The 126,504-nt window shown below is 39.4% G+C and overlaps 2 protein-coding genes across 5 annotated transcripts; one reads left to right on the top strand and one right to left on the bottom strand.

Moving 5' to 3' along the window:
* Positions 1-33,357: 33,357 nt before the first annotated feature.
* On the top strand, positions 33,358-71,309 carry Usp14 (ubiquitin specific peptidase 14). Of its 4 annotated transcripts, XM_052741505.1 has the most exons (17): positions 33,358-33,627; positions 39,627-39,772; positions 41,613-41,645; positions 45,979-46,083; positions 47,224-47,327; positions 53,623-53,681; positions 55,362-55,492; positions 57,674-57,754; positions 58,092-58,174; positions 59,014-59,128; positions 62,361-62,426; positions 62,927-63,019; positions 64,343-64,471; positions 66,885-66,945; positions 67,574-67,681; positions 68,624-68,801; positions 69,153-71,309. In XM_052741505.1, the coding sequence occupies exons 1-16, from the start codon at positions 33,612-33,614 to the stop codon at positions 68,773-68,775; spliced, it is 1,482 nt and encodes a 493-aa protein (XP_052597465.1). In that variant the 5' UTR covers positions 33,358-33,611; the 3' UTR covers positions 68,776-68,801; positions 69,153-71,309. The 4 variants fall into 4 exon arrangements, with proteins under 4 accessions (XP_052597465.1, XP_052597464.1, XP_052597467.1 ...); XM_052741504.1 differs by having other exon boundaries at positions 68,624-71,309; XM_052741506.1 differs by lacking the exon at positions 33,358-33,627 and adding an exon at positions 33,736-34,016 and having other exon boundaries at positions 68,624-71,309.
* On the bottom strand, positions 71,204-118,256 carry Thoc1 (THO complex subunit 1). The gene is made up of 21 exons (XM_052741503.1): positions 117,966-118,256; positions 115,609-115,682; positions 115,442-115,502; positions 114,064-114,130; positions 108,132-108,250; positions 107,308-107,356; positions 106,655-106,750; positions 102,415-102,497; positions 101,011-101,084; positions 94,195-94,303; positions 91,437-91,568; positions 80,885-80,985; positions 78,947-79,013; positions 78,699-78,749; positions 78,540-78,610; positions 78,126-78,221; positions 77,516-77,581; positions 75,034-75,117; positions 72,766-72,913; positions 71,936-72,011; positions 71,204-71,606 (listed from the first exon to the last, which is right to left on the bottom strand). The coding sequence occupies exons 1-21, from the start codon at positions 118,017-118,019 to the stop codon at positions 71,311-71,313; spliced, it is 1,974 nt and encodes a 657-aa protein (XP_052597463.1). The 5' UTR covers positions 118,020-118,256; the 3' UTR covers positions 71,204-71,310.
* Between the last annotated feature and the right edge of the window lie 8,248 nt (positions 118,257-126,504).

Genomic DNA, 126,504 nt, shown 5'->3' with positions numbered 1-126,504 from the left:
ACACATGCTCAGCTATGTTCATAGCAGCATTGTTTGTAATAGCCAGAACCTGGAAACAACCTAGATGCCCTTCAACTGAAGAATGGATAAATAAAATGTGGTACATATACACAATGGAGAGTACTACTCAGCAGAGAAAAACAATGACATCATGAGGTTTGCAGGCAACTGGATGGATCTAGAAAAAAATCATCCTGAGTGAGGTAACCCAGACTCAGAAAGACAAACATGGTATGTACTCACTCATAGCTGGATACTAGATGTAAAACAAAGGATGACTAGACTGCTACTCAAACTCCAGGGAGGCTACCTAGTAAATAGGACCCTAAGAAAGACACAGGGATTGCCCAACGACAGAGAAATGGATGAGATCTACATGAGCAAACTGGACGTGAGGGGGGGTAATGAAGGGCAAGGGTCAGGGAGGTCCCAGCTGGATCAAGAACAGAGAAGGAGAACAAGGAAAGAGAGACCATGATAAATGAAGACCCCATGGGAATAGGAAGAAGCAAAGTGCTAAAGAGGTCCCCAGAAATCCACAAAGATACCTCCGCAATAGACTACTGGCAATGATCGAGAGACAGCCCAAACTGACCTACTCTGGTGATAGGATGGCCAAACACCCTAACTGTCGTGGTAGAACTCTCATTCAATGACTGATGGAAGTGGATGCAGAGATCCACAGCCAGGCCCCAGGTGGAGCTCCGGGAGTCCAATCTGTGAGAGAGAGGAGGGATTGTATGGGCGAGAGATGTTGAGATCATGATTGGAAAAAGCACAGGGACAAATAGCCAAACTAGTGGAAACACATGAACCAATAGCTGAAGAGCCCCCAACTGGATCAGGCCCTTTTGAAAAGTGAGACAGTCGATTAGCTTGAACTGTTTGGGAGGCCCCCAGGCAGTGGGACTAGGACCTGTCCTTAGTGCATGAGCTGGCTTTTTGGAGCGTGGGGCCTATGCTGGGACACTTTGCTCAGCCTGGGTAAAGGGAGGAGGGGACTGGACCTGCCTTGACTGAATCTACCAGGCTGAGCTGAATCCCCAGGGGAGTCCTTGTCCTGGGGGAGATGGGAATGGGGGGTGGGTTGGGGGGAGGGCAGGGAGGGAGGTGGGAGGAGGGAGGACAGGAGAATCCGTGGCTGATACGTAAAATTAAATTAAATTATAAAATTAAAAAATAATAAAATAAAAAATAAAAATAAAAAAGATAATGAGATTATACAGAAAAAAAAGATACCTTGGTCTAAGCAACTCAGAACGTTTTGTGGACCATAGATGAGTAGCCTGGTGAAGGTCAGTTAGTCAGTTACCAGAGTCCTGCCAATTGTTTCTTGGAGAATGATCTTTCCCTCTGGTGTCCTCCATCAACCTGTAGGTTTGAATTGCCCATTTCTTCTTTATCACGGACTCTCAGGCCTCACTGGGTCATGGTATGTTATCAGAATATCAATAGTCCCCATTGATCTTAGAGCTGTTTGACCGGCAGTCAGGTTTCCAGCCCAGCAGTGGAGGACAGCAATTTGTAGGGGAAGTTAAACAGCCTCTAGGAGAGCCAAAATTTTTTTAATATCCTTTTTCCCAGTGGTGAGAAACCCTCTTTCTTTATAGATCATACTGTGGACATACCCATGAGTAAAACATGCTGACTGATGGTGTGGTGATATTTTATTTGTGCACCTCAATAAAGCTTATCTGAAGATCAGAGGAAAAAGCCGGCCAAACATAGAAGTCAGGCAATGGTAGCACATACCTTTAATCCTAGCATTTGGGAGGCAGAGATCCATCCGGATCTCTGTGAGTTCAAGGCCACCCTGGGAACAGAGTCAGGTATGGTGGCACATGCCTTGAATCCCAGCACTAACCATGGAGGTCTGGAGATCTATACAGGCAGACAGGAAGTGATAGAGCTGGATGGAGAGAGGAGGTAAGAGGGCAGGGACAGAAAGGCATATAGGTGTGGGTATACAGAAAGTAGGTCTCTCTTTGGCTGAGGATTTCTAGTGGAAAGAACATGGATGGCTTCTTTCTCCTTTCCTGATCTCTCAGTTTTACCCCAATATCTGGCTCCGGGTGTTTTATTAATAAGACCATTTAGCAAGCCGGGCGGTGGTGGCTCACGCCTTTAATCCCAGCACTCGGGAGGCAGAGGCAGGCGGATCTCTGTGAGTTCGAGGCCAGCCCGGTCTCCAAAGCGAGTTCCAGGAAAGGCGCAAAACTACACAGAGAAACCCTGTCTCGAAAAACCAAAAAAAAAAAGACCATTTAGCAATTCATCTTACATCTGGCACCCTAACACTTCTGGCATGAATTCATGAAAAAGCCACTTGCCTCTGGCCTTACAGGCCCCCCAGCTCAGGCCCGAGCTGCAAATTGGCCAGAGTCTCTTTGGCTTCTTCTCTCCTGGTGGGTTGTGGGCTCTCTCTGGATTCCCATCTCAGACTGGTACCACACTAGGTAGCTGCTTTGAAACTCCCCTGGGCTTCTACTGTTCTACACAGTCAGCAGACTTGGTGAGTCAATTAAGATATCTTAAAGAGAGAAATTAGTTAAAGAGAAATTTTTCCCACAGTAAAAATTGGGAAACATTTTTACAGTGGGAGAAATTTGGTCTCTGTTTGATAACACATTAGGCAGTCTGAAAAATGGAACAATTAAATGAGAGGATAATTAATGTTGATGGGATTTACATAACATCAATTATGAATATTATTTGTTTGATCATTTTTGTTTTAGCATGAAAAGGTTAGTTAATTTGAGTGCCAAGATAAAAGTTTTAGGAAAACTTGTTAAAACAAATCATAGAGAAATTCAGACCCAGACAGAAGAATTTAAAAGTGAACATATCTCAGCATTGAATTATATGGTTACAGAGAAACAGCCTAAGGTTTTGAAACAGTCAACCTTAATCTATCTGGTAACTTTACACAAACTACCAAATGCTCAAGGGTGTGTATGGACTCCAGTGAAAATGTTAGATTTGAGGAGATTTAAAGAAGCTATAGTCTTATATGGTATGCATTCCCCATTTGTAAAGTAGATGTTAAATTCATGGTAAAGAAGCTATAGTCTTATATGGTATGCATTCCCCATTTGTAAAGTAGATGTTAAGTTCATGGTCAACTTGTAATAGAATGATCCCTCAGGACTGGAAAGATTTGGTTACAGCTGTCCTAGAGGCCAGTCCTAAGTTACAGTGGAGAACCTTGTGGAAAGAGGAGGCTAAAACTATAGAACAATGATGAAGGGCTAGAAGTATGGAAATTTCCCAAGATCAATTTCTTGGAGAAGGCAATTATGCTGATGTACAAAGACAATCTTTATATGATGAACACACCCTAATTCTATGCCACATGGCAGCCATAAATGCATGGGACAGAATTAAAGAAGTAGGAAAGAAAATTGAGTCATTTATGAAAGTTGTACAGGGCCCAAAAGAAACCTTTTTCTTAAAAAGAAATCTTTAAGAATCTTTAAAAGATTTCTTAAAAAGGCTGTTTTCAGCAGTAAATAGGATACCAAATTCGGAAACTAGATAGATAATAATTTAATCTCTGGCCTTTGAAAATGCCAATGGATCATGAAAAAGGGTAATTAGGCCATTAAAGGCAAGATCATCATCCTTGGAGGAATGGATCAGAGATACAGTTAATATTGAATCTCATGACCATGATAATCCTTGGATAGGAGAGGTGATTTCCAGGGAGTTGAAGAAAAATAATAATGTCAGATGCTTTAATTGCAGTAAACAATGTCACCTAAAAAGGGACTGTAAACAGGGCATTCCTGGAAACAATGTTGCTTCAAGGAACAATAGCAACAGAATGCCCCTCCCTTCTGGATTATGCAGAAGGTGTGGTAAAGGCAGACATTGGACTAAAGAATGTAGATCAACTAGGGACAGATAAGGTAATCCTTTGCCTTTGCTGTCAGGAAACTCCCTGAGTGGCCTCTTGCAGGCCCCCATGGCAAATTCAGTTCAGTCCTTTCCTGCCATAATAGAAGAAACCCCTTCCCAGAGCAAATAAAGAACCAAATGCCTATTGTAAAAAATCATAATGCTCAGGGTAATAGAACAGCTATAGCAGAGAGAACAAAAAATTCAGGAGAAACCATAAAGTAATTTTTGGACAAATTTCTATAAATGAACAAAGACCAAAATTAAATGAATAGATGACATACTCATCGAGGGTCTTATAGACACAGGTGCAGATATAATTGTGCCAGAATCTTGGCATTCAAGTTGGCCTCTTCAGGAAGTAAATGTTCAGCTGTTGGAGATTGGAACATTATCTCAAGTGAAAGAGAGCACAAGATGGCTTGAATGTATGGGACCAGAAGGGTCAGAGAGGAAAATTAAAGCCATATGTGGCTAATATAGCTATGAATTTATGGGGCCATGATTTATTACAACAATGGAATACCCAGATTAACGTTTCTTCAACCTCAGAAACAAACCATAAACTAACATCTGTTTCTGAGAAAAATATTGGAAGGTATTATAAAGAACAGTCACCAGCCATCCAGATTGTACAAGAACAGGGCACAACAGCTGCTGATCTTTCAAAGACACAAACAACTCTACCTTTAAAATGGTTAACAGACAAGCCTGTATGGGTTCGGCAATGGCTTTTTTTTCTTAAGAAAATTTTTTCATTCATTTTATACACCAAAGATCCCCCTCTTCCCTTCTCCCACCCCCCCAACTTCTCCTTCCCAAACCATCCCCTATTCCCCTCCCCACAAGAAGGAAAGGCCTCCAATGGGGAGGTACATCCAGTAGAGGCAAGTCCAGGCCCTTCCCCTTGCCTCAAGACTGCAAGAGGTGTCCCATAATAGGTTCAGCAATTGCCTTTAGCAACAGAGAAACTACAGGCCTTAGAACAGCTGGTACAAGAGCAATTAAATGCTCAGCATATTGAAGAATCAACCAGCTCTTGGAATTCTCCTGTACTTGTTATTAAAAAGAAATCTGGTAGGTGGAGAATGGCAACAGACTTAAGAGCAATTATCAAGGTAATTCAGTCAGTAGGCTCTCTACAATCTGGAATTCTTTTGCCTACTCTGTTACCTAAAGGATGGCCTCTTATAATTATCAATTTAAAAGACTCTTTCTTCTCAATACCCTTATAAGAAAAAGACAGAGAAAGATTTGCCTTCATGGTGCCTACTTATAATAATTCTCAGCTGGTTAAGAGATATCAATGGAGTGTTCTCCCACAGGAAATGTTAGATAGCCCAACCCTGTGCCAATATTTTGTACAACAGTCATTGGAAGTAATACATAAACAATTTCCTAAATCTATAATTTATCACTACATGGACAATATTTTACTAGCTGATTTATATGCAGATACTTTAGAAAGAATGTTTGAAAAAGTAAAGAAAATTTTGCCTTGTTGGGGATTACAAATTGCTCCTGAAAAGATACAAAGAGGAGATTATATTAATTATTTAGGATCTAAAATAGGTCTACAAAAAATTAGACCCAAAAGGTGCAAATTAGGAGAGATCGATTACAGACTCTTAATGACTTTCAAAGATTATTCGGAGACCTGTCCAGTCTATGGACTGCTGTTGGTGTAAAAAATGATGAACTGAGTAATTTGTTCAAAACCTTAGAAGGTGACAAGGACTTAAATAGTCCAAGAGAATTATCACCTGAAGCTGAGAGAGAATTGGCTTTGGTGAAAAAGAAAATACAGGAAGGACATGTGGATCATTTGGAGCCAAAGCTTGATTGAATTTTACCCTCTAAACATTCTCCTACAGGAATCTTAATGCAGAGGGAAGATATTATATTGGAATGGATATTTCTACCAAATAAATACAGTAAAAAATTAAAAGCTTATGTGGAAAAGGTCTCTGAGTAGATTTTAAAAGGAAAATTGAGACTTCATCAATTAGCAGAAATTGTAGTACCTTTAACCAATGATGAAATTGGCAAATTATGGGCAGAAAGTGAACCTTGGCAAAGAGCTTTCTATAATTTTTTGGGAGAGATTAAAACAGCAAATACCCCAAAGTGATAGAATTGAACCTATAAAGAGAACTGATTGGATCCTGCCTCACATTGTATGGGAAACACCAATATCTGGAGCCCATACATTTTATACAGATGCACACAAACAAGGAAAGCCAGGTTACAAATCAGAAAATTTAACTAAAGTGGTCCAAAGTCCTTATAATTCAGTTAAAAATTCAGAATTATATGCTCTTCTGATGGTATTGATGGATTTTTTTGGAACCTCTCAACATAGTTATTGACTCAGTATGCTGAAAGAGTGGTCTTAAGAGAGAGACTGCAGAATTTATCCCTGATGAGTCAGAATTAACTTAGTTATTTATTCAGTTACAAGATATAATCAGGAATAGGAATCATCCCTTATATATAACTCACATCAGATCCCATATGGGTCTGCCAGGCCCTTTAGCACAAGGTAATGATAAGACTGATAAACTATTGATAGGAAATGTACTGGAGACCTCAGAATTTCATAAAAAACATCATGTCAATAGTAAGGGTTTAAAAAGGGATTTTTCCATAACCTGGCAACAAGCCAAGGAAGTTATAAGGAAATGTCCTACTTGTTCTTTTAATAATCAGAGTACACTACTAGTAGGATGTAACCCAAAGGGTACTCAGAGGAATGAAATCTGGCAGATGGATGTGTTTCACTTTGCAGAATTTGGAAAACTGAAATATGTACACCACACCATTGATACTTATGCAGGATTTCAATGACCAACTGCTCTGAATTCTGAAAAAGCTGATTCTGTAATCACACGTTTGCTAGAAGTTATGGCCATCATGGGTATACCTGTACAAATTAAAACTGACAATGCTCCAGCATATGTCTCTGGTAAAATGAAACAGTTTTTTGCTTATTACAGTATAAAGCATATTACAGGCATACCACATAATCCTACAGGCCAAGCAAAAAGATCTAATCTAACTCTAAAGGAAATACTAAATAAACAGAAAGGGAAACAAAAGTCTCCAGAATAGATTACATAATGCTCTATTAACTTTGAATTTTCTCAATGCTAATGAGAAAAGGACAACAGCTGCAGAGAGACATTGGATAATAGAAAAACTGCAGAATGAAATTAGCCTGTATACTTTAAAGGTGTGCTGACCTCAGAATGGAAACCAAGATATGTGTTATGTTCATGGTGAGGTTTTGCTTTTGTTTCTATAGAAGAAAAGCTATGGATACCAACAAAATTGATAAAGGTTTGATTTGAATAAGAAAGACCTCTTGATTAGAAGACATGATAGTTCATCAACCACTGTGATCATTCTATTTAAACTAACTTATACCACTAACAAATGCTTTTCATTTAATCAGATATAACTTGCTAAAAGGGAACCTCCCCAAAGTTAGGCTTGGGGAAGGGTTTTTGTTTTTGTCTTTTAGGAGAATGAAGGCTAAGGAATCTGAAAAACACTGGACAAATGAGACATCTGAAGAAAAAGGACAAATCATCATGAAAAAAATTGTCCCCCAAAACAAGAGTAAATTGGCCTATTGGTATATTACATATCTAACAGTATAAAATTTCATAAGCCTTCCTAAATATTTGTTTCTGCTCTTCTCTACAGACACTTAACACAAATGATTTTTTTGTAGTCCCAGTTCAATTAAAAATTAAAACTTGCTTTGGAATTGGAGAATGACTCTCTCCTTCTCTAAACCCAAGAATGTTTGTTAAGAGGAAAAATGCAAAATCTCTGTATCATGTCAGAAGAGCCATCTGATATTGGACAGAAGGAAACCAAAATTAAGGGACTATTCTACTGCTACTAATCATGTAATTCTTTGGTTCTATTTTGATTCTTTAAAACTTTTCTTAAGGTATGAATTTTATATCAAAATTTATAAGATTAATATATATTTTAACTTTTGTCATGATGTTAATGGTCATATAGAGTACTAATTCTAGATAAAAGGTTTCATTTAGCTGCCTATATATGTTTTCATGTTTGAGTCTCTATCAGTTTCCTGCATGGAATCATAACCAGCCCTAACAGCAAATTTGAAGTCTCCAAAAAGATGACAGGGCCCCACAGGACGATGATAATACCACTAAGATGACAAACACCACCCAAAGATCAGCTGTGTACTACAAACTGCTCAGGACAATGTTGAGATGGCTAGCTGAGATGATCCAGCCTCACAGACTACTCAAGTAAGGATTTGAACAAGCCCTGCACTTTCCCATTATGCAGAGACTGGACAACAAATGATACAGATACCTCTCCCAGAACTTGACAATTAACTCAAATTTTTTCTTTTTAGGATCCCCTAAAGATGCATTTGCTCCCAGACTGCAGGAAGTAATTTTAAGAAGATAACACCCACATTCCCAAGAGGTGGGGTGGGTGGGTTTTAGTCATTCTATGGGTTTTAGATAGTTGTCGTTGTTTAAGATGGTTGGTTACAAGTTGTTATTGTTAATAGTCAGGAAAAAGGCTAATCAAAATTAGATTCAAAGTTCTTACTTTGAAAAAAAAAGAAAAAGAAAAAAGAGGATATAGTTAAGAGGTATTAAATCTACTCTGAAAAGAAAAAGGGGGAGGATATAATATGATAAGATAAAAAGGTAGACTATTGAATCTACTTTTAAAAGGCAACTACTAGTTTTAAATATTTTACACTGGATTAGATTTTTGTATATTGTATACAAATTATGTATATTAATGCAAATTTGAGATTGATTCTGTTAGAAAATACTATACATATATTTCTAATCTTGTTCAAGTTATTGTGCCTATACAGTTCATTTAACAATGTAATGCAAATTGCTAGTCCTTGAAAGTTATTATTACCAACTAATTAGCATATAAGAAATGCAAGTTATTATTAGTCATTACAATCAAACTTGTAATCATATTAGGTATGTTTTCAGGTCAAACAGATATATTTTAGATAGACAGGTCATCTTCAAACACTTCAGAGATCTACAGAATATGGCATTTAAGATGTTTTAATAACATAGATTCTTTTTTTTAATGACAATGAGACTTGTCTACTTCTGGGAGCACCAATCTATTTCAGAGAAGATGATGGGCATTAAAGAAACTCCATATGGAGTTAACTTTCTTTGTGGTGAAAGTTAGCCACTGAGCACGAAAATGCTCCTACCTCGACTGCTGACAATATGCTGTCCAAAATGGACAAGCAGACACCAAATAAAGGACGGTTGAACCTTGCCAAGACAAGGTAGGAAGGCCCTTTAGCAAATCCTGCTTCACAGATGAGTCTGTCAGATATGCTAAGCCTGTAGGCTGAAGATGGATGCCCCAACATTGCAGAGAAACCTCGGGTGACTGTCCAGGTAGCTGGCTGATTCTGTCATTTCTCATATTTTTTAGATGTCACTTATGTGCACTTCCTGCTTACTCAGTTAATATTATTTCCTTCTTGGGTCTCTGAGGGAGTTGAAGATTAGATAGTTATGGTTATAGTTTTCCTTGTTAACAAATTCAGAAAAGAAACTCACTAAGAGGTGTAAAGTGTATAAGTTTGAAAGGCATCAAAAATTGTTTTGGGTTTGTAATGCAAATTAGGATAGAAGGGTGAATTGGTGAATTAGATACAATTCTTTGGATTCACAAAGATAGGATAGATAATGGAGTATTTTCACTGAATTTATCAAATGCAAATGGACTAGATGCTGATGTATTTATTGCCTGTATATATTGTATATAGTTATTGTACTTGTATATAGTTTTTCTTATATCATTATAACCTTTTTTATTATTTTAGACAAAAAAAGGGGGAATGTGGTGATATATTGTGTACCCCAGTAAAGCTCATCTGGGGATCATAGGACAGAGCCAGCTACTAGATTAAACATAGAGCTGAGACAGTGGTGGCACACACCTTTAAATTCAACACTTGAGATCTCATGTCTTTGTTTGGGAAGCACACACACCTTTAATCCCAGGAAGTAAGATGGAAGGGCAGAAAAAGTTATATAAGACATGAGGAAACTGTAGCTCACTCTCTTTAGACTGGAGATTTCCTGGAGGTAAGCTAGTGGCAGCAGCAGTTCAACTGAGCCCCTCAGGGGTGAGGACTCAGAGGCTTTCAGTCTGAGGATTTGTGGAAACAGGATTGGCTGAGGAGTTGGCAAGGTAAGGTTGACTGTGGCTTGTTCTGCTTCTCTGATCTTTCAGCTTTCATCCAATATCTGGCTCTGAGTATTTTTTTTTATTAATAAGACCATTTAGCAATTCGTGTTACAAACTGGGATTAAAAGGTTGTGCCACCACTGCCTGGCTCCGTTTCTCTTTTAGACTGAATCAATGTCATGTAGTCCAGTGTGGCTTCGGACTTACAGAGATCCAAATGGATCTCTGCCTCCTGAGTGCTAGGATTAAAGGAATGTGCCACCACTGCCTGGCCTCTATGTGTTTGAAGTGTTTGAAGATGACCTGTATATCTAAAATATATCTGTTTGAACTTGAAAACATACCTAATATGACTTACAAGTTTGATTGTAATGACTAACTACTAGCTTGCATTTCTTTATATCCTAATTAGTTGTTAATAATAACTTTTAAGGACTAGCAATTTGCATTACATTGTTAAATGAGTTGTATAGGTACAATACCTTGAACAAGATTAGAAATGTATTTAAGTATGTTCTAACAAATTTAATTTCAACTTTGTATCAATATACAAAATTTGCATATAATATACAAAAATCCAATCCAATGTAAAATATTTAAAACTAGTAGTTTCTTTTTAAAAGTAGATTCAATAATCTACCTTTTTATCTTATCATATCCATATTTTCCCTTTTTCTTTTCAGAGTAGATTCAATAATCTACCCTTTTATCCTTCTATTTCTAGCTCTCTTTTTTTTCAGAGTAGATTCAATAATCTGTCCTTTCATCCTATCATTTCTACATAATACATTTCTTTTTTCTTTCTTTCTTTTCTTTCCTTTTTTTTTTTGTTTTTTTTTTTTAAGACAGGATTTCTCTGTGAAACAGTCCTGGCTGTCCTGGAACTCACTCTGTAGACCAGGCTGGCCTCAAACTCACAGAAATCCATCTGCCTCTGAGTCCCATACATTTCTATATCATATCCTGTTTTCTTCTTTTAGAAAGAGATTGACTATGACCAATAACATTTTTCAGCCAACTCCTAAACAAAGACTAACATCCATAATCAATTTTTTGGTAATGTAGGTGTAGCTTTCTAGGCTATTTCCTGCTGATGGGTGTGCCGGTAGTCTTATGGGGACACAAAGAAAATTTTGGATTATGGTCAAGTCCTGATTGGAGTAGTCTGTGAGGCTGTGCCATCTCAGCTAGCCATCTCAATATTGTCCTGAGCAGTTTGTAGTCCAAAGCCAATCTTTGGGTGTTGTTTGTCAGCTTAATGGTGTTATCATTGTCCTGATTGGAATCATCATTGTGGGGTCCCATCATCTTTTTGGAGACTTCAAAGTCATTGTTAGGTGTGGTCATGATTCACTGCAGAAAATCTTTTTCATGGTACATTTTTTTTCTGGATGATTTGTCCTTTTTCTTCAGATGTCTCATTTGTCCAGTGTTTTTCAGATACCTTAGCCATCATTCTCCTGAAAGACAAAAACAAAATTCTTCACCAACCCTAACTTTGGGGAGTTTCCAAACCTAATCTTTATCGGTTTTGATTTATGGTTTCTCCTGATTTTTTTTGTTCTCTGTTCTATTGCTGTTCTATCACCCAGAGCAGTATGGTTTTTTGTTTGTTTGTTTACAATAGGCATTAGTTTCTTTACTTGCTCTGGGAAGGAGTTTCCTCCACAATGACAGGAAAGGACTGAATGGAATTTGACATGGGGGCCTGCAAGAGGTCCCTCAGGGCATTTCCCCATGGCAAAGGCAAAGAGTTACCTTACCTGTCCCTTGATGACCTACATTCATTAGTACAATGTCTGCCTCTGCCATATCTTCTGCATAATCCAGAAGGGAGGGACATTCTTTTGGGATTATTCCTTTAAAAAACATTGTTTCTAGGAACACTTTGTTTACAGTCCCTTTTTAGGTGACCTTGTTTACCACAATTGAAACATTTGACATTACTATTTTTCTTCAAACCTGTGGAAATCACCTCTCCTATCCAAGCATCATCATGATTATGAGATTCAATATTCATTGTATCTCTGATCTATTCCTCCAAGGGTGCTGATCTTGCCTTTAATGGCCTAAATTACCCGTTTGCATTGTGCATTAGCATTTTCAAAAGCCAGAGATTCAATTATTATTTGTTTACTGCTAAAGTCAGTCTTTGTAAGAAATATGTGAAGGTTTCTTTTGAGCCCTGTATAACTTTTGTAAATGACTCAATTTTCTTTCATATTTTAATTCTGTCCCATGCATTCAAGGCTGCCATGTGGCATAAAGCTGGGGTGTGGTAATCATATAAAATTGTCTTTGTGTATTAGCACAATTGCCTTCTCCAAGAAGTTGATCTTGGGAAATTTCCATACCTCTAGCCCCACTTCATTGTTCCCTGGTCTTAGCCTCATCCTTCCATCAGGTCCTCCCTTGTAATTGGGGACCAGCTTCTAAAACAGCTGTAACCAAATCTCTCCAGTCTTGAGGAATAATTCTATTACAAGTTGATCATGAGTTTAACATCTGCTTCACGAAAGATGAGTGGATGCCACATGAGACTATTGCTTCTTTGAATCTCCTCAAATCTAACATTTGCACAGGGGTCTAATCAGCTTGTACACAACCTTGGGAATGTTTATTGTTTGGTAGTTCCTATAAGGTTACTGGATAGATTAAAATTGACTGTTTGAAAGCCTTAGGCTCTGTAACCTTTTAATGCAATGCTGAGATTAGTTCTCCTTTAAATTCCTCTGTCTGGGTCTGAATATCTCTATGATCTGTTTTAATAGGTTTCTCTAAAACTTTTTTTTTTTTTTGGTTTTTCGAGACAGGGTTTCTCTGTGTAGCTTTGTGCCTTTCCTGGATCTCACTTTGTAGACCAGGCTGGCCTTGAACTCACAAAGATCTGCCTGCCTCTGCCTCCCGAGTGCTGGGATTAAAGGCGTGCGCCACCACCGCCTGGCGGTTTTTCTAAAACTTTTATCTTGGCACTCATATTAACCAACTTTTTGAATGATAAAACAGAAATGATCAAACAAATAATATTTATAATTGACATTACATATATCCCATCAACATTAATTATGCCCTCATTTATTCTTCCATTTTCAGATGGTCAATCGTATAATCAAACAGAGACCAAACTCCTTCCATTGTAAAAAATGTTTCCCAATTTTTAATGTGGAAAAAAATTTCTTTTAACTAACTCCTTCCTTTAAGATATCTTAATTGACCCACCAAATCTGCTGACAATGACAATTTAGATGACAGTGTGGCAGCAGCCCAAGGAAGGGGCCCAGAGAAAGCCAAAACCCACTGGGAGAGGAAAGAAGTGAAAGAGCCACCATCTGCACAGAGAAAATGTGTGAAAGTGGCTAACTCCTGCAGTTTTTGGAGCCCAAAAAAATATGAAGTTTACTGCAGAGAGGCTGCAACAAAAACTTAGCCAGCAGGGTGGGGACTCTGGCCTCATGTACTTCCAGCCTGAGTCACAGGCAAGTGGCTTTCTTGTGAATTCATGCCCCACATGTTGGGCGCCAGATTTAACATGTTATCTAATTTGGTCTTTTAATAAAATACCTGGAGGCCAGATATTGGGGTAAATACTGAAAGATCAGAGAGACAAAGGAACAAGCCACTGCCACCTCTTACCTCTAGGACTCCTCAGCCTGAAAAGAGCTTCAGTTCCTGTCTCCTTACATCTTATATACCTTTCTCTGCCCAGCCATCATTTCCTTCTTAGTGCTGGGATTAAAGGCCTGTGATTTTCAAGTACTGGGATTAAAGGTGTGTGCCACTGCTGCCTGACTCTGTTTCTCTCCTAGACTGAATCAATCTCATGTAGTCCAGGGTGGCTTTGAACTCACAGAGACCCAGACAGATCTCTGCCTCCTGGGTGTTGGAATTAAAGGTGTGTGCCACCACTGCCTGACCTCTGTGTTTAATCTAGTGGCTTGTTCTGTTCTCTGATCTTCAGGCAAATTTTATTAGGGTACACAATATATCACCACAGGGGGAACTATTTCTCCCTCCCTGTGTGCATTCTCCTTAGATGGTTGGGCCCCTGGATAAAGATCCAGCTCCTCACTACCTCTACACAGGGACCAACCCTGAGCAACAAAACAAGCAAGTGCTCCTGTTCCCATAGTAGAACAGGTGGATCGTTATTGTTTGGTTGGTTTGTTGGCTTTTAGTTTTCTTGGTAACCTGGGAGAGCCAAAATGATTCAGATCCCTGACAGGAGTGGGGACAGGTCTTAAGCTAGGTAAGAGAAGGTCCTCACATCAGAGAAAGCCATTGGTTAATACAGGGAAACAAAGCTGATAGAAACACATAGAAAAACACACAAACACACATATGCACAGAGATACTCAGTGAAAAACAATGAGGTGTGGCCACCACATGTTCATACACCTGGACAAAGGGATCTAATGATGTCTCACATGGATCCCAGACACTGGATCAGCAGCTGCGTCCACCTTTCCTATGTGTCCAAAGAGAAGGCACCTTAACCAGACTTACCTCTGGAGGTGACAGACCCGACAACTTTCTAATTTGTTTCTTTTTAGGTGGAGATGTCAGACCCCTCTGAAACATTAGACAGTTATTGATCAAAGGGAGTCCCAGGTGTGGTGATATTTTGTTTGTATTCTAACAAATAAAATTTGCCTGAAGATTAGAGGACAGAGCCAGCCACTAGATTAAACACAGAGGCCAAGCAGTGGTGGCACTCACCTTTAATCCCTGCCTTTGCTCCCATTATTTGGGAAGCACATACACCATTAATCCCAGGACTAGGGAGGTTGAGACAGGAAATGATATGGCTGGGCAGAGAAAGGCATATAATGCAGGAGGAGATAAGGGTTCAGTCCTTTTGGCTGAGGACTTGGATCTTCCCCTTTTGGCTGAGGTATTATTGAGGTGAGACGTAGCTGTGGCTTGTTTCCTCTGATCTTTCAACATTTACCCCAATATCTGGCTCTGGGTTTTTATTATAAGACAAATTAGGATTTGTGCAACACCTGGGGACCTGGAATATCTCAGGTTGTGCACCCCTAGGAGTCCCTTGACTATTGCACTCTCAGTCCTTGGAATCTCAATGGGACCTCCAGAATTGCTATGTATTATTCACCAGAGAAGTTTACTTGGACATGTTGGCTGGTTGGTTGGTTGGTTTTTCAAGACATTCTGTGTATAATGATCCTGGCTGTCTTAGAATTTTCTCTGTAGGCCAGGCTGGCCTTGAACTCATAGATCCATCTGCCTCTGCCTCCTGAGTGCTGTAATTAAAGGCATGTGCCACTGTCTTAGTTAGGGTTTTTATTGCTATGACCATGGCAATTCTTATAAAGAAAACATTTAATTGAGGTGGCTTGCTTACAGTTTCAAAAATTCAGTCCATTATCATCATGATGGGAGCATGGCATGCAGGCAGATGTGGTGCTAGAGAAATAGCTGATAGTCCTAAATTTCGCAGGCAACAGGAAGTCGACTGTCAGTCACACTGAGGGAAGTTTCAGCAAAAGAGACCTCAAAGTCTATCCTTACATTGGCACACTTCCTCCAACAAGGCCATACCTCCCTTTGAGAGCCATATTCTTTCAAACTACTACAGCCATCACTGCCCAACTCAGACATGGGTTTAAGCCAAAAGAAATTCTTATTAGCCAGCAGGCAACTACACTGGGTGTTGATGATCTCAGTGTAACCTTGAGCCTTTCTCAGGGTGAGCTTTTAAGCACAAAACCCATGTTCTGGGTTGACACACTTCCAGTTAACAACGACAGTCAGAAGCAGAACTACAGAACCCCAAAAGCAAGGTTAGTACATTTTGAGACTTTCACAGAACTATATGAACTTTGATGGATTAGGTCTTTGTTTTCATTTTGGCTGGTGGTGTTATCTACATGTTGAGTTTTACAGCCTGAATGGCACTTCCATCATGAAGTCAGTGGTGCTAAGGTCTGGGTCCCTGTACAATGTCAGGGGTGTCCCTGCATAGATGCCTAGAGAGGCCATTTATATGAAGCTGTGAAGGTAAGGCATATATTGCCTCAGAGACCCTGTCTTAGTTATAGTTTCTATTGCTGTGATGAAACACCATGACCAAAAAGCAAGTTGGGGAGGAAAGGGTTTATTAGGCTTATACTTCAGCACTGCTGTTTATCACTGAAGGAAATCAGGACAGGAACTCAGACAAGGCAGGAACCTGGAGGCAGGAGCTGATGCAGAGTCCATGGAGGGGTGCTGCTTACTAGCTTGCTTCCCATGGCTTTCTCAGCCTGCTTCCTTATAGAATCCAGGACCAGCAGCCCAGGGATGGTACCACCCACCATGGGCTGGGCCCTCCCCCATTGATCACTAAATGAGAAAATGCCCTACAGCTGGATCTCAAGGAGGCATTTCCTCAGCTGAGGCTCCTTCCTTTGATGACTCTATAGCTTGTGTCAAGTTGACACACAAAACTGCCCTGTACAGACCCCAAAATGTTGGAGATGCCAGAGTAATAGGATATCTGCCAAGGAAAGCTGCTAACAGGGAGTGGAACCAGCCCAAGGGAAAGAAGTGTGCTGCAATCAACAAAGCTAAATGGAGTTGGAGAGCATTTTGACATCACAGGTGTTGCAGTTTGGAGTGTGCCTAGCTGGTTTTCAGTCTTTGGTCCAGCATTTCCTTACTATGCTCCCTTTCCTTCCTTTTGGAATGGTAATGTATATTCTGTGTCATTAGATGTTGAAAGTATGTGATCTGATTTTTGATTTTTATAGAGGATAATAGTTAAGAGAGTGCCATGAGTCTCAGAAGAGACTTTGAACTTTTAAACAATGTTGAGAGTAATAGACTATGGGGACTTTTGAAGTTGGACTGAATGTCTTTCTGCATTATAATATGGCTACAAGCCTATGGGGGCCAGGGAGTGGAATGTACTGGTGTGAATGAAAATGGCCCCCATAGACTCATAGGGAGTGGCACTCTTGAGAGATGCGGCCTTGTTGGAGTAGGGGTGAACTTGATGGAGGAAGTGTGTCACTGGGCGTGTATTTTGAGGTTTCAAATGCTCAAATCAGGCCCAGAATCACTCCCTCTTCCTGCTGCCTGAGTATCCAGATGTAAAACTCTTGGCTCCTTCTCTAGCACCATGTCTGCCTATGTGCCTCCATGCTTTCCACCATGATGATAATGAACTAAATCTATGAACTGTAAGCCAGCCCCAATTAAATGTTTTCCTTTATAAGAGTTGCCATGGTCACAGTCTCTTCACAGCCATAGAAACCCTAAGTAAGATAAACAAAACCTGAAAGACTTTGCCTCCCTGGAAGAGAGGTCTAAGAAGGTGGAAAAGTATATTAGTTAGGGTTCTCTAGAGAAACAGAACTGATAGAATGGAATTATATGTATAAAGATGTGATTTCACGGAGTGGCTTACAGGCTGTGGTCTGACTAGTACAATGGCCATCACTTGACAGAAAATCCAAGAATCCAATCCAGTGGATTCTTCAGTCTACAAGGCTGTATGTCTTAAGCTAGTCTTCAGTGTATACCAGAATCCCAAAGAAGTAGGCTGTTGTGGAATATGTTTTTAACTATGTAAAGATGTGTTACTTTTGTTTATGCTGTGGAATATTACTTTAACCATGCAAAGGTATGCTATATTTGTTTGTGATGCATTAGTTTAATTATGTAAAGATGTGTTGCATTTGTTTCATCTTGCCTGCCTAAGGCACTTGACTGGTCTTTTAAAAAGCTGAACAGCCACTGGGTGGTGATGGCACACACCTTTAATCCCAGCACTCAGGAGGCAGAGGCAGGTGGATTTCTGTGAGTTTGAGGCCAGCCTGGTCTACAGAGCAAGTTCCAGGACAAGTACCAAAACTACACAGAGAAACCCTGTCTTGAAACCCCCCCCCCCAAAAAAAAAGCTAAACAGCCAACAGCTAGGCAAGAGAAGGACAGGTGGGTCTGGCGGGCAGAGAGAATAAGTAGGATGAGGAATCTAGGCTCAGGAGAGAAGAAGAGAATGAGAGGGAAAGAGAAGGACACACTGGGGCTGGAAGCCAGGCTGCCGCCAGGCAGCCAGACACTAGAGGAAGCAGGAAAGTGAGATGGAAGGAAGGAAGGAAGGAAGGAAGGAAGGAAGGAAGGAAGGAAGGAAGGAAGGAAGGGAGGGAGGGAGGGAGGGAGGGAGGGAGGGAGGAAAGAAAGAAAGAAAGGTTAAAAAGCCCTAAGGCAAAACGTAGACAAAGAGAAACAGGTTGTTATAAGAGCTAGCAAGAAACGAGCATAAAGCAAGCATTTATAACTAATAAGAAGTCTCTGTGTTGTGATTTGGGAGCTGGTTGGAGGCCTAAATGAATGCCTGCTACAGTAGGCTCTAATGCCAGTGAAAGATTGACCTTGCAGTGAGAGTGAGGGCAAGCAGGCAAAAAGCAAAAGATTCCTGCTTCCATGTTCTAGAGGAATATATAGGCTACCACCAGAAAGTGTGACCCAGATTTAGGGTGGGTCTTCCCACCTCAAAGAAAAACCCCTCACAGGTGTGTCCAAGTACTTGGGCTTTAGTTAATTCCATATGTGGTCAAGTTGACAATCAAGAATGGCCATTATATAGAGTAACAGGAACATGTGACCATTCGCTGAACTGAATGAGCCATTTCTTAGTGACTATATCTGTACTATACAAATATCAACATGGAACAGAATCACCCAACTGGGGAAAAGAGCATAACAGAAGCCAGGATCCAGGTGTGGTGACACAATCCCATAATCTCAGCACTTTGGAGGCAGAGGCATGAAAATTGTATGTTCCAGGCCTGAATTATGAGTTCCAGGATATCCTGGACTACCAAGCAAGACCTTATGACAATAAAAAACAAAACAAAACAGAAAAGAACAAACCCCCACAAACCCAGAAGACAGGAGTGATTAAACAAGAGGAAATTTGTACTCGAAATATTCCTGAACAGAACTGAACCCTATCACTGGTAGAATGAGCTCATTGTGATGTGTGAGAATGAGCAGGAAGACTGGATGCTACTGCTAACAACTGGAGCACCAATATCAGACACTGACATTTTGTAACAAAAAGAAAATCTTTAAATCTCTCTCTCTCTCTCTCTCTCTCTCTCTCTCTCTCTCTCTCTCTCTCTCTCTCCTTTTTGGGTTTCACACTTGTCTCAAAAAAGTTATATCATTCTTATATGGGAGAGTTCATTACCTCCATACTTACACCAAAAGCACTGTCAACGTAGCTAATAATATGGCAAAATAATTTGTGTAACACGAATCTTAAAAGGTCTTATTAATAAAAAACCCAGAGCCAGATATTGGGATGAAAGCTGAAATATCAGAGAAGCAGAACAAGTCAGCCACAAGTTCTTACCTCTATGAAATCCTCAGTCTAAAGAGAGTGAGTTCCTGTTTCCTCATGCCTTATATACCTTTCTCTGCCCATATATCACTTCCTGGGATTAAAGGTGTGTATGCTTCCCAGTACTGGGATTAAGAATGTGTGCCACCACTGCCTGGCTCTGTTACCTGTATGGCCTTGAACTCACAGAGATCCAGACGGATCTCTGCCTCTTGAGTGATAGGATTAAGGGTGTGTGCCACCACTATGTCTGATCTAGTGGCTGGCTCTGTCCTCCAATCCCCAGGCAAGTTTATTAGGGTACACAATGTATCACTACATTTCCCCTTTTTTGTCTAAAATAATAAAAGGAGGTTATAACTAATATAAGAAAAGCTATATACAATAAGTACGATAACTATATACAATATATACAGGCAATAAATTCATCTGAGAAGACTTAAGTATACTTACTAATGGTAAATCATTCTTTTGTCTTTAAATTTTTATTATTTATGTATATTGTGTGTCTGTGTAAATTTATGTACATATGTGTATTTGGGTGCCCTCAGAAGCCAGAAGAGGGTGTTAGATCCCCTGGAACTGGAGTTATAGGCAGTTGTGAGTTGCCTGAAGTGTGTGCTAGGACTGAGTTTAAGTCCTCTGGAAGGGCAGCAAACATTCCTAACTGCTAAGTCTTCTCTCAGCCCTCAGGAGATCATTCTTGTTCTCAAACTCTTTAAACTTCCATAATCTTGGTCCATTTTTTGATTCTGTAATATGTTCAGTTCTATTGTTGGAAATATTTTACCATATAAAAGTAATGGTGTTTTGGGAAAACTTGGTTCCAGCATAATAAGAATTATATGCAAGTTTTTATGATCCCTGAGAAATAGGCAGGTATGTTCAGAACTTCACAGAGTACAGTTTAGGGGGATTACTAATAGACCTGTCTTGGTTGGCAGCAGAACAGATGGATACCCATATTTTGAGTCAGAGGGAAGAGGAAAAATGTCAGGACAAAATTGACTTCATTTGAGCTGGAATATATTTGTGTTATACTCAAGTGGATATCAGAATCTAGCACATTCCAGGCCCTGAAATCTCTCAGGTCTGGTCACAGAGCTTCACATGCCACTCTAAGAGTTTTGTTTATTTATAGTATTCTGGGAAACTAGGTGGGAAAACAGGTTTGCTCAGGGAGAGTCAAGGTGGTTATGATGCAAAATGGCTGCAGTCCCTACAGATAGTGTGGCTGAAAGAAGTTGGAAGGAAGAAGAGGAAGGAAAAGCTAGACATTATATTGTTCTTATCTAAGCAGCAGTGTAGGGCAATAGGGTAAGAAACAGTGTGAGGTAGTAGAAAAAGAAATTGAGGTTTAAGTACATGTGCTGGATAGTTACGTCAACTCAACAAAAGCTAAAGTCATCTGAGAGGAGGGGACCTCAGTTAAGAGAATGTGTACAAGCCAGACAGTGGTGGCTTTAATTCCAGCACTTGGGAGGCAGTGGCAAACGGATCTCTGAGTTTGAGGCCAGACTGGTTTACTATAGCATGAATCCTAATAGGTCTTACAATAAAAACCTGGAGCCAGATATTGGGGTAAATGCTGAACGATCAGAGGAAACAAGCCACAGTCTCTTCTCACCCTGCCAACTCCTCAGCCGAAAGGGGAAGATCCTGTCTCCATGAATCCTCAAACTGAATGCTCCTGAGCCCTCAGCCAAAAGGGGGGTGAACTCCTGTCTCCTCTCACCTTCTATTCCTTTCTCCATTCAGCCATATCACTTCTTGTCTCAACCTTCCCTAGTGTTGGGATTAAAGGTGTGAGCCATCACTGCTTTGCTTTGTTTCTCCTTTAGACTAGATTAATCTCATGTAGTCCAAGGTGGCCTTGAACTCACAGAGAACTCTGCCTCCCAAGTGCTAGGATTTAAGGTGTGTGCCACCACTGCCTGGCCTCCTATGGCTAACTCTGTGGCTGACTCTGCCCTCTGATCTTCAGACAAGCTTTACTTGTTAGAGCATATACAAAATATCACCACAGTTTACAAAGTGAGTTCTAGGATAGCCAAGGCTACACAGAGAAACCCTGGCTTGAGAGAGAGAGAGAGAGAGAGAGAGAGAGAGAGAGAGAGAGAGAGAGAGGGAGAGAGAGAGAGAGGAAGAGGAGGTGGTAGAGGATGAGGAAGAGGAAGAAGAGGAAAAAGAAGAGGAAGAGGAAGAAGAGGAAGAAGAAAAAAGAAAGAAGAAGAAAAGAAGAAGAAGAAGAAGAAGAAGAAGAAGAAGAAGAAGAAGAAGAAGAAGAAGAAGAAGAAGAAGAAGAAGAAAATATATACAGAGTGGGGTTGTCTGTCTGTCTTGGGACCCCTTTCCTCCTACTGGGTTGCCTTGTCCAGCCTTGATATGAAGGTTTGTGCCTAGTCTTATTGCATCTTATTATGCCATGTTTGGTTGATATCCCTGGAAGGCTTGCTCTTTTCTGAAGGGAAACAGAGGAGCAGCAGATCTGAAGGAGAAGGGAGGTGTGAGGGTGAGGGTTCTGGGAGGTGCAGTGGGAGCAGAGGATGCTGTCAGAGTGTATTATATGAGAGAAGAAATAAAAAGAAAAAATGAAAAAAAAGAAGAAAATGTGTACATAAGACAGGGCTGTAGGCAAGCCTTCAGGGCATTGTCTTAATTAGTAATTGATGGGAGACAGCCTAGCCCATTGTGATTGTTGCTGTCCATTTGCTGGTGGTCTTGGATTCTATAAGATAGCAGACTGGGCAAGCCATGAGAAGCAAGCCAGTAAGCAGTACTCCTCCATGGCCTCTGCCTCAGCTCCTGCCTCCAGGTTCCTGCCCTGTTTGAGTTCCTGTTGACTTCCTTTGATGAACAGTGGTATGGAAGCATAAACCAAATAAACCCTCTCCTCCTAAAGTTGCTTTGGTCATGGTGTTTCATCACAGAAATAGAAACTCTAACTAGGACAATTAGTTTACAATTTTGAGAGGTAAAAGAACTAAAAATTTTAATGATATAAAACATAGGAAACTCACGCCTTTAATCCCAGCACTCACGAGGCAGAGGCAGGTGGATCTCTGAGAGTTCTAGGCCTGCCTGGTCTACAGAACTAGGTCCAGGAGAGCCAAGGATACACAAAGAAACCTGATCTCAAAAAACCAAAACCAAAACAAACAAACAAAAAGGAATTCTTTCCAGCCAATACAGAGATGTCTGAAGTCTGGTTGTATTGGTGAGGCCTGAGAAACAGTGGGTAAGTCCTAGAAACACTCTCTACCTGGTGTTAGGTCTTAAACCCATGACTAGGATGCATGACTAACTGAGGTGCCTATTTAACATATCAAAGCAGACCTGGCTACCAGATTCTCCCAGCAATCCTCAGTCCCTACCTGTTATAGGGAATGACTTCATCAAACCCCTTCCCTCAGGGCTTGAGGAACTATAGGTAGAAGAGGAAGAAGGATTTTGAAAGCTAGAGGAGATGGATGACTCCAAGGAGACAGTGTCTTATAAACACAGCAGGACTGATGCACATTTGAACTCGCAGACACTGTGACAGTGTGCACAGGTCCAAGCCAGAAGGGATCCTAGGCCTGAGAGGGGCAAGTGGGCACCATCTCCGATCCCTAACAAAGAAGTTATCTCCAATTGACATCTGCTTACAAAGGAACAATTAGTTTTCTCCAACGGCATTTCACTGGGTATATTAACTACACTTAAGGGCAGGCCTCATGCCCAGCAGTAGATGGTCAATACAAAATGAACTCAATGGTATTTCTGTAGACATTTCTCATACTGCTCTGCTTGGGCATCTTTTGTAATTGGTCTTTTGATTGTATATTTTTGTTTCCAGTTTTGTATTTTTATGGTGTGTGTGTGTGTGTGTGTGTGTGTGTGTGTGTGTGTGTGTGTGTGTGTGTGTGTGTGTTTATTGTGCTTTCTCTATTATTTTTCTTTTTTTTCCCTTTCATTTTGGTTTTTTTTGAGACAGGGTTTCTCTTTTCTCTGTGTAGCCCTGGCTGTACTAGAACTTGCTCTGTAGACCAGACTGGCCTCAAACTCAGAGATTTGCCTGCCTCTGCTTCCCGAGTGCTGGGATCAAAGGTGTGAGCCACCATGCCTTGCTTATTTTTCTTACTTTTAAAATTCTGGTTGTTTGCTTTTTTTTGTCTGCCTGTTTGTTCTCCAAAGAGAGAGAGTGTAAAGTTGGGTGGGTGGGAAATGAGAAGGTCTGGGAGGAGTTTGAGGAGGGGATACTATGATCAGAATATATTGAATTAAAAAAATGTATTTTCAATAAAAAATAAATAGAAGATGGAAGAGAGGTAGATTGTAGGTATAACATAATATACTTTCTCATATTTTGCAGTGTAAATTCAATAAATATTCCATTAAACTTGATAAATTAAATAATGTTATATTATTTAGAATTATAGAATTACCAGTAGATCTGAAATCAGAAAGGGTCAAAATACAGCTGCCCGTGAGATGTGAAACAGGCATGGGATGATAGAAGAGTTTTGTCTTTCTTTAAAGGTTGTCCTTTAAATAATTTGGAGCATTCCAACATGTGGAAATGTCAGTGTTACTTTTTTTGTGTGCGATGAACAGTGACTTTAAGACGGGAGCTCTGTTAAATTGAGACTGAATATCCCCCCCATCCCCACCCCCCCCCACACCCCCATCCCCACCCCCCCACACCCCCATCCCCACCCCCCCTACCCCCCCCCACCCCACCCCCCGGTATCTATACTCTCTGTAGTCATTTTGCCCCATATTGCCCACCCTGCCTTATCTCTTCCCACAGCCCCACACATGCACCCTCTACTGTGTCACGTTGTCCTCCCTCCTGACCTCTATAGACACTGCTAGTACATATTTTTAATAGTTTTACTTTTCCAAGACAAGTTCTCACTATATAGCCCAGGCTAGCCTAGAGCTCACAATCCTCTTGTTTCTGTTTCTTGAATGCTAAGATTACAAGCATAAGTCACCATTCCTGGCCACATATTTTCATATTGTTTATTTTATTGTTTATTTTATTTGGTTTTATTTTGAGACAGAGTCTCATTATGTAGCCCTAGAACTCACTCTATAGACCAGGCTGGCCTCATACAGAGATCCATGTGCCTCAGTCTACTCCGCTGGGACTAAAGACATGTGTGTGGTATTGTTTACTTATTTTCTGATGGACTGTGAGTTCCTGGAGTATAGGGGTCCATGAGTATATAATTAACAAATAATTGTCAAATTAATGGATTTGATTGCTTAGTTTTTTTTCTGTTGTTATCTAGAGCTCCGATGCCCCCACATGTCTTCAACATCCCTCAATTTCTTTCTTCTTTGAATTCCAGTACCAACATTCATGTAGCAATTTATATATAGAATTCCTAGTTTATGGGGTTCTGTGCTAGGCCTAGGGAGCACACAGATGAACAAGTTAGATGCAATTATTGTGCAGACATGAAGTAGACAATATAGATCACAATATAGTATTTATTTGTGTATTCATATATATGAGTGCAGATGTATGGACGCCATGGTACTCACATGGAGGTCACAGGAAAGCTCCCAGGAGTCAGTTCTCTCCTGCCACCTGGTAAGATATGGGAATGAAACTCAGGTTTTTATCAGGCCTGAGTGCAGTCACCTCTACACACTGAGTCATCTACTTGGCCCTATAGATATATTACAGCACCTCAGAACATTATATAATCCTGAAAGCTCTAATTGAACTAGGCACAAAAATTTGTGAAGAGGATAGAATGGTCTAAGACTATTCATGGTCTAAGTGTAAATATAACTGCTATATATACACATAAATAGGATACTACACATCATTAACTGCTAAGAGATAGTAAATATTAAAAGAGTAATTAAGTGCTAATTGGTGCAAACAACAGTTGTTTAAAAATACAGAGAAGGGGCTGAGAGCTAGTTCAGCACTTAAGACTACTATCTGCTTTTCCTGAGAATATGGGTTCAAGTCCTACCACCCAAATGGCAACTTACAACCATGCTAACTCTGGTTCCTGGGAATCCAGTTGCAGCAGGCTTTTTCTTTGGGGCCACCAACTGGCTCCCAAATCATGACATAGAGACTTCTGATTAGTTATGAATGCTTGGCCTAGCTTAGGCTCATTTCTGGCTAGCTCTTTTAACTTAAATTAACCTGTTTCTCCTTATCTACCTTTTGCCTCGGGGTTTTTACTTTTCGTTCCTTCTGTCTGTCTTCCTTTCACTGCTTCTTGTGTCTGGGTGGTTGGTGGTTGCCTGTTTCTTGCCCCGGGCATGTCCCACTCTTTCATCCTCCTTCATCTCTCATTCCTTTTCCGAGCCTAGATTCCCCCTCCTATTTATTCTCTCTGCCTGGCAGCCCCATCTATCCCTCTCCTGCCTAGCTACTGGCCATTCAGGTTTTTATTAGACCAATCAGGTGCCTTAGGCAGGCAAGGTGAAACAAATGCAACACATCGTTACATAATTAAACACACATCCTTACATCATTAAACAAATGGAGCATAAACAAACGTAACACACCTTTTCACACAGTTAAAGTAATATTCTGCAGCATTAACAAATGTAACACATCCTTACATAGTTAAATATTCCACAACATCCAGTGCCTTCTTCTGGCCTCTGTGGACACCAGATACACAGATGGTACATGAAAATAAAACACCCATACACATAATAAATTCTTGAAAAAAAATAAAAAATAAAAAATAAAAAAGGCATCAGAGACCATTACAGAAAATCATAACCAATCAAAATTCAGAGCTGTGGAACCCAATCCCAATGGATACATTTACAAAACACTTCAGTACCTAAGGCTCAGGGAATATTTCGGAAAGGGAGATGAAAAGATTCTATGAGCCAGAGGATCAGGGAGTTTGCTGTGAAACTGTGTCTCTTAGAAATGTCAGAAGCTACACTCATGAAGTCTCCCCAAAATGACTGCCCAAACATGAGCCGAATAAGAACGACACCAATAGACGTGCCAAAGTACATCAGGGAAAGCCCACAATGCCTCAACCCACACAAGAACTACAGGCAATTAAGCAATGTTGAGAGTGGTTATCAAAGACCCAATAGTAATCTTTAAAACAAACATACAAGTAACATTATACAGACTAAGCATGCTATATTTAGAAATATGTATATGCATGTAATAACAATTAATGAAAGAAGAGGCAATGAATTTGAAAGACAGCAGGAGGGGCATATAGACATATGATATAATGTAATTATATTATAATCTCAAAAAAGAAAAACTTTATATACAAAATCAATAAATTAATAAAAAGGCAGAGAAAAAATTCAGTTTGTAAGGTTTAAACATTTATCAGGGAGGTAAGTGGAGAGAAATTTGGGTGTGAGGCATTTCAAGATAGGAGTGGAGAGAAAAAACTGGAAGACGGAATAGCTAGATGGGTCATCTGGTAAAACCACTTGGTGCATAAGCCTGATAACCTGCATTCACTTCCTGTAAACACATAAAGTAGAAGGAGAGAACTGACTCTACAATGTTGTCCTTTGACCCCCACATGCATATTGAGGCATGTACACACACACACACACACACACACACACACACCATCACCTGTTGTTGTTTTTGTTCTTTTGGGGGCCCCGCCACCCAGCTCCCAAATAAATCGCACACGGAGGCTTATTTTTACTTATAAATGTCTGGCCTTAGCTTGGCTTGCTTCTTGCCAGCCTTCCTTAACTTTAAATTATCTTCTCTCTCTTTCACCTCTGGGCTTTTCCTGTTCTCTTACTTCTGTAAATCTTACTCTTACTCCATGGCTTGCTGTGTAGCTGGGTGGCTGGCCCCTTGAGTCCTCCTCCTTCTCTGGCTACTTCTTTTCTTCCTCCCAGATTTCTCCTCCTATATATTCTCTCTGCTTGTCAGCCCCACCTATCCTTTCTCCTACCTTGCTATTGGCTGTTCAGTTCTTTATTAGACTATCAGGTATCTTAGACAGACACAGTAACACAGTTTCACAGTTAAACAAATGCAACATAAACAAAAGTAACACACCTTAATATAATATTCCTCAACAATCACTACAACTGATAATAATAATTATTACTATAATAACAAAGAGTAAAAACTGGAAGGCATGAAAGGGTAGTATAGCTATAGGTTCTGGGAATCCCTGCAGATATCCAAATCTTCAGTGCTCATATGTCTTACACAACATGATATAATATTTCTTATAACTTATTCATATTCTCTTACCCTAACCTGGAATCATCTCTATTACTTATAATACCTAGTGTAATAAAAATTGTTGTTATACTGTTTTGTTTAGGGGATAATGGCCAGAAACAATTCTACATGTTCATCTCAGTCATAAGCAAAAACCTTTTTGTTCATCTGTGGTCAGCTGAGCATTTCAGGCAGATCCTGTAGATCTGAGGGCTGAGTATATATATTCAAACACCACTGATTTTAACTGAGGTAATATAAGTAGGTAAGTATAAGGCATTGTGTTTATGTTCAGTTGTGAAAACCGTTGGCTTTTTTTTTTTGAGACAAGTTTTCATGGAGCCCAAGCTGACCTTAAACTTGCTATGTAGCTAAAGCTGGCCTTGAATGTCTGATTTTCCTGTCTCCATTTCCCAAACACTAGGATTTCAGGTATTTACCACTATTTGTAGATGTAACCGTCTTATTAAATAAGAAACACAGAGCCAATACAGAGATGAAAGCCAAGAGGTCAGAGCAATAGCTAAGAGCTAAAAACCTTACCCTTCACTGTAGCTGTTGTCCTACCTTTCTGAAAGAGACCTACTTCCTGTGTATTTGTGCTTTTTATTGACTTTCTATTCGGCCTTCTCATTGGTTGTAAACCCAACCACATGACCTCCTTGTCACTGTACAGACCTCCAGGTCTTCTATGGTTGATATTGAGATTAAAGGCGTGTATCTCCATGCTGGCTGTATCCTTGAACACACAGAGATCCGCCTAGTTCTGCCTCCCAAGAGCTGGGATTAAAGGCGTGTGCCACCAATGCCCGGCTCTGCTATGGCTTGCTATTAGCTCTGACCCCCAGGCAACTTTATTTATTAACATACAAATAAAATCACATTTCAGTACAAATAAAATATCACCATAACTATTCTTGGCTGTGCTGTGAAATTCTTTTGAGGGTAAAGTTAAAAATTATATACTTCCATTTGGGCTACAATAATAAAACTTTGGGAATAGAATTTACTCTGACAAGTAGATGTTAAACATTCAAGTGCATCTACTATTTGTTCTGTTTTGGACTATCTCTATTTGGTAATTATTTTGACATAATAAGCATTCAATTAGCTGTTTAACCTTTACAACCCCAAGGAGATCCAGTATCAGTATAATCATTATCAGTGCACAACAGAGAAAATTGAACCACCAGGAATTTTGTCACTCATAGGAAAACGTTATAAGCTTGGAGATAATTTACAAAACAGATCAACATGAACACAAAAGATTGTTGGTTTTCCATTAAAATCCGCTGTCCTTCTTACCTAATGCTTTTGTATCCATGCTCTCTTTTGACTCCATTTCCCAGGTTCCATGCTGGCATTAATGAAATGTGACTGAGAGCAATTTGTGTACATTCCTTCTTTTCTCATTTAAAAGGAAATCACTGGGGCTGGAGAGAAGGTTCAGCACTTAGGAATACTTCCTCTTTGGAAGAGGAGGGTTTGAGTTCCAGGACCCACATGGCTGACTATAACTGTCCATAATTCCAGCTCCAGAGGATCCAGTGCCTTCCTCTGGCTTCCTCCTCTGGTAGTGCACACACACACACACACACACACACACACACACACACACACACACAGAGTGTGTTTATATACATGTAGACAAAGAAACATAAAAATAAATAAATCTTTAAAAAATGCTGTCTTGTACTTTCTTTTCCTGCTTCTTCCTTTGGGCTGAAGTCTGCATATACATGCAACCTATTAAACCAAAGGGGGAAAAAGGAAAGAAAAGCTTTTTAACACCTTCCTCCTCAATGAGTGATTTTTAGACTGTGTCTCAATGTTTTCTGAGAGCCTTTTAGTGTTTAAGACTCATCTAAGATCAACAGAATCTAAGTTTACATTTTAAAAAGTGATTCATGTTCATATTCAATTAATTTTTTTTCTTTTTGTGTGTGTGTGTGTGTGTGTGTGTGTGTGTGTGTGTGTGTGTGTGTCTGTGTGTGTGTGTACATATTTTGGTCCTTGTTCTTGCATGGAGGTCAGAGGACAACTTGTGGAGTCAGCTCATCAGTAGGTTCCAGAGCTCAAACTCAAGAGTCTCAGGCTTAGCAGGTGTCTTTGCCCATTGAGCCATTTGATATGCCCCATTCATATTCAGTTAGCTTAATAAGTGGCAAATGAATTTTATCGGTTGATTCCTGGCCCATCAACAACCTTTCCTTTGTTCTTCCCTGACTCTTCCATAACCCTCTATCTTCTTTAAACAACTGAATCTTGAGACCTCTTTGTCACAGAAACATGTATTTGATATAATCTGCATCTCTACTGATCTCAACTATGTTTTGCATCCATTTAGGAAATATTTGCTGAACATCTTTTAAAACAAAGCACTGTCCTAGATCTTATATATTTCCTACAGTATTTAAGGCCAGACCTTTTTCTCCAAGAATTTTATGCAGCAGAGAGAAAAATATTGGAATAAAAATAATAGATGTTATAAGAAAGGATAGTAGATGTTATTTTTACTCTATAAACTTGTTTTTGGAAGTATGTAGCAGATAAAATAATGCTCCTGCAAACATATCCACATCTGAATCCCTGAGCCTGTGATTGACTTACTGGTGTGTTTAAGATGAGAAGATTGGCCTGGGAGCTTATAAAGAAGGAGGCAACAGTCAAAGTCAGAAGAAGCACGATACCCATGGCATAGATGAAGTTAGCAGCCAATGAACCTGGATAGCTTGTAACACCTACACAAGATAAGGACTAGATTTCTGCATTGGTACATCCAGAAGGGAAGCGATCCTGCCACCACCTTAAGATTAAGGCTTCTGACTACTGTAGTGGTAGAGAAATTCATCTACGTGGCTTTAAACCATCGAGTTTGTGGCCGTTGATTACAGTAGCTATGGAAACTACTGAGGGGCTGTTCCATTTGGGGAAGTCCATGCCACATGCCTCAATGCATTTGGAAGGGAGGCTGAGCCAGGCATCCCTGGCCAGCTCTAGCTTCTTTCTGTTGCTTCCAGCAAAGGGCTCCATTTAGACAGCCTTCGAGTTAATGCATGCATATGTTAACTTTGAGTTTTTCTAGGTCTTACTAAGACAGCAACTGTGTTTGATTAATTTTGTATTCTATTTTGAGTGCTTTAGACACATATATTCATGGGGGAAAAGGAGAGAATAGCTATGATTGTAATACTACTTGATAAGAAAGGAGTAATTGTAGGAGTAGGCGTTTTTTATATGAAAGTTAGTAATGCGGGGAGGTGGGAGAGGGGGATTTTAAAGATGGACAAAATTCATATTGGTCAGAAGAGGAAGAAAGTATCCTCAACAGTGGTACATTTTACGAAGTCCCCTTAACAAATGTGATTGTGAGGCTTTTCTCTCTTGTCATGGGTACTTTAACAAAATTTATGAAAACCCTGATATTGGGGCTGGAAAGATGGCTCAATGGTTAAAGGCATTGACTGCTTTTCCAAAGGACATAGGTTCAATTCCCAGCACCCACATGGCAGCTCACGACTGTCTGTAACTCAAGTTCCAGTGGATCCATCTCCCTCACATTGACATACTCGCAGGCCAAATCCCAACACACATAAAAATTAAATAAATACATAAAATCCCCTCATACTTGGCCATATTCCACTGGCCTTGTTTATCCACAAACCTGCAGGTGGTGCACGCCTTTAATCTCAGGCAGAGGCAGACGGATCTCTGGGAGTTTGAGGCCAGCCTGGTTTACAGAGTGAGTTCCAGGACAGGCTCCAAAGTGACAGAGAGAAACCCTGCCTCGAACCTCACTCCTTAAAAAAACAAAACAAACAAACAAAAAAACAAATGTGATGAGTTAGTGAAAGGCAACAGGTAGGTTAATGAAAATACAGTACAGAAATTGGCAGGCCGAGGACCACGTGTCCTGAGGGTGACAGGTGGTAGATCCACAGTGCGCAAGAGCTCAAGTGCTCCCAGACTTCGCTCCACCAGCCCCTCCCCCTCTCCCTTCTTGGCCTCAATCTCCACATTCACTCCTTGTCTCCACTCCTTTCCTATTCTCAGTCCCTCCAGTGCCCACCTTTGCTCCTTCCGCCACTCTTAACACCTCCAGGCTTCTCTCCCACTCGCCCTACGCCCGCCTGTTTTCCTCTACTCACCCCCAAGTTCCGCCCTGTACGTCCTATCTCCTTGGCTTCACTACCCCAGGCTCCTACCGCTGCTCCTCTATCTGTCCTTCCCTTTTCTCATCCCTAGGTTCCTTAGGCCCTCTCTTCCTCCCCTCCCCCCCCCCGCCGACCCCGCCTCCTCTCCTTAGGTCCTCTCTTCCTCCTTTCATCCCCCCAGGCCCCGCCCCTCGTTAGGCCCTCTTCCTCCCTTCATTCCCCCCTCCCCAGGACCCGCCTCCTCTCCCTTAGCCTTCCCAGGCCCCGCCTCCTCTCCTTAGATCCTCTCTTCCTCCCTTCTTCCCCCCCAGGCCCCGCCTCCTCTCCTTAGGCCCTCTCTTCCTCCCTGATCCCCAGGCCCCGCCTCCTCTCCTTAGATCCTCTCTTCCTCCCTGATCCCCAGGCCCCGCCTCCTCTCCTTAGGCCCTCTCTTCCTCCCTGATCCCCAGGCCCCGCCTCCTCTCCTTAGATCCTCTCTTCCTCCCTTCTTCCCCCCAGGCCCCGCCTCCTCTCCTTAGGTCCTCTCTTCCTCCCTTCTTCCCCCCCAGGCCCCGCCTCCTCTCCTTAGATCCTCTCTTCCTCCCTTCTCCCCCCCCAGGCCCCGCCTCCTCTCCTTAGGCCCTCTCTTCCTCCCTTCTTCCCCCCCAGGCCCCGCCTCCTCTCCTTAGATCCTCTCTTCCTCCCTTCTCCCCCCTCAGGCCCCGCCTCCTCTCCTTAGATCCTCTCTTCCTCCCTTCTCCCCCCCCAGGCCCCGCCTCCTCTCCTTAGGCCCTCTCTTCCTCCCTTCTTCCCCCCCAGGCCCCGCCTCCTCTCCTTAGATCCTCTCTTCCTCCCTTCTTCCCCCCCAGGCCCCGCCTCCTCTCCTTAGATCCTCTCTTCCTCCCTTCTCCCCCCCCAGGCCCCGCCTCCTCTCCTTAGGCCCTCTCTTCCTCCCTTCTTCCCCCCAGGCCCCGCCTCCTCTCCTTAGATCCTCTCTTCCTCCCTTCTCCCCCCTCAGGCCCCGCCTCCTCTCCTTAGATCCTCTCTTCCTCCCTTCTTCCCCCCAGGCCCCGCCTCCTCTCCTTAGATCCTCTCTTCCTCCCTGATCCCCAGGCCCCGCCTCCTCTCCTTAGGTCCTCTCTTCCTCCCTTCTTCCCCCCAGGCCCCGCCTCCTCTCCTTAGATCCTCTCTTCCTCCCTTCTTCCCCCCCAGGCCCCGCCTCCTCTCCTTAGATCCTCTCTTCCTCCCTTCTTCCCCCCAGGCCCCGCCTCCTCTCCTTAGATCCTCTCTTCCTCCCTTCTTCCCCCCAGGCCCCGCCTCCTCTCCTTAGGCCCTCTCTTCCTCCCTGATCCTCAGGCCCCGCCTCCTCTCTCTCAGCCGTCCCTCCCCTCCCATCATCCCCCAGGCCACGCTTTTCCTCCCAGGCCCCGCCCCCACAGCTTCAGCCCTCGCCTCTCTCCAGGCCCCGCCTCCCCTCCCTCAGCCCGCCCTGGCCTCCCCCGTCCCCAGTCCCCTCCTCCACTTGGCCCACCCCTCTTCCCTTTATTCCCCCGCCCCAGGCCCCGCCTCTGCTCCGAGCTGCGCCTCCCACCTCCCCCCGCAGTGGATCCCAGGGCGAACAGCGTGCTGCTGCGTCATCGCCAGTGGCCGGTTTGAATGAGGCTTGTCGCACCGGAGCTGCCGCCACCACCTCGCTTCCTTCCCGGCCGGCTACACGAGCTGCTTCATATCCCTCTGCCGCCCTTGTCAGACCCAGCCTCCTGCGCCGTTTCCTCCCTTCCGCCCCGCCATGCCTCTCTACTCTGGTGAGCTCCGTCCTCTTGTCGCCGCGAGGTCGCAGCCGCCGCTAGGCCTTCGCTTAGGCCCAGCCTGCAGAGGCGCGCGCAGGGCACAGCCGCAGAGGGCCACGGTGGGAAGTCCGAGTGGCGGCCGCGCGAGCAGTAGCCCAGCTACGCGTGGGAGCTTGTCCATCGTGTCCCCGAGTGGTTGGGGTGGGAGCAGGAGTGGAGACAGGGAAGATCTCCAAGAGTCGTGACTCTGCAGAATAGTTTCTGTTGCTGCCCCAGTGTGCTGGGAAAGGTGAAGGTGTGTCCTGGGGCGCAGGAGACCAGGCTGGTGGAGTGTGATTGCTTTGAGCTCCTGGATGATAGCAGTGGAATGAGCATGGAAGGAAGTTGGGGATGAAAGGTCTCAGGTATAAGGTTTACTTGTCTTCTGCTTGGAATTTGCTCACCATTTTGATTCTACCGCCCCCTTTGTGCCAATTTCAGTTCTATCTCGAAGCCGACTGCAAATCAGTCTTTTTGATGCTTCATTTTAACTTAAAGCATACATTGTTTTGGACTTCGAAGATGAAACATATCGTTAGCTTCAAAGTGTAGATGGATACAAATACTGGCGAGTGCCGTTTCTTTCTTTTCGGCATTTGGCAGTAGTCTTTTCTTGCTGGCTTTCCAAGGTATTGACCAAGGATCGTGTTTTCTTTAGTTATTGGACTTCGCTGTTTCTACTCTTGGTCAAAATGGCTTCCAAAAATGTGTATGGCAACTCCAATTGGCTCTGGATGTGATTTATTGATTATCTTTGACTCTCACTTTGGCATACATAATCCTTTATAAGAGAATGATTGCTTTTAAAGAATGATATGAACCAAGAATAACAGTTAATCGTAGGATGGATTCTTTTATTCATTTATTTATTTGGAGACCTGCTGTGTAGGCCTAGCTGGCCTGGAACTCAAGAGATCGCCTGTCTCTGCCTCCCAATTGCCGGGATTAAAGATGTGCACCACAATGCCTGGCGTCCTCTCCATTATTTCTAATACTGTTTTCATTTAGTCCTATGTTATCTTTAGCTTGTTATACATTTTATACTATTTACATTTGTATACTATTTTTTACATTTGTATACTATTATACATTACTTTAAAACTTGTAGGCCCCATATAGTGACTAATGTTTTTTTTATCTCAGCAGAGTCAGCCCAATCTCTGATTTTAGGGCCAGCCTCGTCTACAGAGCGAGTTCCAGGACAGCCAGGGAACCAACACAAAGAAAACCTGTCTCGGAAAAACCAAAGAAAGAAAGAAACACAAAAAAACAACTTGTTGCTCTTGTGTTATTTAGGATCAAACTCAGGTCTTTGTGCACGCTAAGTAGAAACGGTACTACTAAGCTGTATTCCCAGTACCTTTGCCTTTTGTTTATGATTACAATTTGTGCAACATTTGAATCTATTTTTCCTACTGCTGCTAGAGTTGTCGATAATAATCAAACAGACCAAGCAGCCTTTATTTAACTCAGGGATTACACATTGCATATACCATAAAAGGCCATATGTATATTTCAGCATGCCATATGCTACCTTTCTTCTTTTGCTTTGTTTTTTGGAGACAGGGTTTCTCTGTGTAGCCTTGGCTGTCCTGGAACTTGCTCTGTAGAACTGGCTGGCCTTGACCTCGGAGATCTGGCTGTCTCTTGAATGCTGGGATTAAAGGCATGGACCACCACTGCCCAGCCATATGCTACTTTTCCCACTTGACCCTTATTAATAGTTTCCAGTTTCCTCTGCTACTTTCTAATTCACTCTGGGAATCATTGCTATCTCAGACCTTATGGTAAATGTTTTTCTTGTCTGTTTTAGGAATACTTCTATTCTCTGGCTAATACCTTTGTTTTGAGATTCAACTCAAAAGTTGGCAGTGATAATTCAGAAGTTAATAATTCCTCCAAGAAATCTTTCCTGGTTGGGTTATGGTGGTTTGTATCTCTGATCTCAACATTTAAAGTACCGAGACAGAAGGATCATCAATTTTGGTACAGTGTAGGCTGTACAGGGAGACCCTGTTCCAAAAAGCAAGACCAAACAGAGCAATAAATAATACTTCCTTACTCAAGATTTTTGTTTAGCTGTGTGTGTGGTGGTGTACAACTTTAATTCCAATACTTGGGAGGCAGAGTCTTCCTGTGAGTTAAAGGCCAAGCTGATCTATGTATCGAGTTGTAGCCAGGGCTACATAGTGAGACCATATCTTAAAAAAAGAAAATAAAATAAAATTGTTGCTCTTTGAGCCTTTAGTCTTTATAATAAACATCGTTATAACCACCACATCCTCTCTTTATTAGATTATGTTAGATTCTTTCTAAAAGTAGGTAATGTGCTTGTTATTAAACCAATGTTTATTTGTTGTGTATGAGGCGGGTGTGCATGCAGAGTGTGTTTGGTGGTCAGAGGAATTGGTTTCTTCTTCCCCCCTGTGGGTTGTGAGATTGAACCTAGGTTTTCAGGCTCAGCAACAAGTGCTATTATCTGCTGAGCCGTCTCTCTGGACCCTTTAACATACTCAGTAAACTGTTGATAGAATTAAGATGTGGAGTCTGGGTCAAGAATTAAAATTTGATTCTAGAAGTTGGAACTTTGTTTTGAAATAACCATTTTTGAAAAGACACAGTTTTCAGTGTATGTGCTTGAGTTTTTTTATTTACATATTTCAAAAGTTAGCTATTTGAAGTTGAGCAAGGCATTTTTTGTTTGTTTTGATTTTTCGAGACAGTTTCTCTGTGGTCCTGGCTGTCCTGAAACTCACATTGTAGATCAGGCTGGCCTCCAACTCACAGGTTGGCCTTCTTCTGCCTCCTGAGTGCTGGGATTAAAGGCGTGGACCATCACTGCCTGGCTTGAGCAAGGCTTTTGAGTTGTGGTAAAATTTATCTTTGTGACCATTTTTTTCTCTTTTCCTTTTGACTTGGCCTGGCTCTAAATCCTGGGCACAAAGGGTTCTTCTGCCTCAGTTTCTTGATTAGCTGAAATTACAGGCACATGTCACATCTCAGATGTTTTTAAGTGTACAGTTCTCTGTCACTTAAATTCTTTCACACTTTTGTACAGTCATTATTTCCAGAGTCTGTTCATTCTCAAGCAGAGACTCTAGCCATTAAAAACATTTCCCCATGTCTGCTTTCCCAGTTAGCCTCTGACAACCAGCATTCTCTTAGTCTTTAAGATTTTGACTTCTTTGAATACCTTGCATAAAATAGAATCATATAGTGTTTACCCTTTTATGATTGGTTTGTCTCACCTTCCATCCTGTCTCCACGTTTCATCTGTGTTTTAATGTATGGAAGAATTTTCTATTTGAAATGAACAATATTTCAGAGCGGGCTTTTCCCAGCATGCCCCCTTCCCTGCCTTCTCTTTTCCCCTCCCCTTTCCATTTCTATTCCCTTACCCTTTTGCCATAGGGATCAAACCTAGAGCCTCATACTTGCTAGGTAAATGCTCGACCAGTGGCCACATCCCCACTCCTTTCTCAGCTTTTGTCTGCATACCTGTAGCTATTTTGAATCCTTGCTTCTATATTTCTAGGAAGAGATTAATATGGTAATTCTGTGCTTAAACTTTTTTCTGTTTTAGTTTTTTGAGACATAGTTTTTCTTTGTAACAGTCCTGGCTCTCCTGGACTCACCACTTTGTGGACCTCAAACTTGAGAAGTCTGCCTGTCTCTGTCTCCCAAGTGGTAGGACTAAATTCCTCTGCCACCACCACCCAGCTTTAAAAAAAAAAAAAAAAATGCTGTTTTCTATAGCAACTGATATTTTATGTTCATGCCAGCTGTGCACAGGATTCTAGTTTTTATTTTCTTTCTTTCTTTTTTTTTTTTTTTTTGGTTTTTTTGAGACAGGGTTTCTCTGTGTAGTTTTGGTACCTGTCCTGGATCTTGCTCTGTAGACCAGTCTGGCCTCACAGAGATCCTCCTGGCTCTGCCTCCTGAGTGCTGGGATTAAAGGCATGCGCCACCGCCGCCCTGTGGATTCTAGTTTTTCTATACTCTAACTCATGCTTGTTATTTTCTGTTGTAAAAAAATTTGTGGGGTGGGGGGGAGTGAAGTAAAAGTGTGCATTGTGAGTTCCATCCCAGGTACCCACCCACCCACATGGTGGAAGGAGAGAACCAACTCATGCAAGTTGTTCTCTGACCTCAACATACTTGCAATAGCATGTGCACCCCCCCATATACTTACATATGCAATCAGTAATAAGTAAAATGAAAAAAAATTAAAAGACTATTTTTAATGCTGTGCTTGCAGGCATGTGCACTCAGAAAGCAGAGGCAGGAGAATTGCCTGTTTTAGCGCAGTTTAAACTATACATTAAAACTCCAAATAATTGGGGAAAAAAAAGACCATAACTATCATATGTAGCCAACATATCTTTAGAATTTTGTATACTTGAGTATCTCCTTGCTTGGGAAACCACCTTTCATTTCTTGCACACCTTTCTTATAATTTAGAATTATAATACTTTTTCAAAAAATGGTGTGTGTGTACGCACATGCCCAGCATGTGCATGAATGCCAGTTTGCACATGTGCAGGCACACGTTTGAAGGTCAGAAGACAGCCTTTGAGAGTTGGTCCTGCTTTTTCTCTCTGAGATCAGGGAATTGAATTCTGGTCATCAGTCTTGTAAGCCAAGCACCAAGCTTTTATCCACTGAACCATCTCAGGACCTAAGAATTGTTATAACTTTTTTCTTTCTCTTTTTTTTTTTTTTTTTCAATTGAGACAGATCTCATGTAGATCTTGTAGAAGAGGCTAGCCATGAACTCAAAGGGATTTACCTCCTCCCCTGCCTCCTGAATGCTAGGGTCAAAAGTGTACAACCATATACCCAGCCCGAATTATAATTTCTTAACCTGTTTTCAATGCTCTTTTATTCCCTCAAGATTTTTTTTATTTTTATTTTTTTGAGACAGGGTTTCTTGTATAGCCCTGGCTGTCCTGGAACTAGCTCTGTAGACCAGGCTGGCCTCAAACTCATAGAGGTCCGCCTGCCTCTGCCTTTGAGTCTGGGATTAAAGGTGAGCGCCACCACCACCTGGCTGAGATTTTTTTCTCAAACTCTCTTGTCTTACTTTCTCTCTATTCCAATAGTATGTATTGCTTTAAATAAGTGGTTTTCAACCTGTGGGTTTTGACCCTTTAACTGGGGTTGCCTAAGACCATTGCAAGACAGATACTTACATTATGATTCATACCAGTAGCAAAATTACAGTTATGAAGTAGCAATGAAAATAATTTTATGGTTGGGGGCTCAGAACAACATGAGGAACTGTATTAAAAAGCATTAGGAAGGCTGAGAAGCACTGCTTTAAATGATTCTTAGGCTAACCACATCATGAAGGCCAGGAACTTTATTCTGGGAAATATTTCAGTGTGATCAGAGATTCACCTTAATTTACAGAGATTGTTGGAGTATGATTTAGAATACTTGGGTGGTATTTATTAACCAATTTTGTGACATTAATGGACCAGTCAGCTTCTCAAGTTAGTCTTTCCCTTTTCCTCTGCTCTCTGTCCCATTCCTTTCTTTCCCCTTTCCCTTTTTTTTCCTTTCCTTCCCTCCCCTCCTTTATCCTGCAGTGCTGGGAATTTAGCTCATGTGACCTGTGTGCTTGGCAGATGCTGTACCACTGAGTTCTATTCTCAGCATGCTTGTATTTATATAATGAGAAACCGAATTAGATCGGTCAAATTTTGTTTTGGATCCATTGCATGTATATTACTCATTTAGGGAATAAAACAACGACGGACATATTTTGACTTTTCTTCTTTTTGGAGGGTGGCTCTCTCTGTAGTCTTGGCTAGCCTGAAACTCATAAAGATAGCTTGTCTCTGCTTCCCTGCTAGGTGGTAGGGCCTAGCATATTTTCACCTTTAAGAGTTATTCCCTGAAGATTTTCTAAATTTGAAGCCTATAAATTAAAAAAGTATGTAAGTGAAAAGTAATTATGTTTTTGTTTACAGTTACAGTAAAATGGGGAAAGGAGAAATTTGAAGGTGTAGAATTGAATACTGATGAACCTCCAATGGTGTTCAAGGCCCAGCTTTTTGCACTGACTGGAGTCCAGCCAGCCAGACAAAAAGTTATGGTGAAAGGAGGGACACTGAAGGTAAAAGTGATCTAAAGTTTCATTAATACTGCTTATATAATTAACGCTAGAAACTGTGATTATTGCTAATGTAGCTTTTTTGAAGACACAGTCTTCTGATGTAGCCCTGACTGGCCTGAACTGATCTCCCTAGGTAGATCAGGCTGGTTTTGAATTCACAGATCTCCCTGCCTCTGCCTCCTGTTTAAACTGTTCTAGTGATGTTGTGTATGTGAGGAACATCATGTCTGTTTCAAAATATAATATTATAAAGTATCATTTAAAATTTTATTCAGTAGATACCTCCAGTGGTCAGGACTATAGCATCTTATAATCTGTAATGTTTGAATTTTTTTCTGTGAAGATGTTAATTTTATTTTTGTTGTGGACTAGTATAATATGGATTTGTATATCTTTAGTAATTTCATGTACAGGGATAGAAAATTTTATCTGTTAAAAATAGACAACCAGGGACTAGAGAGATGGATCAGTAGTTAGGAACGCTTGTTGCCCTTGCAGAAGACTCAGGTTCGATCCCCGGCATCCACCTGGGGGACCACAACTGTAACTAGAGTCCTAGGGGATCTGATGCCCCTTTTGGTCTCACAAGGTAAAGGCATGCAAAACATGTGTACACATAAACTATAGAATAATAAAATGCAACAGTATGGGTAATTTGTTTTTTAAAAACACCATAGTGTATATTTTTGTAATTATTTTAAAGGTTGAAATTGAGTTTAACATCTTCATCAGAGCCCTGGTTTTCAAATAATGGGGCACTTTTATACATTTCCCCCTCTTTTCTCCCAGTCTACATTTTAAAGAAGACTATTTTTCTCTTAAGAGTAATTACTTTAATCCCAGCACTTGGGAGGCAGAGGCCGGCAGAGCTCGCAAGTTCAAAGTCAGCTTGGTCTACAGAGTGATTTCCAGGAGAACCAGAGCTACATAGAAAAACCCTGTCTTGAAAACAAAAAAAAAAAATTTCTTTTTCTTGTCAGGGGCTAGAGAGATGGCTCAGTGGTTAAGAATACTGGCTTTTATTTCCAGAGGACCTGGGTTCAGTTCCCAGCACCCACATGGCAGCATACAATTCCAGGGGATCTGGTACCCCTCATATAGATGTACATGCAGGCAAAAACACTAATGCATATTAAAAAAATTTTTTAAAAAAGTAATTGTCTAACTTCTGTCTAGAGATGGGAGGAAAAAATATTTATTTAAAAGGGGAGAAAAGCTATTTTCCCCTTTAGTTCCTTTGGAATAACCACAGAAACTCTGTAGTAAGAGTTCAAGCTTAGCAGCCTTTGATGAAAGGCCACAAAAATGATGAATTTTTTTTCTCTTATTGTTTATAATACCACATAAGGATAGCAGAAAATATTTTTGTCAGGTTTGATATGACATTCTGAAAGAAACCTGCCCTGTTTGTTGGGTATAGATACAGATGTTGATGAAAACTTGTTTGCTTCCCAAATTTTATGACCCTTTGGCCTTCAGAGACTTGGATAACTAGTTTGTGCTGAGCTGTGTTCTGTTAGTATAATTTGGACTATAGCAGAAAATACTAATTAAAAAAAACCCTGACTAATAATAATTAACATTTATTGCATATGTCTTCTATACCAGGCTTTTATGATTTTTCATTACTTTTCAACTGTTATAATTTATATTTTAAATCTAAGGGAGCAGAGCATCAGAGAAGTTTAAGTAAAAGGCATCAAAGTATGTGATGTATACAAGCCAAGCAAGTCTGGATTGAATTTCTGGTTTTGGTGCAGGCATGTAAATTTTATTTTGAGATAGCTTCAAATTTAATAATGCAGAGGTGGTTAAACATTTTTGTTTGTCTTTAAAATAGGATGATGACTGGGGAAACATCAAAATGAAAAATGTAAGTATTAAGAACACTCATTATAATGAAATGACCCAATTATTTCACCAAAAATAAATCCCAAAGCCCCTTTTAAATGTGTATTTCTAGTTATTCAGCACCATTTATTTATACTTCTTTTTTGTTTTTTTCCCAATTGATTTGTTTTAGTTTTCTTGAAATTCAACTAAAGGTCTATCTGTGAGCTCTGGTCTCATTGATCTAGTTGATTTAGAGTTATACTAGTATCATGTGGTCTTGATAACAAAAGCAAATGAGTGTGAAAAAAGGTACTGTGAGTTCTCTACACTTTTTTCTCTTTTCAAAAATATTTTTGAATTCAGTTAAATTTTAGAAGAAGTCATTTCTTTCAAGTTGACTTTGTTTGAAAATACACAGACCTTTAGGCCAGTTTGGAGAGTATGAACCTACATTTGAGTACTAAATCTTGAGTATTGCATACTTCGTATTTTGTTTAGGTCTTTATTTTGTCATGGCAGAGTTGTAGTGTTTTAGTATAGAGACTTTGCCTGGCTTTTGTTAGATTCTAAAAATTAAAAAAAAATGATTTTATTCATTTTTACTTTATGTGCATTGGTGTTTTATTTTGCATATATGTCTGTGTGAGGGTGTTGGACCCCCTAGAACTGGAGTTAGACAGTTTTGAGCTGCCATGTGGGTGCTGGGAATTGAACCCATGTCTTCTGGAAGAACAGTTAAGTGTTTTTAAACTGCTGAGCCATCTTTCCAGCCCCAGATTCTAAGAATTTAATATTCTGTTGCTGTTGAAAATAATATTTTTAAAAATTGTTTTGTAATGTTCATGGTTAGCATTTAAAAATAAAATTGATTTTTTTCTATGTTTATTTTTATTCTGTGACCTTAATTCACTTGATTGTTCCAGTAATGTTTTTGGAGATTGCTTTGAGGTCTTTACGTACACAGGGATAGTAGCTGCAAACAATGAGTGTACTCTTCTTCCCCTTTTAGTTATCACGACTTTTATTGAGTTGCAATTGATAAACAAATGACTTCTGGTTTTGAGTTTTGTTCTTTTCTCCTAAATTCTTGTTAGAATTTTTAGTATACTATTAAATAGAAAATAGTGAAAGTGAACATTTTATTTTAATTCGCTAAGATTTAAATTTATGAATGACTGTTAAATGGTGTGAAGTCCTTTTTCTGTTTGTTAAAATGATCATTTGATTTTTCTTTTCTTTTATACTTTGTTCAGTTTCACTGTCACCTATCACCCATCCTCTGTTCCTGGTACAGGGGATGGAACCTTGGGTCTCGTGCATGCTAGGCAAACTCTTTACCATTGAAGTATATGCCAACGGTATTCTCATTGATTCTCAACCCACCCTCATCATCTGATATTTCTAAACATTGCCGGGGCAGACTGAACTCCTGGGCTTAGGCAGTCTTGCTTCAGCCTCAAAAATGGAATGAACAGTGTGTATCTGCTGGGTATGGTATACATGCCTTTAATCCTAGCACTCTGGAGGCAGATATAGGTAGATCTCTGGAAGGTCCAGATCAGCCGGGGCTACATAATAAAGACTGTCAAAGACAAAAAAGTATGCAATTAACCCCAAAGCGTTGTGGGCTGTATTCATTGATATTTACCATATTGAGATATTAAAACTGAGATATTTAAAATATTTGTTCTTATAAAAATAATTAAAAAGGGAGTTGGCAGTTGGCTTTGTGGGTAATGGTGCTTGCAGCCAAACCTAGGGACCCGAGTTTGATCCCTGGAACCCACATGGTGGAAGGAGAGACGTGACTTCTGCAAATTGTCCTCTGACATTCACATGTGGTACATACAGACATACACACTCAGACACACACTCTCACTTACACACATAAATACAATTAAACATTATAAATAAGTAAAAAATTGAGAAAAGTACCTAACCCAAGTTCTGACTCAGCATTTGTAGGAGTAATTATCTTCAGTACTAGCGTCACTCGGGATTATAACAGTTTTATGGCTCTTCTTATTATAATACAGAGTATCAGCAGTATTTAGAGGTAGAGATTTAATAAAGTATTTTACTTCTTTTTTTCGAGACAGGCCTTACTATCTAGTCCTGGATGGCCTGGAATTCTCTTTGTAGACCTTGAACTCACAGATTCATTTGCTGGGCTTGAAGGCATGTGCCACCAGGCTGGGCTGTGAAAATGTTTGTGAGTTGATAATTCTGAAAGCATCCCTGGGACCAGTGGAGTTTCATGGACAGCACCTAGAGTACTGTAACCGTTTGAGAGGAAGACATATTTACCTCCTTAATGTATTGTTGGGTTCCATTTCTTAATTAGGATGTTTGAAGTAAGATCATGAGGCATGTTAGCCTTCATTTTTATATTGATTTATTTACTTGAGACAGTGTCTCAAGTAGTTCAGGTTAGCCTTGAACCCTGTATGTAGTGGAGGATGGCCTTGAACTGATCTTCTTGCCTCTGCCTCCTGGTACTGGGATTGGAGGCATGTGCCACCACACCTGGCTAGTCTGTCTGTCTATCTATCTATCTATCTATCTATCTATCTATCTATCTATCTATCTATCTTTTTATTATGTATTCCATTTTGTCAGAATTATGCTAAGTTCATTAAGAGAGTTGGAGAAGTATTTCTCTTTTTTTGAATGAGTTAAAGATTAGATGTTCTTTACATACATGAAATAATTTACCAGTGAGTTCTTTTGGACTAGGAAAACCTTGTGGGAATTTGTGTGATTAGTTTTAGTTTCTTTAACAAACTTACATTTTTTTTTTTTTTTTTTTGCTTTTTTCTTATGTTAGTTTCAGTGAGGATATTATCAGGGAGTGAGGAGAACATTGAGCATCAATCCTTGCCTTCCAGTGTGTTGGAGACAGGGTCTCTTTGTTTGCTACTGTGTAAGCCAGGCCAGGTGGCCCCTTAAGCTTCTAGGAATTTTCTTGTGTCTCCCTCCCTTCTTGCCTAGGAACACTGGAATTAGAGATGTGTGCTACTGTGTCTGGTTTTAACATGGGTTCTGGTGATTCAAACTTAGGTCCTCATGCTTGCATGGCAAGTTCTTTACCTATTGAGTTATTTATCTTCCCAGTCCTAGAGGGTAACTTTTAAAGACCTACTATGCCATAGATTTGCAGATCATCCTGTTTCCGTCTCCCAAGCTTTAGGATTAGAACCTATAGGTGTGTGCCATCATGCCTAGCTTAATACTCTTTCTTGTTTTCTTACTGATTATTAATGGTATATTTAAATATTTGTTTCATTAGACAGGTTTGGAAAAAGTTTGATTAGTGATGGTTTAGTATTGCTTTGCTATTGTATTATAAAAAGTCCATGGAGATTCCCTAGATCCACTCATCCTCTATTTCTCTTCAGAAAAGAACAGGCCTCCCAGGCATATCAACTGAACACGACATAATAAGTTACAATAAGACTAGGCACATACCTTCATATCAAGTTTGGATGAGGCAACCGAATAGGAGGAAAAGGGCCCTAAGAGCAGGCAAAAGAGTCAGAGACAACCCGTACTCCCACTCTTAGGAGTTCCACAAGAATACCAAGCTACACAACCATAACATGTATATAGAGGACCTAGCTTAGACCCATACAGGCTCCCTGATTGTTACTTCAGTCTCTGTGAGCCTCTATGATCCCTGCTTTGATTCTGTGGACTATGTTCTTATGGTGTCCTCGACCTGTCTGGCTCTTACAATCCTTCCTTGGGGTTCCCTGAGCCCCACCTAATGTTTGGTTCTAGGTCTTTGCATCTGCTCCCCTCAGTTGCTGGATGAAACCTCTGATGACAGTTGGGCTAGGCATTGATCTATGAATATAGTAGAATATCATTAGGAATCATTCACTTTTTTCATGTTTGGTTCTATCCTGGGTCTGTGGACTCTCCAGCCTCTGGTTCCTGGCCATCCAGGAAGTGTCAGACCTGGGTTCCCTCTCATGATGTTGTCATTGGTTTATTGTTGTTTTGAGACAGGATCTCACTGTGTTACTACAGCTGTCCTGGAACTTGCTCTGGAGACCAGAATGGACTAGAAGTCAGAGGATCCATGCCTTGGCCTTCCAAGTGCCGAGGTTAAGGCTTGTGCCATGGTGCCCAGCTCATGGATAACCTTAAGGTTATAGGTTTGCTCATCCTACTAAAGAAACACAGGTCTATTTAAAGTCACTCCTCCAGCTACCACCAGGGCTAGGTTGTCATGACTCTGTTTTGTGTAGATTGACCTTTTTTTGGCTAGGAGAACCATGCTGTAGTTTGAATTCTTTTGAGTTTCCCTTTATTGAACATAACATTGTCAGCTTTTAAGTATTTTCATGAACTTATTTCTTTTGTAACAGGGAATGACTGTACTAATGATGGGGTCAGCAGATGCTCTTCCAGAAGAACCCTCAGCTAAAACTGTCTTCGTAGAAGACATGACAGAAGAACAGTTAGCAACTGCTGTAAGACACCAGATTTTATGTTGGGTCACTACTTTTTGAAGGACAGTTATTAAGATGTCTTCCAGAAAGTAGTATCTAAAGGTTTTGATTTAATTATTAATATTGATGTATGTTAGCAATGAGCAGAATTTTAATATTTTTGAAACAAGCTTAAATTTGTCCTATAGACAGGTCATTATAAAACTCAAGAGTTCCTTGATATTGTATACTTTGATTATTATAGCTTTTCTTCATTACAGGTGGTTTTAACTTAAGCTTAATTTCTATTTAGTATTAAATATAGCATTCCTAATTCAGGGCTTATGCTTTTATACTTCAAAGCTATGAGATATTAAGGACTAATTATTTTACAGATGAAGGTGTTATGTAATGCACATACAAATATACAAATATGAATTGATATAAGTATTGGGAACATAATTCTGTTGAAATATTTACTACTTATGAGAAAACAGGATCAAAGAAAAGCTTAAATGATAGGATATTTAAATTCTTAAAAACCTTCCATGTTAAATACAGTTTATTTATTTATTTTTTTTTAATGGTACTGAGGATCAAACTAAGGGCATTCTAAAGCAAGCACTCTCCCACCGAGCTATGGCCTGGCTTATATTCCAAAAGTCAATGCAAAATCAATATAGAAAATAGTCAAGATTTGTCAAATTAACATAAACACACACCTGGTACTATATACATCTTTTGGAAGTGAAGGGATCTTTGAGACTGAGACTCACTGTGTTGCCCAGACAATCTTGGATTCATGATGCCTTTCTTCTGACTATTGAGATTGCAGGCATGCACTACCAAGCCCAACTCATTTGTGTGTTTGTTTTTGTGTGTTTGTTCTGAAGTTTTTCTATTGCATGTTTTCCTACCTGTTTTCTTGCCAAGCCTATAAACAATGTGGAACTGATAGGCTTGTGCTCCTGTTTTTTAGAAGAGAATTAAAACAATTGTTGCCAGCATGATGCAAGTAAAAATTTTCTGTTAGGGGAAATGAAAGAACACTGTTTTAGTGTGAAGTTAGAATATTAATTGATAGGGCTGGTAAATGATTCCTGACTCAGATGAACTTTTGTGACTTATGTATGCCATGTCCTTTTATAAATGTGTTAATCCTACTCCATCCCCTTTTATCAGATGGAGTTACCATGTGGATTGACAAACCTTGGTAACACTTGTTACATGAATGCTACAGTTCAGTGTATTCGTTCTGTGCCTGAACTCAAAGATGCCCTTAAAAGGTAAGATTGAAAAGAACTGGTTTAAGTCTCTGGATAAAGGTTGTTCACTTTTGGTTGAGTGGCACTACTTTCTTTCATACCATCTTCACTAGGATACTTATTATATCAGGTCATTCTTAATGTTAATGTACTCATGGTTTTTATTCACAGAATTGTAATTGTACAACTGTTACTGCACTAAGTTTTGGAAACCTCCCCTCTCTTAAGAAAGGAAATGTAGCCAGTTATGGTAGTGCACACCTTTAATCCCAGCATTCAGGAGGAAGAGGCAGGTGGATCTCTGGGCTCAAGACCAGCCTGATCTGTATTATGAGTTCTGGGCCTATCTCCAATAAATGAATGAATGAATGAATCTAGCCTGATCTGTATTATGAGTTCTGGGCCTATCTCCAATAAATGAATGAATGAATGAATGAATGAAAGAAAGAAAGAAAGAAAGAAAGAAAGAAAGAAAGAAAGAAAGGAAGGACATGTGTACCCACTGGTAGTCACTTTTATTTTTCCACTCACCTTCAGCAATTAATTTACTTTCTACTTTATAAATTTGCCCATTTGGGGACATTTCATATACGTATAACCATATAATTAATATGTAGTCTTCCAGTTGGCTTTATTCATTTTGCATAATAATTTCAAAGGTTCATTGTAGCTTGAGTTTTCCTGCCTGGCCCACAGTCAGGACAAATCTCTCTCACCTGCCAGTCCCACAGCCTCTCAGACCCGACCAAGTAAACACAGAGACTTATATTGGTTTCAAACTGTATGGCCATGGCAGGCTTCTTGCTAACTGTTCTTACAGCTTAAATTAATCCATTTCTATAAATCTATAACTTGCCACATGGCTCGTGGCTTACCGGCATCTTCACATGCTGTTTCTCATCGTGGCGGCTGGCAGTGTCTCTCTGACTCAGCCTTCCACTTCCCAGCTTTATTCCCCTCCTTGTCCCGCCTACACTTCCTGCCTAGCCAATGGCCAATCAGTGTTTTATTTATTGACTAATTAGCAACACATTTGCCATCCCACAGCAGTTCATTCATGCAGAACATTTATTATTCTGTTACTGTTTCATGGTATACACATATAAAATTTTATTTATTCATTCTGTCGGTAGGCATTTGGATCGTGTCCACTATTATGAATAATGCTGGTATGGACATTGTGTTACTTTCCTAATGCTGTGATAAAATACCACAACCAAACTAGCCGCTTAAGGAAGAGAGAAAGGGTTTATGTAGGAGATATAGCTTAAAGCATTGGAGGAACCAGATTTGTTAAACAGGCAGACCTATTTTCTTCAAAGGAAGAAAATGCTGGAATGGATGTTGTCTAACAACCTGGTGATCTTTTTGCTGTTCTGTGAGCTAGCCTTCCTGAATCCCCCAGTATCCTGAGCTTTGTTTAGGCTTTTATTCTGAGCTTAGTCTCTCAGTGAAGGGAACCCATCCTTATGAGAGGTCCCATATACTTTGCATGCTTCATCAATAGACTGTATCCTTATGCTTATCACAGATCCTCCCTAGGCCCTGGCCCTGAGCTCTGTTTATCAGCCAGTAGAACTCATTCTTACTGTAAAGGTCACATTAGCTTTGCTACTTTGCAAGGAGTTTCTGTGTAGCTATATCTAAAGCTTTGTTGTGATAATTGTCTCTTGGAAACCTTTTCCAAATTTTTACTGTGCTTAATTGTGTAAGAAAAATAAACACCGAGGTCAGACTCTGGACGTTTTGACCCAGCACCTGCTAAAGTTGAGTTCCATTCTTCCCTCATTTCCCTGCTGTCCATGAGGCTTGCAGTGTCCCTGCCATGTTTATTTTGGCTTACAGTTCCAAAGGGATGGTGGACACTCCATGGTGGGAAAGGTATGGCAGCAGGCAGGCATGGCTGCAGAAGCAGAAAACTGGCTGATCACCTTTATTTGTACACAAGAAGCAGTGGGGGGACAAGAAGTGATACAAGGCTATAAACTCTTTTTTGTTTTGTTTTTTGAGACTGAGTTTCTCTATCTCACAGAAATCCACCTGGCTCTGCCTCCTGGAGTGCTGGGATTAAAGGCGTATGCCACTGTTAACCCTGTGGCTATAAACTCTTAAAGTCCACCCCTAATGATGTACTTACTCCAGAAAGTCCATAACTTCCCCAAACAGCACCATGAACTGGGGACTCTGTCTCCATATAAATGATCCTATGGGGGACATTTCTCATTCAAACCACTGCAGGCATTCATATACAAACATTTGGACAATGTGTTTTCATTTCTCTTGCTTATGTACCTAGGAATGGGTTGTTTAGTCATAGGTTAACTGTTTTAAGATTTTAAGAAATGAAAATTTGTTTTGTTTTGTTTTGTTTTGTTTATCGAGACAGGGTTTCTCTGTGTAGTTTTGGTGCCTGTCCTGGAACTCACTTGGTAGTCTAGGCTGGCCTCGAACTCTCAGAGATCCGCCTGGGTCTGCCTCCCGAGTGCTGGGATTAAAGGCGTGTGCCACCAACGGTCGGCTGAGAAACAAAATTTTTTTGCAAAGAGCCCGCATCATTTTCCAGCAGTGGAAAAAGGCTCTTAATTTCTCCACCTGTGTTCAGTACAGTTACAGTCTGAAGTTGATTGCAGGCATCCTACAGGTGTGAAGTGGTGACTGATTGATATTCTCATTTATGTTTCTAATGTCTAATGATGTTGAGAATCTTTTCAGGTCTTTATTGGACATTTGTATATGCTTTGAAAATGTCTATTTAAATCCTTAGCCTGTTTTTGAGTTATTTGCCCTTTTTAAAAAAATTCAGTTGTAGTTTTAAAAATATATTCTAAATTGACTTACCAGATAATTTGCAAGTACTTTTTTTCTGTATTCCGAATTGTTTAACTTTGTGGATAGTGTCTTTATAACACATTAAGAAATCCTTTAATGTAGGAGCTAGGGAGATGGCTTAGTGGCTGACTATGGTTGGTATGCAAGCCTGATAACCTGAGTTTGGTTGCTGGAACCTATGTAAATGGACAGATACAGTGGCATGTGTCTGTAATCCAGCACTCCTATGGCCAGATGGGAGGCACAGAGACAGACAAATTGCTTGGAAGCTTACAAGCCATCTATCTAGCTGGAGTATGCTATGAGACCCTTCTTCAGCAAAATTGAAGGAGAGAGTGAATTCCCAAAAGTCCTCTGATCCTCACATGTGCACTGAAGCATTGAGTGCACATAGAGCAAATTTAAAAAACATTTTAATGTAGTTGAATTTTATTTCTTATTTTATCTCATACTTTTGGTGTTACGTTAGAAATTAACTCTGTACTATAACATTATAAACATTTATACTATGTTTTTTGTTTGTTTTGTTTTGTTTGAGACAGGGTCTCTGGCTTTCCTGGAACTTACTATATAGACCAGGTTGGTCTTGAAACTTACAGAAATCCACCTGCCTCTACCTCTGCTGGGTTTAAAGGTGTGAACTACCACTCCTGGCCACATTTCCTTTTTTCGAGAAGAGAAATTTTTAATTGAGGAATTTTTCCCATCAATTTTTATGTATGGTAGGAGGTAGATGTCTTCATCTCTTTTTGCATATAGGTAATACAGTTCTTCCAGCATTGTCAAACTGTTCTAACTCATTCAGTTGTCTTAGCAGCTTTATTAACACTAGTTTATGTCTGGATTTTTAATTTTGTTCCCTTAATCTGTAGGTTTAACTATGCTAGTTGAATGGTAGTTTTAAAAAAGAATGAAAACTTTGTTTTTATATTCCATCACATAAGTGAATTAAAGTCTTATGTTTTGAGAACCTATGAATTAGTCTGTAAATCTCTTCTCAGTGAGTATAAATTAAAAAAATAGTAGGGGCTAGAGAGATGGCTCAGCAATTTAGAGCATTTAACTGCTCTTGCAGAAGATCTATATTCACTTCTTAGCACCCAAATGGCAACTCATAGCTGTATATCTGTAACTCCAGTTCCAGAGGGTCTGATACCCGTGTGTGATATACATTCATATATGCAAACAAAACTCTCATGCACATAAAACAAAATATATGAATCCTTAAAAAAATTCCATAGGTGCCAGTGAGATTTCTCAGTTGGTAAAGATGCTTGCTGCATGACCTGAGTTCAATACCCAGGACCCACATGTGGAAGGAGAAAACTGATACCTGACAGTTGTCCTCTCTCAGCTGTGGCATGTATGTGCGTACATGTACGTGAGTGCGTGCACGCACACAGCGCGCGCACACACACACACAGACACACTATAATAATAATAGTTGTTTGTATGATGGTGATTGGGAGCCTTTATTGAAAGATTTTAAGGAGAATAGAAGCATTCAAATTATTCAGTTCTTGATACTGGCAGATATTTTATTCTTTAGTACTTTTTTCACTTTTATTTTTACTTAGAAATATGGCCTGATACAATCATAGTAAGCTTTTTGTAATTTTTCAAAAGACTACTTTTTTTTTTAAAACCTATTTCTCTTGGTGCAAATATCCTAGATCAAAATTGTTTCTTCAATAGTTAATAGTTATTTCTCAAAGTTTTCTAGGCCTTTCTGGTCTGAGAGTGGTTGCTATTCTTTTTATGTTAATAGTTACTGGTTTTCTTCTTTATTTTATTTTCCTAAGTGTTCTTAGAATCTAAGAGTTTATTTTTTCTAATCTGTGGTACTCAGTTAGGCACTTTGACTAAATTAGAACTTTCAGGTCTGATATTTATAATTTTTAAAGTATTATTTTATGTGTATGAGTGTTTTGCCTGCATGTATGTTTGCACCACAGGTGTTCCTGACTCCCTTGGAGGCCAGAAAAAGGCATTGGATCTCCTGAAACTAGAGTTACGCTTTTGAGGTGCCATGTGGGTGCTGGGAATTGAACCTGGATCTTCTGCAAAAGGACTTCTAAACCACTGAGCCATCTCTCCAGCCCAAAATCTTTACATCAGTTTTTCAAAGTTTCTAATATTTTTATCTGCATTTTACTTTTAAAAAGTTGTATGCTGTGGTTTGGGACAGACTTCATTGTGCCCCTAGTCTGTTGTCACTGGCTGGTTCACTACTTGTTTATTATGACCTTTCCAAACAGTGCTCTGCTCTCAAGTTTTGTGTATTGGTCCTACTTTGATTTCTTTGAGAATCTGAAGTAGTCTTACAGATGTTTCCTGCCCTCCACTCCATTTGACTCTATAAATTAAAAAACAAAAACAAAAAAAACCAAGAAAACCCCCCCAAAAAACTATAGTTTTGAAAGTTAGAAACAGATGACAGGAAAGCAAAGCCCTTGAGTTAGAGGTAATTTAACATCTTTCCTGTGCTCTCTTTCATCCTATTTAAGTAAGCAAAGTGCTTTTATGTTTTTTTTTTTTTTTTTTTTTTTTTTTTTTTGGTTTTTCGAGACAGGGTTTCTCTGTGTAGCTTTGCGCCTTTCCTGGAACTCACTTGGTAGCCCAGGCTGGCCTCGAACTCACAGAGATCCGCCTGGCTCTGCCTCCCGAGTGCTGGGATTAAAGGCGTGCACCACCACCGCCCGGCTTGCTTTTATGTTTTTAAATTAAGGCATACTTTACATCTACAGGGATACATTCCATATATGTTTGATTTGAATGTTTATTTTTTTCCTTGTTGGATTTGATTGTTTTTGAGAGATGTGAATGCTCTGTAATCTATTTTTCCTACCAAACTAGAATATTTCATATTCCAGAAGTTTTATACTTTTTCGCCAGTTAATAATCCTCATTCACTCCAAGTACATCCATTGACTTCAGATTTCATGTTACTTTGCAGTTCTGGAATACAAATGGATCATGCAGGCTTTCCTTTTTGGTTTAGTTTTTTACTAATGTTGAGATTTGTTCTGGTTGGTCTCTTATTAGTTACTCTGTTGGATGTGTTGTAAGAATGCCATGTTTTACAATAGAGAATTTGTCATGAATGGAAATTGAGATTCTTTATAATGAGGTAATGTGTGAGCATCATTTGGATGCTTCATGTTCTGTGCTATTGTAAATTAACTGAGCCTCATAAAGCTGAAAGTGAAAGTAGAAACTCTACTAAAACCTTGATCTCCCAGTGACTGTTTCATGTTAGATGAATTAATGATGAAAGTAGGTATATGGCTTTTACTCCAAGAAAAAAAAAAAGCTTTTAAATTTAAGTAGCTTTTTAAGGTCCATTGTGATATGAGTAAGACTAGAAAGGAAAAAATACTTGGAGAAATTTGAATTCAAGAGTATCCTAATAAGTTCTTTTAACTAATTTCCTCTCATTTAAATTTCAGGATGAATTTAATTGTGTTGTTATACTTAATGTTTCTAGGTATGCAGGTGCCTTGAGAGCTTCAGGGGAAATGGCTTCAGCACAGTATATTACTGCAGGTCAGTATGTATACTGAGAGGGCCTGTCCTATTCAATAAATGTTATTTATATCTGTGTAGGTATGTGGGTACGTGCACATGTAGAGGTCAGAGGAACAACTTTTGCAAGTGGGCTCTCTCCTTGGACCATGTGGGTCCTAGGGGAATTGAATTAACATTTGTTAGGCTTGGCAGTGGGTACCTTTACCTCTTGAACCATCTCTCCAGGTAAAGCCATAGTACCTCTTTTATTTAAAACAAAAACAAAAAGGGTGGTGGTGGTAGGCCTGGTGCCCTAAGCCTTTAATCCCAGCATTTAGGAGGCAGAGGCAGACAGGATCTTTGTAGGTTCCAGGATAGCTAGGGCTACATAAAGAGACCATGTCTTAAAACAAATGAACAAACAAATAGCAACAATTTTTTTTTTGTCTGTCACTTCATTCATATGGAGTATCTTTACCCTTGCATTAAATAATTTAAAATGTATCCAGGTTATAAACCAATAATGTATTTTTCTGTTGAAAAATAAACCTTTGAAGTGGAGCCAGGCATGGTAGTACATGTCTATAATTCCAGTATTGTGCAGTCCGAGGTAGGAAGATTGCAAGGCCAAGGGTAACCTGGAGTATAAGCAATAGAAAGACCTTGTCTTTAAAAGAAGTAAAATAACCCTCCGAGGTTTTTCTTTATTTGGTGTATGTTCATGTAGTTGCACTTTTGTGTGTACGTGTGGAGCCAGGGGTCAACCTCAGGTGTTGTTCTTCAGGAGCCATCTGTCTTTTTGTTTGGGACAAGGCCTTTTCATTGGCCTAGAGCTTGCCAATTAGGTCTTGGTGGTCATTGAACCCAGGGATCCACCTGTTCCCACCTCCCTAGATTTGGAATAACAAGTGTGTACTACTGTCTCCAGCTTTTTTATTGGGTTCTGGGAGTTGAACTCAGGCTCTTATGCTTTTATGGTACACAGTTGAACTCAGGCTCTTATGCTTTTATGGTACACACTTTATTGACTGGGTCATCTCCCCAGGTCAGACCTTTTAATTTTTTTGTGTTGTAATTTTGTTTGCAGGTTCTATTAGTTAAATCTTTGAGAATGACATTAGGAGGCGACAGAAATAAGTTTTAGTAGTGTTGATGTGATTGTTATTAAAAAAAACTTAGTTGATGTTAATAAATATTTATGAGAATAAATCTAAATTACTATTTTTGTGGTGCTAAGGATTGAACCTAGGACCTCATGCAAGCTAAGTGTGTCCCCTACTCTAAGCTATTTGATACTCTCTAAAGGCTAGATATCATGTGCTTCTTTACTACGTGAGAAGAATTTGACATTGTAATTAATAAATAGCTCCCACTTTATTATTGAGACAGGATGTCACCATGTAGTCCAAGTTGGTCTTGAACTCAAGATCTTATTACCATACCTTCTTGAGAAATGGGATTATAGGTACATACCACCATGCCTGGCTAGAAATGAGTCATCTCATAAGTAATTGGATTAGATAAGGTTTTATATAGCTGTGCTGTTTTTCCTCAGAAGTCTTATTTAAATGTAAGTCACATGTCATACAGTCACCCATTTGAAATGTGTCCATCATTGTTCATAGTGTTGTATAATTTCAGAACATTTTCATCACTACAAAACAACTATATATTAAATATGTTACTGTTTTTCTAAATCTCTATTGTTTTCTTTTTAAGCCCTTAGAGATTTGTTTGATTCCATGGATAAAACTTCTTCTAGTATACCACCTATTATTCTCCTGCAGTTCTTGCACATGGCTTTCCCACAGTTTGCGGAGAAGGGTGAACAAGGACAGTATCTTCAGCAGGTAATCAGGGATAGGTTTCTCTTATTTTGTAAATGAAAAACTTAGATTATATTTCCGTGTTTGTGTGTTTAAATGTGGGTGCACACATGTTACAGTGTGCATTTGGTGGTCAGAGGACAACCTCTGTGTCGGTCTTTGCCTTCCACCTTAAGAAGTTTTTCTGCATGGACTCCAGGCTAGCTAGCCTACAGGCTTCTGGGGATTCTCCTCTCTCCTGGAAGGAACTAGGATTACAAAGGCTCAAGCTGCACATCCGACTTTGACATGGGTTCTGGGGATTCAAACTTGGGTCTTTATGCTTGGACAGCAAGCACTTTCCCTACTTTTCCTTCTCTCTAACCCAGAACTTAGGTTTTCTGCACTCAGTATAGTAATTGAAATACAGTTGGAAACACAGGGATTAGTCTGCTCTTGTTCACATCATTATCTCTTGCTCATAGTTGTGGCTATAACCTTAGCTGGTCTTTTTGATGTTTTTAATCCATGTATGTTTTGTCACACAGGCTCTGGTGTCCTTTTAAAAATTCAAATAAGAGGAGGGGTAGAGTTAACGATGAAGCACTGCCTTAGCATAAATGAAGCTCTGGGTTTGATCTTTAGCTCCCAAAATAGATAAATTAAAAATAAGTGGGCTTTGGGGCTGGAAAGATGACTCTCCTTGTATCCCATTTTTAAAAAAATTGATGAGCATTTGTTGCTTTTCCAAAAGACACAAGTTCTCTTCCCAGCATCCACGTTGGGTAGCTCACAACTGTCTTAACTACAACTCCAGGGGAACATGCTCTTGTGCTCTCTGCAGGAACTCACTGTGTGGCATACACTGTACACATGCACACGTACACACAAAGCAAAAAAGTGAATATTAAAGAATGTCACTGTGTTGGTTCTTGTTGGTAACTTAGAGTCTAAACCCTGCTGCCTCTGGCTTTATCATGTCCTTTACCTTGCTCACCTTTCTCCAGCTTCGTGGCTCCTCGCTTTTGCTTAAATATGAGTGCCTTCTTTGTGCAGTGTTTTTGCTCTTGTCCTTGGTTGTCATTTATGGCATGGCTGGTTCTTTTAGGTCACATCACTCTGTGGCTCCCTCCCCCAAATCTTTTTCAGCTCTCACTTGGCTTTCTCTAGCTCCATCCCCCTACATGGGACTTGGTATTCTTATGTATATCTATTCACTATTGGAACCTTTTCTATTTTTTTCACTAAAATTTTGAAATCTGCAGTAGTGTAGCTCAATTAGGAGCATAAAATCTGCTGGATGAATTTTCTGAAATTCTTTACTTTTTGAAAGCTCTTACACCAGTTTGTTAAAGTAGTTATTTTTATGCATGATTAGAAAAACAAGGGATTGAAGGTGTGGCTCAGTGGTTAAGACTGCTTGTTGTTCTTGAAGAGGACCCAGGTTCAATTCTCAGCACTCAGATTAAGTGGCTCCCAGTTGTCTATAATTTCAGTTCCAGGAATCTAACACCCTCTTTAACGTCTTTGTGGCACCCACTCACGTGTGGTGCATATACATATACTCAAGAACACTTAACCAGGAAATAAGTGTTTAAACAATTTTAGAACAATTTAATTTCTATTTGTTTTGTGTGAAATGTATGGATGTGTGTGTGGGGTTGAGATATGTATGGCATGGTTGCATACGTGGAGGTTAAAGGACCATGTTCAGAGGTCAGGGCTAAGTTTTCTCCTAACACCGTGAGGGTTTCAAGGATCAAACTCAGGTTATCAGGTTTGGCGGCAGGTGAATTTGCCTTACCTGTTGGGCTATCTTACCAGCCTCTGTGTGTGTAGATGGGGTGGGATGGGGGTTGAGACAGTCTTGCTATGTAGCCTAGCCTGGCCCAAAATTGATTGCCATTCTTCTGCCTTGACCTTCTGAGTGCTGAGAATAAGATGTCCAGTTAACAAGTTTTGTTTATTTTGAGACAGGGTTTTGCTGTGTAACCCTGACTGGCCTGGAATTGTGTAGATCAGGCAGCCTTGAATCTGTGACAATGCTCCTACCTCTGCTTCCCAAGTGTGGGATTGTAGGTGTGCAGCATCATGCCCAGCTCTGCTTGAATGTTTCTAAAGAAGAAAATACCTTTCTTCCTTAAGGAAACAATAATTAGTTTGAAAGAATTTTATAGACTGAACACTGTCACAGCCAGGACAAAAGTGTTTCATTTTACATCACAGGATGCTAACGAGTGCTGGATACAAATGATGCGAGTACTGCAGCAGAAACTAGAAGCCATAGAGGATGATTCTGGTAAAGAGGTGAGCGAGATGTATTTGTGATCAAATTCATTATGCCACTTTGTGTTTTATTTTGATTTTCTTTTTGACTTTCCCACATCTTAACAGGTAGATATCTGCTGGAATAGTTGAGATGCTCAGCCTGTACTTAGAATTTGAGACTTGCATTTTAGTCTATTTGTAAACAAAACCTATTGATATTTATTGAACTTGTTTAATCTTTTGGTAATGGTTTTGAATCGTAGGATGAAATACACAAAAGGCCTGCACTTAAAAAAATCTTAAGTATATATTAGTAAACTGGATTGTGTTGAAATCTACAAAAAGTAAAACTGAAATTTTCTTTTTAATTTTGCAGACAGATTCTTCTGCATCAGCAGTGACACCTTCTAAAAAGAAAAGCTTAATTGATCAGTTTTTTGGTGTTGAGTTTGAAACTACGTATCCTTAATGAGCCAAGATTTGTATAGACTTATAAATTCATAATTTATAAGAAGTAAATTGTCAATAAGAGCAGAGTTGACTGATTGGCATTGGAGGGTAGAAAAATTCATCAGGATTCTGTGCCTAAAAATTTACAGTAATGTGAATTAGGAGTTTATAAAATAGTCATTCAATGATTTTGAACTTTAGATAAATGTATATGTATATACCTTAATGATATTCATTATTTTTTCTTAAGTATTTATTTACTTTTTAATTATGTGTATATGTGTGTTTGGGGATATGTGGTGGGTGTAGGTGTTTAAGAAGGCCAGAGGTATCATATTCCCTGAAGCTGTAGTTATAGGTGGTTGTGGGCACCTGACATGGGTGATGGGAATTAAGTTCAGGTCCTCTGGAAGAGCAGTACATGATTTTAACCACTGAGCCATCTTTCCAGCTCTCATTATTTTTTCTTAATAACACCTTAAGTATGTCTGATTAATTTATCTCATAGAGAAGTTTCACTTACATGAAATTAGTGTATTAATAATGTACATGAATTCAAGGAACTTGTTTTCTGAGTTATGGGTAGAAATCTGGAGAACATCTTTTGCTCATCTTTGGATCATTAAGATACTTATCATAATGACAACTTATATCTTGTGGTTTCTTCAACACATACTCATTTTTGTTGATAAAGTTGTTGGTAGGCAAAGCATGTTGCAGTGAATCTTTATTGGGAGACTAATGTTTAAAATAAACCAACAAATAACTATTAATAACTCTAGGATAATTTATCTTTTCAAGATTAATTAGCAAGTTGAATAGCTGTTGCCATTCCTTAATTTGCAAAGCATGAAATGTACAGAATCTGAAGAAGAAGAGGTCACCAAAGGAAAGGAAAATCAACTTCAACTTAGTTGTTTCATCAACCAGGAAGTTAAATATCTTTTCACAGGGCTTAAATTGGTAAGGAAATCATGACTGAGCCTCTTGTGGGTTCTATATTTGTGAACAAGCCTGTTGGCTAAAATTTGTTGTAACTCAAAGGTGCTCCCTGCTGTGCTTTGCTGGTTATCTGCAGAGGAGTTGTGCATGCACAGGTTGTGGGATTTTGTGGTATGTGTGTGGAGGTCAAAGGGCAACCTTCTGAGGTGTTCCTCCTCAGGCAATGCCCACTTTGTCTTTAAGACAGTCACTGATTGGTGAATGTTGGTGGTGCACACCTTTAATTCTAGCACTCAGGAGGCAGAGGCAGGTGGATTTCTGTGAGTTCAAGGCCAGCCTTGTCTATAGACCAACTTCCAGGATAGCCAGAGCTACACAGAGAAACCTTGTCTCAAAAACAAATGACAGTCATTGACTTGGCAACTTGGTTAATTGGGCATGGCTAACTGGACAGCAAGTCACAGGGATCTGTCTGTCTTCCTCCCCAGCACTGGAGTCATAAGTGTGCTACCATCCCTGGCTTTTTAATACAGGTTCTAAAGATCCAGCTTGGGTCCTCAAGTCTGTGTGGCAGGAACAGTACTGACAGCTGTTTCCCTAATGCAGTAGCACAGTTTTTGAGTTGAATACCACGCAGTCCTACATGAATTGCTCTGCCTTCTTGTTTAGTTTACACACCGTATACTCGTCCTTTGTTACCATCATGCTTTTTTACGTTTGTGTGTTTGTTGGTAATTTTTGTGTTTAGAATTATCCCCAAGCATACAGCATTCCTAAGTAGAAGGATGCTGTCTTGTGCTTTATGAGGAAAATATGTGTACTAGGATTGACCTGAGTGTGAGCTAGTGTGCTATTGGTTATAGATTCAGCACTGTAGGTGAAGTAAGATGTCTTTAAATAGAATAATTATCTGTTGATTGTTTGATGGAAAGGTGACCAGAAGTTTGCAGGAACCTACCCAGTGGTTCTCCTAGGAACATGGTTTGGTATTTATTAATTCAGTGCTCATGGTGTCATCAATAAAACACAGCTGCTCTGAATATCAAGAATTACCTGTGTATTTGAAAGTCACACTTCAGTTGGACTTTTAACTAATGAAGCATTATTAACATAGTTTCATAAATTATTGAATACAATTTAGACGGCATAAAAATGAAATGTGAATGTTAATTGGAGTTAGAATTAAATGCTTTGTCAGGGAGGGATTCTGCAGGTGGTTTTCTTAATTTTGTAAAATTTTTGCAAAGGTATACATCAGAGTCCTGGATGACAACTTGATAGCATTGTATTATGTTAAGTATAACTTGCTGATGAATACTTTGACACAAGTGTGCGTGTGTGTGTGTGTGTGTGTGTGTGTGTGTGTGTGTGTGTGTACGTGTGTACGCACTATGTAGCTCAGGAACTTGCAGACCTCTTGGCTCAGCCTCCATGTTGCTGGGATCACTGACCACCAGCACACCTAATTCCAGCTATTTTTTCTTGAATATTTCTGAATTGGGTAGTTTTTTTTTTTCCCCTTTATCATTTTAAAGATTTTATCATCATCATTTGTTTGGATCTTTTTCTTTTCTTTCTTTTTTTTTTGCCCCCCTTTTTTGAGATAGGGTTTCTCTGTGTAGCCCTGGCTATCCTAGAACTTGCTCTGTAGACCAGGCTGGACTCGAACTCACAGAGATCCACCTGCCTCTACCTCCTGAATGGTGGGAATAAAGGCATGTGCCACCCCTCACCCCCGGCTCTTTTATTGGATTTTAAATCATTTTACTTCATGTTTCACCTTTGCATGATTATGTGTTAAAGCTCCACAGTGATTCCTTTTATAATGTGATTGGTAATTTTTTTAAAAAACAGACTTAAATTACACAATTTAAGATAATATATTATAAACAATAAGTTCTTTTAGTTCATATTTGTTTAGTGTTGCTAAGTTATATATGTATATATAGATAAATAGCACATTGATAATAATAATCTTTATTACATATGAACTCTTTTTTTTAAGTTTATTTATTTTTATTTTATTTGCATTGGTGTTTTGCTGCGTGTATGTAGACTGTGTGAGGGTGTCAGATCTCGGAGTTACAGACAGTTGTGAGCTGCAATGTGGGTGCTGGGACTTGAACCCAGGTCCTCTAGAAGAGCAGTCAGTGCTCTTAACCACTGAGCCATCTCTCCAGCCCAACATATGAACTCTTGGCCAGATTGTTTTCCAAGTTTTCAGCATGCACTAACTTGTGTCTTTTTTTTTGTTGTTGTTGTTGTTTTGTTTTTTCGAGACAGGGTTTCTCTGTGTAGTTTTGGTGCCTATCCTGGATCTCATTCTATAGACCTGCCTCTACCTCCTGAGATTTTAACAAATGTGGCCAGAGGAGATAAATTGTAGCTAAAGATTTCCTCACACTTACTTAGTGCAGTGGTTCTTAACCTTCCTAATGCCATGACCCTTTAATACAGTTCCTCACGTTGTGGAGACCCCAGCCATAAAATTATTTTTGTTGCTACTTCATAGCTGTAACTTTGCTACTGTTATGAATTGTAATGTAAATATCTATATGTAGGATATCTGATGCCTGATCCCTGTGTAAGGGTCATTTAACACCCCTAAAGAAGTTGCGATCCACAGGTTGAGAACCACTGCCTTAGATTAGCAAGTTTTCTTTGTTAATTCTTCTCAGATTTAAAATTAACCTAATTGATGCTGGCAGGCTTTTATATATAATGCACGAAGAACAAGGGTTTCCTATATTCTCTTAATTTCTAGTGTGAGTATTCTGAGTATTCATAGATATAGGGTGACAGGAGGCTTTATTATTTAATAAAATAATAATTTACTTTCTCTGACTTTGAGCAACAACATTGTATTCAGAGGAATGAATTCTTTTTGGTTTCTTTGTCTTTTTTTTTTCCCCCCCAAGACAGGGTTTTTCTGTTAAATAGCTCTGGCTGGCTTCAAACTCAGAGATTTGCCTGCCTTTGCCTCCTGAGTTCTGGGATTAAAGGTGTGCGCCACCACTGCCTGGTGGGAGAAATTCTTAATAGTATATATTATATGATTGCTTATAATAAATATTGAGCAAAATCTTAAAAAAAAAAACCCTGTCATGTTTATTCTGTTTTTCACTGGGATAAATCCTCTGATGTATTATTATTAATTAAATAGTGTTGTTTTTAAAAATTAGATGTATGATTCTGTGTTGCAGAAAATAGTTTCTAAGTCTGATGTTTGGTTGTCTGTAATTTCTTTTTTAAGCGACTTCAGGAAGAAATTACTAAACAATCTCCAACACTGCAGAGAAATGCTTTGTACATCAAATCTGTAAGTTATATTTCCTTTTGAAATTGAATTCCATTTCATTGAAAGGGTTCAGGGGCATGGAGGTGACTCAGCAGGAGAACTGCTTGCTGTGCAAGCCTGAGAATTGGAGTTTGGAACCTCAGAACTCATGCAAAAGCTGGGTAGGCTTGGCTTCATGCTTCTAATCCCAGGGTGTTGCAGGTGGAGCTGGCTGGTTGGACTAGTGAGGACAGTGAGGTCAGGGTTCAGCATGAGATATAAAAGGTGATTGAGAAAGACACCTGCTGTCAACTTTAGTCCTCCACGTGCACAGTCACACATGTGCACTTACACATACATGTGCCTACGTAGACACTTGCAAACACGCACACAAATACACATTCAATTCTCATCTACACTACACACATGCAGAAAAGAGAAAGGGTTCCAGTTAATTTTATCTAATCTTTGTTTTTACCACCAAAATAAAAAGACTCTCATGGCCTTAGATATAAAGGATTTCTTCCCATTTCTCTCCTTAGTCTAAGATCAGCCGGCTGCCTGCTTACTTAACTATCCAGATGGTTCGATTTTTTTATAAAGAGAAAGAATCTGTGAACGCCAAAGTTCTTAAGGTTAGTAATGAATTTTAATCTGTATATTAAATACGATCCTTTGAAGGCAATTTCTAATCCATAGTAGATTTATTTATCCTATTAAAAATAGCTTTCAGCTGGGCAGTGGTGGGACATGCTTTTAATCCCTTTAAGCACTTGGGAAGCAGAGGCAGAAGGATCTCTGAGTTCCTGGCCAGTATGCTCTATAGAGTGAGTTCCAGGACATTAGATACACAGAGAAACCCTGTCTTAAAAAAAACAAACAACAAAAAACCAAAAAGAATAGTTTTGAGATGGTTAGGGGTGATTAATATTAGGCAGGTGATCCTTAGTGCACAGTGTTTATTAGAATTATGTATTATCCTTTTTGTTTTACACTTGCCTGGCTTCTTCCTCCAGCCTCAAACATCTTCTAAGTCTTGGAGCAAGAATTTTGTATTTTTTAAAGGATTCACAGATAATTGTATTATTTCTTGCACACCCCAGAAATACTGCCTTAAATTAGATCCTTCACTTCATAGATCAGATTTGAGGGGATTTGTTAGAAATGAGGACAGAAGCAGTAAGTACACTGCATTGCATTTAAGCACCACAGAGCTTAAGCTGTGATCCCTTGAACTGTGTTGAACTGGGTCTAGCTGTGTGTACAGAATTCCTTTGAAGAGTTCTATGAATGAATCTAGCCTCTGGAGCTGAAGTTCATAACATTTTCTGATGGAATTGTAGGTGAAGGTTAAATGTAGCTTGGGTTTCTACTAGAATTTACTGTAACTATTTTAATATGTTCTTTTAATGTTTCAATATTGTTTCTATATAAAATTGTGTTTCACAGCAAAGCACTGACCAGTTGAAACACCACATTGGGATCCATTACTTGCATAGCATCTCACCTACTATTTCTGCATCACTGCTCTGTTACACAACTGTGGCTTCTGTGGTCATGTGCATAGTCTTGATTATTTAATGGAAAAAGATCTCGAAAAGTAGTTACTATATAAAAGTTACAATCAAATCATTCTTTAAGTGTTTGAGAATTTCGTACATGCATATAATTTGTTTTGGTCAAATCCACCCCTCACTCCTTTCCCTCCATTCCCCCCCAACCCTACACCATTATTCCCTCCCAGTTTCATGGGTTCTTTCTATAAGCAGAGAGCCCACTTAGTTAGTACAGGTCACCCTTGAGAATAAGTCTAAAGCGTTTTCTTCAGCTTCAGTCCTCCACTGTGATGTCACAGATTTCATTTTCAACTTTTATTTGAATTATGAAAGTATTACTTTGAAAGTGTTATATGTATTGTAAATAATTGTCTTTTTGCACTTGTTTTCTTTTTGTTACAGGATGTTAAATTTCCTCTTATGTTAGATGTGTATGAACTCTGCACACCAGAACTTCAAGAGAAAATGGTCTCTTTTCGGTCAAAATTCAAGGATCTAGAAGATAAAAAAGTGAATCAGCAACCAAATGCAGTAGGTTCCTTTTGCAGTATTTTTACTACTGCCATTTCAGTCTTCATTTAGTGCGTAGCAGTAGCAGTTACTGTTATGGAAATGGTCAGCTTGCATTTCAGTTAGGAAGTGTCTACACGTTGCGTGTCTTGATGCTGGCCTCTCCCCACCTGTAGTGCGAGAAGAAGCAGGGGCTCTGCTGTGGAAAGCAGCCCCTTGATTATCTTTGCTCTAGAGTCTACAGCATGTGTGCATTTCACATGAAGTCTGAATTTTCCATGTGTGATGATTTTCCTTGAAGTATTTTAATCCTCTCTATAATAGAATTGGAGGTATAGAATTGCCATCTTAGTCTCATCCCCTATCATGTTTCAATGCTTTTGTAATTTCAAGGAAGTTACTAAATGAAATTAAGCTCCCATTTGTTAGGCGTGAACTTTTTGAATTGATTCCTCATTCATAACTCGCCAGAAGTCATCCAGCCTGTGTATGTCAGTAGGCAAGTTTTTACCACTGAATAGTATTTCCTTGTGTGGGTATTCTGTTGTTTAACCATTCTTTTATTATAGGATACTTACATCGTTTTCAGTTTTTGTCTATTATGAATAAAGCTAGTAAAAATGTTCATTTGCAGATAGTGTAAGCAGGAGTTTCATTTTCCAAGAACGAATGTCCAAAAGTATAATTGCTGTGTTGCATGGTGGTTGCATGTTCAGTTTTTCAAGAAAGCGCCATATGCTTCCTACTTCATATTCCTGTCAGCAATGAATGTGTGATTGGCCCACTTTTTGACCAGCATTCGCTGTTGTCACTAGTTTTCATTCGAGCCGATGGATAGGTTTGTGGTGCTGCCTGGTGTTTTCTTCTGCATTTCCCAAGTTGTAATGATGTTGTTTTTCATGTTTTGGTTGTCATGTGTGTCTTCTGTTGAACTAGTTATTACTCTGTTGTAGATTGTAATCCTTAGCTATGCAGATTGTAAGTCTTTTTCTCAAAAGTCGGTAGTTTTATCTTTTCATCCTAATGCAGAGAAAAAGTTGAAGAGTTTTATAGTTTGTTTATTTTGATATTTGATTCATTCTGGTTTAACTTCTAGGTGATAAAATGTTCACATTCATTCTTTTGGACATGACTCTCTAGCATCTAAAAAAAAAATGAAGCAAACCTAGTATTTGCCAACTTAGTGATCCTAGCATCTTTGTAGATAATTGGTTGACAATAGATAAGAATATGTTTCTGGAGTCTTTAATTTTATTCCATTGGTTTGTATATCTGTTCTTTGGCCATACTATGTTTGTTTTTGTTCCATAAGACAGGGATTCTTGGGGCCCAGGCTGGCCATGAATTTGCCAGATAGTTGAGACTAGCCTGAACTCCTGAGCTTCCTGCCTCTAGACCTCCAAAGTGCTGGGATTACAGGATGTGCCACAATGTTATAACTACTGAAATGTCCCTCTAAGGATCAGATTTGTGATCTCCAACTGTGATCTTTTTAATGCTTCTTTCTGCAAATGGCATCACTATCTTTGTATATTGATCTTATATCCTGAAGCTTTTTTTTTTTTTTTTTTCTGTTATTGTTCAGACAGACTGTGTAGAATTGTTTTCTGTTTGATTGTGGAAATAACCAATGTCTGGAGACTTAAAGTTTTCAAAGGTTTAACTTAGTTTCCTGAAACTACAGGACAAGTAGAGAATTACTCAAGTGATCTATTTCATATTGTTTGCGTTTTCACAAAATCGATTAATTTCATTTAGCAGGTCATATTTGTCTGTATAATTGTTCCTGGTGATCTTTTATTAGATGTTATATGTCTGTAGGGCAAATCTATCCCATTTCTCTATTGATAATTATAATTTGTTTCTTTTCTTCTTGAGGGTTCTGTTTTATTGTTTCAAAGACTGATCCTGTTTGGTTGAATTTCCTGTTTTCTGTTATTTTTATTTGAGACCTGTTTAATTTTTGCCTGCTAGTAAGATGAGGCAGTGAGTTCCTACTAAAGTCTCTTGTCCATGTAGTTAATCATACCACTTTTAGTGTAGGCCTTTGTTCGTTTCAGCTAAAATGGAAGAGTGGCTTCAATTGCAGAAACTTGACTGGGGTTTGTGGTTTGTTTGTTTTGAGATGGCCCCTGGAGGTTCACAGACACACCACTAGATTTTCTGGTATGTTAAAATTTTAGTTAGTGGCTTAACATTAGCAGTATATCTAGGGAACATGTTATTTACTGTGATAATACTGTGTATTATTAAAGAGTAGAGCCTTTGACTTTGCAGTTTTTAAGATAAGTGTAGTTTATCATTAAAGTATTTACAAGGCAAACTGTTTCAGTGATTTGTAGACAGTGTAAATATTTATATCATTAAATACTAACAAGAATATGTATTCATTTCCAATATCACTATTTAAAATTAAAATTATTTTTCCTCTTAGAATGACAAGAAGAATAGTCCCCCAAAAGAGGTTAAGTATGAACCCTTTTCGTTTGCTGATGGTAAGTGGATGTTTCATTTCTTTTGTTGTTGTTTTTTCGAGATAGGATTTCTCTGTGTAAGTCCTAGCTATCCTGGATCTTGCTCTGTGAGTTCGAGGCTCGAACTCACAGAGATCCACCTGCCTCCCGAGTGCTGAGAGAAAAGGTGCACACCACCACTCGGCTTTTGGATGTCTCACTTCTGTTGTATACACATTTAAGACAGATGGCACGTTCTGCCATTTATCTGATTATTCCGATACTATTTTTTCTTTTACTTTAGGTTTTTGTTTTGGTTTTGAGAAAGGATGGCCTGGAATTCACCATGTAGCTAACAAGGGTGGTCCTCAAAGTTATTTTTTTTTTTTTTTACCTGTCTTAGCTTCTTAAGAATTGGTGTGAGAGACATGAGCCACTGTTGCCTGGTCTAAATTCAGGCTTCTTGAAAAGTAATTTTCCTTAATATAACTTAAAGTGGTACATTTGGATGTGTAGTTGTGGATAATAAACTTAATTGTAGCTCTGCAAAGTGATATTTAATGGAGTCCAGTAGAGCAGTATTTCTCCAGTCCTAACTTGATGATTGTTACTCTTTGAGAGAGCACTTGTCTATTTGTTGCCTGTTTTAATTGATTCCCTTCTCTTTCAGATATTGGCTCCAATAATTGTGGATACTATGACTTACAAGCAGTTCTAACTCACCAGGGAAGATCTAGTTCTTCAGGTCATTATGTATCATGGGTGAAAAGGAAACAAGGTAAAGAGTATTGTTACAGTTGTTAACTACTACTTTATTATTGCAACCTTCATAGCATTGTGGGTATTTTTGTCTGTGATTCTTTATGCCTTTTAAAAAAATAAAATGAAAAATAATTGTCTATAGTTTGTATGCAGGTATGTGGGTATTTGTATATAGGCCAGAGGTCCATGTTAGGTGTCTTCCTTTACCACTGTTGACAGTTTCTCACTGAGCCTAGAGCTAGATTGAGCTAGATTGGCTAGTCAGGAGCCCAGGCAGCTGCTTCTCTCCCAGCCCCACAGCACTAGGGTTACAGACAGGAGCCATCATGTACAGCTTTGCCTGGGGGATCATCTGTGTGTCAGGTACTTCACTCACTGAGTAAATCCCCAATTCTTTCTCTGTGTTTTCAACCCCCCCAAGCTTTGCTTATCTTTTATTTTCAAATTTATAACATCAGCAGTTATAGCTGAGAGAGTTAGCTTAAAAACTATTGCCCAAGCAAAAATGTCATGAAGTGGTATGGATTTACATTTTTGTCTTCCTATTGTCCAGATTAATATGGCTAGATTCTTGTATTTGAGGGTTTTGGTTGTTTTGATATTGAGATCAAACCACAAAGATACCTTGCATATGCTGAGCAAGTGCTCTGCAACCAGCTACATCCTTAGTCCCTTTCGTACCTATCTGTGCTCAAACTTGCATTGGCACACATTATGAAGTTTCTGGAGATCTGCAGAGTGCACTGGAGACAATGAGGGCAGAAAGGCAGATCATGCATTAGAAATAGTACTGAAATAGCTGGGATGTCATGGAACTCTTGACATCATCTTGAACCTGCATGGTCCCCAAGGCCACACTTGGGAGAACTGTTGGTAGTCAGGTGGAGTACTGCTGCATATCACATTAGTTTCTTTTCCACTAGAACTCTGAAAATAATTGTGTGCTATCTTAACTTAGATGAATGGATCAAGTTTGACGATGATAAGGTCAGCATTGTAACACCAGAAGATATCCTGCGGCTGTCTGGTGGTGGAGACTGGCACATTGCTTATGTTCTACTTTATGGGCCTCGAAGAGTTGAAATAATGGAAGAAGAAAGTGAACAGTAATCTTCAGTTTAGCTATTTATGCCTAGGTGTGAAATGAAAAAAAAATTTTTTTTTGTTTATCATTTCTATAGTCTTGAGCTCTAAAGGGAACAAAGGAGAACAGAACCAGGCCACTTGTACATCTTCAACCTTAGGACTACAGAAAATTACATTTGGGTGCTACCGTGTATAAAGGTAGCTGGAAGACATTCTGTAAAAGCTTATTTCTTGCATTAATTCTTACAAATTCTTAGCTGAAGTCCATTTTTCCCCCTTGCCCTTCCAGCTCAAGATTTAGTAATGATGTTTATTGCACACCTATTTGTTGTTCTTGCATGGTTAGTATCACCGTTCAGTAGCTGCCCATCCTTTGCCTTATCTAACCAATATTTTTCTAGGAAGGTGGAAAAGGAAGTGTTGCTCTCTCATCGTGTAACTCAGTGCTGCTGTCCACATCCCATCAACTGGGTGCAATCAAGTATTTGTCCAGACTGACTGTTGCTGGCCTTTCATGACTTTACAATAAATTGTGATCAATAAGAATACATTTGATTATACACTGATTATTGTGTCTCTAATGTACTATGGTTTATATATTTAACTTTGCATTGGTTTTGTGGTAATCATATATGTCAACAAGCTCTGGTTGCTTATTTTTAGAAAATGAGGATATTTAATAATAAAAAAAAGAAAAGAGGGATTAACAACTTTTGACCTCCTGTCTTTAGTGTTAGTTTGGCTGAAGAGTCAGATGAATTCAATACTATACAATTTCTGCAGATTGTTAATAATCTTAAACTGTTAAGCATCCATTTAAAATACAAGGTATCAGCTTGGGCAATGTTATTTCAAAAGAAATACAAAGTTGTAAAAGTGATAGATTTCTTTGGACACTGAATTCTGTGATCAGTTCCATTCCCTTACTCATTTGTTGTTTCTATTTTCTTTCCCAAAGTCTGTATGTCCATCTCAAAATTTAGTATTAGTGATTTTTAAAATTAAGGTATACATTACCAAGAGTATTTGAATAAGATCAGTTTATTAATCTATTAGTCAGTTACTCATAAATCTTTAGATGGGTCAGAAACCTTGATTGTTAGGGAAAGGATGAAGGATTGGATATTACCTAATTGGTCTGATTTTGAGCTGGCTATTGGTTAATAAAGTTGGGGAATATCATGACATCTTAGACCATATGTTTTAATGTTCTGTGAAGTATGTTGCTACCTAAGAGTCGTATAGAATAATAAATCTGTTAACACTGTGGCATAAGTCAGCATTTCAGGGATACTTCTGTAAGTTTGCTCTTTTAAACGATATTAGCAGTCAAGACTGTAATGCTTTATGCCATGATCCCTGGGATGCAGTCCTTTATTCACTCTCATTTGCTAGAACAGTTGTAGAAGGAATTAATTTAGCACCTGAGTTTTCCTCCTAAACCAAGTGAAGTGGGTTTAAACAACTATGTAAAAAACCATGTTAAAAATTTAAAAACTGTATCATTATAAAAAGCTTGGTTATAGTTTATTTGCTCTAAAAAAGGTGTTCCAAAGTTATTCCATTAAGTAGAAATTGGGTTTCTACCAGTGTTGTTTAATAAGGAGGACTTAAGTTTTAGAATGCAGCCTTGAATGTAAGGGCAATGAGGCGAAAACAATCCCCTCCCTTCTAATTCCTGAATGTGCCTTTATTTGCTTAATGCACACAGAGGGCCTCTGGAGGCTAGAGCTGTGCATGGTCATTCCCTAGCTAGTGGAGTGAGGTCCAAACAAGAGCACTTACAGTGGTGTGTGCCCAGTAGCCCTTGGACAACGACCTGACCTTACCATCCTATAGATGCTGTATGGGTAGATGACAGTCTTACCTTTAGCCAGTACTGCACATGCTCTGCTACCCTTGGATGTTTTCACATACATTTCATTTGAATTAATTAACAGGAGTCCCTGGGTGTTGAATGACTTAGGGGTCAAGTGATTTTTTTGTAAAGTTAATGGAGTAGTTGGGTCTTAGACTTCACCTCATTTAAAGTGAGAGGCTGGCACACATTGTCTGGGATGGCCAAACAGTGCACAGTTTAGGCTCTGCAGGCTGCCGGTTGTCAGTCTGAACTCATTGCTGCTGTAGTGAAAACACCTGAACCAACAGATTAGTGTTTGCCGAGCTTTATAGCTTGAGAGTGAGAACAGTCCTAAGGTTTCAGAAGTATCCTGGGATTTCAGAATAAATTTTACAGCAAACAGCATGCAGGAAACTAATTTGGGACAGGAATGTAACATACTCAAATAGTGCTTATTTAACTTCATTATAAAAATACTTACAAAATGTAGTCTGTGATACTGAGGTCGCTTTACTTTGGCATTTTCCCACCCCACCCTCCTATACTCCAAACTAAGGTTTGAAGCAATGCCTGTTCTGTGTTTCTTGAAGCAGTAGCCAACTGTACAACAGCTGTTATAAAAGTGTTTATTGTTTACCAAAACCAGTGGACCTCTTATCAAATGCTGCTTGGTAACAAAATCTTATCAGTTTAATAAAAAAGAAAGGAAAGAAACCAAGCTAACTGTTTGTCTCAGTGTCATTAGTTAGACTTTCTGCAAGGTCACTTAATCCAGACTTGTTTAGTGCACTAATCAGGTTATCTGTTGTTGCATGAGCTCCTTCTTGATCTTGCCAGGCAACAAGGAGCTGCTTGGCCCTCATCTTCATGTCTTCACTGTCACACTCAATCTGCCTAATTTCAGAGTCTTTAATTTCCAAGTAAGGAGCCAAAATCTTCCATTGCTCACCAAGTTTGTTGGCAAATAACTCTATTTGTTCCCCTGTTATAGGTTTATCTCGTCGAACATCGGGACCTAGAAGACAAGGGGATATAAATTATGTGTAAAATACAGGGATGTGCAATTCTAAGTATTTGAAAGAACTGCAAAGCTAAAAAACCCCACTGGGTACTTTACTTTAAAACTTAATTCTCTATAGGTTACAACTTCCTTAAAAAACAAACAAACAAACAAACAAAAAACCCACACAATTCAGGCAGGAGATGTTCCCTTTAGCTCTAACTAGTTAGCAGCGTTTAAGGCTCTGCCTTAAAACACCTATCTTCATTAATCCTTTTAAAATTATCATTTCCAAATCTCATTATATAAAATATAAAAATTTTATATAAAAATTCATTTCTTACTTTCATTTTCCTTCAGTAAAGCATCATTATCTTCCTCATCTTCATCTTCACCTGTTTTTATTTCTTCAGAAGGAGGCTATATTAGATGAGAAACAATGATGTTTATTTTATTTATTTATTTATTTATTTATTTGAGACACAGTTTCTCTGTGTAGTTTTGGAGTCTGTCCTAGAACTCACTCTGTAGACCAGGCTGGCCTCGAACTCACAGAGACCCACCTGCCTCTGCCTCCCAAGTGCTGCGATTAAAGGGGTGCACTATCACCTCCCGGCAAACAGTGACGTTTAAAAGAACACTAGTTTCTGAAAATAACAGGAAATAGTTCTGTTTTGATAATGTAATTATAAGGTTGTTAAGATTCCCAGTAATGGACCCCTGGCAGAAGGAAGACTGAGAAGCATGAACAAGCCGATTTGACTTAGTATTGTCAAAGGGGTGATAGAGATTGAACATGTTTATCATTACCATACTGTAAGAAAACACTGGAAGAGAGCACAACGGAAAGTTCTGCCAGGTACCCTAGTCCACTCCTAGACCCTGCCCTTGACAAAAGACAGTAAAACACTGGCGAAGAGGAAAAATTAATCAGTTTACCACAGACAGTTTTTAACACATTTATAAATATGTGCTGCACAGAAAATTACCATTCTTGGTTCACATTTTCTCTTGTGAATATTCAATTAACACTCCCCAATCTAAAACACGGTGGTCTGTAGATGACTATTTTTGTGTGAAAAACTAATTTGAGTTCTGCTCAAATACTGATGGCAGTTTTAAAGCAGATAATGTCTACTAAAGGAAGTAGGAAAAAATGACGTATGGCACTTACTGGTAGTTCCTTGGCTAGCTTTATTACCATGTTCTCAAGGTACTCTGGCAGACTTTTAAACTGCTGGTTGGTTGGCTGGAAGAAGTGAGGACTTCTCCGAGCTAAGAGTCTGAGAGCTCTCCACCCATAATTTGAATTGTTCACAGCTCTGTAAGAAGAGTTGTCAGCCTTGTGATTTATAGTTATCCACTTCAATAGTTCTTTCCATGTCACACGACACTTTGTACTTTATTGCAAATAACAGTTCAAAGTACCGTCTTTTAATTTGAAAGTCTATATATTTTGCTTATTTTAGCAAGTCAATGGTTTATGTCCCTACTCCTGACTACTAGACACTATGCATAGAAACCATCCATCCAGTTATATAGAAGGAAAAAGAGGAAAAAAGATATTTAGTGAGTTGGTATCCATATCTGCAGTGCCACCTATAGATGTGAGTTTAGAATATTTTATAAATTTGAGTTTATCTAGTTAATGTAACTAATATAAGTTGAAGATATCTAATGTAAAACCTGAAATGTTTAACTTGTCTTAAAATGCTTATCTGCTAAGGTCTAAAATGTTCTAAATATGGGGAAAAAAATCAGAAAACAGCTTCAAGTATTTTGAATAAGGGACCTATATTTGGAGTTGTATTTATGTAACAGCTAGTCTTTAATTCACTTAACGTCAACCTCAGTGAAAAATGGCTCAAAATGCCAGAAGAGCAAATATCCAGTAGCCACAGTAGTGACACAGTGATATCAAGAAAAGAATCAGAAATCAAGAAAAAAGGACCTGTGAGAAATCCTAAAGACAAATGCCCTCAAAAGGATAAAACTGCAGGAAGTACAAACGGATTCTCTTTAGAGCTTTGTCCATTCCTGCCTACCCTGCAATCCCCAAATGCACAGACCTGAAATATGGTTTATTTATACATATTTCACTTTAAGCATGAGAAAGCGTTTAAGCATGAGATGAGACGTGCATATTTTACTTTATTTTATTGATAAGATCTTACTCTGTAAGACAGACGAACCTCAAAGTTAATCCTGCTTTAGCCTCCCGAGTGCTGGGATTATAGGTATGCCCTTTAGACAGAGTATAGACCAGGCTGGTCTCAAACTCAACGAATCCACCTGCCTCTGCCTTCTGAGTGCTGGGATGAAAGATGTGTATAACCATGCCCAACACCGTATCTATCTTGTCATTTATTTTATATACTTTAGACTTTTATTATGTGTATGGGTGTTTTGCCTGCATGATTGTGTATCTTATGCATGCAGTACCAAAGAAGGCCAGAAGATGTCATGTCAGATCCTCTGGAACTGGAGTTAAATGGTTGTCGCCACCATGTGGTGCTGGGAATCAAACCTGGGTCCTCTAGCAGAGCAGTTAGCGCTCTTAACCTCTGAGCAATTTTTCCAGCCCATCCATATATGTATATTTTAAAGATCACTCTCCAGTGCATGGAGAATAGAACACACATTAGTTATAAGGTTGGGGCATGTAAAAACTTATCACTGGGTCAAAATTAGTCATTTATGTGGTGTGCTAACTACATGGATCAAAACAAACCATTTAATTTTCAGAAATACCCTGTGAAAGTTACTACTTGGCAAATGAGAAAAGGGGATTTGTTAGAACTAGACACCTGGCCAGTAAGTGGCACAGGATGGGAACCTATATATTCTGACAGGAGGGCCCTTGCCTTTAAATCACAATTCCAAAACACCTACCTAAAAGCTAAAACTGTGCTGTCACATGGGACACTTTAGATAAAAGATGCTAAGTCTTAAAGGTTACCCCAGAAATTTAGGGTGAGGCAGCAGATGTGGAGGCAGGTGGAGGGGGCAGCAAGGTAAAAGGCCAAACAGTTCCACAGATACCAAGATGGGTCTACTGGCAGATGCTGTTGAGCGCTGAAGAGAAAAGTCCTGTGAAGCTATCTCAATGGACTGACAGGGAACACAGCCTCAAGTGCATGGCTGACATGGAGGACGTGAGGACAAAACTAAACTGGCTGTCAGGAGAGACGGCTGTGCAGAATAAACACTAGAGGTGACAGGTGAGAGTTCTTCAGTGTGAGGCAGGCAGGTTATTGCAAGTCATGGTTGAGAGCCAATAGGAATGAATAGTCATTGAAATAAGGAGTTAAGTAATGTGAACTATGTGCATAAATTCACCCTAAAAGCACTACTCTGCTGACTTAATAAACTGTATAGCATACAGAGGATTCCTAAAAACACATGCTGAAAGTTAGCATCAGTTCATTAGAACATTACTTACTTATATTCACTTTCAACCATGTTTTCAGGATCTGCTTGTTCAATGGCTTCTTCAAAGAACTCCTCCAAAGTTGGCATATATTCTCTGGTCATTAAAGAAAACAGTGAGGTTCATCTGTAATACTCTAAAACGGTGGTAATATGAATTTTAACAGTATCCACATGTGTTAATTACAGCTAGGATCTAAATGCAGGGACTCTAAGGAGAAAGACTCAAAATTAAATTCTAAAATAGAACAATAAGGAAGGTTTGAACACTATTCACGCCATAGTTCAGCTGCCATACGTGAAAATAGACTCTACTATTCTATTCATTATAACAAATATGCTGTTGTTATATGAGGGTGAGCAAAGGCTAAATAGCATTTGGAATTCACTAGCAAATAAGAAAATTTCACCTTATGTCCCTATCTACTAGTATTGTTTTTATTTATAGAAGAATTAACTGAACCTAAACTAATAAGCTATGCTGAGACTTTAAGGTATGTCAGAAATCATCTATAATATGCACTGGACAAGTTCTCATTCTAAAGTATCAAAATTTTTGAAATTATTTCTTAGGAAATAAAGCTTAGGTAAATGTGTTTCTGATGTATTTTTTTCTTTCTTTTCTTTTTTTTTGAGACAGGGTTTCTCTGTGTAGTTTTGGTGCCTGTCCTGGATCTCACTCTGTAGACTAGGCTGGCCTTGAACTCACAGAGATCCACCTGGCTCTGCCTCCCCAGTGCTGGGATTAAGGCGTGCGCCACTACCGCCCGGCTGTATTTTTTCTTTTTATGTAATGACTGCATTTAAAATAATGCCTTCTGCTTTGAAGACTTCCATCTCCTATCAATCTTTTAGTTTCAACATTTTCATCTTTGTTTTTAAGGTATGTGTCTTATAATCAATACATAGATAAATTTTTAAAGTGACCATCAATCTGTCTTTGCACCAGGAATTTAAATTGTATTGTTGTTTTTAGTACTTGATGCTTCTGTGATTTTTTTCCTTCAGTACCTTCAGTTTGTACCTGTTTTCTGTTTTGGTTTTTTCCTGTTTACCTTTGTACTCCTCATTTAGTTTAGAAATTACATATTCTGTTATCCAGCATACTTAATTCTGTCTCAGCTCTTTGAGGCAGATCTCAGCTCTTCTGAATTTCTTTTGTTTTTGAAGCCTGCTGTTAGTTTAATTTTACTCGTTTGTAGACTTTTTTCTTTTTAACGTCCTTCAATTTTCACATAGACAGATTTAGTTTATCTGTTTAAGCCCCACACATCTTGAACCAAAGAACTCATGCCTATTCAGTGCTGATCTCTGAAGTAGTGCTTCTTTCACCCTCTTATGTACTTTCTGCTGGGTTTTTCTCAACTTCCTGTTGTATTGTTCTTAACCTAAATCTTTGCATTTTTAGACGTTATACTTGTTTTTTTCAAATATTCCTTTTTTGAGGCAGGGGCTCATTCTGTGTCCCAGACTGGCCTTAGTCTTCTGGCTTTATAGGTATGAGCTACCACACTCAAACTATCTGGTCCTTTTTGACAGTGTTAGGTTTTCTTGTCTCCAGCTGCTGCTTCCAGTTTTATTTACTAATTTATGTGTATGAGTATTTTGTCTGCTTGTACATCTGCACACCACTGTGTCCTTGGTGCCCATGGAAGCCAGAAGAGGATGTTGGATCCCCTGGGACTGGAGTTACAGATGATCATAAGCCATGGAGTGAGTGCTAGGAATCGAACCTGGGTCTTCTGGAAGAACAGCCAGCACTCTTAACCACTGAGCTATCTCTCCAGCCCCTATCTGATTATTTATAAAACTCATGGTAGATTGATTCCTTGACAGTTTGTAAATTTGGTAAGTTTTTAAGACTTTTCCCTATGTGATAGCTCCATCTGAAGGTTTGACCTTCCGACATTTTACCACCAGCTGACTTTTAGCCCCAGGTTCCCTATACTACTGGTACTAGAAATGTCAGCTGCATGAGAAAAGCCTGTTCTTGTTTCTCAGGAAATCCCTTTTCCATCCACAAATCTGCTAGCGTTAACAGACACGCTTTCTGGTTTCCAGTGCCAGGGAGTTATGCCCTGTCCTTGTTTCCCACCCACCTCTCCTCCTTTGCAGGCAGGGTCTCTGCTTAAATCAGCAAAGTCATACTCGGGCTCAAGTCACCTTCTGCATCTCTGAGGACTATCACCCAGCGTTACCTCGGGGCTCAAACTGGATCATCTCACTGCTCACTAGCTTGGAATACCAAATCAATCCAAAGTTATTCTTTTGGTGTTGAATCCCCCTCCCCCCACCCTTCTTTTGGTGAAACTTTTATTTTCTTGTGACTGCTAAAATTTTATAAGCATTTATAGGTATTTTAAGCCAAACCATATTCTGCCAGGCCCAAAGTCAATCACAATAAACTTAAACTTTTCAGCTTTGATCACTGCTAAGAAAAGGTTCCATTTTACTTTCCTGAACATTGAGAAAACGAACAAAAGTTTTACACTTGCCTTGTCTCTGATTTACAGGCTTCCATATTATCAGGACAGAGATTCCAAAGCCTTGTTAGCTCCTCACTATAAAATAATAGACATAATTTCATATGGATGGCATCCTCAGTATGTTGTAAAATTGCATATATAACGTAAGTAGTAGGTTGGGGGTGAAGAAAGTAATTTTCTACATAAGTATATATTTAATGATAATTCAATCATTTTTCAGAATCTATTCAATCACAATAAAAAATGAGGAGTTGACTGGAGGGGTTCAGTAACTACAAGTTGAGCTGCACTGGCCTAAACAGTTGAATTGCCCATGACATGGAAAGGATGGCAAGAGACAAGTGCTTGGAAGTGGTAGACAAAAGGATGGCTTAAGTGGCTGAAGAATTCACACTCACAGTTTTGAGCAATAGAAATGGTTAGCTTTAGTCACTCGTGTATGTACCAAATACAAATTCATGATCCCTGTACATGTGGAAAACTGGAGAGTTCTTGTCTTTTTGGTTGTGAGCCTAGCCTTTAACGGCTGAGCCATCTCTTCAGCCTACCTGGAGAGTTCTTATAGTAATATTTTCAAGACATAAAAATAGCAAGAACATATGAAGGCAAGTGGACATACTTTCCAATCAGGATTTTCTTGTTGGGCCCTTTGCCTAAGAAGTCTTCTGGGGCTGCTCTCTTTCGCACCACTCTTGTGGGCTTGGTGTCTGATGCTCTGTGAACAAATGAACAAAACACACACATTCTGGGGACTGTATATGGATAGCAGGAATCGGGGAGTGTTTCTGTGGTAAGCACTTGCCTAAAGTGCAAAAGCCCAGCAAAACGAACAAAATCTCAGAAAAGCCCAGAGAGCTACTTACTGGTTTTGCCCTAAAATATGAAAGCTTCACAGTATGAGAACACTCATCAGACAAAAATACCACATTATAGAGCAATAGACAACCATCTCAACAATACCAACTTACTCTGAGAACTATCAAACTACTTTGAAATGTCCTTTTCCTATTTCTTGTGATGAGTATCTATTTACCTTTCTTTCACAAAACTTGGGCAGCCTTCATTTTTCCATGAGTTCCAGTTTTCTTCAGTGTTTAAAATATGCTAGGATAAACAAAAGACATTACATCTACATAAAGGAATAGTTTGGAATTATGTTTGGTACTATGAAAACTAGTGATCAAATACATACCTCTACCATCTTTGAAAATCTTTCTCCATCGGGGGGATTTTCAGATAGTAGCTGTGATTAGAAAGAATATACTAAGCTTTCAACAACTTTCTGCATCATAGGAGTGGTTTGCAGGCAGAGAACCAAGAAGTGTTTGTGTTCTTGTACCTGAGCTTAACTTTATCCTTATTTTCCTATTTGGGGCTGAAACAAAGAAAATTCTAAATTTCCATTTTTTCAATCATGGGTTTGTTGCATGTTGGACTTACTTGGTAGACTGATTTTGTAGTATCTTCAATCCAGAGTGATTGCTCATCAGTTAAAACATAGTTTGAACTAGGGAAAGAGAACAAATGCATGCATGAGCATATGTATTCACGCTGAGGTTTATTTATGGCACCAAAAAATAACCATTATTGTGTCAAAAATTACCAAGAACCATCACATCACAAATTTGAGGATTATGAGAAAATCCTTGACTTCGTTGTCAAGTGTTAGAATTGAAGGTAATGAAAGTATAAAGGCAAGTAAAACATTCAATTAACTGATCTGAATTTAAGGAGATAAAAATCTGAGAAAACATTAACACAATACTCTATGTGATACATCCTCAGATAGGAATGCTATATTTCCTTTAAAAAACATTCAAAATACAAACCCTAGAAAAGGCTACTGCTTCAAAGCTATCACCAAATGCACCTAGATTGTCATCTGCCGGGATCCGACCACAGGCTCAGAATCTGCAGAGCCATTTCATGCACATATTAAGGAGAGTACAGTGACTTAATGACTTTCCCAAAGCTCAAAGCTTGAATTCAAACCTAGGTCTGAGTCCAAGCCCCAGATCTTTTTACATCATGACACTAAACTTTATCACAGAATAAAAAATTATATTTTTGGGTGGGTATCCTGTGCTACTTAATGACAATTCTGAAGGAACTGCAGTAGGTGCTGACACTGGAATATGGATTCTGCAGGCAAGAAAGCAATGTCCTTTTTGCAACTCATATGGCATTGATTTGTATACAAGCAACAGGGTTCTGGCTTTAGTTATGGACAGGAGAAGAAGAAGTGGTATGCTTTTATGGTGGAGGGTTTTAGACACAACAGAGATCCTGATGAGGTTATATGAAAACCCAAAACAGAACTGTGTGTGTGTAGGAGGTGTGGGGGGCAGAGGTCAACTTTGGGTGTTATTCCTCAGGTGCCATTCACTTTGTTTTTGGAGAACGGGTATCTTACTGAGACCTGGTACTTGATGATTATGATTGGGCTTGGCTAGCTGGCCAGCGTGCCTCAGGGACTTTCCTGTGCACACCTGCATCACTGAAATTACATGGTGTGTCCTACAGCTGGCTATTTATGTAGGTGCTGGAGAATGAACTTGGGTTCTCATGCCTGTACCATAATCACTTCATCAACTGGGCTATCTCCCAGTACCTAGAACTCACCTTTGGTTCAAAATTTTCTTTGCTTCTTTCAGTTCTAATGTCCTTGATGGCTTATACTATGTGAGAGTATTGTTTCTTTTTTTTTTTTTTTTTTTTTAAAGATTTATTTATTTATTATGTATACAGCATGTATGACAGCAGGCCAGAAGAGGGCACCAGATTTCATCACAGATGGTTGTGAGCCACCATGTGGTTGCTGGGAATTGAACTCAGGACCTCTGGAAGAGCAGTCAGTGCTCTTAACCTCTGAGCCATCTCTCCAGCCCCCGAGTATTGTTTCTTTAGTTTACAATTTAGCATGAGACAAATGACTGGGTGAGGTAATGGAGACTGCCATGCACCAAAACAAAAGCTCCTGGGAAAGCATGGTACTCAGCAGGAGACTCTTAAAACAAATATCCTACAGATGTTCCCAGCTAGCTGTCTGGTTGCTGCAGTAGAAATACTTCAGGCATGTAGCTCTTACTCACAAAATGGGTCTAAGGCCAGTGAGATGGCTCGGTGGGTTAAAAGCTATTGCTGTGCAATTCTGACAACCTGAATTCCATACCCAGATCCCACGGTGGAAAGAGAACGGACTTCTGAACGCTGTCCTCTGACTTCCACAAGTGCACCATGGCACACACCCTAACCCGAAATAATTTTTAATTAAAAGAACTAAATTACATGTATTTTATGGGTCTAAAACATGAACAATTCTATGCAAGGTCTTTTCATTGTCACTGTTTATAAATCACTTACTACACATTAACTTACCTTTTGAATTTGACCTGTCCCTTGAGATATTGAAATAAAATGAGATACTGCAACAGGATGTGTCGCCGAAAGTTACTGTCACTTAGTTGTAAATCCATCAACTACTCAAAATATAAGCACATACACAAAACAACACATTAAAACCAAGTATGACTAGAAGTACAAATTATACAATTGTAGAAATGAAAGATTCTGTTTCAAATAAAATATTTGCTGTGAGCTCACTCCCTGCACAAGCCCAAGAACAGAACAGCAAAGGTTTTATTTTGACATCTTGGCCATTTTATGCTAAATGAATGTGGCCATTTTATGTTGGTGAATAAAAATATGCTCTCTTTGGCCCTGACACCAGGACAACATAAGGCAGAAATAAAATGATGTGAAACAGTGCCTAACATTTTCCCACATGCAAAGAACAATGGCTACAGGAAGGCTCCACGTAAACGGTACAAGCAAGCACACCACTTGGTTTGCATCAGAAGTGGGGCTGAATAATTAAGCAGAAATTGCAAGTGAAGCATTATCTGTAAGTTAAAAATGGGCCTTTTCTCTTTAAATTTTAGAGAACACTGCACTGTAACTATACCACAGAACACGGAACAGAATGAGCTTGAGGATCATTAACAAGGGTGCTCTCCAGCAACCCTGCCCCTAGCTGCTTCTGCTGTGAGAGTGACTGCTGGCAAGAAGGAAAGTCATTCTGATAATGAGGTCAAGGATAGCTGAAGACTTTCCACACACTTTTTATCAGTTCTGCCTTTTTTGACCTAGAGGAGGAGTGGGAAGTTGCTTTCTTTTAAATGAATGTTCAGTACAGTATCAGAAAGGCCCAGTGACTGGTTTTAAGTTCAATGTCCCAAGTTCTATCAGCTCAGCTTCACCTGGATGTTTATAAGATAGCCTGTCACAACTAGGCTGTTCTACTTACTAGCACCTTCTTTCACACTGCTGGTTCATGTTTAAGCTGCATGTTGTTGTCTTAATATATCTGACCTTATCTCAGCTTTGGGGATGAATATTTGATTCTGTTATTTTTCGTGTTAACTCTCCCACATGTGAATGGCACACCAGTAGTCTTCCTCTCCTCCAGATCCCAACTGACTTGACTGGCATTACACAGACTCTTGGCTTCTGGAGTTCAACTCCACTAACAGGCACGTCCCTTCTACTTTGATGCTTGTTGTGTGGTCACAAGTTAGACCAGTAGTAACTACTCAGACATTTTCAGCTCTGGAGTCTTCCTCACAGTCCTGTCCAGGAGGAGCAATGACAACCTCTGATTCTTTCAGGGCTCACTCTTGAGTTGCTCCCAGTGTAGCTAATACTTCAGTTTTACTAAGATAGTCCTTTGAGCTCTCTGTTCACTGCTTATCTGTAAATCCTACCCTGTTTTTATTATAATCTGATTATGGTTTAGTTGTCAGGAAAATTTTTCCTTAAGGCGCTGTGGGCCAAGAAGTATGAGTACTGTGTAGTACTTACACAAGCACTTAAAATGTAGTAACAAAACAAAAAAGCTACCAGTGGGCCAGACTTGGCCACAACTTTCTCAACCATTTTCTTACCAATTTACTGAACACTCTTTTGCACATCTGTCTGTCTGTCACATCTACCAAGCACACAACTTGATTACAACAACTGTAGTCACCTTCTCTATACCAACACTATGGTTCTACCCAGAATGAAGGTGAAAGTGTTTGAGCAAACAGACAAATCGCGTGGCTGGGCAAAGAATGTCACTACTCAGGTGCCCCAATGGGAACATCTTGTTTTACTCAGCAATTTTTCTTTATTCTTTAAGGCTATCTCTCCTATTCCCCACAACAACTATTTAAATAAACCTTTCCACTTTCCAAAAACACTATTTGCCTTCAACAAGAAAAAAATCATCAAATCAGAAGGCATTTAATTTCTTGCTTCCTCCCAAAGTAAAACTGAGCTGCACTTGGACCTGTTTTCTCCTCTGCTTCTGCTGTTATCTTCCTGGTCAAAGAAAACCCTTTCATCCCAACAAAGACCTCTGTGCATCCCAGTCTAACTGAGCCCCATTGGTTACCTCTGCTTCCTGATCTCTGTACCCTCCCTTCCTTCTTTCCAAGCTCCACTTAATATTAAATATTTCAAATGTTTAAAAGGCATACACAGTTCAATATTTACACATTATCACCTAACTACTTGTTTCACATTTGCTTAAAAAATTACATTCTGAAAAAAAAAAAAAAAAAAAAAATTACATTCTGAAACTGCTGAGTCCCTTTCACCATCCATATTCCTATTCCTTTCTCCTGCTATGGTAACCATTCCCATGTATTTGGTGATTAGGATTCTTATGCATATTTTATAGCATTAATACCTATACAGGCATCTATAAACACCATACAGATATATTCAAACTGTATTACATTCATTGTTCTGTAATTTGCTATTTTCACACAATACTGGGTTTGAAATCTACCCACATTAATAAGTGTAGTGTTAGGTTCAGGGACTAGCAATTTTTTTTCTATGTTCGGGAGAAGTTGTAAGTACTTTAGGCTATGTGGACTGTATGATCTCCGTCATAACTATTGATCTCTGCACTCAAACAAAAGCAGCCAGACAATATGTCTATGAAGGAGCATGGGCACATACAGTAAAGCTTATTTACAAATGAGCCAGATTTGCAGACCATTGCTCCAGGGCATCCACTGTGAACTCTTCACGCAATTGTTGAATAAATCATTGCCCTGAGTGGGAACAAGGCCTTGTTTCCAAATGTTCATTTACACATCATTTTAAAGTCAGTATGACAAGGCTTATGACTTCCTTGAGTGGGTATATGATTCTCTAGGACAGTGGTTCTCAACCTTCCTAATGCTGTGACCCTTTAATACAATTCCTCATGTTGTAGTGACCCCCAACCATAAAATTATTTTTGTTGCTACTTCATAACTGTAATCTTGCAAATATCTGTGTTTTCTGATGGTCTTAGGCAACATCTGTGAAAGGGTCATTTGACCCCCAAAGGGATTAAGAACCATTGCTCTCGGAGCTATAACTAGTAATAGAAGTTTTTAACTTTCACACTCAAAATAGTTACTTCAAGTGGTTCATTCAGTTTTATAACAAAGTGTCATACCTTTGTCAAAATAATTTATCCTGGGCTTTTTTTCTTTTCTTTTCTTTTTTTGTTTTTTTAAGACAAGGTCTCACTATGCAACCCTAGCTGTCCTGAAACTTGCTAAGGAGAGGATGGCCTCAAAATCACAGAGAATGGCCTGCCCCTGCATCCTGAGAGTACCAAAGAAAGAAAAAAGAAAGAGAAGAAAACTAATAAAATCCTAATGGTATACCACCAAGTCCAATCTCTGCAAAGACTTCTTAACTTCTGAGAATGCAGAGTTATGTTGCCATGTATGCCTCTTTTAAAATTATCCTCTTTGTAATTCTGATTTAATTACACTGTGGCCAGACACTGTGTTTGACATGGAAGTCTGCTGAGACTTCCCTTGTGATCCTGTACATAGATACATTTGTGAATGTCCCAAATATATGCAAAAAGAATGCATTGCCTTTGCTTTGTATAGATTTTCAGATGTACTCCATCAAGCTTATAGTGCTTCTGTTGTTCAACCTTCCACATGCTTGCCAATCTTTTATCCCCCTGATCCAACCCTTAAATGTAGCTCTATAATAATTATTAAGTACCAACTTCACATAATTTTACATTTTTACTCTTTTAAGGATACAGTTGGCATAAGTCAGTTCTTCTTGGTGGTTCATTCATTTTCTATGTAAGTTTTTAAACTATGCTTTTCCTTGCCAATTCTTTGATGTTCAAGTAGGGTTTTTTGTTGTTGTTGTTGTCTTTTTTTTAAAAAGTTACTTATTATTGGGGGCACATGTGCTATGGTGCACATATGGACCTCAGAAGACAATTTTATGGACTTGGTTCTCTTCTTCTACCTTTATATGGGTTCCAGGGATCAAATTCAGGTTGCCAGGTTTTCACAAAAAATGCCTTTACCCACTAAGCCATCTTGTTTCTGTTTTTCAAGACAGGGTTTCTGTGTGTATCCCTGGATGTCCTAGAACTAGCTCTGTAGACCAGGCTGGCTTCAAACTCATAGAGATCTGCCTGCCTCTGCCTTCTGAGTGCTGGGATTAAAGGCATGTGCCACCACTACCTAGCAATCCTGCCAACCTCATGTAATAGCAGTAGCAGTAGCAGCAGCAGCAGCTTCTTCTTCTAATTATTATTTTGTTTGGAGACATGATCTCACACTATAGCTCAGGCCAGCCTTGAGCTCGTGGCAATCATCCTGCCGAAATTTCGTCAGAGCTACAATTATAGGTGAAAATCACTATGCCCTGTGTAAATGTGTAGTTTTCTTTTTAATTGGCATGTCTCTTTCCATTCCAATAATTCCATCTAAATTTTTCTTGTATTCTACCCTGCCCATATATAAAATTTAAAGTTCTTTGATGCAACCAATAGAATTACAGAGCTTAGCTATGCACATTGCAAATGAACTAGAAAGGAGTAAGATTGTCCAAGAAAAACTCACTATTAAGAAAATTTTTAGGAGGAGAAATATACCAATGAAAATCTGGTCTATGAGAAGTTCAGGGCATCTCTGTACATGAGAATTTGTCCTTAGTGAGGTAGAGTACATAAAGGGCTGCTTTTGTATGCTCTGAGCTACTACAGAATGGTTCTCTCTCTTAGAACAAAACTACTCTTTTAGATATGCTGAGTGTAATAGTGACAAGAATGTTATCCCCAAAACCAGTAAGCAGTGATTAAGAGTACATGCTGTTCTTGACCTGAGTTTGGTTTCCAGCACCCAGGATGCATGGATCACAACTTGGAACTCCAGCTCAAGGGGCTCTGACACTTCTGGCCTCCACGGGTAGCTGCTGCTCTTTCTCTTTCCCTCCTCTCCCCATCCCCACATAGAGTTAAAAAACAATAAAGAAGTACAGTTATTGAGCACCACTAAGTGCTTACATATGGGTAAATTGTTACAAATGTCTTCAGACAAGGAATAACCAGATTCAAGGTGTGAATGCTTCTGATGTGGCCACTTTCTCCACAGGGAACACAGCTGCATGTTTATAGAGAGTAATATATAGTATAGAATAACTGTGTCCTAACAGAGGGTTTAGAGAACTAAACTACAAAATGGTTTCAACTGGGAATAGGTAACTTCAATATACTTCACTTAACTGAGCTATAAAGCATTTGTTAAAAAGAATGATTTTTATATAAAGTGAAATCATAAATTTTAATAGTATCCATACTTTCTTCTTCAAGTTAAACTGTTCTATTTGAAATGTGAGGACAACTGAGTCCTGCTGTTCTTGCAGTCCAGGTGGCAGGAGCCTCCAGTTCCAGTACAACCTGAGACAGAAAACAGGACTACGCACTTGGGGACATCCACAAGGATTCCCACATTCGAATGCTTCTAAAACTTTTTTTTTTTTTTTTTGAGACAGGGTTTCTCTGTGTATCTCTGGCTGTCATGGAATTCACTCTGTAGACCAGGCTGCCCTCGAACTCAGAGATCCCCCGGCCTCTGCCTCCTGAGTGCTGGGACTAAAGGTGTGCACCACCACTGCCTGACAACTTTTTATTTTTTAACAAAAATAATTGTCATGTTAAGCCAGGGTCTCATGTACCACGTGGTAGCTGACAACCTGCTCTCTGTAACTGGGGTTGACCTCCTGAGCTTTCCAGCTGTCACTCACAGGAGCTGGGATTCCAGGCACTGTAACATCACGTTTACTTTTGCAGTGCTGCATGTTGAACCCAGCTCTTTCTGCATGAAAGCAAGAACTTTATTAACTGAACTACATCTCCAGCCCAAATAATTTAAAAAAAATAGAAAGGTTAACTTTTTTTCAAGGTTTCAGTATCTCTGAGTTAAGAGAAATGTCTGTTGAAGGCAGGAGCTGTCAAATCTCAACCACTTTAATAAAAAGTCAGTTTAAGGACATAGTAACAAAAAAATGGTGAAACATGTCTGTAAGCCCAGAATTGGGGAAGCAGAGGCAGGAGGATTAGGGTATCCCTGGCTACAGATCAAGTTTGAGGCCGGGTTGTGATACATAAGAACCTGACTTTAAAAGGGGGAGAGGGGATCACATAATCTTCCGTAAAATAAACAGGAAAAATTAATTTCATTTCCCTTAAGACTTTGAAGCAATATAAAAGATAAAAAAAATGAAAAGGAAAAAAAAAAAAAGCAGATGTCAGTAGTAAACTGAGCAACTGATAGTCCTGGATTATTCTGCTTAGCCAGGGAATTAAGAGTTAGTGTTTGGACGTTATACCCTGGCCTGACTCTTAACTACAAAGATTGTATATCATCCTTGTTAGGTATCATCTCCTGATTTAGGGGACTAAGGGAAAGACTGACCACACTCATGGAAGCAAAGTACACAGTTTCTGGGTAACAACATCCCATCAAACTGGGTCACAAGCATCTATTACAGTGATCAATCTCTAACTTTGCAATCCCTAAACCACTTTTCTAAACTGCTCATTAATGAAATCACAGCAGTGTTTCATTTCACTGACTAGCTTTTTCTAGCAAAGAATAAAGTACCTATATCTCTTAAAAAACGAAAACAAAAGAACATCTTACCTTTTCTATGCTTTAATCTAGTTTCTGATAGCAGGAACTATTAGGCTGCAGGCTGTCATCTACTTAGCTGGAGTGACCTTTTTTTGGGAGAATCCCAGTCTTTAAGACACCATGAAAGATATTTTAAAGTATAGAGAAGCTGGAGGGCTTCTGAAGGTAGAGCGAAAGGCATGTAAAACACTGCTTATTTCTAATTCCACAGATAATGCACTATCAACATTTCACTGGATATTAAGGAATAAACACTGGGAATATCTAAAAAAAATTATGAGTGCAGAAGGTTCTAAATTTTAAAATTTAGAAAATAAAATTTAAAAACACTGAAGATGCAATAAATAAGTAAAAATAAACCCAAGACTCACACTCTCTTTTACTTTTGTGTGTTTGTGTGATCTCTGTGGGGGTCAGAAAAAAAAAAAATCACTGGGTCTCCTGGAGCTGGAGTTACAGGTGTTGGTGAACTGCCCCTTGGGTTCTGGGAACCAAACTCTGGTCCTCTAGAAGAGCAGCAAGCACTCTTAACTGCTGAGCTGTCCCTCCAGCCCCTCACATTCTTTCAGACTTTAAGTTTTAAGCTTTTCAAAGCTGTGTTTTACCTACTTAGTAGGTACCTACTTAGTAATAAAATGACAGTTTATTAACCTCGGAAGCTTTTCTTTTCCAATTGCTGGTGAAGGAAATCCTCACAAGACAACAGAAAAGGAGACACATTTAGAAAGCTGGTCTGACACAGTGGATAAAGGATAAAAAAGAAACCCACCTACTTTATATTATGATGTGGAAATTTCTCTGAAATGCTTAACTCTATTAATTTCTTATTAAAATATCCTTGGAAATGTTATTTGTACCCTCTCACCAGAAAAACAAACAAACAAACTTTTTTTTTTTTTTTTTTTTTGGTTTTTCGAGACAGGGTTTCTCTGTGTAGCTTTGCGCCTCTCCTGGAACTCACTTGGTAGCCCAGGCTGGCCTCGAACTCACAGAGATCCGCCTGGCTCTGCCTCCCGAGTGCTGGGATTAAAGGCGTGCGCCACCACCGCCCGGCAACAAACAAACTTTTAAGACATTACAACTGAATATCATTTCCTGAGAAATGAACCTTTAATTCCTAAAAGGACATTAATTCTTCAATGTTTGATAATTTCTTTTTTGTGCTGATAATATTACTTAAATTGACACCTCAGCTTTTTATATTTGCTTGTTTTGGAAAGTTTCTTTGTTAAGCAAGAACTCTGCTATTTTCTTTTCCTCTTTAACATAGGATAAAAGTTTTGGTAGAGTTTATGTTTGCCCCATTAAAATAAATAATTATAAACTGAATTTTAACAATCCAAATACAACCTGACCATTTGTCCCTTAGATAAACTCAATCAGTTTCTGTGTTACTGTGTATCTGGACTTCTTACTCTTCCTTTTCCAGTTTTTTCTTCTTGTTGTTTGTTGGATTTCCTACCCTCTAACTTAATTTCTCTGCCGTTTGGGAGCTACATGTTGATTTTTTTTTTGGAAACGGAGGTGGAGTTTGAGACACGTTTCTGTGCAGCCTTGGCTGTCCTGGAACTCACACTGTAGACCAGACTATCCTTGAAGACATAAGAGATCCGCCTGCCTCTGCTTCCTAAGTGCTGGCATTAAAGGTGTGTGTCACCACTGCCCAGTACTACCTGTTGATTTTAATACACATACAGTCTAAAGTTACTTGTTATTTCAACTTTTTCCCTAAATATTACAAGGTCTGCATTGAGCTTAAATTGCTCACCGGACACTTACGCTTTCCCTTTCCATACTACATTGTCACTGTTCTATGTTAGTTTAAAAATCAGCTATTAGAATTTTTTTCAGTCAATAATAAATTGTCATGTTTTTCAACTTTTATGCTCACTGATGCTTTCTGTATCCCAGCTTCCTTCTTCCTAAGGAACATGTTTTATTAGTTTTTTTCAAAGTGAGGATCTTTAAGTTGCAAGCTTCCCAGTTTTTCAATAAAAGTGTCTTTTAATTTTCAGTCTTGAATGTATTTAGCTGGGTTTGGAATTTTACGATCATGGTCGTGTTTTTGTTTTGTTTTTTTTCCTCAGTACTTTAATATTTCTTCACTGTTTCCAGGTAGGGATGATGGTTGGCAAGTCTGAAATGGCTGCTCTTTCTTAGGTTACATGTCTTCCCTAACTTTAGTGGCTTTTAAAGGTTTCCTTTACCATACTGAAGTGTACATTTGTTGTTTTCTGCTTGGTAGCTATAGTACAGTTTTAACCTGTAGATTTGGACTTTCTGCACTTCTTTTCTATGCTGTTCCCTCTATTTTATTCTTTAGAAATGGCTTCAGATGCCAGGTGTTCTCAATATACTCCATGACTTTTGTTCTTTCACTCTGTGCTGAGCTGCATTGTGGACCAAGTTCTCACCACGTCTTCACTTCACTAGGTTTTCTTTTGACTACAGTTCCATCTATAGATTAATCCTGTGTCTTATATAAAGGTTTCAATGATCGTATTTTTTTATTTCTACGACTCACAATTATTTGTCAAGTCCAATTGTTTTACTGCCTTTATACCTATTTCAATTTCCCAATTTCTTGTCTTTTTTGATGGCTACTATCTCATCAATTACCTCTGGGTATAATAAACACACACAAGTGTGTGTGTGTGTGTGTGTGTGTGTGTGTGTGTGTGTGTGTTGATCTGGTTGAATATTACCTGTAATAAATGTGTATATTTCAGTAGATGATTTTGCCAGTGATCTTTTACTAGACCTCCTTAGACTTTGGAGTTTTAACTAATTAGAGGGTTTGAATGGGAAACTTTTCTCTTGATGTCCTTGCTTACTTCACTTTCTTTTTTCTCTGTGTATACCCATCTCTATCTAGCAGTTTTGCATTATGTCCATCAGGGCAGCAAATATGAAGAAGTGTTCTGACTTTTGGGGCAGCTGCTTGAGGAGACTGTAGGTGGCATCATGTTTGCATCACCGACTAAGCACACAGAGACAAAGCTATGGCTTTGCTATTCCCGGGCTGGTGATGTCCTATAAAACCACGGCTCTCGGCAGTTTGTGATATAGGTAAACTTCCACAGCAGTCCCCAGCTACTGGCAATATGTGGCTCTGCCTTGGTTGAACAAGGAGCACACTTAGCCTCTGTTACTTGCAGTCAAACTTGTGGGGCCACCATCTGCTTTGGATGGAGTCCAACAGGCCATGGCTTCTGTTTCACTCCCATTAACTTAGTATTTATTTTGCTTAATTATTTGTTGTTGTTCTTATTGGTTTTTTTCCCCCCCAAGACATCGTTTCTCTGTGTAGTTCTGGCTGTCATGGAACTCACTCTGTAGACCACACTGGCCTCGAACTCAGAGATCCACCTGCCTCTCCTTCCAAGTGTTGGGATTAAAGGTGTGCATCACCACCACCCCGCATAATGTGCTATTTCTGATCTATGAAGATATTTATTTCTGGGAGCTAGGCTTTGTCTTTTCAGTGTTCTCTTTTTCATATTTCACTTATTATTGCTATGTGCTTGCAGCAAAAGGAGTGAGTCAAAACATAAACTCAATGTGACACTTTGAACAAAACTCACTAAAATGCATAGAAAAATCAACAGGGAACTTTAAAGCCCTTTATTTTTAACTATATGATAAATGAACTGCAAAGTATTTTTATACAAAATAAATTCTAACTTAAAATTTAAAATATATACACTTCAAAGTAATCAGGTATATTTATTCTAAAGTAAGTCCACTAAGTGACTTAGTGGGAAACAGCTTTGTAATCAAATTCGTCCTATTTGTTCAGTAAGAAATAAAAATCTCAAACTAAAACCAGCGTTGGCTATAACCAAAAGTAAAGAGTGATTCTACTGAACATGAACAGACTAGGCACTTTTAGAACAAAATCCCTCAAACTTAGTGGAAAATATGACTTTTACCTTTTCGCTTGTTAAAAACTTTGCAAAGTACACATGTTCTCCTCCTGTTTTCAATTCTTCCATTTTTTTCCTAGAGGCTTGAGTATCATCTAATTTATAACTCTTAAAAACAGCTAAAACTTCTTCAGAATACTGCAAAAAAAAAAAATTAGTTTTCTTTGACATTGTTATAAAAAATTCATTTAGTGATTTTCTGTATCAAATATTTAGAATTTACTCTCAGTTAACCTATGTATAATGTAAGGCATATTATTAAAAAGGCATAAAAAATTCTAACAGCAATGTGGGGGTAAAAACGCTTTTGATGAGATTTCATAATACTGCAAAAGCAGGAATAAACATTATTCCTCAAGAGAACTACAAGACTTTTATAATATTTTGTAAAGTGTCAAGCAGCAAACAGAAAAAGAAAGGCAGCGAGTCCCAGGAAAGGCACAAAGCTACACAGAGAAACCCTGTCTCGAAAAACGAAAAAAAAAAAAAAAAAAAAAAAAGAAAGGCTTTCCTAGTAAAGTCATTCCCCCTTGGGTATCTGTTCAGCTCTGTCTCTGAGACAAGAATCTTAAGCTACTGAAATGTCTCCATTAAGACATAGTATACCCTCCTGTACAGTTGTCTAAACTATCTCATATAAATAGTACCTAATACAATGTAAGTGCTATGGAAATATCTGTTATAAGAAAGCAGTTTGCATGTGTTCACTACAGACACAAATTTTCCAAATATTTTCAATCTGTGGGTGACTGATGGCATAGGTGCAGAACCTTCTGATATAAAGAGCTGATTGTATATAAAAACTTACCAGTGAATGCTTTTGCTAAGTGGTTATGATGTTATTGCAGTCTAAAGAATCATACTTATATGAACACACTAGTGCTGTGCTTAGACTTCACCAGAGAAACCTCTTATTGCACTGTAGTGGCTAAGATGTGAGAGTAAGTGATAGCGGAGTGCTCAAGCCCTAAGTTGGACATCTATATCATCACGACCAAGCCCAGGGAACATTGTGGAAGTAGGGACAGAAAGACGTAAAGGTCAGAGGCTGAGGGGAGATATGCAGCAAAAAGATGCCTTCTGGATAGGACACAGCTGTTGGACTCAAGACCTAATAACAATTGTGGTTATCTGCACAAGAACTGCATGAGATTGGGCCTGCCAGCATTTGATCACGGACTGGGGAAGAGCCCTTCAGGCCCCTCACTTGTCTGAGGGTCTGCTGGCAGCTAATGGTTATTGGGGAGGAGGGGGTCACTTTCTTCAGGGGTACATCCACTGATCTCACTGCCACACTCCAGTAAAGAACTGCTCCCATATGCACGCAGGCAAACCTAACTAAACTTATTTGGGTCAGGTGCCAAAAGAAGATATGAAAGCAGGGAGAGAACTTGCTGGAAAGAAGGGTGTGTGTGTGTGTGTGTGTGTGTGTGTTAGAAAGAAATGGGGTAAAAATGCCTAAAATTCATGTATGAAAACTGTAAGAGAAGTTTTAAAGAATTAGCGGTAAAATCAACTGTTTAACCAGCTATGGAAACCTCAAAAAACTAACAAAACAATGAGAAGATAATTCCTTATAATTTCTCACTCACCATTTTAATCTCAATATGGATGATTTCATTCCTCTAGACTGCATAAAAATTAACACAGAACATTTACCATGTGCTGTGGGATGGTCTGTATGTCAAATGTGTTGCTGATTGGTCAATGAATAAATCACTGATTAGTCAGTGGCCAGGCAGGAAGTATAGGCGGGACTAACAGAGAGGAAAGTTGAGAGAACAGGAAGCTGGGTGAGAGAGACACTGCCAGCCGCCATCAGGACAAGGAAGATGTAAAGTACCGGTAAGCCACAAGTCACGTGGCAAGGTATAGCTTAATAGAAATGGATTAATTTAAGCTGTAAGAACAGTTAGCAAGAAGCCTGCCACGGCCATACAGTTTGTAACCAATATAAGTCTCTGTGTTTATTTGGTTGGGTCTGAGCGGTTGTGGGACTGGCAGGTGTCAGAGATTTGTCCTGACTGTGGGCCAGGCAGGAAAACTCTAGCTACAACCATGTTCCTTTAAAAACTATTTATCTATATATTTTTTTTATTTGGATCAGTCTGCCATTTCTACAAGACAAATAAGGGAATTCTTCTAAAATGGGTGGCAAATGTTTTGTAAAGGACCAGAGAGCAAATATTTTGGGCTTTGTGGCACATATGGTGTCAGTTCCAACTACTTAACACCGCCACACTACAGAAACCCACAGGTAAACGAATCAGCATGGCTGTAGTCCAACAGACCTCTTCACAAAGCAGACTGACTTGGCCTGGGGCTATAGTTTTATGAACCCCGTTTCAATAGAACAACTGGGAGAAAAGAACAATTGAGCAGGGTAACTACTTTCAAGCCATCTCCTTGCTGTGGGATCTTTTCCCTGCCTCTCAATAAACATTACTGTGTGCCCTTCAAAAAGATTCAAAAATAGAAGACATCCTGAAAAAAAAATCACCAATTTATGTTGACAGCAATTACTTTAAAAAACAAGCCCTCAAGGCTTTAATTATTAACTTTTAAACTTTAAGCCACTTAAAAACTGTACTACAAAATCAGTAGTTAAGAATCAATTCACAATTTAGTTTCTGAATATTATATAATGGGTATAAAACCATCAGAGAAAGAATTCTATAGTGAAAAGTATTTGGGCAAGATAAAGTCTGGCTCTGCCATTATCTGTGAGATATCAGCTTTTTGAGGTCTGTGGCTGGTAACTCACCTTGAGAAAAGTTTTCCAAGAAATCTTCTCATAGCATTGTACTGGGTTCCTGAAGTAATCCTGAAGCGACCAAAATTTTCTATATAGGTTGTAATCAATTGGAATAGAGCTATAAAATAAATATTATATTAAATCACTTAAATTGTTTATAGATATATAAATGTTCTTTTCCTGGGCCATAAAACCTTTTCAGAAGCTCATATCCCCTAAAAACTATACATTAAAAAATAATTACATAAACTTTTACAAAGAGTCTGAAGGGATCTGAAACCTCCATAGACCCTTTGTATACTGGTGGAGCTCCTGAATTTTGACCAAACATATGGCTATTTAGAATGAAAGACTAATGACTCTTGATCTTTCTTGCTGCTAGGAGTGGCCATGTGAAATTAGTTGGAAGAAGTCATATGTGCAGTATCTGGGCCATGTTTCACCATATGTCTTCCCCTTTCCTGCTGGTGTAAATGTAGAACTGGCTCTGAGCCACTACACTATAGGAAAAAGGGCAAATGTATGCTGGAAACAGAAGTCAGAAGAAATCTGGGTTCGTAGACTACCCCGTAAGTACTATCCTGCTAGCCCTGGACACTTAAACCAATTTGAATGGATAACTACCAACTATTCTAGGAAGTGCTAGTATGAGACAAATATGTAAGGAACAAATCAAGTTAGTATCACAAAAATAGGCCTTTTTTCTAGTGACTTCACTATGGTATTACTAATTCAACTTCCAATCTGGCTATGATACTATGTAGGACCAGGGGATTTATTCTAAGAAAAACAGAAGGTTATCTCTAACAGAAAGAATCATGCAACCATTTATATGTCCATTTTTGTCTGAGTCACTAGAAGATTCAAATACAATTTAGTACTTGACATCAATAGGAATCCTTTACTTAAGGGCCAGAGAGATGATTCAGCGGTTAAGAGCCCTTACTGTTTTGTAGAGGACCAGAGTTCAGTTCTCAGCACCCATATCAGGTAGCTCAAAACTGCCTGAAACTTCAGTTCTAGGGGACTGGACACCTCTCTAACCTTCAGAGGCACTTGCACTCATGTGCACATACCTACACATAGACACACATACACATAAATAAAAATAAATCCTCTTTTAAAAAGGATCTCGTGGGCTGGAGAGAGAGCTCAGAGGTTAAGAGCACTGACTGCTCTTCCAGAGGTCCTGAGTTCAATTCCCAGCAACCACATGGTGGCTCACAACCATCTGTAATGAGATCTGGTGCCTTCTTCTGTATACGTAATAAACAAATAAATAAATAAAAAGTAGGAACCTATGTTCAAAAAAATAAAAATAAAATAAAATAAAATAAACAACAACAACAAATAAAAAAAAGGATCTCGTTTTTAGCTATCTTTCTCCGACACGTGTGTCTGTGTGGGGGTGTAGGTGCATGTGTGGACTATGGAGGACAACCTTGGGTGTAGGTCCTTGCCTCCATCTTCTTCCAGGTAGGGTCTCTACTGTTGCTGCAGCACACACTAGGTTAGCTGGCCTGTGAACTCCTGGGTATTCTCTTGCAGGAGCTCTGGGAGTACAGATGTGTGCTGTAGATGGATTCTGAGGTTTCAGACTCAAGGCCTCACAACTGCATCTCCTTACCCTCTGAAGAAGAATTTTATTCAAGTTGCTGATTATCATTTCCAACCTTCTTTAGTTGGTTTGGTGGTGAGGTGCCTTACAGAATCAATCACACCTGTTTTCTGTGGTGCTGGGGATCAAACTCAGCACCCTATAGTATAATAGCCAAGTACTTTGCCTCTAAGATACACCGCCATTCCAGAGTAAATTTTGAAGGAGTATTCAACATACTAAGAAACTTTTATAGTTCAGTCACAAAAACATCTCCTACTTGATGGTTATATTCCCTACTCCTAAATGTTATTTTTTTCATGGTTAAAGGTTTTTTTGGTGCTGAGGATTGAATCTAGGGTTTGTATTTGCCAGGCAAGAGCTCCACTGAGCTATACCTCCTGCTCTCTAATTAAACAAAGAGTCCACACACTGGACACCAATTTACTGTCCACTTTTACTATTCTATAAAAACTTACGGATTTCCTATTTAAATACACACACACACACACACACACACACACACACACACACACTCACACACACACTATGGGATGAAGAATTGAGCCCAAGATTTCATGCACACTAGACAAGGTCTACCACTAAGCTACATCCTTTGCCTTTTTTTCCTTTTTAAAGATAGAGTTTCGCTACCTTTCCACTCACATAATGCAAAGAGAGAACTGACTTTCAAAAACTGTCTTTTGACCTTTGCGTTTGTGCTACGGCACATGCAGCATGTACATACACACTAAACAAACAAACAAACAAACACAAAACAAAAAAATACTGAAATCTAAAAGTAAATAGGAAAGTTGTTTAAATAAGATTTGGCATATTTGAATCTTGGATCTTCCTGTCTCAGGCTCCCCAGCAGTTAGGGTGATAGGCCTGTGCCAATGGGCACAACTTACTACATTTGTAAGCAGTAACAAGTTAGAGGTAAGAGTTACTATCTAAAATAGAATGTCTGAAGTAAGATGCAGTCAAGCATGACTGTAGTCCAGACATTTGGGTAAGGTGAGGCAGGAATATCTCTTGAGCCCAAGAATTGAAAACCCATCTGGCCAACAAAGGAAGATTCTATACAACACCAACAATCCTGTAGAATGTCACCTAAGTATCTTAAATTGAAATGCTCTGAAAACCAATTTTTTTAGTGTTGAATAATGTTATCATTATTTTGAGACAAAATGCCCTCAAATTCAAGGCAGTCCTGCAGCCTAGCCCTCAGGTTCTGGGTGTACAGGTCATACTACTACTCCTGGCTCCACTGAGCCATTTATAGAATCTTTTATTCTTTTTATTTTTATTTTTTTTTGGTTTTTCGAGACAGGGTTTCTCTGTGTAGTTTTGTGCCTTTCCTGGAACTAGCTTTGTAGACCAGGCTGGCCTTGAACTCATGAAGATCTGTCTGCCTCTGCCTCCCAAGTGCTGGGATTAAAGGCGTGTGCCACCACCGCCCGGCAATTTATAGAATCTTACACATGAATTTTAGTATAAAAACATTTATTCGTTATTTGAATCAAATCTAAAATAGACTCCATAGTATGAATTCATGGGTGATACTTTATAATTTGTAATCCAGTTTTTGCTACAGACCACAGGAATATATTATAAGAACTCAACTGGTTATGGCAAAGCTACTACCTGAATGGGATCAACGAATTCTTTCAGAGGAAGGAGATTTTGGTGTTATTTTACTTGTTATATATCAGCTGTCTTCTTTTATGAAAATTCTATGTGCCTTCATAGCTTTCCCGATTGATTTTTCCCCTAAGAATTGCTAACAGTGTGGACTGATCACTATTTGTACATATACATTCGAGGTATTTGGAGAACAACCTCAGGAAAGACTTCCTTCCCTCAGGCCCATCTGTTTCTTCTCCTTTTAGAGCTGGAATCAGATATCTCCCTTAGCCACATTCAAGGACTAACAGAAATAACACTCCAGACTACCACCAGTAAATTCCTCAAGGAGACATTACCTATGTTAGGTGGAACTTAAGTAATAGTTTCGCACAATTTAGCTCGGATCCTCCTTTCTTACAGTCTTACTAACTTTGTAGACCTCTAACTCCTTACCTAACCACTTCTAGGAATATTTAGATAACCTTCTGTGCTGACAGCTATGTACAGCCAGAACCCCAGTTCAAGCCTCCCTGTAATTATCATCATTGGCAGCTTCCGGCCAGGTCCATCCCCAGACGAAGGAAAGTACCTTATCAGAGATACTTTTGTACGCTCTTAAGAACAGACCCTAGCATCCAGACTACCTGTTAGAGAAGGCCTGGCAGATGTGCGAATTAAGTTTAACTTTCTCCTTTCCCAAATCTTACCTCTAATTCCAGATCTCCCTTTAACTATGACCAGAGGCATCTAGCTGCACAAAGGTTGCCTAGAGAACGAGCACACTTTCCCCCACCCTGCAGAAAAAACAGCAGATAGCATGGACAGATAAGGGTCAAAGGGATAAAAGGGAAGTTTTATTTTCAGAGAAGGAGGATAGAACCTAGAGGTGTAAGGAGACAGAGAGGAAGAAAGGGTAGAGAACTTGAGGACGGAGAACAGAGAGGGATAAGGAGGATTTTGACCAGAGAAAACGTGAGGACAAGATGGAAGATGAGGAAGAGCCAGATGGGGAAATACTAGCTGGGTAAGAATGAGATGAGAAGGACCTAGGTGAGGCAGAATTAGGATGAGAGAATTAAGATAGAACTTAGAGGGGACAGTAGATAAAGGTAGAGAGAAATCAGGCAAGAAAAGAGCTAGGCATGAGAACAGAAATGAAGCTGTGTAGACAGGATTTTATCCCAGAGAAATAAGAGCAAGTGGACTATAGAGATCGGTGTGCTGAGATTCTAGTTCCTGAAAACAGTCCTCGCCGTTCGTAGTTCTCTCTCCTGAGCCCCTGGGATGTGTAATACTAAGGCTGGTTCTTTTAATATTATACAAGAAGTTTTGTAGTTGTTACTTTTAAGTTTTGAGATAGGGTCTCACTGTGCAGCCCTGGCTGGCCTGGAACTTTCTATGTAGACCAAGATGACACTGAACTCAAGAGCTCTACCTGCCTCAGCTTCCAAAGGCTGGGGTTAAAGGTATGTGCAAGCAAGTCCAGCCACAAATTCAGTTCTTTTATTTTAACTTTATTAATTTTAATAGTTTGATGGCTTTGCCTGTGTGTGTGTGTGTGTGTGTGTGTGTGTGTGTGTATGTGTGTGTGTGTGTGCATCACATGGCAAGAGGAGGGCATCATTTCCCTTGGAACTGGAGTATTAGATGGTTATAAGTCAACATGTGGGTGATGGGAACCAAACCTGGGTCCTCTGTAAGAACAAGTGCTCTCAACTGCTGAGCTATCTCTCCACTTAAATTCAGTTCTTAAGAAAACTGCTAACTCAGCTACTCATAAGAATTACAATTCTCTGAGGCGGGTAAGGCCAAAAGCACTGGGATATGCCTTAAGCAAACAAAGAGCTCTGACATGCGCAGTAGTATCCCAGAGGAGCCTGAAACCAGACCCCCAAGATGACAACTGCCGACTGGGAACCATCACGGCAGCTGTAAGCAGAGCCCACCAAAAACTACACACATAAACACACATAAAGTCCTTTGTTTAATAAACGAGATTGCTTACAACCTCCCAGAGGCTGTGACGTTTGGTTCTGTGTCTATTCATCCCCTGCCCCCAGGATCAGACAGTGGGATCCCAGCTGCAGAGCCAGCAACAATTCTCCATACACTTTCATTCATAAAACTATATATAATAGACAAAGACAGCTGAGTGCCAGATCCTGTTTAAACAACATTCCTGTGGATGAGTTTATTTTTAACATTTATGTATTTATTTGTTTAGCGTGTATGTACATTTGTGTGCCACAAGACAAGCTCAGAGGTCATTGGACAACTTGTGGAGTCAGTTCTCTCCACCATGTGGGTTCTGGGGATCACTCAGGTTGTCAGAGTTGGCAACAGGCACTTTTACCCACTGGACATCTTTGCCAGTCCTTGGATTAGTTTATGGTCACACCAATAGACCTGAATGCTCTCTACTAGGCCAGCCAGTAACTAGATAGTAGAGTATCTCTGGGGTTCTATTTACACTTCAAGTAACCCGTTATCTAAGCATCTACTACTTTTGTCCACTGTTGTACAGGCAGACGCTAAAGGTCTACTCTATCCATAATATATATAAACAAACCGGTCTCTAAAAAAAAAAAAAGAGTAACCATAACTAGAATAATGCTTAGAAAATGACTAGAAAATGAAGAGATACTTTTCTGTGTGCTTTACATTTTCTATTGCATGTTTCATCAGCAACTACTATAAAAACACCAAAGTGCCTTAGCAGACCACTTCTGATCATAATCTGAATCCTTTAAAAAACCACAATGAGTAGGCAGCACTGCTATATTTTAAAGGTACCAAAACGCAGCTGTAGGAAACCACTTTTTTATAGTCACATGACTAGCAAGCAAGCACTGGAATTAAATCCCAGGATACATCAACCCCTAAATGTTTCTCATATGAATATCTGATTGAATTTGAAATCTGGAATATCAGAAATACCTCTCCCTGTGAAGACAGAAGAATCCCTAATGATCTTCTGGACAGCAATTATAGAAAATCTTTCACTTACAACTGACGTTAATGCCTACTGCTTCAGACATGGAAGAGTGCTATTCTGCTAGCGCAGGAAGACTCTGGTCTTCCTGTCCCCTTCCTCCTCACTGCTTCTAATTAGCACTATGAAGAGATTATCTGTAACAGAGGTAAGAAAAGGAGTGGTAAGAATGGGGGGGGGGGGGAGAAAGAGACAGAGACAGAGAGAGAGAGAGAGAGAGAGAGAGAGAGAGAGAGAGAGGAGAGAGAGAGAGAGAGAGAAGGAGGTTTCTAATTTGCATGTCATTAAGTCAGTACACTTACCATGGGCACCAGGCCCATAGGTTAATGGAAAGGAGAAGGGAGGGGCTCCTAAGGTTGCTGTTAGTTGGGATATGCTAGTAAGATGGGCTCTGCAAATAGTCAAGTATTTGCCTATAATTTAGAAGCCAACTGATACAGCATACTAGTGATTCAGGATTTATTCAACATACATGAAAAGTATATATAAAAGAAACCTATAAGCATGATTTCCCTCCTCCCTGTCTGTAGCTTCATTCCAGCATTTGATACCTCATTAAAGGTTACCTTTATAAATCACGAAATCTAAAGCTTTAAAAACTCACCAAGTTGTTGGGGCTTCATCATCTCCCATTTCACCTTCTTCTACATCCATCCCTTCTTCTCTATCCTCAGTATGCTGAATAAAACAAAACAAAAACCACTCTGTCATGAAGTAGTCCTTGAGCAAAGTATGGCACACTATACAATTAAGTAATTTATATACCTCTACACAATTATTATTAGGGAAGTCTAGTTACAGTAATTGTTTAGCCCTATAATCTTTAAGGCAATGGGAATTTTGAATGATAGGTATAACAATAACATAACACTGCCATGTGTAAAGACACAAAGCCTGCCTTATTTTCCAAATATTTTTCGTCACCAAAACAAAGATTAAACTATTAATAATGAAGGATAGAAGCTAGCATGGGTGTAAGGCTGTAGGAGACAGACAGGCAGTCTTTACTTGTCACTGGAAACAGTACAAATGGATGTACCTTTTCTGCGAAGTAACAGTAGCTCTTAAAATGAAATGCACACACTGACTAAGGAGACATGCATGGGTTAGCAATCATACATACAGTTCACTGTAATGGTAACGATTTCTATTAGAAGTTATTTGAAAAAAAAAAAGTTATTTGAGCTGCAGATGGTAACATAAGCCAGTATTTTGGAGGTGAAGGCAGGAGGATCAAGAGCCCAAGGTCATCCTTGAGTTCAAGATCAGTCTGGGCTATATGAGACTCTGGCTTCAAATTAAAGAAAATTAGAATGTCTATTGACAAGAAATTATGGTATATCCATTCTGGAATCTAATCTGTAATTAAACTGATGTATCAGTTTAAAGAAGATGAACTTAAGAGCTGTATATATTATATCATCTTATTTGGGAAAAATAACGTTAGTTTGTACAAGTACTCCAAGTCTTGTAAGATTAGATGGAGACTATTAGGAAGGGTCTAATCTTAGACCTCACAGAAAACACTTTCCCTCTATAATGGACCTTATGATTCTGACCACAAAAGAGCTGAGCACAGCTTCTCTAACACCCACTATACCAGAAGACGAGCTACTCAATAACTCAACACCATCCAATTGTGATTATAGTCACGATACTTTGTATTTTAAATACTGTTTGAAATTTTATTACTTCTATATATTAAAAATGAAGGGCCAAATGAGATTGCTCAGAAGTTAAATTCATCCGTTGTGCAAGCCTAGTTACTCAAATCTAACCCTTGGAATCCACACAAAGGAGGAATGATAGAACCAATTCTACACAGTTGTCTTTTGATTTCCACACACGCTCCACCTCCACATGTGTATGTATACACACTAATACATTTTTTTTAAAAATGAAGTTAAAGGTCTTCAAATTTTTCATGATTTAAGGGCCCCATTTATATCAACCATCTTAACAAAAACATCTAAGAATGTTCTGTGAGAAGGTTTCTTATCAGTCTTACCTTCTGACCCAGGGTGCTTTCCTGCTCATTTGTATTGAAAACAGTGACGTTTTCCAGGTTAAACTGGCTCTGTAAGTTAAGACCTATGAAAAAGAGATTTTTATGCAAGTGCACTGTCACTTAAAAGTTGCATAAGACTATGACTTGTGTCACATTAACAAAACATAAAATACCAAATACATAAATAAGGAAATGATGAAGTCAGAAATAAACACCACACTTGATTTTCAAATACTTTTTAATATTTATTTTGTTATTGTTGTTGTTTTGAGACAGGGTCTTCTCCACATATCTCTGACTGTCCTGGAACTTACTCACGCAGACCAGGCTGGCCCTGAATGCATAGAGATCTTCCTGCCTCTGCCTCTCAAATGCTGGGGGTTAAAGGCATGTGGCATCATGCCTGGCTAAACTTTACTTCTTAAAGTGTCTCTAGAATACTCAAAATTCTATAGAAATTATAGTAACAAATAGTTTAACTATTTTTCTGAGATAGGTTCTTAATATATAGCTCACATTGGTGACTCTCCTGCCTCTCAGACTCCTGAGTGCTAAAAATAGGCATGTGCTACTATACCATGCTGAGTTAGTCCTTTTTATTCACAACATTCAAAACAAAGTCACAGATTATAGAGTATTTAGAATTTTGCCAAACTATTTCAGTCTGAGACAATATAATGAGTAAAATGAGTAAAAATATTACAAAGATGAGTAGATTATTTAACTGTCAGCAATTAGTTAAAAATAAGCAGGTCTATTAGTGTTGGCTTTACCTGTGTAATCTCATTTTTTCTGTTGCTGTTCATACAAGTGTACATGTACATGTAAGTTAGTATGTCCATATATCTTTCCTTGCTCTGCCTGCTGAGACAGTTTAGACATAAGTATATCTTAGGTCCAGATCTTGGCTTTAACTATCATTCTTAAATAAAAGGAACTAGGCTCTTTGGAAAAATGGGGGACTTTAAGGCTGGGAAAGGGAAAAATAGAGGAGCCTGGGTAATAATATATACCAAGAAAATCTGGAGGAGCTCCCAGTAGCAGAGAAAGGAACAATGTGAACAAAAAAAGTCAAGAATAATCTATGACATTATAACCCAAGGAATAAAATATCCACAGTTCATTTGGAAAGAGGTAGCTAAACTAGAAACAAGCCTTCGAGAAGACATCTTTCTCTTATGGAAGGATAAACATTAATAAATGTAGAAAAGATGAGAAAATCACCATGATGCCCTAATAATATTCACATCAGGCGAGATCCACTGACAGATATTAGTAGGCAAAGATTAGGAAGAAAAGAAGTATCTGTACACAGTCTTAAAATATCATCCTTCCTCATAAGCATTTTAGATCACAAAGGAAAAAACTAGCTCTACTATATAGACAAATAGGAGATACTATCTTAACTAAGCAATGAGTGATAACACTGCCAGTACAAGGCATGTCAGCATCAATTTCAAAATGATGCTTTGAGAAGGAACATCAATTCCCTCTGTGTTCTTCAAAAGCCTAACTTCAATTCCCATCTGTTGAGTCACCAAAGATAAGCAAAAACTAAGGGACGATCATTGAAGAGACAAGGTAACATGAAAATTAAATGTAATGTGGATTCTGGAATAGAAAAAGGAAAGAGTGATAAGTTGATGAAATTCAAATGTCTCTCGTTGACAATGAGTGCTGTGCCAGTATTGATTTCTTTTTTCTTTTTTCTTTTTTTGTTTTTTCGAGACAAGGTTTCTCTGTGCAGCTTTGCGTCTTTCCTGGAACTCACTTTGGAGACCAGGCTGGCCTCGAACTCACAGAGATCCATCTGCCTCTGCCTCCCGAGTGCTGGGATTAAAGGCGTGCGCCACCACCGCCCGGCCAGTATTGATTTCTTAGTGTTACAAACTGTATTAGCATTATACACTATTAATATTAGGAATGGTATTCAGATATCTATGCTTCCTTTATAATTCCTGTCAGAAAGAGTCAGGTGTGTTATTCTGTTGTTCTTTGAGTAGCTTTTTGGGCCAAAGGAAGGAGAAAAAATTATAATAAATGGAAAAATCTCATTATCAAGCCATGTTCAGGCAACAGTGAAAAAACATTGTAGCCTAATGCCAAATTTTCTGGATGATGAAGACAGTAATAGGCTCTGAACTTGGCTAGATTAAAGGGACCCTCACTGGAAGCAGTCCCTTTTTAAGGCACCATATACAAGCAATGAAAACCCTTTCTCGAAGGGTGGTGATGGTGCACACCTTTAATCCCAGCACCTGGAAGGTAGAGGTAGGTGGATCTCTGTGAGTTCAAGGACAACCTGGTCTATGAAGTGAGTTCTAGGACAGCTAGGGCTGTTACACATAGAAACCCTGTCTCAAAAAAAAAAAAAAATCAACCAACCAACCAACCAACCTACAAATAAACAAAAAAGCCCTCTCTCAAGAAAGGTAGCCACTGTAGGACTCAAAACCATTCTTCTCAAACAAAACAAAACAAACAAACAACAACAACAACAACAAAAAACCAAAACATACAACAGTTATCAGACACACAGGGACAAGACACTTTAAGCAAAATAACCACAAAAGATAGCTGAGACAGACTCACAGAAGTGTAAGGCACTGAAATGATCAAACGTAAGCACCAAGAAATGCTTACCATGCTTTAAAACCAAAGAACAGACTTCAAAGTATCAACAGGGAGTAAAAAGCTCAAAAGTGGAAACACCTTCCAGAAATGAGAAGCCCATCAGACTACTCAGGTGTAACGCAGGGACAGGTTACTATTCATAGGGAGGCAGGTAGGTAGCATAAAAGATGGAGGGTACAGTGAAGGAATAGATGATATTTAATTGGAGATGCAAAAGTAGAAGAAGAAGCATTTATAAAACGTGAAGGCATATAAAAATAGTGAAGGCAATCACTAAAATTTTTAGCAAGTGGTAGAAGACATTAATCCAAATTTAAGATGTCAACAAATCCCAAGAATGGAGATAAAAAAGCAATCCACACATAGACACATCATAGTAAAATCAAAGAAAATCTTAAAAGCAGAAAAAAATGTTATCTTCCAAAAATTAGACATCGATTATTGTATAGAACACAAGACCAAGGCCATGAAATGGCCTACCCTGATGACATGAGCTCAATACTTAGAGCCCACATGGTAAAAGAACTGACTCCCACAAATTGTTCTTTGATCTCCACATGCATGTACACACACACACACACACACACACACACACACACACACACACACAAAGGTTTTAAAAGGATAACAAAGAATGAGAGACTAGAAGATAAAGATTACCACAAATGAAATGAAATCTATCTAGTACTAACCTAGCATTTTTCTTAGGGGGATGGTTTCAAGACAGGGTTTCTCCTTGGCTATCCTGGAACTCGATCTATAGACTAGGCTGGCCTTGAACTCACAGAGATTCACCCGTCTCTGCCTCCCAAGTGCTGGGATTAAAGGCAGGTGCCACCACTGCCTAGCCCAACCTAGAATTTTAAAACTGCCAAACTCTTACAAAAATTAAAGAGAAATAAACATTTCATGAAAAAGATGTCATGAGTGACAACAGCTCTGTTTTTGTGTGTGTGTGTGTGTGTGTGTGTGTGTGTGTGTGTGTGTGTGTGTGTGTATTTGTCAACATGATGCAAGCTAAAGTCATCTGAGAAGAAGGAACCACAATTGAGAAAATGCCTCCATGAGACTGACCTGAAGGCAAGCCTGTATGGCATTTTCTTAATTAGTGATTAATGGGGGAGGGCCCAGCCCATGGTGGGCTGTGCCACTTCCATCCCAAGAGTATGTAAGAAAGCAAACTGATAAGCTAGGAGTAGTGGTGCATGCCTTTAATCCCAGCACTCAGGAGCAGAGGCAGGCAGCCTGGTCTACAGAGCTAATTCCAGAACAGCCAGGCTACATAAAGAAACAAACAAAGCAAAAATTAACTAAATAGCAATTAATGAAACAAAAAATGGAAACAAAGAATAGGCCTATATTATGAAATGAAATATAGACAGGATAGTTCATACTTGCATATATTACTATGATTCAGTAATACACTGTTAATAAACTTTGAACTTAAGATTACATATATCATAGCTAGGACTGGTATATTTACAAGAAAATAAAGCAATTGTCTATGCTTTCAATTTATTATGTTAAGTTTTCTTATCAAGACAGATCTTACTCCAATAAATACTAGAAGATTTCCTTGCAAAGAATTTAATGTATAAAAGCTTACCTGATTTCTCGGATAGAGGAAAAAGCCTGGCCAAAAAGAGTTGAATTCGTCCACAGAAGACTGTATTCTGAGATTTAGATAATCTTCTGAGGAGATCTAACAATTCAGAAATGAGTAATACAGAAGAGATCATTCTATGTTTATTGCATTCACATCTTAAGTTTTAACTATTTGTTCAGTATTTTTCTAAAGCAAGGGTTCCCAAAGTGGAAGTAGAAATCATTGTCACAGAAAGTACTATAAGTTAAAAATAAAAGTTCTGTGGACAAGATCAATGTAAGTGAATGATCAATTTTAATAAATAAGACTGCTAACTTAAAAACAAAGATCCTAGCCAGGCAGCCATGGTGCACGCCTTTAATCCCAGCACTCGGGAGGCAGAGCGAGGCAGATATCTGTGAGTTTGAGAGGCCAGCCTGGTCTACAGAGCAAGATCCAGGACAGACACCAAAACTACACAGAGAAAGCCTGTCTTGAAAAACCAAAAACAAACAAACAAACAAATAAAAACAAAAACAAAACCAAACAACAACAACAAAAACCCCCAAAGATCCTAATCTACTTTTAAGATATTTTCACTGGTATTTAATAAACCACCTATTTTTATGGTCACATTCACAGTTTTAAAAGTAATTTAATAGTAAATTACTTACCATTGCACATACGTAGTAAATAATTTTTGCCAGCAGAATAGAATGTATTCTGAAATTAAGACCAAAATTATTACTACATTTTGGAAATTGTACACTCCCTTCAATAAGACATAGAAGCACTAATGAACGAGATTCTAGTTCACCATTTTCACTTATTTCAAAGCATTTTCAGTGAAATGTTTTTGAATATGCAAGACAGCATGGCACTGAATAACTTGTAAACATCTAGAAGTGAGTATGTTTGCTTTATCTTTAAAAATCTGCTTTACATTTATTCATTTTATTTTTTATGTATGAGTGTTTTGCCTGCATGTATGTATGTGCACTACATGTGTGCCTGGTGTCTGTGGAGGCTGGAAGAGGGCATCAGATCCCCTTAAACTGGAGCTATGGATGACTGTAAGCCACCATGTGTGGGTGCCTGGAATTAAATCCAGGTTCTCTGGAGGAGCAACACATGTTCTAAACTGCTAAGCCATCCTCCAGCCTTCTTGATTTGTTTGAGATAGGTTCTCTCTGTGCAGACCAGTCTAGCTCAGAGTATAACTTTCCTGTCTACACTGCATAAGTTTACAACACTATGCCTGATTGAAAGTATGTACTTTCAAATTATTTTTATTAATTAAGCCTTGCATTTCAAATTTTTCTCTACATCTGACTCTTATTTGGTTCTCCCAAGAAAATACACTATATAATTCTTTCATAGGGAAAATTTTTTGGCAGACACCAATATTAGAATTGTTAGCAAATAAACCCCAAACAAAACCATCTTCTGAATTCTATCTCTATATAGTATTAATAGGAAAGGAAACCAAGGCACTTACTGACTTCCAAGTAGCAACATTTTTTTCGACAAAAGTGAATATTGTGTCACACTGATCCAAAGGAAGGCAGTCCAAGACATCTCCCAACAGCACAAATGGTGTGGATGCAGTACAGACACCTGCAAATGGGGCGCAAGCCAATGGAGAGCTTTTGACACTGTCAACCAGGCCAAAAAGAACTCTGTGGACAGCTTACGTTACAAAGTAATGATAAAGTAAAAGTTACGATGTGTCTCTAAAATCAATGTCAGTAAAAAACAAAAATAAAGAGTCTTCCTTAAGAAAAGGCCATTTAGACTGGTTAAAAGTTCTTTTATATCTCTAGTCATTTTTTCCTTCTGTTTAAGGTCATGGGTACTTAGTAACACTTTTTTTTGAAAGTAGCCAACTGCATACAGTACTTGGAGAAAAAAAAAATCTATGGTCAATATAAGAATGAGACACGAGTAAATAAAGTAGGTCCAGAAAAGGGAAGCTATTTCCAGCTGTACTCAGCACTGATATGGTCACATCTTGATTGTGATGTGAAGAATACTGCCTATAACCAGGGTAAGCAAAAGGGAGCCAATTTCAAACCAATATAAGGTTGATGTCAACTTAACTGCTGAACAGGACCCAATGAACTTCATCAAAAGGTTTGGTCTGGCAAAGGCTGGACAACAACTCATTAGGGTCACTACAGCAGGAAGACAGGCTAGACTTAAAATCCTATGATCTTACACTCTGAGTACCCTAAAAATTTAAAAGACATATTTTCTGTCCCTAACTGCAGTAGAAAATGGTATGTTAACTCATTTAATATTTATAAAACCTGAAAAAAATGTTTAGGTTCTATTGCCAAAGATTCTGAGTCAGTAGAACTGAGGGCCTGAGAATCCCACTTAAAGATTAAAGTTGGCTGGTGACTCTAAAGGGCTGGTAGGTATGGGAACCAGTGGATGCAGGTGGTCATGTCAAAGGAGCAGCAGGTGGCAACTGACTTCAGGGGATCGGCCCACCAGGAAGCAAAGCTCTGATAGGTGAATCTTGGATGGGAAAGGGCTTTGGCCCCAGAATGTTTCTTGCTACTGCTGTGTCTTTACATGTCTATCACTGCCATTTTTCTCTGGTATCTGGCATGATGTGAATGGGTGTGTGGAGATCCCCACTGCCTTTAATGTAGTGTGATTATCTCATGGAAATATCCCATTCTACTGGGCATTTCTACCTATGGAGTATTATGAAGATTATTTCCTCCTAAGCTGTACTGTTTAACTGAAGCAATGATTTTATACAGTAATAGTGTTACTATTTAAATAGGATCTTTGATGATTAAGGGTTTTTAATAAATACAGTAAGAGATTATGATAGAGGTTAGCTTAGTGGGAAAACTGATAGGTAAAAGCAAGATATGGTGTTACCACCACCCCTGATAAAGCAAGGGCTGCAGAGGATAGAAAATAAGAGCAAGGAACTGCCACTCAGCTATTTTCTCTTGAAGAGCCATATAGACTGTAGCTTAGGTTAATATTAAGAAAAAAAACAACTGTGTCCCAGAAGCTAAGTTAGCTTAAGTTCTTTTTTGGGGGGTTGCGGGGTGGGGGAAGAGTTTCAAGACAGGGTTTCTCTGTGTAACAGCCCTGGCTGTCCTGGAACTCACTTTGTAGACCAGGCTGGCCTCAAACTCAGAGACCTGCCTGCCTCTGCCTCCCGAGTGCTGGCAGCTCAAGTTCTTTTACTCTTAGTGTTGAGAGGTGTGTTCATGAGTTTCAGTGTGCAACATAGCTGAAACAAAGTTTTTAGAATAACTTAAGGTTAGATTAAGATGTTTTTATTAATGGCTTTGAGGTTAAAAAAAATCTTGGAAAACAATTTAAAGGCATACTTCAATAGCTGAGCCAGGGACCCGTTGGGGTCAGAGAACAAGAGCAGTGACAGCCTTGCTATCGCTGACTGATGTACCTTTCTTGCTAAGATGGGATGGTGATCAAGGGTGATGATTAATTCCTTGTACCTATTTCTGCCCTCAGCTTCCTGATATAAAAAACTGTTGATAAGTGCGTATGCACCCTGAGGATTTAAAATAGAACTGACTGTTTTTCATATATAAAAGTTTAGATTTGTGATTCTTTTAAGATTTTTTTTATAGGATTCTCTTGAGATAAATAATAAAGTGATTGATCCTTTCTTTGTAACTACAAAATACAGCCTGCCAGCAAAAGAACTGGCTGAGAAAAATACCTTGTTTGCTTACACTCTTAATCTATAACAATTATTCAGTAGATTGATATACTGTGTGTTTAGGAAGCATGGATAAGGTGGTCTGGGTATGAATGTATGTGGGTTCTTGGGACAACTTGTTTTTCACCTGTAATATGTAAATTGTTTAATCATGTAAGGGATAAGGAAGACATGCATTTTTTTCCCCACTTGTATTCATTGTAATCATTCCCTTAAAAATAGATTGTAACCACATTGTAATTTTTCTACTGCTTAAAGTTTTGCTGGGGTATATAAGCTGTAAGGGAAAAAAAAAAAAAAAAAACATTAGTTAGAAGGAAGACATCAATATATCCAGAAAGGATACATCTGGATAGAGACAAGAAAAAAATAGAGAACAGAGAAAGACCCTAAAGGGGGTGGGGGACAGGAAGGGCAAGAAGGAGAGAGAGAGAGAGAGAGAGAGAGAGAGAGACAGAGAGAGAGAGAGACAGAGAGAGAGACAGAGAGAGAGAGAGAGAGACAGACAGAGACAGACAGAGAGAGAGAGAGAGACAGAGAGACAGAGAGAGAGAGACAGAGAGACAGAGAGTGTGTGTGTGTGTGTGTGTGTGTGTGTGTGTGTGTGTGTGTGTGTGTGTTTGTTCCCTTTTTTTGCCGGCCCCAGAGTTAAGTTTAGCGCCCCTTGCTGGCCCCAGAGAGTTAAGTTGTACTCCCTCACATAGAAAAGTCAAGTTGAGTGATTAGTCCACAGACTCCATTGGATCTCCCTCAATCCCTGAGCTGCTAGAGGCTGGTCCTCACAGCAGCAATGGGTGATAGTGTTCCAGAACCTTCAATCTATATCCCAGCTTTTGTAATAGGCTTTTTATCTTAGCCTTGGTTATAAACATCCCTCTCCAGTTCCTAAATTCCAAGCTATGCTCATACTTTCATTAACAGTATTTCTTTTTTTCTGCCTAAATATCTCTCTTTATTACATGGCAAATTTTAATGTCATCTTTTAAAACAGAGTAAATGATAGCTCAGCTAAAAAAACAAACCAAACAAACATCCTGATATTTTTGAGCAGACCACCTTATCCATGCTTCCTAAACACACAGTATATCAATCTACTGAATAATTTAGCATATCCCAATTAATCACCATGGTAGTATAGACTGTAAGCTCATTTATTATCACATTTATTTTATTATGTGTGTATATATGTGTGAGGGTAAGCATGTGTGGAGTTCAGAGGACAACTTGTAGGAGTTGGTTCTTCTCTTCCACCATGTGGACTGAACTCAGATGTCAAGCTTTGGCAGTAAGTGCCTTTCTGTGCTGCATCATCTTGCCAGCCCATAGCCTTTAAAAAGCAGGATATTTTTTCTTTTAATATTTCAGCCATTAAATGTTTGACATTGAATAGAAGTTCAATAAGTATCTGTCAAGTTGAATTAAATATATTTATGGACAATTTGAAACCATGAAACACAATAATAATCTCCCTCAAAAATAAACTGCAGAAAACTGTATTTAAGCCTTTATTTGCAGCTTAAGTTGACAAGTCCTCATTTTTCTCAATTAAAGTTCTAGGTACAGCCTTCTCAGTTTGTAGTAAAACCATCAACAACCTTAAGTGAATAACAAAGTTACTGAACTAAGCACACTGAACTGAGAGGACAGGGTGAGAAAACTGTTGGGGACTCATCTAAGTATCTGAATGAATGAATGAACAGCTTACATCAAAGTTTAGTAAGTACAATCAGAAATTAGGAAGTGAGATTTACAAAACAGCTCACTGTGGCACTGGGAAGCCATTTTTACCTTGTGTGCTCCAGGTATATAGAGAAAAATATCAGAATAATATATGCTATGAGTGATACTTAACTGATTAAAAGGTCATTTCACATATATTATTTGAATTAATCAAATGAAATTTGAACCAACAGGGTTAAGTAATGCTGATGAACTGTTTTCTAGTTCTTCTTTTGTGCCTACTATGTTTAAAGTCTCTTAAACCATCTGTTTGGAGCCTGGGGCCTATGCAGGGACACTTTGCTCAGCCTGGGTGAAGGGAGGAGGGGACTGGACCTGCCTCGACTGAATCTACCAGGCTGAGCTGAATCCCCAGGGGAGTCCTTGCCCTGGAGGAGATGGGAATGGGGGGTAGGTTGGGGGGAGAGGGGGTGGGAGGAGGAAGGACAGGGGAATCCGTGGCTGATATGTAAAATTAAATTAAATTATAAAAAAAAGTCTCTTAAACCAATCCTATATTTGATATATTTTTTTACAAAAGACTTATTTTATGTATATGTGTTTATGCCTTAGTGGATGTGTGTGCACTCCAGGTGTGCAGGTGCTTGAGATGCCAGAAGAGGACTTCGTATCTTCTAGAGCTGGAGTTACAGGTAGTTATGAGCTGCCTGACATGGGTGCTGGAGACCAAATCTGGGTCCTCTGGAAAACAGCAAGTGCTCTTAAATACTAAGCCATCTCTCCAGCCCCTGCATGTTTTTTGATTATTTTATTTGAGACAGGGTCTCACTATAAAGCTCTGGATGGCTTGGAATTCTGAGATCTGTTGGGCTCTGCCTCCCAAGTGCTAGTATTAAAGGTGTGCACCACCATGCTCAGCAAGATTTATTTCATTTTTATTTTATAAGTGTTTTGCTGGAATGTATGTATGCTGCTAAGGCCAGAAAATGGCGTTGGATCCCCTAAACTGGAGTTACAGTTGTAAGATCCATGTTGGTGCAGACAACTGAATGTAGGTCCTCTTGCAAGAGCAGCAAGTACTCCTTAGCCCATGAGCCATCTCTCCAGTGCCCTACTGCTGCATTTTTAATAGTTCCTTGCCTGGTTGTTTTGTGTCTGTCCCAATCCAATTACTCTTCTAAAGCTGTCTGTTAGCATGGAATATAACAGCCTTTAAACTAACCCACATAGCTTGCTTCTTTTGCCATTCTCATTTCACACAATTTTCTAGCTATGCTGAATGTGGCCTTTGTATAACTATTTCCTTCTCTATTTCTGGCAAACTTAATTCCTCATGTCCCTACTTATAGGCTGGAGCTTCCTCTTTTTTCATTTTGTTTTAATTTTAGGGGACAGGGTCTTGCCCTGTCTCAAATTTCTGATTGCCCTAATTCAGGACAATCTGCCTTATAAACAGAGAATTATAGGTATGTGTCACAAATCTCAACCCATCTTCCTTTTAAAATCTCTCCTGCTTTCTTTAGATTTTTAATTTAGAGAGTCACTTTCACTTTATTATAGTCAACACAATTTAACCACAGCACTTACAGCACAGTAAGACAGTCACACATTTCTTTCTTCCATTACCCACTTGATCCTTATAGGTGGGCTCTATGATTTAGGTGCCACTGAATCTCTAAATTTTAACTTAGCACTAGACATATAATAGATGTTCAGTAAGTATTTACATGTGATTATAACACTCAGGAAACAAAGCAATTGCAAATGTGCATGACATAACAAAGACGAGAAGTAAGTATGAACTGAGCTGAAATGAGTAGGAACAAATCCTTGGTAAAGGTAGGAGTCAAACAATGAACAAGGAGCTGGGAATATAGGTCAGTGGTGTAACAGCCTGCATGAAGCCCTAGGTTTGGTCTCCAGCACCACACATAATGAATAAAACCAGACAGGGGTAGAGGTAGGCAAGAGGCTTTAAATAAAACAGGTCATAACCAGGGCAACTTTAAAAAACAAACAGAACAGTACTTACTTTCAGTTACTCCCCCAATAGCAAGAGAAATAATAGCTAAAACGTTCTCACACGCCGAATGATTTATCTACCAACAGAGAAACAATTTTATTTGGGAGTAAGAATTCAGACTAATTTATTTACAATAAAGACAAGTTCTCTGAATTTAAGCATTCATACAGGAATAAAATTACCTTATACAAAGTTATTTTCTAAGATGAAAAAATATGAACAGACTAATATACAGACTATAGAAGTATGTCAAGCAGTAAAGAGTGATTCAATCAAAATCCAACAGTCTTGAAAAAATGGTAACTTTTGTATGACTAAGACTTATCGGGTACAGAAGTACCAAGGCTGTGACTAAAATCAACAGCACAGAACAAATGTAGGACCTGGACTTAGTCCACAGGCTGAGGATCTCCTGCAGGGAGGTAGCTTTAGGTGCTAAAAAGCCACAACAGTGAGTGTCACTGAGTGCTCACTGTGTTGTGTTACACAACACTAACAGAATGGTATTACTTTTCTTAGAAATGAATCTGAAGCTCTGAAAGGAAAGGGATTGTCTCAGCACCTCACAACACAGAAGTGATTAAATCTAAAAAAAAAAAGAATCAATTGGTCTGACCCAGAATTATCTGAGAAAAAAAGGGGGACACTACATTATGGCCATCAGAAGAGAATCTACCACTATGGGAGAGTACTGCTTGACCAAAAATAAACTGTTTTTCTTTTGTTCAGGATCCCTGCTAAAGGCAGTATTTAGATTTTTCGTGGTTAGATTAAATTTCTCTACCAGGGCCAAACAAGCCTTGGTTTTTAATGCTTATGTTTGAGGAAAATCCCACAAGAAAATGAGGACATGGAATCCTAGCTCTATGCTTAACATACCTGGAGTAGACTACTTATGCCATTACATAGTGTGTCACTATTTAGACAGCAAAAGTATCTACTTTTAAAACTACATTTTAAAAAATGTATTTTGTGTACATGTGTGTGTTCCTGTATGTGTATGGAGGTCAGAGGACAACTTGCAGGAGTCCTCTCCTTCCAACATCTAGGTTCTAGAGATCAAAGTCAGGCTATAAAGCTCTGTAGCAGGTGCCTTGAACCTGTTGAGCTAACCTTCCAGGGTCAGTCTTTACTTCTTGTTAAGACTGCATGTCAAAACTTTTCTTATCATCAGAACCTTAAACTGTACCCGAACTATCAAGAGCCTTAATCAGGACAAAATCCTATCCTGACTGTTAACCTAGCTTCAAAGAGGCAGAATGCTCATGCTCAGAAAGAAGATGTCATGTTTAAATACCCATTCTAATAATAAAGCAATTTTCTAATAACATGGCTTATTAACTGTCCAGCAAATTTTAACAACAAATAAAGAGGAAAAAATACTTACAATTTCTTCTTCCAGAACACCTCTGAAAGCCTGGTCAAGGGTACATTTTTTTTCATTTTCACTATTAAAAACAACAACAACAAAAAAAAACCACCTTCATTTCACAAATAGTTCACTGTAAATATAAACATTCAGGAAGTCCTTTTTCATGGACAATGATGCTTTACCTGCCAGGTAACTGACTGAAGGCATTCAACAATGGCTTGATATTTCTGTTATTCAAGGCCTCTCTGGTAGATTTCTACAAAAATAAAAATGACAAATAAGTAGAAAGTTTTTGTTTGTTGTTTATGAAAATTTACTATTCATCAATTACATGTGTAACTTAAAAAAATGTTTTTTTAACTGGGAAACATTTCCTGCGAGTCATTTTTAGTAACCTTTATTTCTAATGCCACTTAATGATCCCAATCCTTGTTGCTTTAAATCTGGCAAGAGCTCCTAGATAGACACTGGCATCACAGGTTTCTCTTTCTTATGTATTATTACATCCGTGCAAGTTTCCTGCTTAAAAAGAAAAATGCTAAGTATGGTACACCATCCTGTAACCAGCACTGGGGAATCAGATGCCAGTGAATCAACAGTTTAAGGTCAACCTGTATCCTCTGAGTTCTAGTCGAGCCTGGGTTGCATAAAAATCCCTGTCTAAACAGCAAACCAAACCCCAAATCTTTACATGGTTCTTTAAATGCCTGTTTTGGTTTTGAAATTTTGTAGCTCCCTTAAGACCCTCTGGTGACATTATTCTACAGTTATCAGCCTTCTCTCCCACTCTCTAAACACGCACTGAAGTGAGGCAGTGTTTAAAAGTCATTTCCTATGAGCCTCATTTCAGCATGTTCACACACTCATGCTGTTCTCTCTACCTGTGCATTTGAAGTCTATACATTTCAGACTCAGCTCAATGCCTACCTCTTCTGGGCATTTTGTTCATCCAGCACAGTACCAGGAAAATCTAAGCAATGAGTAAATAAATGACTGTCTTAAACTCGTCATTTATTATATGACTATATATATATATATAAACTTTATAGAGGACAAAAATATTGCAGTCATTGCAAAGCCATCTTATTACACTACAAAGGCTTGTATCTGTACAGTAAGTGTCCATTCCTGGCTCCATCACCATGTAAGTGGAGTCACTGGGGGATCATTCCTTGCTTTTGTTTCTTCACCCTTACTATTAACAGTGGCAGTGGCATTGCATGGACACTTGTTAAAAATGCAGAATCTCTGGCCTCCACTTTAGGCTTAATAATTATCTTCATTTCACGAGACATCCAGGTGACAACACCACACAGCAAAGCTTGAGAACCACTGGTCTAAGCGATCTACAATTAAACGGTGCTATAGTTCAGTGGTAGAGTTCTTTGCTTGGCATGTTCTGTTCTCAGGACTGAGAGAAAAGGGGGAAAATGTTCCTTTCAGGGATACTGTAACAGAAGAAAATATTTCTAATGACATAAGCAAGGCATAATCCTTCAAAAGCAAACAACACCGGGCAAAGCAGAAAACGACTTAAGATACTACTGATTATGAAGAATCTTTTTTCCTCTCACATAATTTTCCTTCTGGTATCATTACAACCACCTAAACACGGTTAAATATCTAAGTTGAAACGTGCATGAAAACTTAGTACAAATGGTCGAGATTATGGAACTGATAGTTTGTAAAAGTGTTCTTCGTGCAGTGGTGGCACACGCCTTTAATCCCAGCACTTGGAAGGCAGAGCCAGGCGGGGGGCGGGGGGAGAAGCCAGCCAGGACAGGCACCAAAACTACAGAAAAAGCCTGTCTCGAAAAACCTAAGAAAAAAAAAGTGTTCTTCGTACTTATATTGCTATGATGGGCAACACGAAAAGGGCTATGGGTTTAAAGTCAGAAAAACGAGAAAAGTCAGTCAATTCAATTTGGTTTTCTGAGGGAGTTAGGGTGTCTTAGTTTCTAGCTCATGTACCAGAGACAAGAGAAGTACCTATTTTAGTGTTCTTCTAACACATAAATCATCATCAAAGTGTTTCCTAAAAGCTCAACTACCCTTCCCCAAACAGGCAAGAACGAAACAGCTGCTAGTAACCCTTGCCGAGGTGATCAGTTTGTCTCTTCCCGTTTAGGAGCTCCCTATCCGCCCCTGGATGAAATGAGCAAGGCTAAAGAGGCAAGAATTAGCAGCCAGATTAGACACCTGGTAGTGTAGGAGGCGGGACGGGAACACAGACTTCAGGGCTCCTGCCCGAGACACTGCTGGAGCTGACGGAGCTAGTCAGCGGGTGAGCTCTCCACGCTCGCCCGCCCGCCCGCCCGCCCGCAGACGACCAGGACTAGCGGTTTCAGGACCGCCGGAGGAGGGGCAGAAGAGGACCCGCAGAGGTAGCTAAAGCGCCTTTCCCTGACTGTCAGTTCCGGAAGGGGCCAGGAGCGGACCAAGCAGCGTACATTCTCCAGTCTCTGGGAAATTTTCAGGGAAAGAAAGAGAAAGAATAGCGCCGGGTCAGACCCACGGCCTCCATTCCCCCGCAGCTCACCGTAAACCGCGTCCGCGCCTCGGGCAAACTAAAAAGCGCCGGCGTCGGAGACATCTTCTTGCTTGCGCGTGCACCAAGCGGCGGCGCCGGGTGATGACGTCAGGCTAGGAGCAACGAGACGGCCGGGCACGGCTAGAGCGGCCGGTGAGCGGAGGGGCTGGGCCGTGGGTGAGGAGCTCCGGTGCGGCTTGCCTCAGTGGCATGACGCATAGGCTGGGCTCGGGGCGACACTTGGGGTGGCGCGGCCTTGAGTGCCTCGCGCTGTCAGCTCTGCTCTGGGTGCAGACCAGGCTGGAGGCTTTCCCGGTGGGTAGTGCCACTTCAGGGGCGGCGCCGGAAGGTAGCGCTCGCGGGAAGCTCCGGCAGTGGCTCGCCTGAGGAAGCCGTGGCACTGACGCCGCCCCCCGCCGCGGGCTTCCTGGAAGTCTGAGTGCCAAAGTAGTGACAGGTTATGGGTTTATCTGACAGCCCGGTGGTCCATGGGTCCTGTAGCTCTGGGAAGTAAGAGTAAAACCCGTTTCACAGAGCTGTTGTAAAGAATGAAGTGACCGGAAGGAAGTGTGAATTGTAGACTCATAAGTAGTTATTTTATTTTTACGGTTATGCATCTCTTACTGTCCTGGAACTCTATGTAGACACGGCTGGCCTTGAACTCAGTGACCCGCCTGTCTGCCTCCCAAGTACTGGAATACAGGGTTGGGCCACTATGTCCCGTCTTACTTATTACTATTTTTCCTAGAACTAAATTTGCTGGCATATGTAAGACTATACTGAAAGAAGAGCTATGAGGAATACAGGATCCATTGCTGCTTGGAAAATGAGTGGCACTGCATCCAGGTTGTGGGTGTACCTTGCAAAACTAGTGGTCATTATCTCTCATGCCTCTCTCGTTCCTGGAGGGGTTTGGTCAATGAGAAGCTCAATGACAGTAAGTCCCAATTATAGTTAAACTGCGGAATCATTAAGTACCGACTCAAAGGCAGAATTTTCACAGCCAATAAGAATACAGGGAATTTAGGAAAATTTAACTGCAGGACTTTTCCCCTAAGTGGAAATTGTGAACAATGCTAATTACCTGTATGGTTTCAGCCTTTCTGTTTTAGCCAACAGATCACTGAAGTTTGATTTTAGAAAGGCAAAATTGGGAAAATTATTATTTAGTTTGGAAATACACTTTATTGATTGATGATAGTTGATACAGTAGTGTTATCATTTTGTTATAGGTGATTAGTAGCCATCTAGAAGACAAGACCTAAGTTGTGAATACAAAAGTCAGAAGAAATGGAGCTTGTTGACTTAACCATAAAAACCCAATTAGATTTCCATTTGTTTATTCAGTAGACATTTCTTGAACTCTTTGTGTATATCCTTGGTTGAGTTAGTAAATTAGTTCCCAGCATCCACACTGTACAACTCAAAATTGCCTGTGACTCCTGCTCTAGGGGTATCTGACTTCTCTGGCCTCTGGGCACCCATGTATATATCACCCACAAAGAGATATACATATAATTTAAAATAAATCTTAAAAAAAGACTGGTGCTTTTTCATTATGTATTCATGTTGCAAATGAAGGCCAGGATAGTTCAGCCCTTACAGCTGTTGTAGGGCTGTATCGCACTATCCCTCATTTGCCAGTTTTGTCCTCCCCCTCTCCCCGGCTTTTTTAAAATCATGCAAATAAGTGGAGGTGTATGATCAGAGCTGGTCTCTGAGAGTTTTATTCTGGGAATTAGGACTGAGGATGTAACAGTGATAAGAACATTTACCAAGCATGTTCAAGGCGTCGGGCTTCCATCCCTAGCACCCCCTTCCCAGAACAAGAGAATAAAACTATTAGTCAGTCACAGTTGTAAACAATAGTTACCCTGGTTAGAAGTTTAAGAAGTTACTAGGAAGTTATCAGAGGCTTGCAGCCAAATGAAAGGATGGGGTGAATCTTCAGAGAAGCCTTGTTAGAAGCAAGTATAAATCTTTCTTAGATCCCAGCTAACACCACATTTCTGGTTTCCCTGCCCTGATTCTGCAGCCTTTGTGCCCTTGCCACTACACCAGTGTTATAGATACCTTGGATAATCTTCAGATCTTCCTATTTTACATTTCTGTAGATTTGGGGTTATAGGTGGGAGTTTTTGACTGGCCACTATCAGATCTTGGGCTCTGTGTTCTAAGAGCCTTTATACTTATTACTTGCCTCCTTTTAGCTTATGTAGAGCCACATAGCTCTATTTCAATATTTCTCTCCTTAGAAGAGGATTTTGATTTCAAATACCCAGCAGGATAATAATCTACTGGTCATATTGTACCTTGTTACTTGAAGTGCCATGATGAATATTGAACTAATACGTCTTCCCTTCTGCTTGGAGGATGCCCATCTACTGAAAAAAAATGGGACCAATACATGAAACAGTTGAAAGATGGGCTGAGAAAATGAAAAAAGGGGGAAAGCAGCATGTTAAATGAGAAGAGATGATTGCAGCAGTTTGAGCTCTGAATTGTTTCATGTCCGATTACAGCTCTACCTATCCATCTAAGTTACATGAAGTAGTAAATCCTCTCCATAATAGCTTAATGCTATTAAGAGTAAGACTCATTAATTTGTTATCAGTCTGATCTAATTAATGTAAGAACTGAGGGGCAATTCATTTACAATTACATGGTTTATTACTTAATTTCCTTTTCATTTTTCAAACACAAAATGACTTTGGGCCACAGAAGTCCTGAATGGGGTCACCTGATGGTCCAGTGTTCCTGTGAGTCTAATGAAGTTTGTGGCTGTGGTAATTGTAGTTCTGGGTGCACAGGGAAGTAGCATATATGACTTCTCCTGGGGAAAGCATGTATTCCACAGCTGTGCATGTGACTGGGAAGTGATACAGTGAGATTCCTTCCCAGTGTTGTATTAGTAGTGGCTAGAAACTGACCCGTCCCACGGGCCAGGTTATTTGATGAGACCCGAGGAGGCACCTCCTGAAAGATCAATGGGGGCGAGAGAGAAAGGAGACCAGGTGCATAAAAGAAGACAAAGTCAGTCTGAGTCACGTCAAGGTCTCGTTTATTGCAAGGGGAATCAGGTTTATATATGCTAGGGGCTAGGAGAAGTAGATAGGGGTATGGAAAGTTACTAGGAGGAAGTTAGGGTAAGGTAGGCTTCAGGAAAAGGTCTCTTTGTTCCAGGGCCTGATCAACGGACCATACAGCAAACCATTATGTTTCAAGGAGTTGATCAAAAGGTACATACTGTGGTCTTATTGAAAAATGGTTGCTATTGAAACTGTTAATGGAAGGTTAGGTACACAGCTTTTTCCCATGAGAATCAGTTAGGCTACTTGGCTCCTGACAAGAAACTGGTCTGGGTTATCACCAAACTCTAAATTCTTCAGTCCAGGTGATTTATTTTGAAGGATTTCCAAGGAAGTAGGACAGTGGAACAGGGAAGAATGAAATAGTAAAAGCTAATGCATAAGGTATATTTTAAGGTTGGTCAACTGTTTTAGGTTTTTCTTGTATCTGTGACAAAAATACCTGACAAGAACAACATAGGAAAGAGCTTATTTTGTCTCATGGTCAGGATATCGGTCTGCTGTGTGGCTGGAGTGGGGTGGTTCATGGAGGCAGAGGCTACAGCACAGCTTGCTGCCATCTTGGCAGATAAGGAAGCAGAGAGCACAATGCAAATGGGGCTGGGCCATAACCCTTAGTGGCCTGCCCCCAGTGGCCTAAATCCAAAAATTAGGTCCATGTCCCAAGGTTCCACAGTTCGCCAGACCAGTGCTACCATTTGAAGACCAGGTATGCAAACACATGATCCTGTGGGGGACATTTGCATTCAAACCATAGCAGTCACTGGTATGGGTGACTGGAATTAAATTTTACTGGGACCTTTTGAGATGCTGTATATAATATACCATAATATGCCCTATACAGTGGAAAATGGGAAGCCCCTGTAAGTATAAATTATTATGGTAGATAGGCTCAGATGCAGCTTATATTGGTAGTGTTTGCTTAGCACTGGTATGTGTGATATATTATGTACCCTAGCAAAGCTTGCCTTGAGGATCAGAGGACAGAGCCAGCCACTGATTAGACATAGAGGCCAGATAGTGGTGGCACACACCCTTAATCCTATCACTCTGGAGGCAGAGATCTGTCTGGATCTCTGTGAGTTTAAGGCCACACTGGAAACAGAGTCAGGCAGTGGTGGCACACACCTTTGATCCCAGTACTGGGTAGCACACATGCCTTTAACCCCAGGAAGTGACATGGCAGGGCAGAGAAAGGTATATAGGCATGAGGAAACAGGAACTAAGGCAGTTGAGCTTGAGATCCTTTTGGGTGAGGACTTTCAGTCTGAGGAGTTGGTGAAGTGAGGTTGTCTATGGCTGCTCTGCTTCTCTGATCTTTCAGCTTTCACCCTAATATCTGGCTCTGGGATTTTTTATTATAAGACCATTTAAGAATTGAACAACAGTTCAAGTTAATCAACTGCCTCACTTATCAAGAGGGCCTGATCCAGTTGGGGGCTCCTCAGCTATTGGTTCATAGTTCATGTGTTTCCACTAGTTAGCTATTTGTCCCTGTGCTTTTTCCAATCTTGGTCTCAACAATTGTCGCTCATACTACCCTCCTCTTTCTCACCAATTGGACTCTTGGAGCTCCACCTGGGGCCTGGCTGTGGATCTCTGCATCCACTTCCATCAGTCATTGGATGAGATTTCTAGCACGACTGCCTGACTTCTGTGTCTAATTTAGTAGCTGGCTCTGTCCTCTGATCCCCAGATAAGTTTATTTGTTAGAGCACAAATAAAATATCACCACATTTAATAACACTTTTATTAACAAAAGTATTAATAAAATTAGGTGAAAGGCATTCAGCGTTTCTCTGAGGTGTTTTTCATATTTTCTGTAAACAATATTGTTCCAAAACAAAATGTTTTTTTAAATGTAAATGGATTCCATGTCATAAAAATAATCTAGTATCAGTCTTGATTGAGAACATTCTATTTTTTAGAATATATCTGGGTGTAGCACACACCTTTAATCCCAGCATTCAGGAGGCAGAGGCAGGCAGATCTCTGGAAGTTCAAGGCTAACCTGGTTTACATAGTGAGTTCCAGACCAACCAGAGCTACATCATAAAGAGACCATGTCTAGAAAGAAGGAAAAATAAAGGAGAATATACTTAAAAAATAACAACTGTCTACTTGGTCTTCTTGTGAGACTCCTAATAATGAGAGCAGGGCCCTTCTCTGACTCTGTTGCCTGCTTTGGGGACCTGTTCCTCCTCCTGGATTGCCTCATCCAGTGTTAATACAATAAGAGGTGTATAGTCTCACTGCAGCTTGATATACCATGGCTAGCTGATACCCATGGGAGACCCCGCCCATATCTGAAGAGAAACAGGGGAGTAGGAGTAGAGGAGGACAGGAGGGGAAGTGGGGAGAAGGACTGGGAGGAGAAGAGGGAGGGGAAACTTTGGTTGGGATGTAAGAATAAAAAAAGTAAGAACAAAAAATAAGAATATAGTTTAAAAGGCAGAAAAATACTCAAGCAAACATCAACCATGAGAAAACAGTAATACCATATAAACATTCCCCATTACTTTATTCCTGATTGAGTGCTCTAGGTAGGTGATAAGGCTTTGTGGCAGCCCTAACTTGAACAGTTCTTGGAATGATTTTTTTCTGGCAACTTTTTTTCATTTTATATGTCTGCCACTTTTTATTATGTCCATGTGTATGTGGGCACATGTGGAAGTTGGAGTGTGGCTCTGGCTGGACCTCTCTTTTTCACATGGGTTCTGGGAATTGAATTCAGATGGTCAGGCTTGTGTGACATTCGGCTTTACCTGCTGAGCCTCCTCACTAGCCCACCCCTGTCACATTTTGATTTTCTGCCATGGTGACCTGACATCACTGGTTTTTTGTAATTGTTCTTATAATTTTTATAGATGGTAGATTTTTGATCCATAAATGAGTGCTATTGCTTCACCACCATTTGCTCTTTAACACAACACTGTTGAAATTAGGCAAGTGATGACCTCTTAAATGTTAAAGTCAGTACAGAGTAGCATATCTCTCACTTCAAGGTTTAAATGAAAAGCTAGGAATGCTTGTGCTTAGTGAGGAAAGCATGCTAAAAGTTGAGATTGGGGTGGTGGTGGTGCACGCCTTTAATCCCAGCACTCGGAGGCAGAGGCAGATGGATCTTTGTGAGTTTGAGGCCAGCCTGGTCTAAAGAGCGAGACCCAGGGTAGGCACAAAGCTACACAGGGAAACCCTGTCTCGAAAAACTAAAAAAAAAAAAAAAAGTTGAGATTGGCCCAGATGAGGCTGCTGTCCAGCTGGGCAAGTTGTGAATGCAAATGAAAAATTAGTGACCACACTAATGGTAAGAATATGAGACAGGCTTTTTTTTTTTTTTTTACCATCATTAGAGACAAAGTTGAAGGGCCCATAAAGAATTTTGTAACAGTCATTAAATCCTAATCAGAGCATGGTCTTAACTCTTCAATCCTGTGAGCTCTGAGAGGTGTGAGAAAGAAGCTGAAGAGGAAGATGGATGTTAGCAGAGATTGGTTATTGAGGTTGAAGGAAAGAAGCTGGCCAGCTTTCATAAAAGTGAAAGGCAAACAGCAAGTGTTTATACAGAGGCTGCAGCAAGTTCTCAAGGCGATTTGGCTAAAACAGTTGATAAAGTGGCTACATTTCACAATAGATTGTCAACGTGGGTGAAACTGCCTTATATTGGCAGAAGGTCTTATCTAGGGCTTTCCTAGCTAGAGATAAGGCAATTCTTGACTGCAAAGGATAGGGAAACTTTCCTGTTAGGGGATAACATAGCTGATGCCTTCTAGTTGCTCATCTACTATTCTTGAAATATCCCAGAGTCCTTAGGGATTATACTAAATCTACTGTGTATATGCTCTATAAGTGGGCAAAGTCTGGATGACAGCAAACCTATTTATAATATGATTTATTGAACACACACATATACTTGCCTATAAATGATATACCTTGTCAGTCAAGAGCTTTGATGGAGCTGTACAATGAAGTTGATATTTTCACCTGTTAACAGCAGATGTTCTGTAGCCTATGGATAAAGAAACAATTTCAACTTTCAAGTCACATTATTAAAGATGTGAGTTTTGGAAATACCTAGTTACTGTACATGCTGATTCATCTGATGTAGCTTGACAAAGAGAATTGAAAACATGGAAAGGATTCACATTTCTGCATGTCATTAAGAACATTTATAACTCATAGGGGAGATCATTTTCTTAATGTTATTGAACACAGAGAAAGAGCTGGTGCCCAATTAAAAGCTTCACCTCCCTGGAAACAGATGCAGACCCACAGTTAAACATTAGGCCAAGCTCAGGGAATCCTCCTGGAGAGAGGGAGGAAGATTGTAGGAGCCAGAGGTGTCAAGGACACCACAAGAAAACCCACAGAATCAACTAACTTGGGCTCATAGGAGCTCACAGAGACTGAACCAACAACCAGAGAGCCTGCATGGTACTCACCTAGGCCTTCTACATATATGTTAGAGTTGTGTAGCTTGGTCTTCTTGTAGGATTCCTAACAGTGGAAGGAATGTGACTAACTGTGACTCTTCTACTGGCTTTTGGGAACCTATTCCTCATACTGGGCCTTGCCCAGTCATAATACAAGGTGAGGTGCTTAGTCTTACTGTAACTTGATATGCCATGTTTTGTTGATATTCATGGGAGACCTGCCCTTTTCTGAATAGAAATGGATGAGGAGGGGATGGAAGAGACAGAGGAGGGTGGGAGCAGAGACTTGGATGAGAGGAGGGAGGGGAAACTGTGGTCAGGAAGCAAAACAAACAAATAAATAATAAAAAGCTTCATCTTCAGACTTACAATGTTAATGATGTTGGAAGATACTCTGTATGCTTCCAAAGGAGAAAAGTAACCATCCATATAACCCAGCCATAAACCCTGAAACCTGTAACAGCGACTTGTTGGAAAGATATACTGATACAATAGTGGCAGGAATGTTATGCTTTTCGGTTGGTTTTAAGGCCTGTTCCATAAGATAACATCCACACCTGATACTGTTTAAGTGGCCAAGAACATGAGACTAGATAGGTAGGTCATGGGCCTAGCAAAAACCTACTGTCTATTGCTGTGAAAATATACTGTGACCACAGCAACTCATAAAAAAAATTTCATTGATGTGGTTTACAGTTCAGAGGTTTAGTCCATAATCATCATGGTGCAACATGGTGGTATACAGACAGACATGGTGCTTGAGAAGTAGCCAAGTTTCCTAAATCTTGGCTTGCAGGTAATGGGAAGTTGTCTGAGACACTGGGCGTGGCTTGAGCATATATGATACCTCAAAGCCCCCCTCCACAGTGACACACTTTCTCCAACAAGGCCATGCCTACTCCATCAAGGCCACTCCTTCTGAGGATCATTTTCTTTCAAACTACCACACCTACTAATATTATTCTTCCAAAGGAACATAGCAATAAAATGACTTATAATATAAATGCTATACCCATAGAACAGTGC

This window comes from Peromyscus californicus, unplaced genomic scaffold, assembly GCF_007827085.1.
Source record: "Peromyscus californicus insignis strain IS unplaced genomic scaffold, ASM782708v3 Scaffold_17__1_contigs__length_78620276, whole genome shotgun sequence".
NCBI lineage: Eukaryota > Metazoa > Chordata > Mammalia > Rodentia > Cricetidae > Peromyscus > Peromyscus californicus.
Note: the sequence above shows the minus strand (reverse complement) of the source record. Positions and strands in the feature narration are given on the sequence as shown.

Bases quoted from the DNA above. Each gene is read 5' to 3' on its own strand.
- Usp14 (XM_052741505.1), top strand. The intron at 55,493-57,673 runs GTAATCAGGGAT...TTTACATCACAG, and splicing joins AAGGACAGTATCTTCAGCAG to GATGCTAACGAGTGCTGGAT. The intron at 66,946-67,573 runs GTAAGTGGATGT...CTTCTCTTTCAG, and splicing joins ACCCTTTTCGTTTGCTGATG to ATATTGGCTCCAATAATTGT.
- Thoc1 (XM_052741503.1), bottom strand. From the start codon at position 118,019: ATGTCTCCGACGCCGGCGCTTTTTAGTTTGCCCGAGGCGCGGACGCGG. The intron at 107,357-108,131 runs GTAAGTGCCTTG...TCTTAATTTCAG, and splicing joins ATGTTGCTACTTGGAAGTCA to AATACATTCTATTCTGCTGG. The intron at 72,012-72,765 runs GTAAGTGCCATA...CATCTAATATAG, and splicing joins AGCTAGCCAAGGAACTACCA to CCTCCTTCTGAAGAAATAAA.